The 144,179-nt window shown below is 43.2% G+C and overlaps 5 protein-coding genes across 12 annotated transcripts; 2 read left to right on the forward strand and 3 right to left on the reverse strand.

Annotated features, from left to right (window-relative positions):
• Nucleotides 1–6,314: 6,314 nt before the first annotated feature.
• LOC124045858 (V-set and transmembrane domain-containing protein 2-like protein) lies at nucleotides 6,315–36,985 on the forward strand. Its single transcript, XM_046365593.1, has 4 exons — nucleotides 6,315–6,634; nucleotides 27,045–27,211; nucleotides 28,742–28,786; nucleotides 35,964–36,985. Exons 1-4 carry the CDS (start codon nucleotides 6,517–6,519, stop codon nucleotides 36,357–36,359), a joined length of 726 nt encoding a protein of 241 aa, XP_046221549.1. The 5' UTR covers nucleotides 6,315–6,516; the 3' UTR covers nucleotides 36,360–36,985.
• Nucleotides 36,986–41,815: 4,830 nt separating this feature from the next.
• Nucleotides 41,816–50,408, reverse strand: tti1 (TELO2 interacting protein 1). Of its 2 annotated transcripts, XM_046365584.1 has the most exons (9): nucleotides 50,143–50,408; nucleotides 49,960–50,036; nucleotides 47,484–49,807; nucleotides 47,136–47,303; nucleotides 46,668–46,813; nucleotides 46,365–46,505; nucleotides 43,700–43,904; nucleotides 42,574–42,661; nucleotides 41,816–42,383 (listed from the first exon to the last, which is right to left on the reverse strand). In XM_046365584.1, exons 3-9 carry the CDS (start codon nucleotides 49,786–49,788, stop codon nucleotides 42,200–42,202), a joined length of 3,237 nt encoding a protein of 1,078 aa, XP_046221540.1. In that variant the 5' UTR covers nucleotides 49,789–49,807; nucleotides 49,960–50,036; nucleotides 50,143–50,408; the 3' UTR covers nucleotides 41,816–42,199. The 2 variants fall into 2 exon arrangements, with proteins under 2 accessions (XP_046221540.1, XP_046221539.1); XM_046365583.1 differs by lacking the exon at nucleotides 49,960–50,036 and having other exon boundaries at nucleotides 47,484–49,811.
• Nucleotides 50,258–54,588, forward strand: LOC124045857 (regulation of nuclear pre-mRNA domain-containing protein 1B-like). Of its 5 annotated transcripts, XM_046365590.1 has the most exons (9): nucleotides 50,258–50,434; nucleotides 50,625–50,721; nucleotides 51,145–51,367; nucleotides 51,525–51,654; nucleotides 51,946–52,085; nucleotides 52,247–52,368; nucleotides 52,658–52,784; nucleotides 52,979–53,154; nucleotides 53,350–54,588. In XM_046365590.1, exons 3-9 carry the CDS (start codon nucleotides 51,217–51,219, stop codon nucleotides 53,497–53,499), a joined length of 996 nt encoding a protein of 331 aa, XP_046221546.1. In that variant the 5' UTR covers nucleotides 50,258–50,434; nucleotides 50,625–50,721; nucleotides 51,145–51,216; the 3' UTR covers nucleotides 53,500–54,588. The 5 variants fall into 5 exon arrangements, with proteins under 5 accessions (XP_046221546.1, XP_046221545.1, XP_046221547.1 ...); XM_046365589.1 differs by having other exon boundaries at nucleotides 50,258–50,721; XM_046365591.1 differs by lacking the exon at nucleotides 50,625–50,721 and having other exon boundaries at nucleotides 50,258–50,442; nucleotides 51,166–51,367.
• Nucleotides 54,589–54,838: 250 nt separating this feature from the next.
• tgm2a (transglutaminase 2, C polypeptide A) lies at nucleotides 54,839–60,707 on the reverse strand. Of its 2 annotated transcripts, XM_046365585.1 has the most exons (13): nucleotides 60,593–60,707; nucleotides 59,888–60,070; nucleotides 58,731–58,958; nucleotides 58,519–58,637; nucleotides 58,243–58,371; nucleotides 57,952–58,129; nucleotides 57,368–57,497; nucleotides 57,169–57,272; nucleotides 56,488–56,730; nucleotides 56,123–56,398; nucleotides 55,865–56,025; nucleotides 55,442–55,578; nucleotides 54,839–55,178 (listed from the first exon to the last, which is right to left on the reverse strand). In XM_046365585.1, the coding sequence occupies exons 1-13, from the start codon at nucleotides 60,600–60,602 to the stop codon at nucleotides 55,031–55,033; spliced, it is 2,046 nt and encodes a 681-aa protein (XP_046221541.1). In that variant the 5' UTR covers nucleotides 60,603–60,707; the 3' UTR covers nucleotides 54,839–55,030. The 2 variants fall into 2 exon arrangements, with proteins under 2 accessions (XP_046221541.1, XP_046221542.1); XM_046365586.1 differs by lacking the exon at nucleotides 59,888–60,070 and having other exon boundaries at nucleotides 60,593–60,699.
• Nucleotides 60,704–84,372, reverse strand: LOC124045854 (uncharacterized protein KIAA1755-like). 2 transcript variants are annotated; one of them, XM_046365582.1, is made up of 24 exons: nucleotides 84,107–84,372; nucleotides 75,715–75,912; nucleotides 74,035–75,478; nucleotides 73,423–73,611; nucleotides 73,203–73,326; nucleotides 73,001–73,094; nucleotides 72,512–72,598; nucleotides 72,276–72,392; nucleotides 70,138–70,236; nucleotides 69,899–70,050; nucleotides 69,419–69,557; nucleotides 69,131–69,253; nucleotides 68,777–68,971; nucleotides 67,657–68,606; nucleotides 67,214–67,463; nucleotides 66,971–67,060; nucleotides 66,635–66,859; nucleotides 66,285–66,455; nucleotides 65,869–66,046; nucleotides 65,527–65,643; nucleotides 65,175–65,429; nucleotides 63,253–63,479; nucleotides 63,038–63,095; nucleotides 60,704–62,925 (listed from the first exon to the last, which is right to left on the reverse strand). In XM_046365582.1, exons 1-23 carry the CDS (start codon nucleotides 84,107–84,109, stop codon nucleotides 63,054–63,056), a joined length of 5,469 nt encoding a protein of 1,822 aa, XP_046221538.1. In that variant the 5' UTR covers nucleotides 84,110–84,372; the 3' UTR covers nucleotides 60,704–62,925; nucleotides 63,038–63,053. The 2 variants fall into 2 exon arrangements, with proteins under 2 accessions (XP_046221538.1, XP_046221537.1); XM_046365581.1 differs by having other exon boundaries at nucleotides 63,038–63,131.
• Between the last annotated feature and the right edge of the window lie 59,807 nt (nucleotides 84,373–144,179).

The following is a 144,179-nucleotide window of genomic DNA, read 5'->3' on the forward strand; positions in this document are numbered from 1 at the left end:
ATCTTATGTTTCACAGAATCGTGGCTGAATGATAACATGGATATTCAGCTAGTGGGATATACGCTGCACCGGCAAGATAGAACCGCACACTGGGGGGGGGGGGTCTGTGCATATTTGTAAACAGCTGGTGCACGAAAGTAGAATATCTTGTGAGAAAATGCAGACCACATTACTTGCCTAGAGAGTTTTCAGCTATACTTTTTGTGGCTGTTTATTTACCACTGCAGACGGATGCTGGCACTAAGACCGCACTCAGTCAGCTGTGTAAGGAAATAAGCAAACGGCAAACCACTCACCCAGAGGTGGCGCTCTTAGTGGCTGGAGACTTTAATGCAGGGAAACTTAAATAGGTTCTGCCTATTTTCTATCAACATGTTGAATGTGCAAAGAAAAATTCTAGATCACCTGTACTCCACACACAGAGACTCGTATAAAGCTCTCCCTTGACCTCCATTTGGTCAATCAGACCACAATTCTATCCTCCTGATTCCTGCTTACAAGCAATAATTAAAGCAGGAAGCACCAATGACTCAGTCTTCAAAAAAGTGGTCAGATGTATCAGATGCTAAACTACAGGACTGTTTTGCTATCACAGACATATTCCGGGATTCTTCTGATGGCATTGAGGAGTACACCACATCAGTCACTGGCTTTATCAATAAGTGCATTGAGGACGTTGTCCCCACAGTGACTGTACGTACATAGCCCAACCAGAAGTCATGGATTACAGGCAACACTCGCACTGAGCTAAAGGGTAGAGCTGCCGCTTTTACGGTGCGGGACTCTAACCCGGAAGCTTATAAGAAATCCCGCTATGCCCTCTGACGAACCATCAAACAGGCAAAGCGTCAATACAGGGCTAAGATTGAATCGTACTACACCGGCTCCGACGCTCGTCTTATGTGGCAGGGCTTACAAACTATTAGACTATAAAGGGAAGCACAGCCACGAGCCTACCAGATGAGCTAAATCATTTACATTTAAGTCATTTAGCAGACGCTCTTATCCAGAGCGACTTACAAATCACTTCTATGCTCGCTTCGATGCAAGCGACACTGAGGCATGCATGAGAGCATCAGCTGTTCCGGACAACTGTGTGATCACACTCTCCGTAGCCGACGTGAGTAAAACCTTTTAAACGGGTCAACATTCACAAGGCTGTGTGGCCAGACGGATTACCAGGACGTGTGCTCCGAGCATGTGCTGACCAACTGGCAGGTGTCTTCACTGACATTTTCAACATGTTCCTGATTGAGTCTGTAATACCAACATGTTTCAAGCAGACCACCATAGTCCCTGTGCCCAAGAACACAAAGGCAACCTGCCTAAATGACAACCGACCCATAGCACTCACGTCTGTATCCATGAAGTGTTTTGAAAGGCTGGCAAGGGCTCACATCAACACCATTGTCCCAGAAACCCTAGACCCACTCCAATTTGCATACCACCCAAACAGATCCAAAGATTATGCAATCTCTATTGCACTCCACACTGCCCTTTCCCACCTGGACAAAAGGAACACCTATGTGAGAATGCTATTAATTGATCAAAGCTCAGCATTCAACGTACCCTCAACGCTCATCACTAAGCTAAGGATCCTGGGACTAAACACCTCCCTCTGCAACTGGACTTCCTGACGTGCCACCCCCAGGTGGTGAGGGTAGGTAGCAACACATCTGCCACGCTGATCCTCAACACTGGAGCCCCCCAGGGGTGCGTGCTCAGTCCCCTCCTGTAATCCCTGTTCACCCACGACTGCATGGCCAGGCACGACTCCAACACCATTCAGTTTGCCGACGACACAACAGTGGTAGGCCTGATGAGAGCCTACAGGAAGGAGCCCAGAGACCTGTTTGGGTGGTGCCAGGATAACAACCTATCCCTCAACGTAACCAAGACTAAGGAGATGATTGTGGACTACAGGAAAAGGAGGACCGATCACGCCCCCATTCTCATCGACGGGGTTGTAGTGGAGCAGGTTGAGGAGCTTCAAGTTCCTTGGTGTCCACATCACCAACAAACTAGAATGGTCCAAACACACCAAGACAGTCGTGAAGAGGGCACGACAAAGCTTATTCCCCCTCAGAAAACTAAAACGATTTCGCATGGGTCCCGAGATCCTCAAAAGTTTCTGTAGCTGCACCATCGAGAGCATCCTGACTGGTTGCATCACTACCTGGTAGAGCATTTGCTCAGCCTCTGACTGCAAGGCACTACAGAGGGTAGTGCGTACGGCCCAGTACATCACTAAGCTGCCTGCCATCCAGAACTTCTTCACCAGGCGGTGTCATATGAAGGACCTAAAAATGGTCAAAGACCCCGGCCACCGCATTCATAGACTGCTCTCTCTACTACCGCATGGCAAGTGGTACCAGAGTGCCAAGTCTAGGACAAAAAGGCTTCTCAACAGTTTTTACCCCCAAGCCATAAGACTCCTGAACAGGTAATCAAATGGCTACCCGGACTATTGCATTGTGTGCCCCTCACCCCTCTTTTACACTGCTGCTACTCTCTGTTTATCGTATATGCATAGTCACTTTAACTATACATTCATGTACATACTACCTCAATTGCCCCGACCAACCAGTGTCCCTGCACATTGGCTAACTGGGCTATCTGCATTGTGAACTGTTGGCCACTAACCTCTGGTGAACTGTTTGCCAACTGTGGCAATAAATATTATTGTTGCCAAAGGATTGCCTCAGTTTCACCACTAGTGGCGAGCATTTGCAAACTTCTGTGAACATTGTGGTATACTATTTAGTTTGCATCAAATTTGTCACAAACTGGCAGAAAGTTTGTTGAAAAACAACATTTTCGTAAGGGATAACAGTTCTTTACAGGTTACACATCCCTCCCATTAGACCCCTCTCAGACCACTCCCAGTCCTATCAAAATTCTTGTTTGAGAAATTGCATTTACCTAAGAAGCTATTTTTTACTTATTTTTGACCATTTTAATTTAAAACAATCACAGTAAGGTACTTAGTTGTTTACCAGAAATAATTTGATGTTGAGATCAAATCAGATGCCTTGGAACTTTAAATGGTGCAGCTTTCTGTGCCATGCCTTTGTTTACTCTTGTTTATGTTTATGCCTCATGGCCCTGTTGCCACTTTGCTCACCGCAGATTTTGACATAATTCAATATTCAGTTGTTTTATAAATGGAATGCTTCATTTTGCTCGCATACGTTCAGTCTAAACGGTTTATCATAAGAGTCCTAAACTTGTACGGGTACGCACAGCAGTGTTCTAGAATATTGGACCGTTGGCTTTCATACTTTTCGAATTCTCAGCGCAGCTCAAGCAATTTCTCCAACTGTCAACACATTCAAATGATTAGAGGACTGGAGTACCGGAGACGCGTTGGTTGGAAATTATGGGGAGGTGAGCGTTCGGGCTGTGTCCCCGTGGATGGTGATCTCCCTGGTAACTAGGGTCGTAAAGTAGTTTCAATGAATCCTGCATTTTATTGTGTTTGTGTGTTTGTATGTGTGATGCATTAGAGGAGACCATATGCCTTCAAGCGTGTCATGAGGGAGTGCATTTTTATTGATGCTCTGCCACATCATCAAACTTAACATGTAAATGAGTGCGAGCCACCAGCCCAGGCTCGAGCAGAGACTCAATGACATCATCACCATAGCAATGCTTATTGAGAACATGTGGGAGCAATCTTGCCATGCCAATCACTCATGTCTCACGTTGCAGTGGCGTCGTCGCGGCAGGGATGAGGCAGAGGAGGCCGTTCTCCAACAGCGTAACAGCTGCTCTGCAAGCTGGCCTCTAATATCGCTTATAAGGAGAGAATTGTTATTTGCATATTGTATTGGCAGGAAGGTACCCCACGCATCTCTTATCAGTGATTATGACACCACCATGTTAACAGTGGTTGTACAGCAATTTCACAGCTGAGAGGAAGTAGAATAATTGTATTTTCCAAGTGATTGAATTGAACACCGGGTGCTGGGATTTTTCTCCCTGGTTCCTTGCAGTGTACATGGTGTAAGTGGGAAGACAAACTGCAATTTCAATGTTATTGAATAATTGGTTTCTGGTGGAAGATTTAATATCAGGCCCTTAGCTCCTTTACCATGAAGGTTGTAATGATATATCTCATGCAGAGGTCACGTTATTAACCACATGATCTTCCTAATTGTGCACTTCAATTCTGAAAATGATTGCGCTAGCCTGTTTCCTTGAACAGCCCATAAAACAAAATAGATGCAACTTATCATCACATTTATCCATCTCTAAACACAAGACATTTAAGTTAGTATATGTGGCTGTGATGTGTCTGTGTGCTTTCACATGAGAGTACATGTGTGGCTGCAACCGAGTGAATGATTAATTATGTGGTTATTAATTCTGTGAAGAAGATAATTGTGGTGATTTATGACAAAAGTCCTCAAATCCAAATTCTATTCCCGATGGAGTGTGCTACAGTGCCTTCAGAAAGTATTCACACCCCTTGACATTTTCCACATTTTGTTGTGTTACAGCCTGAATATATTTTGGGGTCACTGGCCTACACACAATACCCCATAATGTCAAAGTGGAATTATGTTTTTTTGACAATTTTACAAATTAATATGAAAGTGAGAAGCTGACATGTCTTGAGTCAAGTGTTCAATAATTTTGTTTAGGCAAGCCTAAATAAGTTCAGAGTAAAAATGTGCTTAACAAGTCATAGAATAAGTTGCATGGACGACCTATGTGAAGTAATAGTGGTTAATGTTATTTTTGAATGACTACCTCATCCCTGTACCCCACACATACAATTATCTGTAAGGTACCTCAGTCGAGCAGTGAATTTCAAACACAGATTCAACCACAAAGACCAGGGAGGTTTTCCATTGCCTCGCAAAGAAGATCACCTATTAGTTATTAATTACACTTTGGATGGTGTATCAATACATCCAGTCACTACAAAGATACAGGTGTCCTTCCTAACTCAGTTGCCGGAGAGGAAGGAAACCATTTAGGCATTTCACCATGAAGCCAATGGTGACATAAAACAGTTAGTGACTGTGATAGGAGAACTTAAACAACACTAACCTAATTCACTGAGCAAAAAGAAGGAAACCTGAACAGAATTAAAATATTCCAAAACATGCATCCCATTTCCAACCAGGCACCAAATTAATACTGCAAAATATGTGGCAATGCAATAAGCTTTTTCTCCTGAATACAAAGTCTAATGTTTGGGGCAAATCCAATACAACACATTACTGAGTACCTCTCTCCTCCTCTTTTTTTTACATGAAAATCTATGGCAAGACCTGAAAATGGTTGTCTAACAATGACCAACAACCAATTTGACAAAGCTTGAAGAATTCTGAAAATAATAATGGGCAAATTTTGAACAATCCGGGTGTGGAAAACGTCTGTCATCGCTGCCAAAGGTGCTTCTAAAAACTATTGACTCAGGGGTGTGAATACTTTATGTACATGAGATATTTCTGTATTTAATTGTCAATCAAATTGCAAAATAATCCAAAAAGCATGTTTCCACTTTGTAATTATGGGTATTGTGTGTAGATGGCTGAGGGAAAACATTATTTTTAATAAATTTTGAATTCGGGCTGTAACACAACAAAATGTGGAATAAGTCAAGGGGTATTAATACTTTCTTAAGGCACTGTATATCCCACAGTCTGTCCACTGTATGTGCTGTGTGTAACTGTGCATCCAGGGCAAAGAGAGCATCCTGTCAGTTTGGCACTGTCCAAGGGGCTGATTGTGCAGTGCTGTGTCCTTGGTCCCTGAAATGGCTATGATGTGTCTGTGTGCTTTTACGACCAGACCGGAGACAATATCCTATGTTAGGCTTTACGATCAGGAAAATATTTTCCCCCAAAGCTATGAATTGTCCTCAATATACCTCTTTCTCAAATTCTATCTTAACTGTCACGTGGAGCTGAATACATTAACTGTGCATTAACTGTGCATTGGACACTTAGCCAATAAAGCAAACTCCAGTTATTGGAATCCTGATTAGCAACATGTGACTGATGTAGGCAAAGACATTCATACATTTTCCACCTGTTGATGTCCTACCAGGGTTAATTGAACATGTTAATTTATGTGTTGCATCAGTTGTCTTAGTTTGTTTTTGTATGCTATAAATGCAGACAGATGTATATAGTTTGTCAAAGATGGGATGGTCCTACAGCTTTAAGAATGACCGTCTTGTAAAAGTTTAATGAACAAATAACCTGCTCAGATCAGTCCGCCTAATTGATATTCCCCATTGCAAGGCACTCACTCCCCTTTCTGTGTGTGAGGAGAAATCTCCCTCCGCCGCATCCAGAGCCGAACGAGCTGAAGCGAGGTATCAATCAGCGATTTGCACTAGAGGGTGGCTGCACCATCAAACTGCTTCATATTTGCGATCTGCGCTTTTGTTTAAAACCCGGGTCTATCTATACAACACGTTGCCTGGATTTTATCTTGTAAACTTAGTACACCTAATGTGAGAGAGTGGCAAAGAATACGGAATCTCAAATAAAAGAGATGGGAGCCTTTGGGGTAATAGTAGGGACTTTACATTACATGGGACTCTACATCCAACTTAGTGCCTCCACAAGGCAAGGTGGACATGCAGAGGTAGAGAACCACATCTCCGGGAACGGTACGTTTCTGTCCTAATGTTTTATTCGGTTAAATTCTAATGATATTAGTGTGTAACATGCAGAAAGGAACAATTGACATTAAACACCAGAAGATACTGCGGTTATAGGGGGAGAGTAGCCTACGATCAGGGCGGAGGCAACTGATGCAAAGGTGTTTTTCTTTATAAAGGGAACACCTGAGGTAGAAGGATGAGGGATTTATTTTGCACATTAATATTACCGGTAGTCAAGCGCCGGCAGCTAATTCATGTTCTATATGCACTGTTATTTAACTTTTTTCATTTGTTTATGTACAAATCTGTAGATATCGTTTTTTTCTGTGAAATTAAAGTTAATACTTAGCACACTGACAATCCTATTTACGTCATAGCAGGACAATAGTGGGGGCAGAAATATTATGATGAAAATACCTCGTGAGGGTGCAACTCTCCACATTGCTGAATGACATATTGTTATTGAAAATGTAATGTTCATCTCAATCAACTGTATTTATCCAAATATATGTGTGTCTGCTGGGTTGCTTTGATTTTGGCCTTGTAATTGTATAGTTACAACAATGTAATGATCAGCTTCTGAAAATTAACCATTGAAAGAACCACTGCAGGTGGTAATTGAATACATCAAGCCTATATTCTGACACAATACTCATCTTTTTCAGAATGTAGCGGATAACAAGTGCCATTTAAGCAGTGGGTAGTCCAATAATAGGCTACAATGGTCAACATTCTGTTACTAACTGGAGGTTTCAAACATCTCTCTCTTATGATGCCTCAACATTCTCTCTGGCTTCCTGCAGTCTATTTTACAGTTAGTTGCATCACTCAGATAAACATGTATTGTCTGGGTTCATCATCATCTGTTTGAGATTCCAGCTGCTTGGTTGTCAGCTCAGCAGATGTGTGGGCAGAAGTTTGGCATGTGTATAAAAATGGACTGTCGAGAAGAGAAGATTACGTGTGAGGCTAAGTGCCTCCATGCCCTTGAGCAAGATACTGATGATACCCCGGAACAAAGTGTAACATCAGATTCTTACTTCTGCCAGCACTATTTCTAACGTCACTATTATGCCCACTGGTATTACTAGCAGATACTAGTATGATAACATGCATGGTATCATTTCTATGGTTGGGTTGTGTGAAGTATAGTGTGATGTTGGGTGGTGTGATCAGGGATGGAAGTGAGATCTCTCTGATGACTCATGAACTTTTAATTTAAGGAAAAGCAGAGGAGGAAACCTGCAGAGGAGGAACATTGCCTCACCAGGGCTCGTTAGTCCACCATGGAAAAGCATATGTTGCGCTGATAAAACTTTATCCAAGTAACCCAGTTTGAAAATGGGAAGCACCTAGGTGTCCAAAATTAATGTGCAGAAAAAAAGCTTACATTTGTATCAGGGTGTGAACCCTAATTACCTGCTCCTCCAGGGTGTGTGGGTTGACCTCTTGCCAGTGGGCTGGAACCAGATAGACCAGGATGACATGCAGGTCACGCTATTACAGACAGCCAACTGTGTCCATCCACCGCTAGCCATCACCTCTACAGACGCATGAATCTCCCACTGCTTCTGACCTAAAGTCGTGGTAACAGGGATAGCATAGAGCGGGTAAACTGGCCCGGAAAGGCTACAAGGTGGGCTAAATATTATAATATAATGTCCCTGCAGTCATTGTGTCGGTTGACATTATCCATTATTTGTAGTTCACTACAGATTTTCTGAATGCTGCAGTCTGCATCACCAACTGTTATGCAGAGGGATTTTTTTACAGTGCATTCTGACAGTATTCAGAGCCCTTGACATTTTCCACATTTTGTTACGTTACAGCCTCATTCTAAAATGGATGAAATAAAAACAATCCTCACCGATCTGCACACAATAGTGACAAAGCGAAAAATAAAAATGACAAAGCGAAAAATGTTTTTTTTTAGACATTTTTGCAAATACAAAACAGATACCTTATTTACATAAATAGTCAGACCCTTTGCTAAGAGACTCAAAATTGAGCTCAGGTACATCCTGTTTCCATTGATCATCCTTGAGATGTTTCTACAACTTGACTGGAGTTCTCATGTGGTAAATTAAATTGATTGGACAAGATTTGGAAAGGCACACACCTGTCTATTTCATGTCCCAAAGCAAAAACCAAGCCATGAGGATGAAGTCCGTAGAGCTCAGAGACAGGATTGTGTCAAGGCACAGATCTGGGGAAGGGTACCATAACATTTCTGTAGCGTTGAAGGTCCCCAAGAACACAATGGCCTCCATTATTCTTAAATGGAAGAAGTTTGGAACCATCGCCCAGCCAAACTGAGCAATCGGGGGAGAAGAGCCATGGTCAGGGAGGAGACCAAGAAACCGGTGGGAGCTCCAGATTTCCTCTGTGGAGATGGGAGAAGCTTCCAGAAGGACAACAATCTCTGCTGCACTCAACAAATCAGGCCTTTATGGTAGAGTGGCCAGACAAAATCCACTCCTCAGTAAAAGGCACATGACAGCTCGCATGGAGCTTGCCAAAAAGCACCTAAAGGATTCTCAGACCATGAGAAACAAGATTATCTGGCCTGATGAAATCAAGATTGAATCAAGCATGAATGCCAAGCGTCATGTCTGGAGGAAACCTACAGTGAAGCATGGTGGTGGCAGGATCATGCTGTGGGGATGTTTTTCAGTGGCAGGGACTGGGAGACTAGTCAGGATCAAGGGAAAGTACAGAGAAATCTTGATGAAATCCTGCTCCAGAGTGCTCAGGACCTCAGACTGAGGCGAAGGTTCACCTTCCAACAGAACAACAACCCTAAGCACACAGCCGAGACAACGCAGGAGTGGCTTCGGGACAATTCTGAATGTCCTTGAGTGGCCCAGCCAGAGCCGGACTTGAACCCGATTGAACATCTCTGAAGAGACCTTAAAATAGCTGTGCCGCGATGCTCCCCATCCAACCTGACAGAGCTTGAAATGATCTGCAGAGAAGAAACTCCCCAAATACATTTGTGCAAAGCTTATAGCGTCATACCCAAGAAGACACTAGGCTGTAATCGCTGCCAAAGCTGTATCAACAAAGTACTGAGTAAAGGGTCTGAATACTTATGTAAATGTGATATATAATTTTTATTTTATTTTATACATTTGCAAACATTCTCTTAAAAACCTGTTTTTGCTTTGTCATTATGGGGTATTGTGTTTTTCACCTTTATTTAACCAGGTAGGCTAGTTGAGAACAAATTCTCATTTGCAACTGCGACCTGGCCAAGATAAAGCAAAGCAATTCAACACATACAACAACACAGAGTTACACATGGAAGAAACAAACATACAGTCAATAATACAGTAGAAGAAAAGAAAAAGTCTATATACAGTGAGTGCAAATGAAGTAAGTTAAGGAAATAAATAGGCCATGGTGGCGAAGTAATTACAATATAGCAATTAAACACTGGAATGGTAGATCGGCAGAAGATGAATGTGCAGGTAGAGATACTGGGGTGCAAAGATTGAAAAAAAAGTTTGGAAAAAGTCAAGGGGTCTGAACATTTTCAGAATGCACTGAATCTAGCCAATCAAATGACATGAATTAATCAATTAAGTGCTAAAGAGGAGAGAAACAACCAGATCCTGCAACTCCCACATAGAGACTGAGACACTGAGAGCCGACAGTGTACAGATTATGAATATACCGGTAATATTATTTAAACCGATAGGTTATTGAATAAAATATGACATGTCAAGGCAGATTTTTCAAATTTCCTTTTCAACAATAGTATGGGCCGCTATACAACAAACAGCCACCTAACGTCCATGTCCTCTCTCTGCTCTAGGCCTACAGTCACTCCTGCTTCAGCCTTAGCAGTTTCTGTTGACTATTCATCAAGCCAGGCTCACGCTGAGCAGGAGAGGCTGGCAGGCTAGTTTCTGGTCTGCTCTCAGTGGTGGGCTCCTCTCCATACCATGCTCAGCCAGGAGGAATCAACTTGGGACAGATGTCCCTCTGGTGGGAAGGGTACGCATGATAAGCTGCTCTGAATGGCACACTTCCTCTCCACTCTCTATTTTATGAGTGGGTATAATATATGTTAGATGTTTAGATGAGCCTGTAACTGCACTACAAAAAAACATGCTTTGCAGTTGTATAGAAGCTTTTTGAGGGCCATATATGAAGCGAACCATTTCACTATTTTTGGTTCTATATACCAACATTTCTCCTAGCAGTGTTTAATGCAGGGAAGCCCTGTTGACCAAAAGGTTCCAGTAGCATAAAGTACCATTTACATTCAATTTGTTTGTTATTTAGCAGACACTCTTATACAGAGTAACTTACAGGAGCGTTTAGGGTTAAGTGCCTTGCTCAAGAGCACATCAACAGATGCTTCACTTAGTAGGCTCAGGGACTCAACGTTTCGTTTACTGGCCCACACTCTTAACCACTAGGCTTCAGACCTGCATTGAATGGACAAGGCACTTATTGCAGGCCTCCTGATACAACCTCCTTACCATTTCTCACTCTCTCTTTCTCTCCATTTCCTTTTCCTTTCTCCTCAAACGCAGCCCATTACAAACTGTAGGGTCAGCCAGCAGTCATGCAATGTGTTTTCTCTCTGTGTATTCAGTTCTGATGGCTCTTGTGGAGTATAAGCGCCTCAAAGTGAACCAGTTTTTTCCTTGTCATTTCCCTTTCATGTCCTTATGTCTCTGGCCAAACATATCCCCAGAGCACTTTGGAGAAGAAAATATGTGCCTTTTGACTGGCAATACAGAGTCACAGTCTCTGTCCCTTTCATGCTAGTGTCTCTGGAAGTCACCAATTCTCCCTGGCTCTCCCCACAGAGAACAAACCATATTTCCTCTATATTTCCTCCAGCCTTGATCATAAGACGACTGGATGGAGGGATCCTTCTGGGCTCTGGTTGGAAGAGTGGGCAAGCTTATCTCACATTAGACACATGACTGCTGTGGTGGCTATCGCAGACCTCCTGGAGAGGACTTGGCAGGGCTCATATGTTGGCAGTCAGCGTGAATAGTGGAGCCATGTTGATTTGCTTTAGTGGAGTCGAACTGAGATTTGCTTCTCCAAATAGCTTGCATGCCCCCATGGGTGTCCCGAAACGAACCAATGAAGAGAGCAGCTTGAGTAAATGTTTGAAGTATAATACCTCTTTGTTTTTAAAGACAGGCCACGTTAAAAAATCTTTTTAATTTATGTTTTTTCTTTACATGTGGCTTGTCCTTGAAAACAAAGAGTTATTCTACTTTTTGTCAGTATTAGGTGTGAAGTGGTCAGTTAATAACAGACATATGTGCCGAGTTAGAAACTTCACCATGGGAACTACTTTGTGCAACCTTGATGACTAATATGGATTGACATCAGTGTCACATCACTGATGGGCACCAACAAAATATTACTCCCATTGTTAGCATTACACAACATTCAAGGGCTTGGAGAAAACAACTTTGTTTACCAGTTATGATTATACTTTTTTGTTGTTGTAATCAGGCAGATTCATTTGATTATTTTGTAAACATGAGATGGATTTTGGTCACACCAGTAAAAACACATGTATGTTACTGCTTTTGAATAGGCTTACAGTATGTTGCTACTGAACACATGTGGGCTAGTTTGCAGTATTATTCAATCTGGTAGCCTACACAGTGTGTTGAAAAACAATGTTATCAGTGTGGAAGTAGAACGTTAACTAGCCACCATGATCCCGTCCACCATATCAGAGGCTCAATTAGAAGGCTGGCCTGGGGCCACGTTGAGACAGGGACATCCATTATACCGTTTCTCCTTCTCGCCAGTGACCAGCCCTAATTATGCTGCTGTGGAGCGGCTGGTTCACACACAGTGGGTGAATGGAGGCCCAGCAGCACTGTTCAATCATCTCATTCTGGGAATGGGCTGGCTCAGCCAGAGGGGGTGATGGTAATACACAGGAGACTCACTTTTTCCGTTTCTCTTTGTATTTATAGTCTGTTCCACGGTATTTTCTTGGTTTTAATGATCTACAAGGCTGTGTTTTACACACTAAGCAAGTGTAGAAAGGTTGGAATAACTGAGAGAAATGTAGTACGAAAGGAAATTTGACAACAGGGAATTGATATCTGCACGCATGTTGCATGTTATTCACAGGATTGTTTCAAACCCAACCATTAGCTCCTGTCTGGCTTTCATATCCAATGTTTCTGTCTTTTACCTGTCCCTCTAATTGCTGACAGTAATATTTTAAAGGCTACTTGGTATTTCAAAAGGCTAGTGGGCTGAATAGCTTGCACCTATCAGTAATGTAGAATGGTAAATTACATTTTTCTGTGGTTTTGTATTGCTTGACTGCACACACCTCCTGCTCAGAGCTAATGCTCCCTTCAGCAATGGTTCTGTCTCTATCCAGTTACTTTGCTGTTAGATTGGTGCTTTGGCCAAGGACGGCGGGCCTATGATATGTTCACAAATATAGCAAATAGAGATGTTGCTAATTAGATCGTCCTCTGGCTATCATATACACAATTATGCAATACCATGACATTCAGCCATCTGACTACACTGATGCATTCGTAGTGTTGGTTACAATGATGGATAGTTAATAGCAAGTTTTTGTCCCCAGTTAGATGTGATTGAAGTCATCGCTTCAGTTGACGGCATGGAGGATAACATTTGGAAGGGCATTTAGCTAAAAGAGATGATACATTCTACTGCAGATAAATTATTATTAGGACATCGTATTCACAGAGTCACTTTTGATTAGCGGCCAAAGAATTGAGCTTATGTTTTTTAAATATTTTTAGTGTGTTGTTACCATATCTGGATGTCTGGGGACTTTTCTGCAGACGGTTGATGTGTTGCGGCCTATCAAATGTGACACTTTTGATAGGCCGTTGTTTTTCTTTTTAATATGGCACGTCAAAGTCATTGCTGCTCTCTCTCTACAGTCATGCTGTCAAAGGCTCCACTGATGTGGCATAGAGAGAGACTGTTGAAAGCCGGTGTTCTGTACTTTTCAATGAAAAAGAGACCGTCTCAGAGTTCTCAGAAGTGTTTTATTTTAAATGGATTAAATGGGTGGTATTAGAAAGTGGGACAGGCATATTATATTTATCTGGTTTTCTGTTCTTTTGTGAAGGATATTGACTGGCATTCAGTCATAGGTGGCTGGTGGCACCTTAATTGGGGAGGACGGGCTCATAATGGCTGGAACGGAATGAATAGAATGGTATTTAATACCACTTTAATATTTTGATTTTCACTCTATTCCAGTGATTATTTTTAGCCGTCCTCCACTCACCAGCCTCCTGTGTAGCAGTCATTAAATAGGCTAGCTCATCAAACATGGAGTTCATGGTAAGCTAGGATTGAGCAATAAGAACAACGATGCAATGGATAAAGTGAGAATCCAGGTTTTCAGTGTACCTTTAATTTATAATGATAAATCATGTTAATTATCAGGTTGCAAACATGTAACAATTTGACAAAATCGCTCCCGATCTTGTGTTTACCTTTTGGAAACCGCAAATCACCTTTTGCTATTGTATTAGATAACACAGAATTTTCCAAGTCCTTCCTGTCTATATAGGACTTCCGACTTGCAGTCCACAGTGGGCCGGGCCAGCTTGCTTCTGTCTGATTCCCTTTATTTCAGATGAGCGCTAAACATAAGCAGTGAGTTACATCATTCATCAAAGTCACCACAAGTGAAGGGAGATGAAAAAAAGACAGCATGGCTGTTTTGTTAAATCCCTGACTACATGTTCTCCAAAAAGGCCCTGTTTATTTCTTATTTTTGGTGTCAGGTTGCCCCATGAGCATCTCCTTAGGAACGCCTGAGGAGGAGAAGCTGATTTAAGTGGAGGTGAATTTCAGTAGCACTGTCGGGCAATTTCAGTAGCACTGTCGGGCAGACTTCCAGCTCCTCTCCTCTCCTGCTCTCCTATCCTGGCCCTGGCTGGCTCTCTGAGCTATCAGCTCTCCTCTCAGTCTCAGCTGCTGGATAGAGAGACTCCTGGGTGCATTAGGAGGGCGAGAAGATTAGATACCAAACGCTGATATCTCTCGTAGCGCTGCATCACACCATTTGTATCTGGCCCCAGAGAGCTGGCTTGGATGGCTGCTGGATAGCTAGCTGGCTGGGGAGATTTAAAGAGGACGAGCAAAAATATGCTCTTTTTTTGTTTTCTATGTTCCTTTCTTTTTTTACATGAAGGTTCAAAGGGTTTCAGTGGATTACACACCTTTAACAGGCTGTGGCGGCTGTTCTGTGTGGATGTATTGTGATGAGTGCATTTTGAGTCCAGATAGAGGTTCTGGATAGCTACTGTATGCCTTTCCGAGAAAGTACTGTTGTGATTATTGATGGTCCCATCTCTGAGGTGAGGTATTTGCCTCTGAATTCATTGATTGTTGTGGGGAGGCTATTTAATCGCTCTCCTTCGTGACGGATGAAACACATGGAGGAGACACTAGTTGCATACGTCAATGGACTCAAAGGCCCCCTGTCTCACAGGATACTGCTTGCATATTGTTAAGCAGGCAGCTCAGTATGGGGCTCACTGTTTGTCTGTCATGTGACCTTTCTTTTTTATACAACAGTAATATCACTCATTTGGTACAGTGTTTAATTAACCTAGTTGAATATTTTTCTGTCCTTTTAGCTCAGCCAGAAATTCTATGAAACAGTGACAGAGTATTTAACACATTCTCCCACTGGAGAGTTTTTGCAGTGTTGGTTTTTAAGACATTTAGATAATGATGATATTCTTACCAATTTCTCCCAAATGCTGTAACAAGAAAAATGCTTTGTATGCACAACAACAACCAATAATCACCCTTCTGTAAATCGCTGAAATGAACAGTCTCATGGAATTATTATGTGATCATTCTGAATGACGCTATTTTGACTGTTAGATGTGTTGGAAGTAGCATACAGATGACTGGATTATAAAGACTGGATTATAAAGCCTTGGCATTTCCACTAGGTCATGTTAAACATCCCAGGCCATAATCATTTGGAGCTTTTATGCTTGTTATGGTAACTACTGGTTGTGACCAAAAATCCTTCTTTATTAAGCTCTGTAAAATACATTACACATGTTTCATTGTGGTGTTATATACTTTAGGCCTAAACCTCCAATGACTTCAGCTTTGTCCTGAGAACAGAGAGGCTTCACAAGGTTCATGTATGATAATGTTTGACAGCTGTTTTTCAGATTGTGACTTTATTGACTTTTTGTAATCAGCTGCATAAATCCGATCTCTGTCTTGTGTCAAAATTGCTCATGGAAAAATTGTACGACTCAAACGAGGGTTAATCATATTTTAATTTCAATTACCCCAGCTTCCACTGTTCTCCAAAATATTTACAATACCTTTTTCCAGGAAAATGACTAGGCCTAACCATGTAGACTATTCATTACAAACAGAAATATCTACAGAGAATTTCACTTCATAAGTACGAAAGCAAAAGACGTTCACTAAACGAATAATTTCTAAATGGGCTGTATGCATTACATCACAGCATAAACAAATCAACAGCCAGTTGACCTTTGGATAGTTAGTCACTGTCTGTTTACTGTGTCTTCAAGAAGCTTACAGGTGTCTTTGAAACATGACTGCTGTTTTTTACAGTATATTAAGCAAGCATCGTAAGAAGAGGCAATTATTTCAGTGGAGTGGATAGAGCTGGCTGGCCTGCCAGTGATAAGTGAGGAATCAAAGGGAGAGGCTGTGCTCAGCGACGAGCCTCTCTCTGCCCGGGTCTGTGGGGGCAACTGCAGAGGTTAATGAATCTGCTAGGCCAGCTATCATCTAGGGAGGGAGAGCGCATCATTGCACATCACTCTCATAACTTGTTTTCATGCTATTTTTCGTCCAGGCGTTTAAAGCTGCAGTGACTACATACGTGTTTATAGATACTGAAATTTGAATAGATATTTCTTGTTAAAAGAATCAAGACTAGGCTATAAAAGAAATACACCCCTTTGTGTGTAGAGTGCATTTTCTGTTCTTTGTAAATGTATTTCCATTCCCAGGACCCTCAAGATGTCCTCTTTTTAAATGTCACTATTCTCCACTATCTCGAGTTCCTCTTAGTTCCTCTTCTTCAAATGTCTCTCCCTTTTCTTTCTTCTCTCTTCTCTCGTTCTCCTCTCTCGTTCTCCTCTCTCTCTCTCTCTCTCTCTCTCTCTCTCTCTCTCTCTCTCTCTCTCTCTCTCTCTCTCTCTCTCTCTCTCTCTCTCTCTCTCTCTCTCTCTCTCTCTCTCTCTCTCTCTCTCTCTCTCTCCTGACACCATCTTCACCCCTGGTGTGCTTCTCTCTCCATCGCTCTCTCCCTTTGTGAACGCTCTGGCATCCCACTCACCTTCCCTTCCCCCTGTTCACCCTCTCTTCCCGCATCTACATTCTATTTTCAAAAGTGCCATGTACAATCCTTGAGTATCTGCCTCCAGATCAGTAGAGATGTGTAGTTCATTAGAGCTCCCCCCTGTACTGCATAACACTGACATCTTAAGAGGAGGCTGATGATGGCATGATTCATATCACTAGATTGCCTTACAGATACCAGACATGCTGTGCTGTAAGGAACAATATCCTCATACATCATCTCACTGCAGCAGGAGCTCTAAGCGACAGAGGCAGACCCCCAGCATGGATCATAATGGTTTTGAGAGCTGGGGTTTTGGGCTGCAAGGTGGAGGGTGGGGGGCGGGGCTTTACATGGAGCTAACACTGTTAGTGATGAAACATTTTGAAATCTTCAGCCCTGTGGATGATGGCTGGAACAAGAGCTGTACGAATGCTACCACATGGAATTTATTGACCACACATAACAGAGATCACTAATACGCCTCACCATTGTCCTGAGTCAATTTCCTAATGTTATGTACCATTACAATATGAACCGATGAGCTCTGTCTAAAGACCCTCTGATAAACTCAGCTGAAACTTCAATCACTTTTTACATTCTTTTCTGTGGCAGGTGATATTCTTTGAGCTTTGATTTTGAGCCAAAACAGAAGAGATTGCACAAAATGAGCTCTAGTGAGTTCAAGTTGGAGAGATGCCCAAGGCAAGGCTGTGGATGGTAGTGGTGGATTAAATGGAAGACAGTATTGAAGTTTTGGCATCAGTATTCTTGATGCAGGAGTTGGTTATTCGAAGCCAGTGTGGCTCCATTGTGCTTAGCCCTTTGTTTCTGTAGTGATTGTACTGCGTTATTTATTTCTCTTCTCTCTCTCTCTCTCTCTCTCTCTCTCTCTCTCTCTCTCTCTCTCTCTCTCTCTCTCTCTCTCACACTCTCTCACACTCTCTGTCATGTTTGTCATTTATTATCATGTCTTGTCCCTGTGCTCCCCATGCTATTCGTTTCCCTCTGCTGGTCTTATTTGGTTCTTTCCCTCCTTCTATCCCTCTCTCTCCCCCTCCCTCTCTCACTCTCTCGCTCTCTCTTCTCTCTATCGTTCCGTTCCTGCTCCCAGCTGTTCCTATTCCCCTAATCATCATTTAGTCTTCCCACACCTGTTCCCGATCCTTTCCCCTGATTAGAGTCCCTATTTATTCCTTTGTGATCCGTTCCTGTCCCGTCGGTTCCTTGTATTGTATTCACCATGCTGTGATTGCGTTTCGCCCTGTCCTGTCGTGTTTTTGCTGTGATTGTGTATCGCCCTGTCCTGTCGTGTTTTTTGCCTTCATCAGATGCTGCGTGTGAGCAGGTGTCTCTGTCGACTACGGCCTGCGCCTACCCGAAGCGACCTGCAGTCTGTGGCCGCTTCTCCAGTTATTTCCCCTCTACAAGTCTAGAGGATTTCTGTTATTCCCTGTTTGGATTAAAATAAACTCTGTTTCTGTTAAGTCGCTTTTGGGTCCTCTTTCACCTGCATGACACTCTCTCTCTCTCACACACTCTCTCTCACACTCTCTCTCTCTCACACACTCTCTCTCTCTCTCTCTCACACGATCTCTCTTTCTAACACTCTCTCTTTCTATCTCAATCTTTTCTCTTGCTCTCTCTCTCTTTCTTGTGTTCCAGCTTTTATTCCCAGAGCTAGCTACATTGTAAGGGGGGAACTACCAACCTTTGTCTACTGTTGTCTAACCAGTGGTGTAAAGTACTTAAGTAAAAATACTTTTGGGGGGGTATTTGTACTTTACTATTTATATTTTTGACTACATTTACTTCACTATATTCCTAAAGAAAATAAATGTCCTTTTTACTTCATTCATTTTCCTTGACACCCAAAAGTACTTGTTACATTTTGAATGCTTCACAGGACAGGAAAATGGTCCAATTCACTCACTTATCAAGAGAACATCCATGGTCATCCCTACTGCTTCTGACCTGGAGGGCTCACTAAACACGAATGTTTCATTTGTAAATTATGTCTGCGTGTTATAGTGTGCCCTGTCTATTCATAAATAAACATTTTGAAAACAAATTGTGCCTTCAGATTTGCTTATTATAAGGAATGTGAAATTATTTATACTTTTACTTTTGATACTTAATTATATTTTTGCAATTACATTTACTTTCGATACTTACGTATATTTAAAGAAAAATACTTTTAGACTTTTAGAATTTTTCTGGGTGACTTTCACTTTTTCTTGAGTAATTTCCTATTAAGGTACCTTTACTCTTACTCAAGTATGACATTGGGTACCTTTCCCACCACAGTGTTTAACCACCAAAATTAGTGCAGAATGATTTCAAAACTTTCAAACTCAACATTACAGAACAGAAGCATTTATATTCAGAGTTGGACTCCTGTGGTTGCGGTGTTATGAGATATTTAAAAAGTGTGCGAAAGAGGCGAAGACTGTTGCAGTGTAATTTCATGGGGGTGAGAGTGGAACTCTAGATGAGTCACTGCGGTACAGCAACTTCAAGCCCAGAATATGGATCAGAGAAGGAGAATGCAAATGATGTTTATGTTGTGTAATGGCTTGATGTTGTCTGTGCTGTGCAGTGTGACTATCAGACTGCAACTTGGAATAAGGTTTCATTTGGAGGCTTGAGCAGAATTTCTCCTCCTGAGTATAAAGCTGCTGCTGTAGATTCCAATAAGCAAGTTACCAGACTGCTTGCCTCGCTCATATGATCTCAAGAGAATATATGATAGAAATGGTTTATTTCCCATCCCAGCCACACTCAGTCATTTTTATACTGTACAATCAAATATATCTCCATCTCTCTGTTTACAGTACAGTGTGGGCTGCAAACCTCCTTCCTTTTGGCCATTTTCTTCAAGATTCCACAAAGTAATCAATGAGACTCAAGAAAAGGTCTCATGCAGTGAGGATATGTGGTGAATCTCTATTTTTAGAGATTAGCTACAGCATATCTTACAAAATATATTTTTTTTAGGGAGTCTGGATTAAGCCAATAGCATGAAGAAGCACCTCCAGCTAGCTTTTATCAGGGTTTCATTAACTAACTCCACATTTCAAAGGAAAATGATGACAAGAGCTCTCCCAGGCTTTCCAGAGCCTCAAAGATTCCTTCTTTCATATCCATTTCTCTGCATTGTGGGTGGGCCTTTGTTCATCTGTCATGTCTGTCTTTCTGTTGCAGTTTTGTCAGCATTGATTGTAGTGATTGTCTAAGTCTATTTACACTATTGTGTTATTGTGACGATAATGATTCCTCCAAACATTTCATATCCAAAGTCCTTTGAGGGCTCTAATTAAGATGCGCAGACAGGGTGCTAGTGATTACACAGGCCATCTTTGAATTAGCATTGTTTCTAAGTCAATGGTGTCCTGTAGGCATTAATACGAGAAATATTGTCAATCATTCCCACATATTTTCCCTCTAAACCCATTTGGCATGATTCATACAGATGGAGGATCTTCATTTGATCAACCTGTTGCAGGAGAACTTTCCTGCAATGCAGGAAATGTAAAACTTGTAGTGTATTTGAGGTTTAAAAAGGTTCTGGTAGTTTCCCTTACGGAAAATGTATGGGAAACAAAAACGGGCATTCATTATAATTCACATAATAATTCACATTTCCTGTTGCTGCAGGGTTATTTTAAGATCCTATGTCTGTACTAAATAACAAATAAACATGATCAACGTCAAAAAAAACAATACAGAGAGCCTGTCCATTTAATGACAGTTTACATCACTGCTTTGAATACAAGAAAGCTGTAGGCTCCACTTCCTAGCATAAAGGTGAATCAATACAAAATGTGTCTTGTGTCTGGCAAATGAAATTCAAAAGGGATTTGATCGATTTACAAGGAGATATGACTTGGGGCTTGCAGCTCTCTGGAGCGGGAGACATTGCTTTCTCAGTATGCACAGTTGGCCCAGAGATTTACAGAGGCTATTAAACTCAGGCCTGAGAGCGGTGGAATAAAAACAAAGATAGATCGAAATTTTAGGGAGAAATGGAATTAGTTTATTGTCTCTATGTCCTCTGGTATTCTAGTGGAGATTGAATAAGCCTACCACCTGGGAGCTAGTAATAAGCTGGCAGCAGCACTAGACTTTCAGCACCATGGCCACCGCTCTCTCTATAGCTCAGACAGTGCTATTCACTCGCTCTCTCTCATTCTCCAGCCAGTTGATTTTCTCAAGGTTGATGTCGTTTTTATGGGTAGTGTTTTCTCGTATGCACCAATTCTGATCCGACAATTCCCAGTGGTTGTCTAATGTATATAAATGACATTTGCTTTAAGAATAAGTAGTCAGGAATTGCAGGAAAGATCAACTTTTTTTATGATCTAAAACACGTGTCAAACTCATTCCACGGAAGGCCGAGTGACTGCCGGTTTTCGCTCCTCCCTTGTTCTTGATTGATTTATTCAAGCCACTAATTAGTAAAGAACTCCCCTCACCTGGTTGTCTAGGTCTTAATTGAAAGGAAACCCAAAAACCAGCAGACACTAGGCGCTCCATGGAAAGAGTTTGACACCCCTGATCTAAAATGTTTGGTTTTGGTACAATGGTTTGCCATGCTGACTTCATTGTGAATCTTCATTGTGAAGACTTCATCGGTGTGAGCACCACCAATACACCCGTGGGTACGTGAACCTCCGTCGCCATGAACGGGATTTGAAGCAAATTAAAAATGTGTTTAAGGGAGCGTTTAAGAGGATTTGGGCCCAGTTAATAAACGGATGTGCTGGGATCAGAAGAGCTGATGTCTTCATTCTACTGAGGCTAGTTTACCCATGTGAGGGATTTCAGCCTGTGTTATACATGGAGAGGATCCAGCTCAGCCCAGGCAGCTTCCTTGCTCTCCTCCCACCCAGGCAGGTGTCTGGGATGAAGCCCAACTCTAGCTCCGCTTCCATGTGAAATATAGTGGGTAAAATTAAGATATTCTAACCTCAGAATGTGCTAAGCTCTTTTGACGTAGGTTACTGATATCCACGTTTGGACAAGAGTAAACATTCAATGCCAGTTTACATTATGACAGGCTAAACTTTATACATTTGTATTAAACTGCATATTCACACTATGTGTTTGTGAACACATGCACATCTTGGTTTCGTAAACACTCGTTTTGCATAACCTACTGAGTGTGGTGTTATGCTGGAGAGAGATACACCCAATCCTCTTTAGTTTGCCAGCTCTTCAGCAAGGCGTCACTCTCCAGTTGTGACATTGCTCATCAGAACTACTTTAGAAAATCTGTCAAAGCTGTCTGTTGTATCTCAAACCTTCAGTACATATTTGAACTGAAAAACAAAAACAGGGGAGCTGTTTTAGCAGTAATGCCTTCTTTAGTAAACAAACAGAGTGGTACATTAATAAAACAAAATATTACAAACTTTGTATACGTAGGCTAACTAAAGAGCAAGCCAGGTGAGCACAATGATTTATATTTTTGGTATTTTCTTAGGATCCCCATTAGCTACTGCTAAAGCAGAAACTACTCTTCCTGGGGTCCACACATAACATGAAACATGACATTAATAGACAAGAACAGCTCAAGGACAGAACTGCATACATTTAATAACGGCACACGTAGCCTACATATCAATACATACACACAAAATATCTAGGTTAAATAGGGGAGAAGCATTGTATTGTGAGTTGTTGCTTTATCTGATTTTGAAACCAGGTTTGCTGTTCATTTGAGTAAAATGAAATGGAAGTGAGTTCCATGCAATAATGGCTCTATTATAATACTGTACGCTTTCTTGAATTTGTTCTGGATTTGGGGACTGTGAAAAGAACCCTGGTGGCTTGTCTGGTGGGGTAAGTGTGTGTGTCAGAGCTGTGTGTAAGTTCACTATGCAAACTATTTTGAAATTTCAACACATTGTTTCTTAGAAAAAGAAGAAGTGATCCAGTAAGTCTCTCCTCAACTCTTAGCCAAGAGAGACTGGCATGCATTGTATTTATATCAGTCCTCTGATTACAATGAAGAACAAGGCGTGCCGCTCTGTTCTGGGCCAGCTGCAGCTTAACAAGATCTTTCTTTGCAGCACTTGACCACATAACGGGACAATAATCAGGATAAGAGAGAACTAGAGTCTGCAGGACTGGACCACATAACGGGACAATAATCAGGATAAGAGAGAACTAGAGTCTGCAGGACTTGACCACATAACGGGACAATAATCAGGATAAGAGAGAACTAGAGTCTGCAGGACTGGACCACATAACGGGACAATAATCAGGATAAGAGAGAACTAGAGTCTGCAGGACTGGACCACATAACGGGACAATAATCAGGATAAGAGAGAACTAGAGTCTGCAGCACTTGACCACATAACGGGACAATAATCAGGATAAGAGAGAACTAGAGTCTGCAGGACTGGACCACATAACGGGACAATAATCAGGATAAGAGAGAACTAGAGTCTGCAGGACTTGACCACATAACGGGACAATAATCAGGATAAGAGAGAACTAGAGTCTGCAGGACTGGACCACATAACGGGACAATAATCAGGATAAGAGAGAACTAGAGTCTGCAGGACTGGACCACATAACGGGACAATAATCAGGATAAGAGAGAACTAGAGTCTGCAGGACTGGACCACATAACGGGACAATAATCAGGATAAGAGAGAACTAGAGTCTGCAGGACTGGACCACATAACGGGACAATAATCAGGATAAGAGAGAACTAGAGTCTGCAGGACTGGACCACATAACGGGACAATAATCAGGATAAGAGAGAACTAGAGTCTGCAGGACTGGACCACATAACGGGACAATAATCAGGATAAGAGAGAACTAGAGTCTGCAGGACTGGACCACATAACGGGACAATAATCAGGATAAGAGAGAACTAGAGTCTGCAGCACTTGACCACATAACGGGACAATAATCAGGATAAGAGAGAACTAGAGTCTGCAGGACTGGACCACATAACGGGACAATAATCAGGATAAGAGAGAACTAGAGTCTGCAGGACTTGACCACATAACGGGACAATAATCAGGATAAGAGAGAACTAGAGTCTGCAGGACTTGACCACATAACGGGACAATAATCAGGATAAGAGAGAACTAGAGTCTGCAGGACTGGACCACATAACGGGACAATAATCAGGATAAGAGAGAACTAGAGTCTGCAGGACTGGACCACATAACGGGACAATAATCAGGATAAGAGAGAACTAGAGTCTGCAGGACTGGACCACATAACGGGACAATAATCAGGATAAGAGAGAACTAGAGTCTGCAGGACTTGACCACATAACGGGACAATAATCAGGATAAGAGAGAACTAGAGTCTGCAGGACTGGACCACATAACGGGACAATAATCAGGATAAGAGAGAACTAGAGTCTGCAGGACTGGACCACATAACGGGACAATAATCAGGATAAGAGAGAACTAGAGTCTGCAGGACTGGACCACATAACGGGACAATAATCAGGATAAGAGAGAACTAGAGTCTGCAGGACTTGACCACATAACGGGACAATAATCAGGATAAGAGAGAACTAGAGTCTGCAGGACTGGACCACATAACGGGACAATAATCAGGATAAGAGAGAACTAGAGTCTGCAGGACTGGACCACATAACGGGACAATAATCAGGATAAGAGAGAACTAGAGTCTGCAGGACTGGACCACATAACGGGACAATAATCAGGATAAGAGAGAACTAGAGTCTGCAGGACTGGACCACATAACGGGACAATAATCAGGATAAGAGAGAACTAGAGTCTGCAGGACTGGACCACATAACGGGACAATAATCAGGATAAGAGAGAACTAGAGTCTGCAGGACTTGACCACATAACGGGACAATAATCAGGATAAGAGAGAACTAGAGTCTGCAGGACTTGACCACATAACGGGACAATAATCAGGATAAGAGAGAACTAGAGTCTGCAGGACTTGACCACATAACGGGACAATAATCAGGATAAGAGAGAACTAGAGTCTGCAGGACTGGACCACATAACGGGACAATAATCAGGATAAGAGAGAACTAGAGTCTGCAGGACTTGACCACATAACGGGACAATAATCAGGATAAGAGAGAACTAGAGTCTGCAGGACTTGACCACATAACGGGACAATAATCAGGATAAGAGAGAACTAGAGTCTGCAGGACTTGACCACATAACGGGACAATAATCAGGATAAGAGAGAACTAGAGTCTGCAGGACTGGACCACATAACGGGACAATAATCAGGATAAGAGAGAACTAGAGTCTGCAGGACTTGACCACATAACGGGACAATAATCAGGATAAGAGAGAACTAGAGTCTGCAGGACTTGACCACATAACGGGACAATAATCAGGATAAGAGAGAACTAGAGTCTGCAGGACTGGACCACATAACGGGACAATAATCAGGATAAGAGAGAACTAGAGTCTGCAGGACTTGACCACATAACGGGACAATAATCAGGATAAGAGAGAACTAGAGTCTGCAGGACTGGACCACATAACGGGACAATAATCAGGATAAGAGAGAACTAGAGTCTGCAGGACTGGACCACATAACGGGACAATAATCAGGATAAGAGAGAACTAGAGTCTGCAGGACTTGACCACATAACGGGACAATAATCAGGATAAGAGAGAACTAGAGTCTGCAGGACTTGACCACATAACGGGACAATAATCAGGATAAGAGAGAACTAGAGTCTGCAGGACTTGACCACATAACGGGACAATAATCAGGATAAGAGAGAACTAGAGTCTGCAGGACTTGACCACATAACGGGACAATAATCAGGATAAGAGAGAACTAGAGTCTGCAGGACTTGACCACATAACGGGACAATAATCAGGATAAGAGAGAACTAGAGTCTGCAGGACTTGACCACATAACGGGACAATAATCAGGATAAGAGAGAACTAGAGTCTGCAGGACTTGACCACATAACGGGACAATAATCAGGATAAGAGAGAACTAGAGTCTGCAGGACTGGACCACATAACGGGACAATAATCAGGATAAGAGAGAACTAGAGTCTGCAGGACTGGACCACATAACGGGACAATAATCAGGATAAGAGAGAACTAGAGTCTGCAGGACTTGACCACATAACGGGACAATAATCAGGATAAGAGAGTACTAGAGTCTGCAGGACTTGCTGTTTAGAGTGTGGACAGACCTCTCCTCATCTTTACAACCATTGAATCTAAATGTTTTGACCTTGACAGTTTACACTCTCTAAGGTAACACCAAATCATTTAGTCTCCTTAACCGGTTTAACAGCCACATCATTTATTACCAGATTCAGCTGAGGTTTGTTGTTTGCCCACTTTGCCAATGATGTAATCATTAAAATAATTGGCAACATCACATGGTTTTATGATGAATAAGCCAGCTAATTCGATTAAATCATTTGTCTTTCTGCCCATAATCTCATTTAAAGTACTCAAAAGTTTTTTTCCATCATTCTTTATCTAATTGATATTGGCTTCATAATACAGATTCTTTTTTTATTTTTGTTGAGTTTAGTCACATCATTTCTTAATTTGCAGAAACTCAGCCATTTAGATGTGCAGCCAGACTTATTAGCCACTCCTTTTGCCCCATCTCTTTCAACCATACAGTTTTTCTATGCCTCATCAATCCATGGAGCCTTAAGAGTTCCAACAGTCAGTTTCTTAACAGGTGCATGTTTATCACTAATTGGAAAAAGCAAATTCATAAAGCAATCAAGTGCAGTGTCTGGATGCTCATTATTACATCAGACCAACAAATGATACTCATCAAAATGGAAATGTTTCAACTGGTAAATGAGGATTTATGATTGTATTCCTTAAAAAAACAAGTATTTCTAGATTGTGTTGTGTTATGTTAAAAAATGACGATGTATGCACACTATTATTAGGGTTAACTCAATATTCTATTCGAGACCATTTACAATCACAGTGTATTATCATCACTGTAAATCAACTGCAGTAAGAGCAAACACCACCCATATTTTCTTCATAGTGGACTGAGTCATCGTTTTTAAAGCCAACTGTTAACTTTGCTTTTTTCTCCATACAGCTGTGTTCACAGAGGTCCCCCATGACATCACAGCACAGAGTGGCCAGGACGTGGAGATGGCGTGCTCCTTCCGGGGGGCAGGACCCTCCTACTCCCTGGAGATCCAGTGGTGGTACATCAGGAACCACAGAGACTGGACAGAGAAACAGCCCTGGACCTCCAATCAGGTAGCTAGACTGCTCACTCTGTCACTGCTGAGAGAATGTTGTTGGTGAGGGGTTCTGTGATCAGTGATCAAAGGTTTGAGGCAGAAGATGGAACAAAGTCTTCTTATTCTCCCACATTGCAAACAGAAATGCAACTAGCAAGCATAGCATTAGAATACAGTGCACAAACTCCTGACTAAATCCCAATCCTTAGAGTTTGCCATCGAGGCACAGCTATACAAGTCAGAATCAGTACCAACTAATAAAGTACATAGGAATAAACTGAGTGAGGTGAGCAGCAAGGTAATAAGCCACACATTAATCACTGCTGTAGGCAGAAATAGCAGCAGGTTCCCAGGTGCCCCGGAGGCACAGGAACAGAAGAGGAGGCTGAGGAACCATCTCATGGGAAAATGCACCTGAGCTGGGTAAAGCAGAGCAGGTTTTCCATGAGGACACACGGAATGTTTTCCAGTCCTCCTGCTGTGTTTTCCAACACTTTTTAATTGGAAAAGGGAGAAATGTAAAGAAACTTCCTCTCACCTCACTCTGATTCATTATTCATGAAGTGTCTCTGAGGACTAGCTGTGTTACACCTTGCTTCCTTCCCTTGCTGGAGCGTAGGGCAGGTGGTGCTACTGACCTAGAATACTGTACAGGCTGTGCTGTAGTGAACCCTCATTTTCTTGATGAATCATGCCTACATGATAATATAGACACAGGTTGAAATGTATAGTATAATTGTTTTGTTTTTTCGAATTCATATTACAATTTTGGGGAATACTAAGATTGTGGAGATTGGTGCCTTGGGGGAAACAGAGGTGGGTGGTTCCATGAAAAGAGTGCCTTTTGCATCCCTTTGATATTTTAAGTAGAAATTGTGCACCAATATGGAATTTCAAAAGACTGTTATATTTAATATGTTGCCGTTTTAATATAGATTACATGGAGAATTCAATAAATCAAATGTTTTTATATGAATAAAATCTTACTGAAGTGCTAAATTCAGCATTTTGACATGTCCCTCCGTGACTTTTAGGTAGATTTTACCCCACTAAACCCCAACATAAAAAAAAAAATGTCATCCCCATTGTAAAGCCATAGTTCTTTTGTTGCTTTAACAAAGTCATTTCTGGAGATGATTATGTATTGTTTAGTGATTGATTTATGTCTGTCCCTCATTTTAAGTTCAACCCTGTTACATGAACTGAACTCTCGTCTTAATATGGTGAAACTATTCCTTTTGAAATGGTATTTTTTTGACCAAGTTACACTTCTCAAAATGCCCCGACCCAGGTTTCACCTCTCAAATCTATTCCTCTGAATAGAGTGGTGAATCTCCACATCCCGTACGGAATTTTGAGTACAGCTGTACGTTTTGGATGCAATTACCTGTAAAGTAGGCATTATTAGGCCCATTATCTATGTTCTGCTCTTTGGTAAAAATTACCTGTAAGTGGACTCATCATCAATATGAGGGAGTGGGGAATTGAAAAAAAATAATACAAGTATTTCTAAAGTTTCTTATTCTTTGAAATCTCTTTCCTACAGGTTGTACCCCAGGACGAGATGTCAAAGGATGCTACCAAAATAAGTGTGAGTCTTTACTTGCTGCAGTATATGTTATATTTCCTACCTGTGTGGCTTCTCTTTTGCACTTTTGTATTTGTCTTGTTGGCAATCTAGTGTCCAATAGAGGCCTCATTACCAAAGAAACAATGCAATAATTAATGACATTTATTGGGGGCTGTGGAAGCTGAATGCCAGCTTTTCTTCTGACAACAGTCTTCAGTATCAACATTTCCAAGCAAACAAAAACGGAGAGAATCTGTTGACATGCTGAGATAAAATAACATACTCTTTGACAGAATTCAGCCACCCTTCACAAGACCACAACATATGCAAATATGTCCCCTTTTGTGTTTTACACCTCCAGCAGACTAATTAAATTTCTGAGTGCATGATATTCAGTTTCACTGGCATATATAGTATGTTCTATGTATGGTCTTAAACTGCAGTAATGCAGGGTGCCTGGCTGCCTGACCCTGCTGAGACCCCTGTCACCATCTGACCCTGCTGAGACCCCTGTCATCATCTGATCCTGCTCAGATGAGGCATGACAAAGAATTACCTTGGTGTACATTTCTACATTAGTATTATCCAAGAATAGAATCAATGGTTCAATAATTGAAATGACCATCACTCCCAGATCCCAGACTGCAGCCTATCCATCAACTCAAGATTTCACTGGTTGTTATAATATACTGCAAAATTCTGTAGACTGGTCTTCCCTGGCTGTCTGACCCTGCTGGGACACCTGTCACCATCTGATCCTTCAATTCCAAGATGGCGTAGCAGTGCGGACGTGTTTGTTGTTATCCCGTGTAAATTGTATGTTTTTTTGTGTCTTCTTTTGTATATATCTCTTTTTACATTTTTTATTTAAATATACCTTCCGGCAACCCGCCTCGCCCAATGTGATACGGATCTGCTATTTTTAGACCTTATAGCTAGAACCTCCATCAGCAGCTAGACATCAGAAGCTAACCAATTAATTAGCTACTAGCTCTTTAGTCATTGTTAGCCACTGCTAGCAGCCTTTACCTTTAGCTCAGATACCAGCAGCTTTTAGCCTGGAGCATACCTGCCAGTCTACACAGCACGATATCAACCCTGAGCAAATTGGACTCTTTTTCTCCACTACATTGCCGGATTCCTGCTGTAAGCTCTGGACCATTACTCCGGATCATCGCAGCTAGCTCGCTGCTACCAAGTGGCCCAGCCTCAAAGCTAGCCATGAGCCAAGTCCATCTCCCAGCCTGCTCAGTGGACCCTATGATCACTCGGCTACACAGCTGATGTCTCCCGGACTTTTCACTAACACGACTAGAAGCCACTACATCACCGAATTCCTGCCGTAAACTCTGGACCTTTGCACAGGGTGCACCGGAGTGGCTATGGTGACTAAAGCCCTTGTCCCAAAGCTAGCACCAGTTAGCCTCGAGCCAGGCGCATCTCCCGGCTAGCAAACAAAATTACTCCAGCTATAATACCTCTTTTGCCAATTTGGCCTGGACCCTTAGTCGACACGGAGCCCCACCGATCCATCACGACTGGTCTGCCAACTTAATTATTTCCGATGTGCCCTCAACCGGCCTTTGCCAGATGTCGTGATGCCCTTGTCCCGAAGCTAGCACCAGTTAGCCTCGAGCCAGGTGCACCCCCTGGCTAGCGTAGTAACGACTACCTAACGGCTTCCCTGTTTCATCTATTGCTGTTCACTGGACCCTATGATCACTTGGCTACATAGCTGATGCCTGCTGGACTGTTCATTAATCACGGTGTGTAGTTAACTGACCCTCTCTGCCAATTCATCGTGATTGCTTTATGCCTTGCTTTATGTCTCTCTCTAATGTCAATATGCCTTGTATACTGCTGTTTAGGGTAGTAATCATATCATTTTATTTTACTGCGGAGCCCCTAGTCCCACTCAACATGCCTCAGACAGCTCTTTTGTCCTACCTCCCACAAATGCGGCAGCCTCACCTAGCATAACTAGTGCCTCCAGAGATGAAACCTCTCTTATCATCACTCAATGCCTAGGTTTACATCCACTGTGCCGCACCCTACCATACCCATGTCTGTACATTATGCCCTGAATCTATCCTACCACGCCCAGAAATCTACTCCTTTTAATCTCTGTTCCCAACGCACTAGACGACCAGATCTGACAGCCTTTAGCCGTACCCTCATCCTACTCCTCCTCTGTTCCTCGGGTGATGTAGAGGTTAACACAGGCCCTGTGTGTCCCCGGGCACTCATTTGTTGACTTCTGTAACCGTAAAAGCCTTGGTTTCATGCATGTTAACATCAGAAGCCTCCTCCCTAAGTTTGTTTTACTCACTGCTTTAGCACACTCCGCCAACCGTTTTGTCTTTGCTGTGTCTGAATCCTGGCTTAGGAAGGCCACCAAAAATTCAGAAATTTACATCCCCAACTACAACATTTTCTGTCAAGATAGAACTGCCAAAGGGGGAGGAGTTGCAATCTACTGCAGAGATAGCCTGCAAAGTTCTGTCTTACTTTCCAGGTCTATTCCCAAACAGTTCAAGCTTCAATTTTTTTATTAATCTCTCCATTAATAAGTCTCTCAATGTTAACGCCTGTTATAGCCCCCAGCTGTGCCCTGGACACCATATGTGAATTGATTGCCCCCCATCTATCTTCAGATTTCGATCTGATAGGTGACCTAAACGATATGAAATTCTTCAGCTAAGTCAGGAACCAATACACACAGTCAGTTAGGAAAGCAAAGGCTAGCTTTTTCAAACAGAAATTTGCATCCTGTAGCTCTAACTCCAAAAGGTTTTGGGACACTGTAAAGTCCATGGCGAATAAGAGCACCTCCTCCCAGCTGCCCACTGCACTGAGGCTAGGAAACACTGTCACTACTAATAAATCCACGATAATCGAGAATTTCAACATGCATTTCTCTATGGCTGGCCATGCTTTCCTCCTGGCTACCCCAACCCCGACCAACAGCTCTGCACCCCCCGCAGCTACTTGCCCAAGCCTCCCCAGCTTCTCCTTCGCCCAAATCCAGATAGCTGATGTTCTGAAAGAGCTGCAAAACCTGGAACCGTACAAATCAGCTGGGCTAGACAATCTGGACCTTCTCTTTCTAAAGTCTTCGGCCGCCATTGTTGCAACCCCTATTACGAGTCTGTTCAACCTCTCTTTAGTATCGTCTGAGATTCTTAAAGATTGGAAAGCTGCTGCGGTCATCCCCCTCTTCAAAAGGGATGACACTCTAGACCCAAACTGTTACAGACCTATATCCATCCTGCCCTGCATTTTCTAAAGTCTTCAAAAGCCAAGTTAACAAACAAATCATTGTCCATTTCGAATCCCACCGTACCTTCTCCGCTTTGCAATCCGGTTTCCGAGCTGGTCACAAATGCACCTCAGCCACGCTCAAGGTACTAAATTATATCATAACCTGCATCGATAAAAGACAGTACTGTGCAGCCGTCTTCATCAACCTGGCCAAGGCTTTCGACTCTGTCAATCACACTATTCTTATCGGAAGACTCAACAGCCTTGATTTCTCAAATGATTGCCTCGCCTGGTTCACAACAACTTCTCTGATAGAGTTCAGTGTTTTAACCACAGGGTTCAATTCTCGGGCCTACTCTTTTCTCTGTATATATCAACGATATCGCTCTTGCTGCGGGTGATTCCTTGATCCACCTCTACACAGACAATGTGGTACCTTCAGGTGTTTGGAAATTGCTCCCAAAAATGAACCAGACTTCTGTAGGTCTACAATTTTCTTTCTGAGTTCTTGGCTGATTTCTTTTTATTTTCCCATGATGTCAATCAAAGAGGCACTGCGTTTGAAGGTAGGCCTTGAAATACATCCACAGGTACACCTCCAATTGATTCAAATTATGTCATTTAGCCTATCAGAAGCTTCTAAAGCCATGACATCCTTTTCTGTAATTTTCCAAGCTGTTTAAAGGCACAGTCAACTTAGTATATGTAAACTTCTGACCCACTGGAATTGTGATACAGTGAATTCTAAGTGAAATGACTTGTGTCATGCACAAAGTAGATGTCGTAACCGACTTGCCAAAGCTAATTTGTGGAGTGGTTGAAAAACGAGTTTTAATGACTCCAACCTATGTGTATGTAAACTTCCGACTTCAGCTGTATGAGTACCAAGTATGTCTACTTCACCATCAGACTGTTTTGTTGGTAAAGGTACTGTAGTGTAAACATTGTATCTTTTGAAATTCCAATATGTAATATGGTACACTCATCGTGATTGGGTTTTAGTCCAGAGAGGCTAGAAAGCGATCTGGATCTCAACGTGACCATGCAGGGATGGAGATTGCAGATTTAAGAAACCTTCTGATGCTCAGTACTTTCTTAGAAGTAAACCATTATTTACTATTTTACATCTGGGGTTGCTGTACATAACTTTAACCCATTGTATAAGAGATTCACCAAAATTAAAATAGTCCAGGCATTTCTATATCATTTCTAGTCATACTTTATCATCAGAATTTTCAAAATCTGCTATGAAGACCAGGCCTGGTATCTATGATATTGTTTCAAGTAATTTTCGTATATTTATCTCCAATATATCGTCCATGTAGGAAATATCTGGTAAAATCTTTTTAATTCTATGTGCTATGCATTTCGCTGGGATTTTGGCATCACAACATTGAAGTGTAAGAGGCCTCCAGTTTTTTAAATGGACTTGATCTTTATACTTATCACCTGGGTCCTGTTTCAGTAGTATTGAAATCAGACCTTCTTGCCTGATAAAATGGTAGACCTGATAGTCTCCCATTTTTCTAGAAGTTAGTTAAAACATGCTAATAATGGATCTTTGAGTACATCAAAAAAGGTCTGATATACCTCTACTGGTATACCATCAAGCCCTGGTGTTTTTCCAGACTGAAAATGTAATTTAATTGCCTCAAGAAGTTCCTCCTATGTAAATTTGCCTTCGCAACAGGACTTTCTGTATATTTCTTAATTTTAGATGATTATTATTCCGAAAGAAATCCTTACAGTTAACATCATTCAGTGGAGATGGAAGAGACTGAAAAGAAAACATGTGCTTAAAAAATGTTGCTTCCTCTTTCAAAATGTAATTTGGTAAATCATGGATGATTATATAGTGAGCAAACCCAATGCCATGATTAGATTGTGAAAAAACACACCAATCTCTTGCGTAAGTTCTTTAAACAATTAAAGCTAATTGACCAAGATTTCTGAAAATGTATTTATAGCGTTTTGGAAATAAACTCTTCACTTACAGTACTTCTGCTACAATTATGTGTTTCAGTTCTGTAGAAAGACTGAGGCTGCAGTAAGAGGGTGTGATGTCTTGTCTTCTGCGCCCAACCTCACGACTGCAGTGCGCTCTGATGTCTTCATTTAAAAAAGGAGAGACTGTGTGCTCCTTGCTGGAGAATGATCGGGGAGTCAGTAGAACTTTTGATAGCTCATCTGCCCAGGTAGTGCCTTGTTACCGCCAGCCTGGCTGAGGGTAATGATTTGTTAACGGCTAGTTCTGTGCTCGCACAGCGGCTCTTCAGCTTGCTGCGCGTGTCCCTCTGCTCTCTCGTCTTCAGGCGAAGATGAAGCCTATCTCTGATCTGAGGTTTCCTCCCTGGTTAATGTCCCTGTTGGCTGGCTAGCTGCTGCTGACTAACCATAATGAAACCAACAGCTGTGGTGTAAAGGACGACGCCACTGGGCCGTCGCTCAGCCGATATAACGGTACGGAGTCGCTCAGCCGGTATAACTGTACGGAGTCGCTCAGCCGGTATAACTGTACGGAGTCGCTCAGCCGGTAAAATGGTACGGAGTCGCTCAGCCGGTATAACTGTACGGAGTCGCTCAGCCGGTATAACTGTACGGAGTCGCTCAGCCGGTATAACTGTACGGAGTCGCACAGCCGGTAAAATGGTACGGAGTCGCTCAGCCGGTAAAATGGTACGGAGGGTTCCAGCCCAGAGTCATTGGTTCCAGCAGACATGGATATGGATATTAGCCTTTCATGTTTCCCCACAAATACAGCTGATGGCATCAACCAGATCATTTTCATATTCTATTGATGTAAAATCGAAGATGCTGAGATTATACTAAACCATGCAGACCTACTAACTATTCTCCAGCAACATTATTTTGCTCAGTTTTATTGGTTTTATTCTCACGGCTGAATGTGATTGTATGATTTTCTCTCTGAGCTTAGAGGACTCTGGGCTGATAACAGAGATGCACAACCACAGACTAATCATCAGCCTTGGCTACACTACCTGTGTGGGAGGAAGCTGATATATAGAAAACTGTATTTATACCCTGGTGTGTCACAACCATTGACTTTCCCACAGTATGTGATCACTTCGTGTTATCTAAGATTTGACACTATAAAATATATTTTCAAGAGGTTTTATAAGCCATTTATAAGCCATTGAACTATTAGACAAGTAAAGGTGTTCTGTATGTATGTAGGGCCACAGCAACTCCTCATTTGTTTTAGCGAACAAATGGAACAGATCTCTCTGCAACATGGGAACAAAGTTCTGACTGTGTGTGTACATGTAATTTGTGTGTGTACCTCCTCACATCCCCCCAATCTGTTTGGTTGCCAGGCGGCTTTGTTTAGTGCAGTGGCCGGGTGGCTGTGCTCCCCCTGGGCTCGGTGGGGCTGCCAGCAGTACAGGGCTTGGGGAGGAGGAGGTGCATCTGCTCTGTAAGTGTGTACTGTGGTGCATCTGTGGCAACGCAGCTAGCATCTCATTACAGAGCCGGCTGCCAGCCTCATTCGGATCAGACAGCTTGGCTGTCACACACACACACACACACACACACACACACACACACACACACACACACACACACACACACACACACACACACACACACACACACACACACACACACACACACACACACACACACACACACACACACACACACACACACACACACACACACACACACACACACACACAGGATGCAGGGACAGAGGGGGAAGTGGTGGGGATGCACAAGGACGTTTGTTTTCTAGGAAAATTATTAACAACAGATATAGACACTTAGAATCTTCAGAGTGGAAGGAGAAATGTATCTGGCTGGCAAATTAGGGTTGAAGTGAGCATATTTCCTCTGAAAGGATAGCCTGTCAGGAATCCAAATGTATCATTTCTCTCTTGGGAATAATAGACCAATATATTTTCTCTGTCTATTGCAGGTGGTAAAGGTTGCTGGGAGCAACATCTCCCACAAGTTGCGTCTGTCCAGCGTGAAGCCGTCTGACGAGGGCACGTACGAGTGCCGCGTGATCGACTTCAGCGACACCGATAGCAATGCTCGCCACCACAAGGTGAGGGCCTACCTGCAGGTGGAGCCAGAGAGCAACCATAACCCGGCGCTGCGCCACCATGGGGCCAACTTTCAAACCAAGGACACCAAGGTTCTGGCAGGCAGCAGCCACCAGCCGGAGCATGGCAAGCACTCGCCAGCAGCCCACCACAGCCACCACAAACCAACAGGCACTGGCAGGGAGCTGAGGAAGAGGTCTGCTGAGGATGACAGCGCTACTGACTGCACTGACAGCTGTCCTCTAAGCATCACAGCTCACCCATAACCTCCCTAATCTGCTCCGGCCTCAGCTCCAAGCTCCAACCTTGTCCTACACCCCAGATGGGCAAGTCCAGTCCTGGAGGACCACAGTGTGTAGAGACTTTTGATTCAACCACCCCAGCTGTAACATACATGATTCAACTAAAGTCTCTGTAAACACCGCTTCCCCTGTTGCGTACCCCTGCCCTCTGCCCAACATACACACACCAAATGGACATTGGTGCCACCCCAGTCCTATACCTTGGCCTCTCTCATCTCCCCTTACACTGCCCCAACTCAACAATGTCCCACCAAAAACACCTCAGCTCCACTCCCAGTCCCAGCCCCCTCTTTCTATATCACAACCCACTAGATCAGGGGTGTCAAAGTCATTCTTCCCCGGGGGGCCGCATTCCATTTTCAACGAGGTCCAGAGGGCAGCACTGAAAATTGGTTATATTTCCTCACCGTCAAAATTAGCTAAAAACAGTCCTCTATCCATAGTTTTGGGAATTTATGACACTCCCTGACTATCTAGCTTTTATTTCTGTGAATATCAGCGAGCTGGACCTAGTCAAGAAACTGTATGAATGTTGATCCATTATAATTTTTATACAGTTTTGATTTGGTTTTAGTCATTTTAAAGTATATTGACTTAAAGTATTTGCCCCCCTGTTTGGACCACCTCGCGGGCCGGATACGGACCATATGTTTGACACCCCTACTCTAGATGGTCCACACTCTATAGATTACTGTATAAAATGACAAAGTGAGCGCATGTTCAACATGTTTTCTTCTAATGTTTTTCAACCATCCATGAGGAGATACAGTTTTAAGTTGGACAGTTAACTTGTTGCTTTGTGAATTCATTTTGGTTTGTTAATATCTTAAGTTACTCTCCGTTTCTATGTTGCATTTGATTTAGCCAAAGTAAGATAGAGAATACTTGTTTATTTTTCAGAGCAGTTCATTTGCTGTCTCTCTATGGGCAACTTCATGGAGAAATATCATTTGGTCACTGAAGAGTTTCCTCTCAAGTATGATTTCCACTCAACCAGATCTAAACCAATGTTTATCAAATAAAACCTGTTTGTGGTGTTTTCTGCTTTCCCTACAGACTGAATGTGGCATTGTGAAAGACATGGATTAAAGGAACTGTTTCTAGCTCTTAACTTTGCTTTAATGTTTTGTATGAAATCATTATAAAAAATGTATATTTCAGAATTTCTTCTAGGTTGTTGGTCTCGCACTAAATGTATGCCTTTATCAAATTAAATAAATTGTACATGAACCTATTTACCTATTTATTGTGACTTGAATGCGAACTGTCTTCAGAGTAACTTCATTATTTAATAATAATAATAATAATATATGCCATTTAGCGGACGCTTTTATCCAAAGCGACTTACAGTCATGTGTGCATACATTCTACGTATGGGTGGTCCCGGGAATCGAACCCACTACCCTGGCGTTACAAGCGCCATGCTCTACCAACTGAGCTACAGAAGGACCACAGTACCTCTAGTATGTACGGGCTTGAGACGTTGATGATGGAAAATATGTTTGTATTACATTCATCATGAAAAGTCAGCATCTGACCTTGCAATTATTTATATGCTAACACACACTGATTTGTATGCTGCCATTGTAGAGACATTATTATTCAAAGCCAGAATACTCCATCACAGTCAACTCATAAGGCAGTCATACATTTCCTCTTGCCAGTCTCCTTCCTCACACCCATGCATCCTGAGTAATCAACAAATTGAGTCTTAAGAGTATGTAATCTCTGAACTGCTTTACTCTTAGGTGTGCCAAACAGTGCCTGCCTAATCAGTCAAGCTAGGCTGTCAGATGATTTGATGATTAACAGAATATGAACCATTGCTGCATGAAATTATCAAGCGTGGTTGGAGGGAAATCGCTTCACCCCGTCCCTGGCTGTGTCTGTATGGGCTGCCAGGCAGGGCCTCCATGGCTGATGAGTAATGGCGCTATTGTCAGCGTTGGCAGCTGGATAAATAGCAAAGTATGGTGGAGATGAAGCACTCCCTCGCCAACGCAAAGCACATGTGGCAACACTGTTCCTGTCTCCCCAGCATGCACATTCATTATGTCACGGAGAGGCTTCCAGACCCCTCAGTCTTAACAAGACCTGACAAACAAGCTAGGGCTCTAACCTACACTTCAACCCTCAGTGGACTTCAAGTTGTATTCAAAATCACGCTAGGACTTTCAATCAGGCGTTTGTGCAGCAAGTGGCGGATCTGTTTTGTGTGAATCAACGGGAGGTTTGTGTGGAATGACCATGATCCCTGGTTATCAAAGGAAAAATGGAACCAAGATGGGAAGCTGAAGCCGTTCTGTTAGGTGACCTAAACTGGGATATGCTTAACACCCCGGCCATCCTACAATTTAAGCTAGATGCCCTCAATCTCACACAAATTATCAAGGAACCCACCAGGTACAACCCTAAATACGTAAACATTGGCACCCTCATAGATATTATCTTGACCAACTTGAATCAGGATCTCAGCGATCACTGCCTCATTGCCTGCATCCGTTATGGGTCCGCGGTCAAACGACCACCCCTCATCACTGTGAAAGGGGGTGACACTCTAGACCCAAACTGTTACAGACATATATCAATCTTTCCTTGCCTTTCTAAAGTCTTTGAAAGCCAAGTTACATTTTGAATCCCACCGTACCTTCTCCGCTGTGCAATCCGGTCTCTGAGCTGGTCACAGGTGTACCTCAGCCACGCTCAAGGTACAAAACGATATAATCGCCATCGATAAAAGGGCCTGTTGTCCGGACCTCTGGCAGTCTCTATGGGGGTACCACAGGGTTCAATTCTCAGGCCGACTCTTTTCTCTGTATATATTAATGATGTCGCTCTTGCTGCAGATGATTGCTTGATCAACCTCTATGTAGACGATACCATTCTGTATACATCTTGCCCTTCTTTGGACACTGTGTTAACAAATCACCAAACGAGCTTCAATGCCATTAAACACTCCTTCTGTGGCCTCCAACTGCTCTTAAACGCTAGTAAAACTAAACGCATACTCTTCAAACGATCGCTGCCCGCACCCGCCCGACTAGCATCACTACTCTGGACGGTTTTGACTTAGAATATGTAGACAACTACAAATACCTAGGTGTCTGGCTAGACTGTAAATTCTCCTTCCATACCCCATATTAAGCATCTCCAATCAGAAATTTAATCTAGAATCGGCTGCCTATTTCACAACAAAGCCTCCTTCACTCATGCTGCCAAACATACCCTCAAAAAACTGACCATCCTACCAATCCTCGACATCGGCGATGTCCTTTAGAAAATAGCCTCCAACACTCTACTCAGCAAATTGGATGAAGTCCATCACAGTGCCATCTGTTTTGTCACCAAAGCCCCATATACTACCCACCACTGCGACCTGTTATGCTCTCGTCGGGTGGCCCTCGCTACATATTCGTCGCCAAACCCACTGGCTCCAGGTCATCTATTCATCTTTGCTAGGTTAAGCTCCACCTTATCTCAGCTCACTGGTTACCATAGCAACACCCACCTGTAGCATGCGCTCCAGAGGGTATATCTCACTGGTCATCTGCAAAGCCAACACATCTTTGGCCACCTTTCCTTTTAGTTCTCTGCTGCTCCAATTTTTCTTTTTAAATTGGACTTATATATCTCCCTCACTAACTTTAAGCATCAACTATCTGAGCAGCTAACCAATCGCTGCAGCTGTACATAGCCCATCTATAAATAGCCCATCCAATCTACCTACCTCATCCCCATATTGTTTTTATTTACTTTTTTTTTGCACACCAGTATTTCTACTTGCACATCATCATCTGTACATCTATACATACAGTCAATAATACAATAGAAAAATAAGTCTATATACGATGTGAGCAAATGAGGTGAGATAAGGGAGGTAAAGGCAAAAAAAGGCCACGGTGGCGAAGTAAATACAATATAGCAAGTAAAACACTGGAATAGATTTGCAGTGGAAGAATGTGCAAAGTAGAAATATAAATAATGGAGTGCAAAGGAGCAAAATAAATAAATAAATACAGTAGGGGAAGAAGTAGTTGTTTGGGCTAAATTATAGATGGGCTATGCACAGGTGCAGTAATCCATGAGCTGCTCTAACAGCTGGTGCTTAAAGCTAGTGAGGGAGATAAGTGTTTCCAGTTTGAGTTTTTTGTAGTTCGTTCAAGCCATTGGCAGCAGAGAACTGGAAGGAGAGGCGGCCAAAGGAATAATTGGTTTTGGGGGTGACCAGAGAGATATACCTGCTGGAGCACGTGCTACAGGTGGGTGCTGCTATGGTGACCAGCGAGCTAAGATAAGGGGGGACTTTACCTAGCAGGGTCTTGTAGATGACCTGGAGCCAGTGGGTTTGGCGACGAGTATGAAGCGAGAGGGGCCAACGAGAGCGTACAGGTCGCAGTGGTGGGTAGTATATGGGGCTTTGGTGACAAAACGAATGGCACTGTGATAGACTGCATCCAATTTATTGAGTAGGGTATTGGAGGCTATTTTGTAGATGACATCGCCAAAGTTGAGGATTGGTAGGATGGTCAGTTATACGAGGGTATGTTTGGCAGCATGAGTGAAGGATGCTTTTTGTTGCGAAATAGGAAGCTGATTATAGATTTAACTTTGAATTGCAGATGTTTGATGTGAGTCTGGAAGGAGAGTTTACAGTCTAACCAGACACCTAGGTATTTGTAGTTGTCCACATATTCTAAGTCAGAACCGTCCAGAGTAGTGATGCTGGACGGGCGGGCAGGTGCAGGCAGTGATCGGTTGAAAAGCATGCATTTAGTTTTACTTGTATTTAAGAGTTGGAGGCCACGGAAGGAGAGCTGTAATGGCATTGAAGCTCGTCTGGAGGGTTCTTAACACGTTGTCCAAAGAAGGGCCAGAAGTATACAGAATGGTGTCGTCTGCGTAGAGGTGGATCAGAGACTCACCAGCAGCAAGAGCGACATCATTGATGTATACAGAGGAGAGTCAGCCCAAGAATTGAACCCTGTGGCACCCCCATAGACTGCCAGAGGCCCGGACAACAGGCCCTCCGATTTGACACACTGAACTCTATGAGAGAAGTAGTTGGTGAACCAGGCGAGGCAATCATTTGAGAAACCAACTCTGTGTTGTTGTTTGTGTCACACTGCTTTGCTTTATCTTGGCCAGGTCGCAGTTGTAAATGAGAACTTGTTCTCTACTGGCCTACCTGGTTAAATAAAGGTGTTCTCAACTGGCCTACCTGGTTAAATAAAGGTGTTCTCAACTGGCCTACCTGGTTAAATAAAGGTGAAAAACAAATAAAAAAATAACATACATTTAAAAAAAGGTGGAATTGCAGGCAAATGAAAGCTCTGCCATTCTACTTACGGTAGAAAAGATCAATTATGGCATAGATTGCTACAGCGACTTGTATGATAGGCTAAGCAGTTACAACGAAGAGGTCAGGAAAAATACATTTCTGTTATAATAAAACAAACAATAATTGTTTATTAAAAAGAGGACTATTAATTACTACCTTTTTGATTCTCTTTACATTCAAAATACTGGTTGTTTGTCCATCCCTTGGGAGCACATTGGATTATGTACACCCTTACCCAACACAACAGAATCAGCATTAACATTTGTGTTTCAAAGTCACTGTTAAACTATAGGATGAAGTCTGCAAGGCAGAGTCCCTGAAAAGAGGTTGGGGGACAAGCTATGCTCTCCTGAGGCTGTTGTCAGTGTAGTGTTCCTTTCTCGGCTTGGGGACAGATGGGTGGATGACTGGGGTACTGTTCATCAGTGCAGCTCACTGGATCTGAATCCCTGCTGGCTGTGTGTCCTCAGGCAAAGTCCTCCAGGAGTTTCAAGACATTATCTGTGTATTCATTCCTCGGGAGGCCCATCCCACTCAGCTCCACTGGCTGCAGGTCAGGGTGGGGTGGGTTGTAGGAGCAGGGACAGTACAGCTCGTTCAGAGTCAACCAGAAGGCATCAGGATCCACTTCTATTAGGCGGAGGAAGACACTACACAGAATAGAGATAGCACATAGATCAATTCAACTGAATAAAATTACAATAGAAAGCTTACTCTAAAACATAAGGTCATAAATGATATGGGATAAATCACAATATACAGACATGATAAGGAGATGGTATCAGATAAAAACAGGATTTTAATTGTACAGATAGATTTATTATTGCAATACAAATATACCTCAGACAGGCCTCTTGCAGTTTGGGTGGCTGTCTACAGCTGAGGTAGGGCAGGCAGGATTCCGTTACAGCATCCATATCTGAGTCCCCTGCAAATACAACTCAGATATACCAGAAGGAAAACCAAGGAAAAGAAAAAAAAATGGGAAAAGAAAAAAGAAAATGGAGATACTGTTGAGGAAAAAGAAAATACTGAAATGACTTGGGAATTTCACAGCAAGCCTGCTGCCATCTCTGGATTTCACACATCCACTCCCCACTCTCAGTACCTTTCATAACCATGGCAACGCCATCACTTTGTAGTAGTCCCCTTCCCATTCCCCCGATCCCAGACACGTATTCCCTAAGCTCCTAACTGGGCTGCCATTCAAACCTCATTTCAAAATAAGCTTTCTCGCTTCTTGCTAAAGCTTTTCTTATTTGGCAATTCAACCCAGACGGGTGAAAAACCAGCCTGCTCGTTGTGTCAGAAAACATTGGTGCATATTTGAAAAGATAAATGGGATTATTTCAGAACTCATTTGATCCAGTACACCTATCCCCCTCTTTTCTGTGGAATCAAGAGGTGAACACTGAAAATAAATACTGAGAGGGAGGCCAGCCCAGGTGTTTCTCTATTGGGGTAAATAAACTTAAAGCGTATCACATTGGGAGAATTTCTCTATGGCCAAGAATTGCCTTTCTGGAGATGCCCCAAACGGTGAGGTGGTGCTGATGTTTACCAGTGTGTTCTACTATTTCTGCTGCAGCAGCCTCTGTCTCTCTGTGTCTCAACTTAAACCGACTCAGCTGTATTAATCTGGGGTTGATGTGAAGGGAGGTAGCGTCTTCACAGACCAAGGACAGAAAGACCATGAATCGGCTCAGCTAGGTGAGGTATATCCAAACGGTGGGTGTCATGCTGGCCCTGCCTTGTGTGTCTCGATATCCCTGGACTAAGGCAGCAGCAATGTCTGTCTCCCTTGGGAGCTTGGTTGGGGAAATGTACATGAACATACACCATTCAATGCAGTCTATAGGATACACCCGTGTAATTCCATAACAGTACAATAGTGGCACCTAGTGGCCAAAAACGTTAGCGTTTTAACATTCCCTAAAAAATTATGAAAATAAAGCTGAGTGCCTACCTAGGTCCAGATGAAGGCAGAGAGCCCCCAGGCCCTGCAGCACAGCCAGCTGTAACTTGTAGGCCAGGGTGTGGCTGTAGACTGGGCCAGCCCTGGCACTCACTGGCGCCTGTTTGGACAGCCAGGCAGTCAGCTTGGGGATCACCTCTTTAGACACCCTCTTCCTCAGGAAATCTCTGCAGGTTTCCCCCAATGTGCACAGAACCTAGAGAAATGCATCATTATAAATACCAACTGTTCTAGGTGAATCATATGTATACAGTCAGGTCCGTAAATATTTAGACATTGACCAAGTTATTATTATCTACCACAGCATATTGGAGTTGAAATTAAATAATGAATATGAGCTGAAAGTGCAGACTTTCAGCTTTAATTTGAGTATTCCAAATCTGGTGAATGGTGTATGAATTACAGCACTTTCTATATGTGGTCGCCCTCTTTTTAAGGGACCCAAAGTAACTGGACAATTGGCTTCTCAGCTGTTCTATGAGCATTTTACATTTACATTTAAGTCATTTAGCAGACGCTCTTATCCAGAGCGACTTACAAATTGGTGCATTCACCTTATGACATCCAGTGGGACAGTCACTTAACAATAGTGCATCTAAAACTTAGGGGGGGTGGGGTGAGAGGGATTACTTAACCTATCCTAGGTATTCCTTAAAGAGGTGGGGTTTCAGGTGTCTCCGGAAGGTGGTGATTGACTCCGCTGTCCTGGCGTCGTGAGGGAGTTTGTTCCACCATTGGGGGGCCAGGGCAGCGAACAGTTTTGACTGGGCTGAGCGGGAGCTGTACTTCCTCAGTGGTAGGGAGGCGAGCAGGCCAGAGGTGGATGAACGCAGTGCCCTTGTTTGGGTGTAGGGTCTGTGTTATTCCCTCATTAGTTAATTTACACTCGCGGCTCCTGAGTGGCGCAGCAGTCTAAGGCACTGCATCTCAGTGCTAAAGGTGTCACTACAGACACCCTGGTTCGACTCCGAGCTAATTCAGAACCGGCCGTGATTGGGAGTCCCATAGGGTGGGGCAGCGTCGTGGCGCAGCGTCGTCACTTGTCTGGTTTAAATAAAAAAAGGAAGCAGATAAAAGGTCTAGAGTTGATTTCAAGAGTGGCATTTGGAATCTGTTGCTGTTAACACTCAATATGAAGTCCAAAGAGCTGTCACTGCCAGTGAAGCAAGCCATCATTAGGCTGACAAAACAACTCCATCAGAGAGATAGCAAAAACATTAGGTGTGGCCAAATCAACTATTTGGGACATTCTTAAAAAGAAAGAATGCACGGGTGAGTTCAGGAACACCAAAAGTCCCGGAAGACCATGGAAAACAACTGTGGTGACAGAATAATTATTTCCCTGGTGAAGAAAAGCCCCTTGGCCAGATCAAAGACACCCTCCAGGAGGCAGGCCTATCTGTGTCAAAGTCAACAATCAAGAGAACACTTCACTAGAGTAAAAACAGAGGGTTTACCACAAGATGTAAACCATTGGTATGCCTCAAAAACAGGAAGACCGGATTAGTTTGTCAACCAACATGTAAAAAAGCCTGTACAGTTCAGGAACAACGTCCTATGGACAGATGAGACAAAGATCGACTTGTACCAGAATGAAGAGAAGAGAATGGAAAAGGGAAGGAACGGCTCATGACAAAGATCGACTTGTACCAGAATGAAGAGAAGAGAATGGAAAAGGGGTGTCTTTGATCTGCCCCTTTGTCTGGGGCGGCAGGGTAGCCTAGTGGTTAGAGCGTTGGACTAGTAACCAGAAGGTTGCAAGTTCAAACCCCTGAGCTGACAATCTGTCGTTCTGCCCCTGAACAGGCAGTTAACCCACTGTTCCTAGGCCATCATTGAAAATAAGAATTTGTTCTTAACTGACTTGCCTAGTTAAATAAAGGTAAAAAAATAAATAAAATAAAAATCTGTGAAGCATGGTGACAAAGGAAGCAGGATCAATTCTGAAGTGTTTAGGCCTATATTATCTGCTCAGATTCAGCCAAATTCTTCAAAACTCATTGGATGGTACTTCGCAGTGCATACTGCGAAAGCAATGCAATACTTTTTTAAGACGAAGAAGTGGAATGTTCTGCAATGGCCAAGTCAATCACCTGAAGCCAATTGAGCATGCATGTCACTTGCTGAAGGAAGGCAAAACTGAAGGAAAAACGCCCCAAGATCAAGCAGGAACTGAAGACAGTAAAGGCCTGACAGCATCACCAGGGAAGAAACCCATCTGGTGATGTCTATGGGTTCAAGGCTTCAGGCAGTCACTGACTGCAAAGGATTTGCAACCAAATATTAAAACTCACAATTTAATTTATGATTATGTTAGTTTGTCAAATTACTTTTGAGCCCCTAAAATTGGGGGGCTATGTATAAAAATGGCTGTAATTCCATAACAGTTCATACAATAATTTTGACAAAACCTTAAATTAAAGATGAAAGTCTACACTTAAAGCACATCTTGATTATTTCCTTTCAAATCCATTGTGGTGGCGTACAGAGACAAAATTATGCAAATTGTGTCACTTTCCAAATACTTATGGACCTGACTGACAAATTAATTCCCATGTGTACTTTTTCCTAATTATGTAATCAACTATGTATTATGTAAACAGGAAATGATTATTATTTAACTGAGTGAAGGTGAGAGCAGTAGTGAAATAGACACCCTGAAGGCTCGGAGGACAGCTAATGGGTCATCAGCAGTAAGTCTGAGCAGCAGGGCAGGCCAGCAGCGGTGGGCCATGGGCAGTAGCTCATTCTCCTTCTGACTTAGTACACACACACACAGTTCCAACACATCCAGGACCTGCAACAAACCATATCAAAAACCTGGGTCAGGACTCACAGAATTGGAGATAGTGAGCACACGTGACAGCAACATGCGGCAGAGGCTTATATTTGATTGAACTCTCTGGTCTATAGATTTCAAGCCAAGTATCTTTGAATTCAAAAGAATCTAGAGGACTACCTTGAGTCTGAGTCTCAGGCTGGGGTCTGAGAGCAGGTGAATGCAGCGCTCCATGACATCTTTAGCTATGGTGATGTGGGCTGGAAGCTCAACTTTCACATCAGGACCATCCATATCCTCTTCACAGTCCAGGCTTGGTGGGAGCTCTGAATTCAAATCAAAATAATAAAACACGTTTGAATTCAGTGCTAAAAACCCAGCGACTCATAACACTGATGGGTTCTGATTTCTGTTGCAACATTTTTAATTGACATTTTTGAAACATGACTAACTGTCACAGCAGCACACCACACAAAATCGTCCCGATGCCTAAAAAGCAGCGCAATCACTCAATGACTTATTCAGGTCTGACACGGCACAGTAGTGTTGAGAACCTTCACCAAGCACAGCGCTAATGTTGTGCATCATTAATGTGAGAACTTTGTTTTCAGGGGAATAGTGTGGCAGTCAGAGAGAGCCCTAACTAACCTGGGTGCTCTGTGCCCTCCTCCTCTGCCCCGATGCCCACTGCCAGCTCCTTCTGTTTGTGGTAGTCCAGGAGAAACTGGCGCACATTCAGCTGGTCCTGCTCACGCCACACCTTCTTGGTTCCCAAAGCGTCACTTGTTCCCGCAACACTAGAAGGGAACCACCTCGCTGTAGTGGAAAAGCAACATGATTAAGATTGTATTACTTAGGCTGTGTTAGCTAAAGGTTGTCATTTTGTGTCCTGTGTTTCAATTTCCACTGAGTTCTCCAATTCAAAAGCATGCCATGACATGGTGATAACAATGTTGTAAACTAGGGAAAACATTTAAGTGGATGTGGATACTTTACCTAGAGCCTTCATAAGTGAGTGCAGCACAGTGCAGAACAGAGGGGACGTCTCGTCGTAGCTCATGTCCAGAGCCAGCAGCACGTCCTGGACTATGTCCCCCACCAGAGGCAGCAAGCTGGGGTCGGAGTGACTGAACATGACGGTGAGGACCCTGGGGGCGTGGGGGTGGACACCCAGCCTCTGGAGGTTCAAAGACACGTCGTTCAGCAGGTAATCTGAGTTCTCATTGATCAGCTCCTTCAGGGAGGCGTATCCACAGGCCTGGCTGATGTCCCACATGGCATCCAGCGCTGCCTGGCTGATCAACAGGGTTTCATCCCCGGCCTTCTCCAGAACCGGGTACAGTGATGTCATCAGAATGAGACGGAAGTCCATCCCCAAGGCCTGGGCGAAGCAGCCTATCCCCTCCAATTGAATGCAGATCTGCCAGATGTTGCTGTTCAGCTCGTGGATGTTGGAGCTCTTGTGGACTGCTTGGACCAACTGGAGGGGATTCCCTTTCCCTTCAACCCCATTAGATATGGAGAAGAGACTAAACTGAGTTTGCTGCTCCTGTTCCCCTCTGTCTGACTCCTCACCAATAAGGGTTGGCAGGTGCCAGTGGCTCAGGCAGATGTACTCCTCTATGATGGATTCTACTACTGCTTTCAGGTCCTCCTGACTGGGCACTCCCTGCCTCTCCTGCCCTCCTGCCACACCGATGCCTGCTGCTCCTGTGATCACCTCATTCAGCACCATTGCAGCTTGCTTCCTGTAGACCGACGACTCCTTGTACAGATCCATGAAGTGATCTACTAGGAGATAGACGTTCCCATAGTAACCTAACACCCTGCAGATCTCCTTGAGCAGGGAGAAGATTCTTTCGTCTGTGAAGTATAGGAAGTGCTTCCTCTGAGCATGTGCCCCATGTGGCCCGGGCCCCGTCTCCACAGTTACGGCAGAGCTCCTCTCCTCCACGATGCGTACATCCATCACGTCTAACTCCAACACCTGCATCAGGGCCTTGGACACCCGCTGGAGGTGGGCCGCCGAGTTGAGTACCACTATCACCTTGGGGCCCAGGATTTTGAGGTAGCCCAGGAACACGTTGAGGACAAACACCTTACGCTGGTCATCAGACGTTCTCATGAGACGCGGCAGCGAGGTGGCAAGGGAGTGGAGGTTCTCTGACAGAATGTCAGCAAAGGCCTGGTTGTTACTATCTGAGCTCTGATGCCTCTCTGCCACCTCCCTCAGGGCAGCCTCACACCTCTCCCTCACAGTGGGCTCCTCATCGTTCACAGCCCCCACCAGAGCCTCCAGGAGGGGGCCCACACACTCACCCAGGGAGGAGTTACAGTTGGCCAGGAGGTGGTCTGAGAAGTTCACCATCTCAAGCCTCACTCTCCAGTGCTGATGAGCTGAGGTGCAGGAGATTATCTTTTTTAACAGTAAGGCCAGCCTCCCAGAGGTGTCTCGCACCCAGTCCTGAGTTCTCTGCACTACCAGCTCCCATACTCTCCCCAGTTCCCACAGCTGTCTCTCCCCATTCCCTGTGTTCTGAAGCTGGTCGTCAGCCATCACCAATCCCACTGTCTTGAACCACACCTTAATGGCCCTAACTGTGACAGCATGTCCATGTCTCATATCGCCAGTGATCACACGGCTCACAGCGATGGTGATCCCAGGTAAGAAAGAAGCCATGGTGCTGCCTAGGATACGCCTCTCCTTCTGATCCACCAACACATGGTCCATAGAACAGTCACACTGGAGGGTCAGGGCCTGCAGGCATTTCAGAGCAGCAGCCTGCACGGTGCGGGACTTCTCCTGCTCTCCCAGTGCCAGCAGCAGGGAGATAGCAGCCCCAAGGCCAGGCAGTATGATGGGCTCAAACAGCTTGAAGACCACGTCACCATAGGCTGCATGGAGCAGAGCATCCAGGCACCTCAGTACTGCAGCTCTCAGCTCCTCGGAGGTAGGCGCTGGCTTCCCTGGGTCCGTGGGGGAGCAGAGGCAGAGGCAGAGCTCTGAGAGAAGGTCCCTCAGCGTCTCCCAGCTCCGTACACAGGTGTTCTCCAGGACATATCCCATGGCCTCGGCCACAGCCTGGATCAAGCCATCCCGCTTGGGGCCAGGGATTTTGAGGATGAAGCGGAGAGGGAAAAGGACATAGTCCTGCAGCTGCTGCAGAGTTCCATGATTTACATGCCTCAGCTGTGTGCTCAGGGTTTCCACATTGCCCACCGTGGGCTCACGAGTCAGGAGCACACAGGCTGGACGGAGGTAAGCAAAAGCAAGCTTTGGGTCATCAATCTGATGGTCCATTCTTTGAAGACAGATGTCACTCACTGAAAGAGAGAATGATGATATTGGTCATTTGATCATAAACTGTTTTGGGATGCAGTAGTGGGATGCAGTTTAGCAGTAGGCATGCTCAATGCATTCAAATTATTTTGACTATCAGAATAATAGCTTAGAGGTATATCTTTCAGTTACCTAAATGTTCATCTTATAGGCCTAACTTTGGTCCTTTGCTCGTCACCCCAAAACAGAACTTTGCCTGGCCATCCTTGCTAAAGGTAACGTTAACGTTAGATAGACAGAACGCTAGCTATCTAATGGAATGCTTAAATGCCAAAGCAAGAGTAACCTAACAAAGTAAGCTTCAAATTAGCTTACCTTTGTTAGTAAATATTTTGTGACGGACATCTGAGACGAACTCCTTTCGAGATACAGCACTGAAACTGAATGAAGACTGTCCTAGCTGGCTGTCACACCAGCGTCACTTTTCCCTGTAGCTACGTCATTATCCTGCGTCGCATAGCTGTGTTTACCATGCTTGTTTGCTAGCTTGCTTGCTTTGGTGCAGTTAATACTTGTAAATGAATTATATTTAAACATATTTTGGGGTCAAAGTTCACTTCGCTGCACTTCAATTTTTTTTGACCAGCAAAACTGGCTAAAGGAAACGGTACGATTGTATCTTTGTCGTTTTCCCCCCCTAGCAAAGCATGATGATACTTGACCGATAGCGGTTGATTTAGCGAGCTAATTTGCATGTAAATGTATGTCGTTTAATATAGCTAGACGTGACAATAATTTGATAATATTTCAAGTAATGATCTAATTTCACCAGTTACTCTGCAACGTTTTTCGAACAGATTTTGTACGGTGTGACTGTGTCGGGTGAAAGGTCAAGCGGCCATCTTTGAAGAGATCCAGAGACTTTTAGAAAGACAGCTGGCTAACGGAGTGACGGTATAGCGACATATATGTGTATTGAAACGCACATTTACTAGACTGTGAATGGATGTATTGGTAATGAACTTGCAACTAGTATCCCAGAGTAGCTAGAGAGAAAACAAAGCCAGTGAATAGGTTAGCTAACTCGCTAGGCTAACGCTATCTAGCTAGGACTTTCTAGATGGCTATTTGTAAATAGATACTATAACGTTAACGTTAGATAGCGAGGTAAACACGTTAACTAGATTGCGAACTCATCAATGTAAAGGTGATTGCATAATTAATTGAACACGTTTTTGTAGGTAGTTAAATTAAGGAAGACTCGAGAAGCATGGACAAACAGACGTTTGGGTAGCAAACGTTAGGGGGTTTCATGCATAACATTAGCAGGTTGCATGGCTAACTGTCTGGAACTTTTGTTTTTGATGACATTACTAGTTTCCTTAGTTAACGTCCAAGAAACAGTTGTGGGGTGAGGCATATCAAAGAAAGACCTCTCCTGGGCACATCATGTCATCATTTTCTGAGTCTGCGTTGGAGAAGAAGCTTTCGGAGCTCAGCAACTCTCAGCAGAGCGTTCAGACGCTGTCTCTGTGGATCATTCATCATCGCAAACACTCGTCGCTCATCGTCAAAGTATGGCACAGAGAACTGAAGAAAGGTGAGAGAACTTATGAACGTTGCCACCTCGACAATATTGTCTACCACAGCTAGTTGCACACTGAAACGTTAATGTCACTTGAAGTATGCCAAACACTGTTATTTACCTTGTCTACTTTCTGTATTTGTCTTGTCTACTTTCTGTATTTGTCTTTCAGCAAAAAGCAGCAGGAAGTTGACTTTCCTTTATCTTGCCAATGATGTGATTCAAAACAGCAAGAAGAAAGGTCCAGAGTTCGCCAAAGACTTTGAGACAGTCCTTGTTGATGCTTGCTCTCATGTTGCAAGGTATGTGGTCTGGGATGATACCGTTTCAGAGCTAAACTTTTCTCTTGCACTGAAATGTTCCTTTAAGAGACTTGTGCTGCAGGCCTATGTTTTAGTATACCGTGTTTGCATTGGAGGGTTGGCCTAGCTACATCGGTAAGACATTAAACTGCTTCTAAACATTGGTAAGTGGAGTACACTGCTACTGCAGTATAACAAGACAATAACCAAGAGTATCAAATAAGTTATTGAGTTGCTTGGCTAGGAAGAGGTGAATTTCATGATAAATCTCTTTTTCTCTCTCTCCCTCAGAGAGGCTGATGATGGCTGTAGAAGGCCCATGGACAGGCTGCTCACTATCTGGCAGGAGCGCAGCCTCTACAAGGTAGAGTTCATCCAGCAGCTGAAGCTCGCCATCGAAGACTCTAACAGCCCCCAACACCAACCCACAGGTACGGTCAGTTAGGTTATCACTGATGTAGCAGTACAGCTTTACTAGATGACTGACTGGTGACAGCATGTTTTGTGTGTGTGTTTGGATGTCAGAATTCCCATGCAACATCAACTTCCAATTGGTTGTTTTTGTATAAATCTGTGGTATTTTTTTATGCAGAAGAGAAGAAGGCCCCTAAACGGACCTATCAGAAAATCCAGGAGCTGGAAGAAGAGGAAGAAGATGACGACTACAGGGGCCACATGTCCCCACAGGATTCAGACCTCTCAGGGCCACAGCTGGTAGACAGAACTAACACAACTCCATATGTCTTTAGCCCATCCACCAGTACTTTGCTTATTACACTGCAATGTGACAGCTTTTCACACTAGTTGTAATTATCTCCCAACTCTCCACTAGGTGTCAGTGATCCATAGATGTCCAATGGACTCATGATTTGGAAAATTCTAATTTTTGTACTTTGGTTGTGAATTGTGTTTTAGAAACTTTCTCCAGATTGAAAATTGGAGATTGATACCCAGAGCTTTGGTATTCACACACCCTTCACTTCTTCCCCCATCCTCCCCTCAGACGGAGGAGCTGGTCAAAGCCCTGCAGGACCTGGAGAATGCGGCCTCGGGTGATGCTGCTGTGCGCCAGAAGATTGCCTCTCTGCCACAGGAGGTGCAGGATGTGTCCCTGCTAGAGAAGATCACCGGTAAGTCCTGAGGGAGTCTTCGTGGTATCTGGAGCACAGGTGAACTTTTGTCCCCGCCCATCTCCAAACTCAATCTGTATTGTAGGCGAAGGGATTCTTTTTTCAAACTTAAATTTGGTGAATTAAATAGTTTACGATATTGTGCTTAAGGCAACATTCCACCCTGTTTGACTTGACTCACCCTGACCCTATAGATAAGGAGGCAGCTGATAAACTGTCCAAGACGGTGGATGAGGCCTGTCTACTGCTGGCTGAGTATAACGGACGTCTGGCTGCTGAGCTGGAGGACAGGAGGCAGCTGGCGCGCATGCTGACAGAGTATATCGGTAGCCAGAAGGAAGCCCTCACCGAGAGGGAGAAGAAACTGGAGGCATGTCTAAACCATCTAAATCACTGTTTTACTTGTCTCTTGTTACAAACAAGTAATTAGAATGTGGAAATATTTATGTTCCCATTATAAAATTACAGCAGCTATGTAATTTACTTGGCTTGTTTAGAAGAAGTACTCAGTGAACCCATCTGAACTGTGTACCGTTTGACATCAGTAGCGTTCTTTGTATTGCAGGAGTACAAACAGAAGCTGGCACGGGTCACACAGGTGCGCAAGGACCTCAAGTCCCACATCCAGAGCCTGCCTGACCTCTCTCTGCTGCCCAATGTGACGGGAGGTCTGGCTCCTCTACCCTCTGCTGGAGACCTCTTCTCCACCGACTGAGCTCCCTGCCATACCCTGCCTCTTGCCAGGGCACACACTGTTGAACCTGCTCTCTTGCTACTGAACCCTAGGGAGAGGCTCAGAGGGACAGTGGGAGCTTGGGGACATCCCTAGTGGGGGAGACAATGGTTGTTGACGATTCTGTTCCACCAGCTTGGACAAATTTCTCCTGTTTGTTTTTATTGTGAATGCCAGTCGAACGCCAGCTAACTGATTCTGCGTTGGAAAGAAGAGAAGTGTTGGTCATCAGCCAATCCCCATTTTTCTGCATAGTTTATGTGCTCGTATGGTGGGATGGTGGCTCACACACCCACTAGATCTTTATGAAGAGATGCATCTCATTTATTTTAATGGCTTTAAAGTTGGTTGATTTTTGTAATGTTGGGGAGGGGGGGATGTTTTTCTATGTAGGTTATATTTAGGTTGTGACATTATTTTCATCTTCCATTATTCCAGCTCAACACTTTTCAGGTCTGTCATCAAACATGTTTTGCATTGTCATGCATACCAATCATCAGTCGATACCGTTACAACCATGTGGTAGTTTTTCTCAATCCAATGTGAAATATTTTAGCCCTCAGACATGTGGTTGATAGAAGTTATGAGAGCAAACGTGGGGCGGATGGAGACACTGTCTTATAGTCACTTAGAAACACGTGTCCATAAAATGGTCTTTGATGAGTTCTGCTCTTTCCCAGATGATTGCATCACTTGGTACAAATGTCAAACTAACTAGCAGACTGATGCTTTTCGGGGCTATGCTTTGCCACCAATTATTCAGACTTGACAGAGTAGCAGAATCTGAACTGGCTCATTGTTCATTGTCACCACTGCAGTCCTTCCTTGCTCAGGAGTCAATCGTTAACTCAGTTTTACGATGGTTGACAATCTGATTTCTGCGATCTCTTCAGTTTGGATTATGGATCCTGGGAGATAAGTGCTTGTCAATGTTACAGAATGCAGTAGGAGTAATAGGAGGGAATCTGCCCCAAGAAATGATGTTTTGCAGATGATGTAGTAAAGTGGTAGTTTTTCAGTAAAAACAAAACAAATCCATGGATACAAATAAAATTGAACAATTGGAAAAAAAAGCTGTCCAGACTGGTTTATACTCTGACTAAAGCTGTCCAGACTGGTTTATACTCTTGACTAATGTGACGTTGATACATTGAGTCTGTTTTATATTTTTAGGTGGACATTTTGAATTTATCGACTTCAACCAGCGTCTTCCGACAGGTGGCTTTACTTCTACACAACACTTGTCTCTGATTCAGTGAAAACAGATTTGTTGCACTATTTGATGTAGAACAATGGACTTTCACAGCATTTACAAATGTAGAAAGGTCATTCACATTTCTGTGAAACAAATCGAATATTTGTATTTCTTGAATAATTAGAAATGCTCATCTAAGTGCTACAGCATGCAAACGTACAGATGTCATCAAATACTGTAAGGCAGTGCGATTGAAATGTGGCAAATCTCTTAAAAAATAAATAATAATGGCATTAGTGTCATTGGCCGTTCAATTATTCATTCCTTTATCTCAATGTTCAAGTATCCCTTGATGTTGCTCAGCTTGTCACTGTCAAAATCTACCGTTAGGGTCCTGGACCCGGTGCTAGTAGGTGTGAATTCCACTGTGTACTTGGCCTCTTGTTTTGGACCCACAGTTCCAACACTGCAGGGAGAATAGAGAGAACAGGAAGGTCATGAGAGGGAAGGATACAGTGACGTGGGCAGAGAGCATAGTTTACTGGTGGGCTATATGAGAGGACCTCTAGTATTTTCCAATGTGAGAAGGATATGTGGCCTTGAAGTGCGTTTACAATCATGCCTACTACAACTGTACTTCCATATTTGGAGATTCTTTGCTGACTAGTGGCTAAAAAAGCTACCAAGCTAATATTGACCAGATCCAGTGTGTCAGCACTGTTTGTATACTTCTGTATGAGGAGCTTTCCATCTGTGAGGCCGGCTCCCATCACACTGAAGAAGCAGTTCTGCAGGGGTTCTGGTAGAGGGTTCTGTAGTGAGATTTGTGCAGACAGCTTCTGGTTCACTCTGGGTTCTCCCAGGAGCTGCAGGAGAACATGTTAGACATGCTGATTATACCCTCTCCGAATACCTACACTACCGTTCAAAAGTTTGGGGTCACTTAGAAATGTCCGTGTTTTTGAAAGAAAAGCTCATTTGTTTTGCTTTTCTTTCAAAAAAAGGACATTTCAAAGTGACCCCAAACTTTTGAACGGTAGTATAAATATTACACAAAAGTAATCAACTTTATCTGAGGAAAGGAAACATTTTGAATGATTTGATTTAACATCCCAATTTCTACAAATAATTGGTAAAGAAAATAACCAATACCTTAATGGCTATATCTGGGTTCTCCAGCACAATGGTCCTCTTTGCCTTGTGGAATTCCCTGGGACTTGATTCGATGACAATGAGAACCAATTGAATCAGCCTATCTGATGTTATGGTGTCACCATAGTCAACATACTCCAGTCTTAGGGAAAGGCGCTTCTCTACAGATCAGAAGACAGCAGGGTCAGGAAAACATGTACATTCTATGTTTCTGGCTAATACTGTAGATGGCACGAAGTAAAACGAATGAAACCTGACCTTTTCCAGTGGGAACCTCCATGGTTAACTCTTCAATAAATCCACAATTGGCACCTGGTTTGCCATCATAGGACACAATTCGGGCGTAAAACATAACACGACACGTCTTGTCAGCCTCTGTGTTGTTTGTGACGACTGCAAACACATCCAAATCTGCCCCAATGTCCATGTCAGGGGACACCTTGATCTTCACCTTCAGGCCTGGTTCCTCTCCTTTCTGCTGGAGCTCATGGTGATGCTTGGCTCTCTCAAAGACCTCTCTCTCCTGCAAAGAACCTGAAAGCCACCAGAAGTTATAATGCAGCTCTAGCCCAGATTTACAAAGACTAGTCTGATTTGATGTGTCCTGCAGACATGTGACCTACCTTCAGGGTGCTTGTATAGGTGTGTGATGTCGTGCCTCTCGTCACTGCCCACAGCCTTGGTGCTAATAAAGTGCCCCACATCTATGGACGATCCCCCCATCTTTACCATCCTACCATTGGTCAGCTTCACATACTCGACCACGTCAGCGTTGACCTCAGCAAACACAAAGGGGGCGTCGTACTTCAGATTTAGTTCCCCCTCTTTAATGGCTTTCAGAGGGACAGGGCCACAGCAGAACACTCCTGTCAGATAGAATAACCAAGGACATGGAGTGGGTTGTTGTACTGCAATTGTTGTGAGAGTGTACATGCCAGACAAAGTAACACATCATAAAACGTTTCCCTTTCAACAATTGTCTCTGGATATCTCTGAAAATAGGCCTACATCAGACTACCATGCATCTTAACTGGTTGCACCTTGCATTAAATTAGTTGAGGTAGATAGTGTGACAAGTGACCTAGATACTCCCAGCTGAGTGGATTAATACCTAGTAACAGGCATATCACACAGATAGTATTGCATTCTAAGACACCTAAGAGGCCTGTGTCTAGAGTGTGAGTTAATTCATTACTTGCTTTGGCCATGATAATAGTGCCAGTTTAATCTATGAAGCATTTTCATGCACACGGTGGTGTCTGACTTGAAATATAACTTATGTTCGTTAACAATTGCAGGGTCACCTTCACTCTTTTCTTGTGGTGTGGGGTCACTTGCTTGCCAGCCATCATAGCCTGCATCAAGATCAGGACGAGCCATCCAATTATCCACCCACACGTGGAAGTTCCTGAAACAAAGTGTATAACACGGGTACATTGTAACATTGTTTCACGATCATATAGAGCATTTTTGTTTCAGCAGCGCTTAGAGTTTTATTCTCACCATACGGAATCATCAGATATATCATTCCCATCCTCGTCATACAGGAACTCAATCAGTAGGTTGCTGTTCGTGTCATGAGCGGATCCAAAGTTAGTAACCACTCGACACGGGATGCCCAGAGCACGAGAAACTTGTGGACAGAAGAAGTCACACATCAGCACCTTCCTATCACTTGGCACATAAAGAAAGGCACTGAAGGTATTACAAGTAGCTGCAGATTACAGTCCTGACAGTTTCCATTGAAGCTATGCACTATAAATAATCTTGTTACAGGGCTTGCCTCATGACCAGACAAAATATGTATTCTAGTACTTGCAGCTTCAAGACAAATATATACAGTCACTATTTTATGTCCAGTACCAGTCAAAAGTTTGGACACACCTACTCATTCAAGGGTTTTTATTTATTTTTGCCATTGTAGAATAATAGTGAAGGCATAAAAACTATGAAATAACACATATGGAATTATGTAGTAACCAAAAAAGTGTTAAACAAATCAAAATATATTTTAGATTCTTCAAAGTAGCTACCCTTTACCTTGATGACAGCTTTGCACACTCTGAACAAAGTTATTTGGCTTTTACCTGTGCATGCTACTGCAGCAAACACCCAACACTGGCCATAGCGAACCCTCTGGCAGCAGTTATCAGCCCACTGATGTAGTATGGCAACACTGTCTGTCCAGTGAGAGGGTCTCACGCCATCATCATAGTCACCTGACCAGTTCCCCACTAGCACACCTTTGTCATCATTACTGTTGATCTGACACACAAGGATAAAATCATTACTTTCTTATATTGATGTATTGCAGTCAATAGTGCCTGATGTTAAGTCTGAGCACAGCCACATCCTGGTACTTCAGTGCTCACACTTACCATGGCACTGATCACCCTAGTCACATAAACTGGGTTTCTCCTTCCAGAACAGTCTGCATCGGCATCTGACGAGTATTTAGGATTCTCATCCAGGAGTTTCAGACAGATGTCCAACATCCCAGGCTCAAACTACAGAGGGAAAACCGGAAGACAGGGATAAATATACATTCATCCTGGCTTGTCATACTGTACATAGTTCAACTAATTCAAATTCCAATTATGCATGCTACATGTGCATTATATAATGTATTATTCTGTGGAAGCACCACAACATACCTGGCCAAATGTCCATGGGGATGCTTTGATTCGTTTTGTTGTGCCTTTGTAGATGAGACCAGCCTGGGATAACACATACTCCTGCCTATCGCTCTCTTCCTCCATGTATACTGCATCCTCTGTAGCCAAGAAAATAGATAAGCAGATTACAGACGAGATCTATTACAGAGCTCCCTGGTCTAATGACAGTGCAACGAAACACTCTGACTTACTGGCACACCAGGGATTGAACAGCAGTACAAACTCCCCCAGTTTGACCTTCTGGCCCTGGTCCAAGGTCAAGGAGTACAGTCCAATGGGGACATCAGGAGGGGAGGACACAGACAGAGAGACTACATTCCCAGGGGGACTATGAGTGGACACACTCCAGGCTGTCTTCAATGCAGAGTCAGTCAGACTGAAGGTAGACTTGGTGCCTGATTGCTCTTTAGGTAACGGCCCTGTTGAAAGACATCAATTAGAATTATGCCTTTAGGACAAGTCACCTGTAGACACTGAGGAAAAGAGAAACTGAAGAGATGATTCCCCTCGATGCCGTAGACATTCAGTAGGGTCTGAAATGATTGACACTTGTGTCATTCCACCTCAAAAAGCACAAGAAAAATAATCTTGACAGATAGTTGGAGAATCGTTGCTTGAAAATCGTTGTTTGAAAAATGCAGTATTTTTGAATTTACATTAATGTATATGAATTTACATTTACAGTGGGGTCCGAAATTATTTACACCCTTGATAAAGATGAGCAAAATTTATATAATAAATCTTACAAATGCTGAGCTGTATTGTTTGCTCAAATAAATTGGGAAATGATATGATTTTATATTAAGACTGCTGAGAGAATTGCTGAAAGAGATTTTGTTTAACATTATATCGATCTTTCTCAAAAAGGTAGGTGTAAAAATGATTGACACCCTAGTTTTCAATCCCTTTCAATACCTCACCTTGCGGGGGAAACGGCACTGAGCCTGTTTCTAAATAGTTGTATGAGTTGGAGAACACATTGGGAAGGTTTGAGGACTTCAACAGAATCCTTTAGGACTTTATTACAGAATCTTTCCAGATCCTTGATATCTTTCGTCTGTACTTATGGACGGCCCTCTTCAATTCAAACCACAGGTGTTCAATAGGTTTCATGTCCGGAGACTGAGATGGCCATTGCTAATCTTAATATGAATCCTATCAATTAAAATGGCCAACTTGAAATATTTGAAGGATTTATTATATCATTTTTGCTCAATAATTTCAGACCCCACTGTAAATGTAAATTCATATACATGAATATAAATTCATATGCATACAGCTTTGCTGACAAAATACTGAATGTTCCAATCCTAACGAGGTCTTTGTATCGTGTCCAGAGTACTTGTACCTATCTCTACTATGAGCCTGAAGGTGCTGACGCCTGCTTCGAACTGACTCCCAGATCTGAGGTGCAAAGTGATGGTGAAGGGCAGGCCCCTTCTAACTATCAGCCGGTCAAGCCCATTCTGGTCAGTGTGGTGAGTAGTATTGTTGATCCTACTCTCCAAATCACATCGCTCTATATCCAAGGCTGTGAAATAAGTCAATTAAAAACACATTTCAATCTCATCAAGGCCATTTTCCTAAGTATAAATGTATAGTATAACAGGTAAAAATGTATAGTATAACAGGTATAAATGTATAGTATAACAGGTATAAATGTATAGTATAACAGGTATAAATGTATAGTATAACAGGTATAAATGTATAGTATAACAGGTATAAATGTATAGTATAACAGGTATAAATGTATAGTATAACAGGTAAAAATGTGGATTACTAACAAGCAGTGATTTGTATTCCTTTCAAACTCTTATATTACTTATTAATCGATGTTAATCAGCAACAGGTTACCAAATGTCAAGCTTATTTTCTGCTGATGGTATTTCTTAGCCAAAATATGTCATTTCAATTGTTTAACAACCTGTCCACCAACCTGTCAAACTTGGAGAGTTTCCTTGAGTAAAACACAGACCAAGACTGAAGAACCACAGTACATTTTGATGTATCTATACAAGATAGATACACACTAAAGAAACGTTGTTTATTTTACCTTGATCCATTACTTTAGATAATGCTGGGTGTTCCTGGTTGGGCCGTTAGAACGCATGCTTTATGATGTCCTGGCTGTAATGTCAGCCCAGGGATATTTGTAGCATGTGTAATATGACCAGAGTTGTCTGTCAGGCCACATCCCCCTTGAAGCTGTTTTAGTCACGTTGTTCCTTCCCCAAAATTATTAAATGTGGCTTGCATTACATAAAGATGGAAATGTGAACTGTAGGTTTGTAAATTCAGTCTATGGTATAGCTTGCTATATGTAACAATGACTCACACAGACCTGACACTTGCATGGAGGTCTATAAATACTTTACAACAGTGTTCTACTAATCTACAGATAAAATAACAACAAAAACATTTTTACATAAACCTTTTATGTCATTATTGTTCTTTGTAACATATATTAATATCATAGCCCAGAGGTTATAATTAAATGACAACCCACATTTAAAAAAAAAAATATCTCAATGCCTCATTTTTATACTCATGTTCTGTGCACTGACATTGCAGTGAACCCATGTTTGACTTTTCAGGACAGTGGAGGGGAGCTGGTAGAGGAGCGTTCAGTTCAGCAGGGTAGCCTACACCACTGGTTCCCAACTCTGGTCCTGGAATACCAACAACAGCACACATTTGTGTTGTAGCCCCGGACAAACATACAGTAACTGATTCAACTCATTGAGGGCCTGATGATTAGTTGACAAGCTAAATCAGGTGTGCTTGTCCGGGACTACAATAAATATGTCTGCTGTTGGAGGTACTGGAGGACCGGAGTTGGGAACCACTTGCCTACACAACAGTGTTGTTAATTATCTGATACAGACAGTTTAACCGATAGCTATGTGCTGACCAAAAGGACTATGCTCGGTCAGTCAGGTCACAAGGTTTAGTCATGACCTATGACCTTTTGAGGTGGCAAGTTTCATTTTCCAGTGAAGGAAGTTGTTCCCATTTCTTCTAATTGCACAACATACGGGCGGGCTGCAGTTCAAACTAGCTGCTGGAGAAATACAGGCAAAAGTCCTCAATTGTCTACCAAAAAATGGCATTGATCCTACAATAAATAGCTTTGCAGTGAGAATCATTGCATTGAGCAGGATATAAAAAACATAACAAAAAAAAGATTCAAAAGAAAAAAAGGGAAATGTGGACAATGAACAAAACTAACATTGGTAACAGTGGATTCATAGAATGTCACACCATATTGACATTTAAAAAGGAAGCAAAGTTGCTCATTCATTTTTATAATAAAATAAAAGAAAGAAGTCAATAATGTACATATTTTATAATGACAGTATTGTAAAACAAAATGTTGACTGATACCGGATAATAGTCAGTCATAAATTGGTGGCTTCTGATGATGCCAGACAGACCCTTACAGTTAGTGGTGTTCTTACTTTCCAGAGATTATATTCACAGAGCTTTCTGTCCAAATGGAAAAATTAGATTAAGGCCGGGGTTCAATCTGATCGCAATTTCTCCGCAATGCACGTTTTAAAAGCAACATTCCTGTGTTCACAGAGACCACATTCACGGTAAACGCTGCATATGTTGGCTCAATCCGAAATGACCTTAAATGGTGCATTGTCCAAATCTGCGACTGGATTGAATCCCGGCCTATGTATATCGCTGCTTCTTTTCCCATCTGTCAGTGGGCTTATTTTGACCCTGGATAATTGATCCCAAATCTATTGACCTGTCTGGGCAGCAAATCATGTCTAAGCATGCCACTGACAAGTTGCCCTGAACCTGCAGAGAATACTGATGGGGACAAGACTGTTGTTTCTTTCGCCAGTTGGTTGACAATATCTACATTGTTATTATAAACGGTGTCAAAAATCTGTAAAAATGTGGTAATCAAGAGAGTAAACATCACATGGGAAGGATGTGTCAGTTTCAAAGACATTTGCAACATTGAAATTCATAGCTGAGATTTCAAACATATTACAAGAAAAAGGAAGTCAGTTCTATGAGCCAATGATGTCAAACGCACAGTCAGTCAGTTAAAGCAGTAGCTGATAAAGAAGTGGTTGTTCAAGTAGTATTATCAGATGAATGGACACCCTTTAAGCTAACCACAGTTCATCAGGTGTTCATGTTTCAGGATATTTCAGCTAGAATATTCCAGATACAGTAGCTCTTTAAAAACAAAAGGTGGCTTTCTCTCCAGTGCTTGTCAACTAGAGGTCTTAGTTACCGTATCTGTTGTCACAAGCGTTTTGAATTCAAACCTTCTTCATGCCAGGATGGTCAGCTTGACTGCACTCCATCATCACTCCTCAGAGATCCACAGGGCGGTCACGGCAGGCTGCACCATCAATCTGACTGCATGAAACCATCAGGAAGAAAATCAATCCCATAATATGTTAGATGACTACATTGCACATCTATGCCCCGTACATGGCAATGAAAAGTACTGTATTTGGTTTCAACTCACCCGTTGAATCCACAGGTTAAACTTCTGTTGATTTTCCTATAGCAACCACTTCTTTGCCCTGTGAAGAAAGTACTGGCCGTCGGTTTTCTTTGATCTTCAGAGATGGAATATACAAAATGTAACTAAATTCAAACATTTGAAAATGTGCAGTGTAATTTTTATGAAGGTTTACAATTAGATCCAATTACTGGCTTGGTCACATCATTTCACCACACCTTTTGCAGGCTCTGAGGAGCAGCCAGCACTGGTGGTTTGGGAGAGATGGAGGGCTTCTTCCTGATGGTAGCAGGTGAGCTGAGGCTGGGTGCTGTTGTTCTCTGGCTGACATGGGACTGGGAACTCTGGGACGTGACAGATGACGAGTCCTCCATCTCTCCACCAATAGCAAAGAGGCAGCTGCGTTTCGAGCTTATGAACACACTGGTACTCTCACCTGACGAATCTGTAGATATGGCATCACTCAGGTTTAGACATGCTTGCACATACAGTGCCTTGCAAGTGCCTTTTTCCTATTTTGTTGTATTACAACCTGTAATTTAAATATATTTGGATTTCATGTAATGGACATACACAAAATAGTTCAAATTGATTAAGTGAAATAAAATGTAAAAAATGTTTTTAAAAACAAATAAATAAATAAAAAAAACGGAAAACTGGTGAGTGCATATGTATTCACCCCCTTTGCTATGAAGCCCCTAAATAAGATCTGGTGCAACCAATTACCTTCAGAAGTCACATCATTTGTTAAATAAAGTCCACCTGTGTCCAATCTAAGTGTCACATGATCTGTCACATGATCTCAGTATATATACACCTGTTCTAAAAAGCCCAGTGTCTGCAACACCACCAAGCAAGTGGCACCACCAAGCAAGTGGCACCATGAAGATCAAGGAGCTTTCCAAACAGGCCAGGGACAAAGTACAGATCAGGGTTGGCTTATTAAAAAATATCTGATACTTTGAACATCCCACGGAGCACCATTAAATCCATTATAAAAAAAATGGAAAGACTATGGCACCACAACAAACCTGCCAAGAGAGGGCCGCCCACCAAAACTCACAGACCAGGCAAGGAGGGCATTAATCAGAGAGGCAACAAAGAGACCAAAGATAACCCTGAAAGAGCTGCAAAGCTCCACAGCGGAGATTGGAGTATCTGTACATAGGACCACTTTTAGCCGTATACTCTACAGAGCTGGACTTTACGGAAGAGTGTCCAGAGAAAAAGCCATTGCTTAAAGAAGAAAATAAGAAAACACGTTTGGTGTTCGCCAAAAGGCATGTGGAAGACTCCCCAAACATATGGAAGAAGGTACTCTGGTCTGATGAGACGAAAATTGAGCTTTTTGGCCATCAAGGAAAATGTTATGTCTGGCGCAAACCCAACACTTCTCATCATCCCGAGAACCATCCCGAGAACCACAGTGAAGCATAGTGGTAGCAGCATCATGCTGTGGGGATGTTTTTCATCGGCAGGGACTTGGAAAGTGGTCAGAATTGAAGGAATGATGGATTGCGCTAAATACAGGGAAATTCTTGAGGGAAACCTGTTTCAGTCTTCCAGAGATTTGAGACTGGGTCAGAGGTTCACCTTCCAGCAGCAGAATGACCCTAAGCATACTGCTAAAGCAGCACTCGAGTGGTTTAAGGGGAAACATTTAAATGTATTGGAATGGCCTAGTCAAAGCACAGACCTCAATCCAATTGAGAATCTGTGGTATGACTTAAGGATTGCTGTACACCAGCAGAACCCATCCAACTTGAAGGAGCTGGAGTAGTGTTGCCCTGAAGAATGGGCAAGAATCCCAGTGGCTAGATGTGCCAAGCTTATAGAGACATACCCCAAGAGACTTGCAACTATAATTGACTTCGGGGGGGGTGAATAGTTATGCACTCTCAATTTTTTTGTGTTATTTCTTGAGCTACAAGAAAAAATATTTAGCATCTTCAAAGTGGTAGACATGCTGTGTAAATCAAATGATTACAAACCTTAATTCCAGATTATAAGGCAACAAAATAGGAAAAATTCCAAGGTGGGTGAATACTTTCGCAAGCCACTGTATCAAGAGTAAAGTACTGTATGTCTGTTAGTTTTAGTCTGTAGTCATCATATACCATCCAAGAACAAGAAAACTCACTGAGATGAAGGTTTTGTTTCTGTTGATTATGATGATTACTGAGGTCCTCTTCAGTCACAGTCGCCGGGAAAGAATGAACAATATGACTGGCCTCCCCATCTTGTGTCTGGTTGCCAGGGTAACCAACCGGAGGTAAAGAACCTCGCCCAGAGGAGGAAGATGAGTGGCTGCAGGAGGTAGAGGCACTACTGCCTGAACCAATGGAGTTGGGCCTGAGATATTCAATATCTGTTTGTAGACAAGACGGCACCGGGGCTGACAAAGGAAAGACATAATTCAGTCAGTGAGTACAGTATGCATTTGTGTTGTTAGTTCATGGGTATGGGACTTGGCTGTGGACTTTATACAGTACCTCTTCCTAGCAGGACACAGTTGACAGCCCTGTCACAGATTGCTGCCTCACTGGGCTGGATGTCCATGAAAGGTTTCCTCCCCATTCCATTGAACACCCTCTCCTGCATCCGCAGCTCTACAACACCAAACACACTCTAAAACGTTTGACCAAAACATCAATAAGTTGTATTTGTTCACAACTGCACCCCCCAAAGACAATATATCAATAATTACAGACACAGAGGTCGGCTTGAGGAACAAACAAATAAAGTCTATGACTTAAAAATCACATTTGAAGTAGACAGTTGATAGAAACCCATGTATAGCGATTGACAGGGCATATACAGAATGGAGGATTAACCTCTGCTGTAGGCAGCTTGTTCCCAGAGAATCTGCTCCAGGTCTCTGGTCCAAGACCTCTTCACCTCTGCCCTGTCAGCCTTCAGAGTGTACGTGTCCTGGGACTTCCTCCTACGGATCCAGATCTCAAAACACAGACCACTCTCTCCAGAGTTATGTGTCATCCCGATATCAGACGTCTAGACAGAAACAGAAGTGAAAGAAAGACTAAAGAAAGAAAGACTAAATAAACATGGCTTTCTGTTAGCAATTTCAACATAAGGGCTGGATGATTTGGTCTTTGTTTCGGAAGCATAAAGGCCGATAAAGATTGCATTATTTTTTGTTGAACAATGTAAACAACACAAAATATTTATTCTGAAAATGGGGTCCTTTACGGTTGTTCATGTAAAAAATGTCTTTATATTGTATACACACTTTGAAAGACTGTTTGTAGATGTACACATCATTGCCCACATCTGTCTTCTTGGTCTTGCTGAAGAGAATGAGATCCTGGAAGAGGAAGATATGGCGGAAGCACTTCTTCTTTCTGAAGAACACGATGAACTCATCCTGGCGAATCAGTTGGCCCTGCTCCTTCAGATTCACCTGGAGGGGGAGGAGTGGAGAGAAAGACACCCATGTTTTTCCTGGAAATCCTTGATACTGTTTGCACAGTAATAGGCGATCATTTTCCCTTTATAGCCCACATTTCCCTCACATTTAGACAGCTGTTCATAAGTTACACATTATTTTGGAGGTTGTGATGATTTGGTTGGTAAACCTACGTCACAGTCCTGGATGGCGTCCATGGTGAGGAGGTCGTTGCCATGACGCATCTGGAAGCGGACCACATCGGCTGCAGCCTGGAGCTCTTCCCTGTCCCTGTCTCTCTGAGGCCCACACATCCCCAGCATGTCCTGCAGCAGCAGGCTGTACTTACTGATCCTCTGGATGGGCCTCAGCAGGTAGGAGGACAGGTCCATTTGGTCCCCCAGCTCCTGCTGTTTCCTCTGGAGTGGGAGGAGATGGCACAGAGAATTGGTCACCGGAGGGATGGAGAGAGCATTGATGGGAATTGACCATTGATCTTTGACATTGAGGCATTGATGGGAGTGCCTCACCTTGAAGATGTCATGGCGATGGTGAAGGATTAAGGCATCTGACTGAGGCTTGTTCTTACTGTAGAGAGCATAAAGGCCTAAACTTTCTCTCTGCATATAGGGGGGAGAGTTGACAGTCACAACAGGAATATTAAAGGTATCAACTTCAGTAGCAAATTCAACAAATCAACAGAGTTATAGAACTCAAGCTTAACATGTAGAAAATGTGAATTAAGAGACACGAGCAGGTGAACTGTAACTCACGTGTCTCAGAAAGCAACGAGCCACTCCTAAGGGTTCTGTCTGACAGGCCTCCAGCTCCCTGAGGAAGAAATGGCTGTGGAAGTCATACAGCTTCTCCAGGTTTCCAAATATCACTCCACGTTTGCCCCGCAGGTCCTGGGGCACATCAGTCCTCTCCAGTAGGGGGAGGTAATGCATCAGGATGTATCCCAGGGAACGCACATACTCCCTTTCTGTTAACAGCAGCTCCTCCATGATCCTCTGCAGCTTCCTACAGAGATATAAAGTTACACCAACAACACAGTCAAACACAAGCTCTCATTTTCAGTCCTCTGAAAAAAAGAATACATGTCTGTAATGTACCTGTGCCACGTCAGTGCAAGCTTAGAGACAGAAAAAGCAAAAAAGAATACAAATATATTGAGTCGTTCTAAGGTGAAGGTCTTGCTCAATTAGTAACTCACATAACACTGCCAGCGTTCTCCTCTGGACTTGCCAGAGATGTTGTTCCCTCACACCTTCTCACTGATGAGCTAGTATTCCTTGAAGAGGCCTTCTCTGCTCCCTCTTGGCCACTACAGGACTCTGCTGAGCAGAAGCTACCATGCCGTGAGATCTGAAACTTCTGAGCAGCCTGCAGGATCCGGCAGGAGGGTTGCCCGTGGGAGCAGGACGGTGTTTGGACCCGAGCCTCAGACTGACTGGACATGGCGGTTGCACACGAGTCCTCACTCATGGACCGGCCCAGGCCCCCGCGTTTCCACGGGAACCACTCACAGCCCACCGTCTGTGAGTCTGCAAGGGTGGCGGCCTCTCTTCTCCTCCCTCGACAGGCCTCTCTCCTGCTGGGCTCCCTCTCCGCTCTCCTAATGGATTTGATACGGGGAGAGGCCAGCACGGTGGTGGCCTTTGACCCTTTACAAGGTCTGTTATTCTGAGGCTTGAAGTTGATATTACAGCAGGTCACAGAGTTGTTCCTGCTCTCCAAGATCCCATGATACCTTTCCACCATAGAGCCTGTTGGGGGATTGTACCAGTGTGGTGGACCAGGTCTGGGCAGTAACAGAGCTCTATCATGATGAGTCACTGTCTGAGCTGTGGCCTGATCCTCACCATGTCTATGTTGTTCATACCAGGAGCCTGTGTTCCGCAAGGCCCTCTCCACATCCTGTAGTCTCTCCTCCAGTTGCTGCCTGACCTCCTGACACTTGAGCCAGGCTACATTCCACACCCGCATGCCCCTGGAGCCCCTCAGAGCACACGCCTGGGCCTTCACCTCCTGGAAGCGATCTGGGGAGAACTGGACAAAGCTCTCCTGGTACATCTGGAGTGTAGAGATATCATCCGTCTCTGGGTGTCTGCCAACCTGCTCCTGGCCCAGGTATTGTCTGCAGTCTTTGGCCAGTTCAGTAGCCTGGAAGAAAGAGGCAGAATACCTAATCAAAAACCTGAAAGAGGCATTGAGAGGCGATAGTCATTTAAGCTTCATGACTTTTTCCTATATTCCTACAACATGTCAACATCAATATGATATGCTATAAATGAGATGTAAACAGCAATTGTGGAAAAATCCATCCCACCAACCTGTTCACAGAAGCTGCAAACAGAGACCATAGTCTCCAGCTCACTGGAGCACCTCTCTGCCCGTGAGAGGGAGTCAGCCAGGCCAGACTTGAAAGTGCACACCATGGTCCTGAACACCTCAGTCTCAGGGTATGGAGATGGGCCCTGAATCTTCTCTGCCTCTGTCACCAGGACCAAAGCCTGGTGCTTCTGCTCCTAAAAGATAGTAACAGACAAATTAAACCAAAAAATGACTTTCATGGGCACTTTCATTCCCCCTTGTCTAAGAAGATTCTAATGAAACAAGTGTGAAACAGTGTCAACACCTTGCCGTGGTGTGGTGGAGAGAGAATGAATGGAGAAAGACGGACTTACATTGGCTTCAGAGAGGAATGCTCTGAAACTCTGCAGAGTATGTGCAACCTTTTCTCTGGAGTCCTCCACCGATTCTGCCTCCAGCAACCGCCGTTCCCCTTCGGCATCAAACCATTCCCTGATCTACGTGAGGAGGAGGATTCTAAAAATGTTATACCCCAAAACATGGCGTAGTCATATAGTCAGTGAGTTATCATCATGCAATCGTTCTTACAAGAACAGCCCCTGGATGAACCTTACATAACAGGTATACAGTATGTACTGTATATGAGGAGACTCTGAATGTACCTTAGAGAAGTGGCCCTCCATTTCTCTGAGTTGGAGTAGGTATTCAAGGTGGTCCAGGGACATGTTGGATCTTTGCACCAGCATGTGGGCTTGCTCCTCTACATGGTTGTACATATAGGTCACAGAGTCTACAGCATCACTGTACAGAGAGGTCAGAGGTCAAGGGAATAATACATTGATAATCATTTTGTGAAGGAGCCTCTCAATTGGCCCAGCCATACTAAACAGTGACAGGTAGTGGTCTCCCGAGTGGCGCAGCGGTCTAAGTCACTGCATCTCAGTGCAAGAGGTGTCACTACAGTCCCTGGTTCGAATCCAGGCTGTATCACATCCGGCCGTGATTGGGAGTCCCATAGGGCGGAACACAATTGGCCCAGCGTCGTCCGCGTTTGGCCTGGGTAGACCGTCATTGTAAATAAGAATTTGTTCTTAACTGACTTGCCCAGTTAAATAAAGGTTCAATAAAAATAAAACGTATACCTGTAATCCTCACAGTGAGAGTATCTGAGGTCACTCTCCCTCCTCAGCCTGGCCAGCATGGCTCCGCCCTCCCTTTGCAGAGCGACCAACCGGCTGTCCTCCAGAACATCCTTCATCAGCGTTCTCTGTTCTAGAATACACCTCTGTACATCCTGCCACACATGGAGAGAAGGGTTTCAGGATAAACCAACATGTTTTCAGTAATACAGTGTCGTCAAAGTCAAGGTTAAATTCATTACCTGCACTTTGTCAATCTTACGACCTCCCTCTAGTTTTCTGATGGCCTTCAGGAGCAAACCTGAAGCCTCCTGGAGATCTGACATGAAGGGATGAAGTTTCTGAAAGACAAATGTACTGTTCATCAGACATCAAAGAAAAACAACAAACAAGAGTTCTCTAGTGTCTGTCTATTGCTCTAACTGTCCCACCTGATGGAGCTGCAGCAGGTCCTGGTGGCTGTAGGGCAGGGTGTCCTCTAGGGGTCTACCTGATTGAGCTGTAGCCAGTCCTGGTGGCTGTAGGGCAGGGTGTCCTCTAGGGGTCTAACTGATGGAGCTGCAGCCAGTCCTGGTGGCTGTAGGACAGGGTGTCCTCTAGGGGTCTAACTGATGGAGCTGCAGCCAGTCCTGGTGGCTGTAGGGCAGGGTGTCCTCTAGGGGTCTACCTGATGGAGCTACAGTCAGTCCTGGTGGCTGTAGGACAGGGTGTCCTCTAGGGGTCTAACTGATGGAGCTACAGTCAGTCCTGGTGGCTGTAGGACAGGGTGTCCTCTAGGGGTCTACCTGATGGAGCTGCAGTCAGTCCTGGTGGCTGTAGGACAGGGTGCCCTCTAGGGTCTACCTGATGGAGCTGCAGCAGGTCCTGGTGGCTGTAGGTCAGGGTGTCCTCTAGGGGCCTACCTGATGGAGCTGCAGCCAGTCCTGGTGGCTGTAGGGCAGGGTGTCCTCTAGGGGTCTACCTGATGGAGCTGCAGTCAGTCCTGGTGGCTGTAGGGCAGGGTGCCCTCTAGGGTCTACCTGATGGAGCTGCAGCAGGTCCTGGTGGCTGTAGGTCAGGGTGTCCTCTAGGGGCCTACCTGATGGAGCTGCACCCAGTCCTGGTGGCTGTAGAGCAGGGTGCCCTCTAGGGTCTACCTGATGGAGCTGCAGCAGGTCCTGGTGGCTGTAGGTCAGGGTGTCCTCTAGGGGCCTACCTGATGGAGCTGCAGCCAGTCCTGGTGGCTGTAGGGCAGGGTGTCCTCTAGGGGCCTACCTGATGGAGCTGCAGCCAGTCCTGGTGGCTGTAGGGCAGGGTGCCAGTCCTGGTGGCTAGGGGGTCTACCTGATGGAGCTGCAGCCAGTCCTGGTGGCTGTAGGGCAGGGTGCCCTCTAGGGGCCTACCTGATGGAGCTGCAGCAGGTCCTGGTGGCTGTAGGTCAGGGTGTCCTCTAGGGGCCTACCTGATGGAGCTGCAGCAGGTCCTGGTGGCTGTAGGTCAGGGTGTCCTAGGGGCCTACCTGATGGGTCTACCTGATGGAGCTGCAGTCAGTCCTGGTGGCTGTAGGGTCAGGGTGTCCTCTAGGGGCCTACCTGATGGAGCTGCAGCAGGTCCTGGTGGCTGTAGGGCAGGGTGTCCTCTAGGGGCCTACCTGATGGAGCTGCAGCCAGTCCTGGTGGCTGTAGGGCAGGGTGCCCTCTAGGGTCTACCTGATGGAGCTGCAGCAGGTCCTGGTGGCTGTAGGTCAGGGTGTCCTCTGGGGCTGTAGGTCAGGGTGTCCTACCTAGGGGCCTGGGTACCTGATGGAGCTGCAGCCAGTCCTGGTGGCTGTAGGGCAGGGTGCCCTCTAGGGTCTACCTGATGGAGCTGCAGCAGGTCCTGGTGGCTGTAGGTCAGGGTGTCCTCTAGGGGCCTACCTGATGGAGCTGCAGCCAGTCCTGGTGGCTGTAGGGCAGGGTGTCCTCTAGGGGCCTACCTGATGGAGCTGCAGCCAGTCCTGGTGGCTGTAGGGCAGGGTGCCCTCTAGGGGTCTACCTGATGGAGCTGCAGCCAGTCCTGGTGGCTGTAGGGCAGGGTGCCCTCTAGGGGCCTACCTGATGGAGCTGCAGCCAGTCCTGGTGGCTGTAGGGCAGGGTGCCCTCTAGGGGCCTACCTGATGGAGCTGCAGCCAGTCCTGGTGGCTGTAGGGCATGGGTGCCCTCTAGGGTCTACCTGATGGAGCTGCAGCCAGTCCTGGTGGCTGTAGGTCAGGGTGTCCTACCTGAGGGCAGCCAGTCCTGGTGGCTGATGGAGCTGCAGCCAGTCCTGGTGGCTGTAGGGCAGGGTGCCCTCTAGGGGTCTACCTGATGGAGCTGCAGCCAGTCCTGGTGGCTGTAGGGCAGGGTGCCCTCTAGGGGCCTACCTGATGGAGCTGCAGCCAGTCCTGGTGGCTGTAGGGCAGGGTGCCCTCTAGGCCGTAGGTCAACTGGCTCCCCTCCACCAGCTTGTGCAACGCCTTCAGTGATGTCACTACATCAATCTGTCAGTGACAGTCAGTGACATCAGACAGCAATTCTCCCAGAATAAATTACAGTAACTGTTCATGAAATGATAAGCCCGATGGAAATCATTAGAGGAAACAATTGGTTCAGATCTGACCTGTTGTCCAGGACATTTCTCTGGGCGATGGCTGCTCTCTTTCTCCACCAGGATAAGCACACTGTGTACTGCATGGGGAATTTGCTCCTGTAACATTCTCAAAATATTAGACCTCACAGCAATGAATAGTTATCCGTAAATGCATTAGCTTATACCTGTAGCAGTGGAGGCTGCTAAAGGGAGGATGGCTCATAATAATGGGTGGAACAGAGGGAATAGAATGGGATCAAACCATGTGTTTGATGTATTTGATACCATTCCACCCATTCCGCTCCAGCCATTACCATGAGCCTGTCCTCCCCAATTAAGGTGCCACCAACCTCCTGTGACCTGCAGGTAAAGCTGAGCACAAGTCAGGGGAGTGAAGAAAATAATAAACAGAGGGAAAAGTTTAGTTGAGTATAATATTTAGCAAGTTGCTATCCTCTTGATGTGATTTTGTGTAGTGCAGATCCCAATGTGACCAGGAAGATGTCAAGTCTTTCTTACCTCAAGCATCAGCAAGGCCTTATTGAACTGTGATGGAGGTGGATTCTGCCGAGCATCAATAACTAGTGTCAGTCCAAGTTCTCTTAGTTCTCTCCTAGAAAATATGAAGATGAAAACAATGTATATTTTAAACAGGTAAAACCCATTGAAGTTAAAAACCTCTGTAGCCTGAACCACAATGCACAATGCATATATACAGTACCTGATTACAGAGTGGAGGTAGAGCAGCAGTTTGCAGAGTTCCAGACTAGACACTGAAGGAGATCTCCATCCTTCATGGTCTCCGTACACCTCAACCACCAACCGACCTGTCCTGTCTCTGCCACCTAAATATGGGAGAGGGGAACATGAGGATCTTTCACTGAACGGAGATGTCATCCACCTCTGTCTCTAAGGCAAACCATGTAAGGGAGTTTCCATACCAGTAAGACATGCTATTCCCATCTGGAGGGGGTGAGTACTGGGTTCCTCTGAGTCTGGTGCCTGGACCTTAGACCTGGAAACAGCATAGTGACCCGGAGGCTGCTGGGTTGTCTCAGGGAGAGGGGCCGGTGGAGGGGTCTGTTGTCCGTTTCTAACAGGCATGGAGGGTTGGTGAGCCTGGGAGACATCTTTAGAGAGGAAGGATGGTACAGAGGGATGTAATAAATCAAATCAAAGTTTATTTGTCACATGTGCCGAATACAACAGGTGTAGACTTTACAGTGAAATGCCTACTTACAAGCCCTTAACCAACAATGCAGTTTTAAGAAAAATAAGTGTTATAAAGAAAACATTTTCATCCAGTACGAGGTGAGTAATCGCTGTCCTGATTTCCAGAAGCTCTTTTCAGTCATAAGAGACGGTGGCAGAAACATTATGTACAAAATAAGTTACAAATAACGAGAAAAAACACACACAATAGCACTTAAGAACCTGTAAAACGGCAGCCTTCTCCTCCGGGCACCATTCATTTTTTAATCAATTGTGTTTAAAGAAAATCACCTTTATATTTTACAGAATAAGAAACATATTTCATGCTGTAGATCTCTTACCTTTGGGCAGTCTCCGCCTGTTCATCTTTGGGGAAACCAGTCCAAAAGCTGTGGCGTTTTTACATTGCACTACATGTAAGCTGGGAATCTTCTCTGCAGACGAGACAATATCCCTCATAATTTTTCTTCCTTGTATCACTACTTCACACTTCTCTGATGTGTCCACAACAGTGGTCGACAGAGAAGAGGGACATCTCCCATCGTTCTCTGTAGTGTCACTCAGGCCTTGTAAAATTCTACTGGATATAGTGTTACTTTCTCCAGACTCCCTACAGGTAACAGTGCTAACAGGGGGAATCTGGTCATGATGTCCTGGGTCTGGATGGCAGCACTGCTGGGAGACACCAGGACATAGTTCTTTCCCCTCTAGTCCCAGCCTCCCCTCACATGGACTAGCCTCCTCCAGAACCGCCAGTGTATTCAGTGTATTGTCTCTCTCAAAGGTAACAGGGTTCTGCAGTGCTGAATGGTAAGACTCCCTGTACCGGCACCTGAGCTCCTGTGCTTTGGACACCTGGCCCATTCTCCTCCTCATGCAAGGGGTGCAGGGGGGCTCCTCGGAGGACTGGATGGTCCGGCCGCAGTGTAAGTGTTCCCTGGGGTGCTGGTTGGGGGCCAGGGCTTGGGCCAAGGACAGGGGCAGGGCTGGAGCCAGAGGGACACCAGGCCTGTTAAGTGGAACAGGCCTAGACATGAGCGCTCTGGAATATTTGTAACTGTGAGCCCCACTGAGGAGCAATGCTTCTTTCTTGTTAGTGAACTCCACCAAGTCCACGTATTCCCCCTCAACCTCAGAGGTGTTGTTGCTGCGGCTGTCCCATGTGTTGGGAGACACCCAGCCTATGGGCTTAGCCATAGGCCCATCCTGATCCACCTTAACCAGCCGGGAGCAATTATTGTCCACCAGACGCAGTGACACCGCAATGCCATGTTTAGCAGGAGAGATCCTAGTCTCCACAGAGTACACAGGTGCAGGGTGAGGCAGGACCAATGAGGGCCCGGGCCCTGCCACTACCTCCTGTTGAACAGCAGCCGGAGAAAGAGATGATGAGGCCATAGTTCTGGGTTTATCCACAAACTCAGGGAGAGTCACCTGCGCCCATGGCACCTTCACCATGCCCTGGTCTGTGGAGAGGACACAGTGGCTAAGTGGAGTACCGTGGCGGCCTTGGTTGAGCTCCACTAGCCAGTCCTCAGAGAAGATGCAGGGGTAGGAGGTCTCAGGGATGGGTGTCTCCTCCACCTCCACCACCTGACCCTGTCCGTCCTCCAGCAGGCTCCGGACCACGATGCGGGCGGCCTGCTCAGAGAAGGGAGCAACCTGCAAGTAGAAGTCCCCTGGGCACAGAAATAGGGGGTTGATCGGGGCCAGCTGGATCACCACTTTCTCATGCAGACACAGAGGCCAGCCCTCACAGCAGAACACCACATCAGAGTACTGGGCCTGACGGGAGAAAATGACAGACATTTCTTTACCATTTCATTTGTCTTTACAATTAGCAGTACAAGACAGAGAGGAGTTGAAAGCAGTTGCAAACTTTGTAATTTACCTAACTTTGATTTGCATAGGTGGTCGTTATTTGAGCCTGTAGTTGTGTATGGTAAACTGTTGCAGTATGTATTTTTTTGTGTAGCTGTGCATCTGTGTTGATGAGTATAGCTCTGAGGTTGTTGACTCACACAGGCAGCCTGCTGAACACTCTCAAGGATGTGTTTGGCCGGGATGAGGAAGTCCAGTAGACACTGGAGGGCATCTCCACGGAAACGTTCCTCTATTACCTGGAAGAGCTGGCTCAGGACAGTGGGGGCTGTGGCCTCGAATGGGGGAAAGAGGGCTGAGAGAGTGTTCTGGATGGACCCGTCCAGAGACTCTGGGTTCTATTAACATAAGAGACAGCACAAACAAAGGTCAGCACAAACAAAGGTCAGCACAAACAAAGGTCAGCACAAACAGAGGTCAGCACAAACAAAGGTCAGCACAAACAAAGGTCAGCACAAACAGAGGTCAGCACAAAGGTCAGCACAAACAAAGGTCAGCACAAACAAAGGTCAGCACAAACAGAGGTCAGCACAAAGGTCAGCACAAAGGTCAGCACAAACAAAAATGTAAATATTCAACAACAACAAAGAAAATGACCAAGAAAAGCTAAAGATAAAGATTAGATACAGGCAGGAGTTTTTTTTCTCTCCCACATACAGTACCTTCAGAAAGTATTCATAGCCCTTGACTTATGAAAATTGTGATGTGTTACAGCCTGAATTAAAAATGGATTAAATAAATAAAAATCTCTAACCCATCTACACACAATACACCATAATGACACAGTGGAAACCTGTTTTCATACAATTTTGCAATGTCTCATTTAGTATTCACACCCTTGGGTCAATACTTTGTAGACGCACCTTTGGCAGCGATTAAAGCTGCGAGTCTCCTTCCACACCTGGATTGTGAAACATATGCCCATTATTCTTTTCGAAAATCTTCAAGCTCTTTCAAATGGATTGTAGACCATTTTTAGGTCTTGTCATAGATTTTCCAGTAGATTTAAGTTAAAACTGTAACTCGGCCACTCAGGAACATTCACTGTCTTCTTGGTAAGCAACTCCAGTGTCAATTTGGCATTGTGTTTTAGGTTATTGTCATGCCGAAATGAGAATTAATCTGCCAGTGTCTTGTGGAAAGCAGACTGAACCAGGTTTTCCTCTAGGATTCTGCCTATACTTAGCTCCATTCGGTTTCTTTTTTATCCTGAAAAACTCACAATTTCTTAATGATTACAAGCATACCCATAACATGATGCAGTCACCACTATGCTTGAAAATACGGAGAGTGGTAATGTAATGTGTTGTATTGGATTTGCCCCAAACATAGCACTTTATATTATGGACAAAAATAGATTTTTTTGCCACATTGTTTTCAGTATTCCTTTAGTGCCTTGTTGCAAACAGGATGCATGTTTTGGAATATTAAATTCTGTATAGGCTTTCTTCTTTTCACTATGTCAATTAGGTTAATATTATGGAGTAACTACAATGTTGTTGATCTATCCTCAGTTTTCTCATATCACAGCCATTAAACTCTGTTTGAACTATTTTGAAGTAACTATTGGCCTCGTGGTGAAATCCCTGAGTGGTTTCCTTCCTCTCTGGCAACTGAGTTAGGAAGGACGCCTGTATATTTGATGTAACTGGGTGCATTGATACACCATCCAAAGTGTAGTTAATAACTTCACCATGCTCAAAGGGATTTGTCAGCTTTTTTTTTACCCATAGGTGCCCTTCTTTTCTAGGCGTTGGAAAACCTCCCTAGTCTTTGTGGTTGAATCTGTGTTTGGAATTCTCTAGTCAACTGAGGGGCCTTTAGATAATTGTATGTGTGGGGTACAGAAATCAGGTAGTCATTCAAAAATCCTGTTAAACACTATTATTGCACGCAGAGCGAGTCCATTATGTGACTTGTTTAGCACATTTTTACTTGTGAACTTATTCAGGCTTGCCATAACAAATAGTTTGAATACTTATAGACTCAACACATTTCAGCTTTTCATTTTTTATAAATGCGTAAAAATGTGTAAAAACATAATTCCACTTTGACATTATGGGGTGTTGTGTGTAGGTCAGTGACACATTTTAGATTCAGGCTGTAACACAACAAAATGTGGAAAAAGTCAAGGGGTTTGAATTCTCTCTGATGACTACGGTGTCATATATCGCTGATTTGAACATCTAAAAGCAGCACTGCATCCCTTAAGGTCATAAAATACACAGTCACCATTGTCTGCTATCCTCTGATCCTGGCATTCTTCAGTATTTTTCCAATAAGATGTCACACCCCACTTTTTTCTCTCTTTTTTTTCGTTCTTTTGTTCTTCATACAGCACAATCCAATAAACGTTCACCAGAGACAGATGTTGACAACAAGAGGGCAAAGATGCTGTGGATGTCAGGGTGGCTACAGTATCACGGGAGACATTGAGCAGCATAAGAATCATACTGGCAGATACCAATGATCCATAAACAGACTGGGGGTCTCTGCTAGAGAAGAGGCCTGGTTTATGGTTTCACATTCTCTCTGATCTCATCAGAGTGGCCCCATCACCCATTTTAGGCCCTGCTTAATTTAGCTTTGTGAAGGCCATGTGTCGGCTGTGGGAGGTAAATGTACATGTGCGTGTTTCTCATCTCAATAGACAGCCTCTGTAGGAGAAAACATTGTTATGTGGTTTCTGGTGCAATGAGGTTACAATGCCTTGCCAAGTTACATAGTCTGGTTTCAATATAATTGCAGGGATATAATGACTGGCAAATGTTACTAGACACCACCATCTTGATTGTTCAATTATATTCCAACAAAGAGTAGGCATTTCAATAAATATGTTAAATGTAATGATGAAGCGATTTGATCAACAATAGGCTACATCTGTTTCCTCAATGGGAAAATATGTTGCCTGCTTGCATCTCTGTTCAGTTTGTTTTGAATAGAGAAATACCACTGTGATCATTCCACAGACCACGCCACATAACTCAATGTATCCCAGCTGTGGTGTGGAGGTGGGAGAGAGGGTCTGGGCGTATCAGGATGTGACCAGAACGATCCCTTCAGACCTCATCTGGCTAATTAGACTGCTTCCCGTCCAGCTCTCAGTTAGAACACCTGCTAGTCTATGGTGGTCAGGAGAAAAACCTACCCTTTCACTAACCTCTGCACCCAGTAACCCAATCTGCACTCTGACTGCTCGATTTGTACACTTTTATGTAACAGTCTGACTCGGGTTGTAAAGGCAGGATATATTACTGGAAACTTTCGAAGTTTACCTGTAAACTACCAGCATTTTGGTATTTTTCAAGGATTTTATGTAATCAATCACAAAACATTTAGTGACCCTTTTTTACAGGTGTCTGTAATTATCTTTGGCCCTCTGTGTGGCCTTATCACATGTAAAATATATGAAATAACTAATTATGATGATTTTAAAAATGTAATTGACAAAGCTGTAAAATATTATCCTAAATATCAACTTAGTGAATACCGTTGGTGTTTAACATGAGGTTTTTAGCATTAAATACTCTATATATATTTTTTTTTACACACCTTTATTTATTTTAATATGTCAGCATGTATTTGTTGTCAATGTTTTGGCATCAAACTGGTGGTAGTTTTGAAAAAGGTCAATAGTTGGAAGAGAACCATATGGTCTTTCTACTCGAAACTCATGGACAAAATGGACAAAAAATGAATACTACTGTATATATTAGTACTTTTAAAAAAGTTATTCAAGTATAAATGACGAAAGTTGACACAAGATACTAGACCTCCTCTAAAAGCCTCTCCCAAACACTTGGGATTTTCATCTTATGAAGGTTGGATCATTGTCTTGGAAAAGCTCTGTTGCCGCTGAAGAAGATAGAAACACCTGCTACATGGTCAAGGGAGTTTCTATGAAAGATGTGTTTTGTTCCATGCATACCTTTAAAGTTGTGGCAAAATGGCTTATGGACAACAAAGTCAAGATATTGGAGTGGCCATCACAAAGCCCTGACCTCATTCCCATAGAAAATGTTTGGACAGAACTGAAAATGCGTGTGCGAGCAAGGAGGCCTACAAACCAGTCAGGAAGAATGGGACAGAATTCCCCCAACTTATTGTGGAAGGCTACCCGAAACGTTTGACCCAAGTTAAACAATTTAAAGGCAATGCTACCAAATACGAATTGAGTGTATGTAAACATCTGACCCACTGGGAATGTGATGAAATAAATAAAAGCTGAAATAAATAATTCCTTCTACTATTATTCTGACATTTCTCATTTTTTAAATAAAGTGGTGATGCTATTTGGGGTTTTAGGCTGGGTTTCTGTACAGCACTTTGTGACATCAGCTGATGTATGAAGGGCTTTATAAATACATTTGATTGATTGATTGATCCTACCTGACCTAAGACAGGGAATTGTTACTAGGATTAAATGTCAGGAAATGTGAAAAACTTAGTTTAAATGTAATTGGCTCAGGTGCATGTAAACTTCTGACTTCAACTGTATGAGATGCAGGGCCTGATGTTGGGTCAATAGAAAACTAGGTCTGGGGCTGACCTGACCTAAAAACATTTTTTGAATAAAGCCCTTGTGTTATGTCATACTATGGTTGAATGAGTTGATCTCCACACTTAAAACAGCACTGCAGGGCAGGTTACTTATCAAGGCATGATAACAAGCCCTAAGGAAAGCATGACAGGTCATTTATTGGTCGTTTGAAATGAAAAACAGAGAAGCGCAGCCGAGGGTCTGCAATGTGGGAAAGTAGCATTAGCAGGGCTAGCACGGCCATGATTCATGGTTACTGTTATGTCTGAGCAACAAGAGAGCACCCTGAGGGTGTAAACAGCAAGCCTGCCTAACGGTCTACTGCTGAGTGCTGACATTCTGCTGAGGTAGGTCTAACACTGGGCACTAAATAAATACACATCCCATCTCTAAAATAAATGGCTCGTTTCAGATGCAGTTATCCCAGTGGAGATAGAGTACATTCTTATATTTCAGAGTTGAACATTTCTCTTCACTAAACAGCCAACCTAAACAACTCTTCTAAGCCAGTGGCCAAGACGCCTTTTAAGTATCCTAAAGTATTTCAGTATGAATTATCTTGTATACAAAATGTCTCTGTAATACGACCATGGATAATGTTATTTGGCAGAGCATCTGAGCAATTTAACTTCAGATAGGCAAAAGCTCAATTTCCTATGTTTACGTCAGTTTTTATTTTTTAACGTTCAACAAATTGCGTGGAGATGTTTAGACTCTCCTAGAGACCAGACGATCTTTGTGAGGTCTGAGGGACAGCTTTCTGTTGGCCATCAGGAGATAACACTGTCCTGTAAGCCACCCCCAGGATGACTGTCCAAACAACACACATCATTCTCTGTGGTCCCCCAGGACAGGCAGGCACAGTTTACCAAACTAGCTTATTATAGTAAGAATCTAAGAGATCACAAATACCTAAAAGGAATGGCAAACTGGACATCCATTTGCAGCTGGACCAATAGAGGGTTGTTGTAGCATCCAATACTGTGAATTTTTGGTATCCTACATCTGGTACATTTTTCACATGTTTCTATTGAACATTTGATTAGGTATGTTAGTTCTGTGTGACAGCGTTGGTTAGCCTTAATGATATCTTCATCTGGCATCCACTGAACAACAAACACATACAGACTTTTTAGGAATGCCCCAAAATGGAGATTAGGACAAAGTGTGTATTGTTTAGTTGGGATGAGCTGCCTGTCAGTAACCAACCAAGATGTTATGAGTCTGTTCAGTTCAGAAGCTAAGTCCCTACCATGCATCCAAAGGATGAGATTAACATCAAGCCACAGTACTCTTAGAAAAAAGGGTGCTATCTGGAACCTAAAACGGTTCTTTGGCTGTCCCCATAGGACAACCATTTGAAGAACCCTTTTGGGTTCCATGTAAATCCCTTTCCACAGAAGGTTCTACATGGAACCCAAAAGAGTTGTACCTGGAACCAAAAAGGGTTCGACCTGGAACCAAAAACTCACTGAGCACACAATGGTTGAATCAATGTCGTTTCCAGGTCATTTCAATAAAATGACATTTAACCAATGTGAAATAGACGTTGAATTGACATCTGTGCTCAGTGGGAGGGGTTATCCTTCGAGGACAGCTGAACAACCCTTTTGGAACCCTTTTCTCTAAGAGTGTAGTGCTCTTTAGAAGGCAACTCCGTCAATAAAATATGTGAATAGATTCAGAAAAGCACAGTGTTGCTCATTATACAGTCCCTGTGATAGTGAGCATTTAGTCTTACAGAGATGGCAAACTATGCAAACGAACACAGCCAACTGTGAAGATAAACCCAGCCAGTTCCCTCCTTTGTGTCCTCAATCAGCTGTGCTTTTTGGGCTTTGTGCCCAGATTTAGACTACTTACTGTAAATGTACTGGTGAGGTGTTGCAGAAATGAGATTCATATCTGTGATCTAAATAAATCAATGTCACTGTAACATTGTTTTAATTTACAGGCCAGTTAATAGAAGGGTCTCACTGCCGGATCACTACAGATACTCAATCAGGATCTGTCTAGGTTTAGTCCCCTTTGGGTTCCATAAATGGTTGCCCTGAGTGTAGCATACTGACTGCTGCACATTGACATGCTAATTCAGGTAAATGTCCATAAATGTCTTTTTTGACATGGGCTCTTTACAAACTGTGCTTGTGTCAATAATCATGGAGCTAAACTGATAAGCAAGCTATATACAGTGAGTATACAAAACATTAAGAACACCTGCTCTTTCCATGACATTGACCTTCCAGGTGAACACAGGTGAAAGCTATAAATCCTTATTGATGTCACGTGTTAAATCCACTTCAATCGGTGTAGATGAAGAGGAGGAGACGGGTTACAGGAGGATTTTAAGCCTTGAGACCATTGACAGATGGATTGTGTATGTGTACCATTCAGAGGGTGAATGGGCAAGACAAAATATTGAAGTTCCTGTGAACAGGGTATGCTAGCAGGTGCCAGGCACACCGGTTTGTATCAAGAACTGCAACACTGCTGCTTTGTTCCCGCTCAACAGTTTCCCATGTGCATCAAGAATGGTCCACCACCCAAAGGACATCCTGCCAACTTGACACAACTGTGGGAAGCATTGGCGTCAACATGGGCCAGCATCCCTGTGGAAGGCTTTTAACACGCTGTAGAGTCCATGCTGAGGCTGTTCTGACAATAAAATGAGGTTGGGGTGCAACTCAATATTAGGAAGGTAATTCCTAATGTTTGGTATACCCTGTGTATTGAAACAGAGGGCAGAATTGAAAGATAACCTCTCCTTGATAACACCTGAACAAAGTCATGATACATGTTCCCTGAAGTAAATGGACCGGGCGCACACAAAAAGCTGAGGGCAAATATCCTGCATTACACAGCAGAATTTACAGACAGGCATTCAATTACATACCAGTAGATCTATTCTGAGAGAATGTCTCAACATCTTGATTCACCACCTCAGATCAGAACGTGCTAACGCCCTCCATGAGAACATACCAAATTACAGTGAGAGAAAATAAACACAGGCCTAATCTGTGTGGATCTACTGTCAACCATCACTGAGCCACTGAGAAGCAGAGGTTATATTTAGTTGTTTCACAAGCTCTGCAAATGGGGTATGTATTGCATGCAAATACTAATTATGATGCCTTGTCTAGCAGAATGGCTTGAAGTTGGTGGCAGACCAGTAGTCTGGCATTAGTAGTGAGCTTAAAAACATTTAATTACAAGTAGGGGATCAGTTTCATCATCTTTACTCATCCTCCTACCTGTAATTATGTCACAGCTGAACATAGTTTTATTCAAACTGGCAGTTTTCCCTCCCTCGCATGATCACAGAGATAACAAGTACATAGAGAGCCTGAATTCTATGGTGTTCCATGAGTGGCCTCAATGTTTAAGAACTTACTGAGGTAACCAGGCAAGACAGTACATACTTTTTAATGCTAAAGAAAGAACTCTTGTTTTCAGGTTGTGGTTCAATGAAAACATACCGGTATGATGGTCACTTCAGTTCCTAAGTCTACCTCTCCAATGTACTCTCATCCTGAGCTATACAGATAATAAACATATAGCCATCCCCTCTCCAGAGCCCGAGTAGCACTTGAAACAGCAAAACATTAATTCAGTCATTTTTTCCCGAAGGGATCCTTTGTGCAATTCTATGTGCTGGACTCGAAGAGGAGACGCAGGGCAACAGATTCTGTGAGTGTTTTGGGAAATCACTGGGAAATTGCAAATGCACAGTAACCTGAAACCCTCACCTTGAGTCAAAGCATTTTGCTGTGTCGCTAGCTATGTGGGTTAGCCCTACATGTGTATTTGTAATGACAGAGATTATGGGGCCTATTTAGACATTTGAAGGATGTACATTTAAAAATATATATATTTTTAAATGATTTCCAATATGATGAAAATCCTATCAAAAAATAAAATACAAAAAATTACACACATATGAAATTGAATGAAATACAGTCAAATGAAGCCATGTTGAGCAGCAGTTACAGTACCATGTCTCCTACAGTGTGTTGGTTATCCAGTTAAGCAGGGATGTACAGAGTCCAGTCAAGAGGATAATCCTTAGACAGATGGGTCTCACAAGGTGACAAACTGACCACAGTATTCTCCAATATATCCACATTGTCTCTCATTGCTTACCGAGGAGGACAATACTTATAGAAACAGGAAAATGTGAATAAAATATATATATGTTCTTCTGCTGCTGCTAATACATCTCCCTGTCTGCTTTCTCTCTTCTGGTGTTATGTTTGTCTGCCCACAGTTTGAGAGGGGGCAGCATGACACAAGCAACTCATGCAAGCATGTAAGAGCGAGGGAGAGACAGAAAGAGAGAGAGGGAGTTAGAGGGGAGGGGAGAAGCTTTCCCTCTCAGAGGGAAATCCCTTCGAGATGATTTCTTACTTTTCTCTGGGGTTACGCTGAACTTCTGTCTCACCTCTCCCTCCCTCTTTCTTTATCGCTCCCCATCCCCTTCTCTCTTCCTCATCCTCTCTCACACATGCACCTTTCCCACTTTCCCATTCCTTTGGCTTCCATTCCACATTCCTGTCCTCTTCTGTCCTGCAAATGAACTAAATATGCTTGTTATTATGGCACTGTGAGCAGAGAGAATGTGAAGATGGTGGATATAGATACAGAGAATTCCATTCAGGAGGACTAGCTGTGGGTTCTTCAATATCGGTAATTCCATTCTGACCAGATAACTTGACCTCACATTTGTATTTGTATTTTATTAGTGATCCCCATTATCTTCTGCCAAGGCAGCAAATACTCTTCCTGGGGACCAAACACAGTAAGACACTTATATTACACACTGTCACACCACCACAACACAAAATGTATGATACCACTATACAACAATATCACATTGTATGTGTGTGTAGAGTGCGTGTGCTAGCGCCCATGTGTGTATGTGTGTGTCTATACCTGTGTGTGTCTCTTCACAGTCCCCGCTGTTCCATAAGGTGTTTTTTATCTGTTTAAAGAAATAATCTGACTCCACTGCTGCATCAGTTACCTGATGTGGAATAGAGTTCCATGTAGCCATGGCTCTATGTAGTACTGTGCACCTCCCAAGGTCTGTTCTGGACATGGGGATTGTAAAAAGAGCTCTGGTGGCATGTCTTGTGGGAGTGTCCGAGCTGTGTGCCAGTAGTTTAAACAGACACCTCGGTGCATTCAGCTTGTCAACACCTCTAACAAAAACAAGTAGTGATGAAGTCAATCTTTCGTCTTTTTCTCTCCAATTTTGTGGTATCCAATTGGTAATTACAGTCTTGTCTCATCGCTGCAACTCCCGTACAGACTCGGGAGAGGCGAAGGTCGAGAGCCGTGCGTCCTCCAAAACACAACCCAACCAAGCCGCACTGCTTCTTGATACAATGCCCATTTAACCCGGAAGCCAGTGTGCACATTGTACACCTGGCGACTGTGTACTGTGTCCAGTCCGCCACAGGAGTCGCTATTGCATGATGGGACAAGGACATCCCTGCTGGCCATACCCTCCCTTAACCAGGACGACACTGGGCCAATTGTGCGCCGCCCCATGGATCTCCCAGTCGTGGCCAGCTGTGACAGAGCCTGGACTCGAACCCAGAATCTCTAGTGGCACAGACCACTGTGCCTCGGGAGGCCCTCTCCTCCACTTTGAGCCATGAGAGATTGACATGCATATCATAAATTTTAGCTCTCCATGTACATTTAAGGGCCAGCCGCACTGCCCTGTTCTGAGCCAATTGCTTTTTCCTAAGTCCCTCTTTATGGCACCTGACCACACGACTGAACAGTAGTCCAGGTGTGACAAAACTAGGGGCTGTAGGACCTGCCTTGTTGACAGTGTTTAAAAAAAAAGTAGAGTAGCGCTTTATTAAGGACAGACTTCTCCCCATTTTAGCTACTGTTGTATCAACATGTTTTGACCATGACAGTTTACAATCCAGGGTTGCTCCATGCAGTTTAGTCTCTTCAACTTGCTAAATTTCCACATTATTAATTAAAAGATTTAGTTGAGGTTTAGGGTTTAGTGAATGATTTATCTCAAATACAATGCTTTTAGTTTTTGAAATATATAAGATGAACTTATTCCTTGCCACCCATTCTGAAACTAACTGCAGCTCTTTGTTAAGTGTGGCAGTAATTTCAGTCGTTGTCGTAGCTGACTTGTATAGTGTTGAGTCATCAAATTAAGGGGCCTAAATAGCTGCCCTGGGGAATTCCTGATTCTACCTGGATGTTGGAGAGGCTTCCAAGAACACCCTATCTGTTCTGTTAGACAGGCAACTCTTTCTTGACAACATAGCAGGGGGTGTAAAGCCAAAACACATACGTGTTTCCTGCAGCAGACTATGATCAATAATGTCAAAAACTGTCCCCACAATCTTTTCATCATCAATATCTCTCAGCCAATCATCAGTCATTTGTGTAAGTGCTGTGCTTGTTGATTGTCCTTCCCTTTTAGTGCACTGAAAGTCTGTTGTCAATTTGTTTACCGTAAAATAGCATTGTATCTCGTCAAACACAATTTTTTCCAAAGGTTTACTACGGGTTGGTAACAGGCTGATTGGTCTGCTATTGGAGCCAGTAAAGGGCACTTTTACATTTACAATGACGGCCTACCCCGGCCAAACCCTAACAACACAGGGCCAATTGTGTGCCGCCCTATGGAACTCCCAATTACGGGCCGGTTGTGATGCAGCCTGGAATCGAACCAGCGTCTGTAGTGACACCTCTACCACTGAGATGCAGTGCCTTAGACCACTGCACCACTCTGGAGAGAAAACTGTTCTTAGGTAGCGGAATGACTTTTGCTCCCCTTCCGGCCTGAGGGCACACACTTTCTAGTAGGCTAAATTGAAGACATGGCAAGTAGGAGTGGCAATATCAACCACTATTATCCTCATTACTTTTGCTTCCCTCCAGACCTGGCACACAGCTACCCTACTATCTCGGTATAAAGATCTGTGTGCAAACACACTCTCCCATGGACCAGCTCTTAGATATCTCTATTTTCAGAGCACACAGAGACAGATATCTCAAATGTATGCCCATACATCCTGTACTTAATATCAGTGTGTTGAGAGATAAATAGTAGTTCTTTGAAGAAACATATTAACAAGATAACTATCTAAAACTACAGCCTGACAGACGCTCCCTCCCTCAGCCCCTTCTTAGTGTGCACGGACTGGACCATTTTTCCCGGACTTAAATTGGAATGTTTGTTGTGTGGATAGATCTTGTTTAGACTACCAGGCACATTATCGGGCCAATCCGTTACACAGTCAGTCACTATATGTACCAAGACCCCAGACAGGAAGCCACACTAGGGAGGAGAAGAGATAAGATAGGAGAGAAAAGTAGAGAAGAGAAGAGAGAAGAGGGGAGAGAAAAGGAGAGAAGAGAAGAGAGAAGAGGGGAGAGAAAAGGAGAGAAGAGAAGAGAGAAGATAGGAGAGAAAAGTAGAGAAGAGAAGAGAGAAGAGGGGAGAGAAAAGGAGAGAAGAGAAGAGATAAGATAGGAGAGAAAAGTAGAGAAGAGAAGAGAGAAGAGGGGAGAGAAAAGGAGAGAAGAGAAGAGAGAAGAGGGGAGAGAAAAGGAGAGAAGAGAAGAGAGAAGAGGGGAGAGAAAAGGAGAGAAGAGAAGAGAGAAGAGGGGAGAGAAAAGGAGAGAAGAGAAGAGAAGAGGGGAGAGAAAATGAGAGAAGAGAAGAGAGAAGATAGGAGAGAAAAGGAGACATATCAGGTCATTTCCTTGCCCTAACTGTGGTCTGACAGGTGGAGCTGTTCAAAGAGACAGCGGTGTGTGATGAAAAGCCTTATTATAACGCACGGCCACTGAGAGTAACTGTTCTTAAAAAAAGTGAAAAGTATATCTGTTCCATTTGGCTGAGTAAGCAAACCTGGGAGGGGAGAGTGAAGGCTCATACTAACCCTGACCATTGGAGAGAGGACCCCAACCAGCACATTCCTCTACACAGATTACATTCAAAGGACAAGACATATGTGTGTGTATGTGGTTACAGTATATGTAAGAGATGGATATAGCTACACTGCCCTACCATGCAAAAAGGCAGTAACTGCTCATTTGTTAAAAAATGAGTTAATATCATTTTTGCAACATTAAATACATGCTTAATCATATGGACAAGTATCCTGCCTCCATTGTATTGTTTTGGAGAAAATGGGGGTCATGTTAGCAGTAACTGCATAAAGTTACTGTGAAATCAAGGTAAATAAAAGCCATTTTTCTCAGTTACTGCCTTTGTGCTTGGTAGGGCAATACATGCTTCCCAGTTTGCAGGTTCATTCCACAGGTCTTATCATACGATAGCTTTTCAACTCAATAAAGGATTCAGCTTCTCCCTTGTGGACAACATGTAAGTGTTTACCAGGGCCTGGTAAACCATTCTACCACAAAAATGAAATGAGACGTTATTAAATGTACTTGCAAGCACAAAGCATATAGTAATTCTTCATTATCCCATCAAACAACCCACAGACTGGCCAAGGGGCAATGAAGTCAATTGACCCTCAGAGAGAGCATCCTAATCTATAGTGAGGATGAGCATGTGATGATTATACTCCCATATGGTTGCATTTCACCTAGCAACCTTGTGATGGTCACCAGCCAATGTGTCCTATTTACACAAGGCTTTCCTGTTGTCTGTCATATGTGTGTACTAAGCACATGTTAGTCACTTTCCCTTGGCCTTCTTTGCTAAGTTGCTCATACTAGAGGGCAGTGCATTGCTCTGACTGTAACACATAACCCTGGGGAAGTGAGGATGAAAAGTACACTGCTGCATGGTCCTCTGTCCTTGTTCAACTCTCTCCCTACATCATCCTCTGCTAGGCCCCTGGCCAACATGAAAAATGTCATGCCACATCTCTGGCATATGGACTTACCAGAGTTAGCATGTTATGGCCAGGGGAGTTGTCCCTGGCTTTATGCATTAGTTGGCCAAGGCTTGGTCGACCTTGTATCATTGACCTGATAGCCCACGGGTGACCACAGTTCCCATGTGACGCAAAAGTAGAGTCAACAGTCACAGACAGTCCACAAAAAGAACAGTAGTCAGTAGTCTGCAGGTCTCTGCAACAGTAGCTTCAGTGGCTGTGGAATGGACTGTTTTCAGTTGCAGTGTTGTTAATGCTGGTCGTATGGAAACAAACTGACCTTGCACCTCCTCACTATTTTTGACTTGAAAATCCATTGAATGAATGGCATGTAAGAACCAAACACTTATCTAAATCAACTAACACCTCATTATCATTCTATAAAGCAGTTAACATAGGAGACAAAATGCCTTGAATAAGCAATCAGTGGCTAAACAATTACAACAGAGGCCTAATAAGGAATCTCAAAGCACTTTAACATGAACACTTGTTTCACTATGACAGATATGATGAGTGAGAAAAATAGACTCAATGGGAGAGGTCTATTTTAGCAGTCATCTAACAGGCTGTGTGAGCCTCTGACCCGACATCCTAGGCTGAACCCTGACCCTGTCATCGTAAATCACCCTCCTGTTTGTATTTGTTTCAAACAGTCTGGCCTTAAAAGCAGCTGCATCCCTTTTTTAAGTTCTCACATAGCTGTGCGTGAACTTCCTTTTTTTCTGAGGCATCAAGAGTAAACCGCCGGGGGGGGGAAATAACTCAAGAGACCACAAAATAACTCTAGATGACAATAAATTACAAAACTGATGAGTAGGAATGTAACGATAGTGAGTTACAGGAAAGTTTAGATGTGGTTAGTACTGAGGTAAAGGGAGACAGGCAATTTTCACTCACAACATCCAGCTGAAATGCCTAATATAACATCCCTTTATCTAAGCAGGGGTTACTGGTGGATGAAGACTCCATGTTGCATTAGGGGACAATTCACCTCAGGGTAACCTTGAGTCGTCAGGCTAATTCACACGGAGCCTTGGCTTTGACTCATACATGTCCTCCATCCTCGTATCTCTAAAGATGACCTCTCTACTATTAATCACCCGTAGACAAGCCAATCTCATTTTAACTGGAGAATCTGTTGGTGATAAGTCATCACTTTGACCCCAACCCACCTCATACCCTGAAACTAAATCTAATATGACCCTTTTCATGGATAATATAGACTGCCAAGCCTACTGGTGGTCTCTTCCCCGTGCACATTCAGTCTGGCTCTCCCAGCATGTTCTCCCTGGAGCCTGCCAGGGACAAGTCTACTCCCTGACTCACATAGACCCCTCCACCTCCTCCACTCCTCCTTTCCACCGCAGCTCCCCCATAGCTGTTCTCCTCCTTTTCTAATAGAACGATTGGAGTGACAGTGTGCAGCTGCTAAAACAACACAACGGCTGAATGTCTTGCTGCTGCTGGGATGCACTCCTTGGGTCCTTATTTATAACCTGCTGCACAGGGGCAGTCCTAGTGGAGAGATACAGACAGCAGCAGCTGGCAAGGAACAGAGAAAGTGGTATAGTGGGATATTGGGAAACACTGGAGGGAAGGAAGATATAGAAACGAAATGGAAAGGAAGAATTGAATCATCATATTTCAACTCACTAATTGTCTCATACCTGAAAAGTTCTGGTGTTAGTTGTAATGGATTCTAGGGAAATTGTAGCTCCCTCTACTGGGCTTCTGATGAATATAAGACCTAGTATTACTCTATATTCTGGTGGGGGATAGCAAGAGATTAAATTAGAAATGATTTATGTAAATAATGATTAAAAAGGATCTGGTGACCAACAAATGGTGTGAATAGTATAGTGTTAAATACCAATGCCAGAGGGTCCCCACTGGTCACACACTGGTTGAATCAAGGTTGTCATTTCAATGGAATTACGTTAAACCAACGTGGAATAGACGTTGACGTTGAGCACCAACATGTTACGTTCATAGGAGCATGTCAAATTGGGTGTCAAATGAAGCTAAGAGTCTATATATTTTTAGATATTAAGGCATATATAGATTTTTCAACCATTTTCTGTAAAGAAAATGTGGAATAAGCAAAGGCTTTGATTTCTGGTCAAACAGATGGAAAGGGGGGATTCAACATCTATCAGAAAAGTCTTAAAAGGTAGAAATACATCAAAACACAACAATGCTGAAGTAAAGACCCCTGCCAACTAATATCAATGCATATTTAATTGTTGGGAAATTATTTGCCTTCTGTAAGTTTAAGTAACATTACCCTGGGCCTTGAAATTCTGTTATCCTAAACCCTACATATCTTTAAGATAATTAAGGGAGGATAATGAAAGCTCACAGAAGTAACAAGTATAGGTAGACCGACCTATCAATTAGTTATAGTGTTTTTACTGATATAAAGTTTGTTTATGAATTATTAAGTGATTAAAACGAACAGAATTTCAGAAAAATCGGTAACGGAATTTCTGCAATTGAATTGACTACAGTGGGAAATCATAGTAGTCACAAACCATAGCTGGGTCCACAAATTTGGACAGCACAGTACAGTACAGTAAAGAAATGTATAGTTCAGTACAGTACTGTAAAGTAGAGTTCAGTACACAGTAGAGCACACTGTAATGTATTGTACTACACTGCACTCTACAGTACTGAACTACACTATACTGTGCTCTAGTTTTCTGTACTTTGATGTTCAAACATGTGAAACATAGATGTCTTTGATTGGCTCAGATAATTAAATAGTGTTTGTTCATTTAAACAGTAATCATTATTAAACATATCCTAACCTAATCCTTGAACTCACAAACTCTTTATTAATGGCATTCAGATCTTCCTGCTATGCCACCATGTCTGTGTCAGTTATCAGTTAATTACTATTCTCTCATCATTGATTTGATTGACTTATTTCAGTCATTTGGGGGGCTTCTGTATAGTTGTCTTATGCTGGTGGGGCATATTACTGTTTTAATGTTATTCCTTAATCACTATGATCAATAAATAAAAAATTATTGAGTGCACTTCTAACAGAGCTGAGTTTTCCTTAGTGTGAAGTGTAGCAATAGTAGCATAGCAGGAAGATTGGGATGCTGTGAACCAAGAGGTTGTGAGGTCAAATCTCAGGTGAGGACATATTGAATACTAATTATTGTATTCATGCACAATGTAATCATGTTTGTGAGATATGTTAATTTAAAACATTGTATGTTAAAAGCACTTGTGTAACTTGTTTTAATGCCTTTTTTTCTGTGTAAAATAATAATTTGTAATTGAATGAACATGAACATATGAAACAAATTGAGCAAACGCGTCATTTTTTATTGACTGCATTTTGTCCTAGATTTTCTCATGTTGGAGCTAAGTTTGGGCCAACTAAAAATATTAAATGAAGGTAACACTTTGACCAAACAGTTGAGTAAACAACTAAAAAAGCAGTGGAACCAATTACTTAATAATAGTTGCACCTGACCAAGACACATGGGATGGACTAACATAATATTCTATGTACCATAGCCTAATGTAAAGGTGATGATCATTATTATGCTTTAGTCTTGAGACATGGATGTGATGCTAAATGTGTCTAGAAAACGAAACGATGGCCATTTCTGTACCCTTTTACAAAGGTAACATGGGATTTGTAGAGTAGACAATTTGTACACGAGTCAATTTTAAACCTGAGAAAATTAAATAAGGTCCCTTGTGTTCAATGTAACTCCTTTACGTGACAAGCAAACATGCCTTTATTTGCCGCTGTGCGAATCTCAAACAGTAAACATTGAAGTCGGCAGACTCTGTCCCGAGTAGGCTATATCCTACAGCTCCTGCTTGCAACTGATCTTCATTCTCACAAAAACTTTGCCAAACAAAATTCAACCACATACAAAACCTTTTCTGGACCAGTAACCTGCAAAGGTTTGAGTAATTTAGTCCTATAATAGCACATTAGCACAGTATTTATAAACCCTACACTGATATATGATTTTATTGACCTGACTAACGTTTTGAATGAATGCATGATCAATTCTGAAGAAAATTGTGTGAGCAAAAATGTCAAGAGTGAAACACTTACCAGCCCTTAACGTGTCTATGTCGCTCTTCGTTTCATATTCATCAAGTTCCATGAGCAGTCGACAGACGAATAATCAATCCCAGAGGTTTGATTTGGAAGATAACCTTGCTGCAACCTAATCGATAGGTAGACAAATCTCTGCTGCTGCTCAGTAGGCTACAGACCCGAAGTAGTCCTGTGTGCCTCCATCTGCGCCGCGGGAATGCTTGCAGTCACGGCAGCAAGTGTGAAAGGTCATCGAGGCTCTTCAATTATGACTGGCTGACAGGCCCTGTTGTTCAGGTCACGATTGGTGCCCACCCGTCTGGTGCCATGGTGTCTCCAACGTCTTTTTCGAGGTGCATGGAACGGTTTTGTAAGATCATCATCGTACTAGAGCTGATCTGTTGAAACGTACAGCTGTTGAATGTGACTTGTGTCCTTCTGCTGAATTTACAGCTTTTCAAATATAACTGAAAATGCTTATACTCATGGCAACGTGCATAGCATGAGTGAGTCTAAGTTATTCATGGAACAGGATATGAGTGTGGGAATTGAGTGGGTCAGAATGTTGCAGTTTCTTCTTCAAAAAGATGATGTTTCTGAACACAGGTCACCCATTGCAAACAAGGGCATTCTGTTCTGTCTCTCCCCTAAATAAACAATGCACTGCCAAACATGGATGGGTTAGTATTCCTAATTAACTATACATGATCTCCCTTCTCTTGAAGCTCTCCCTTCCTTTGCCTGGCTTTATTGGTTCAGTTTGTATTGGTCTACAATGTTCTAAAATATGTTATCATCTTATACAAAACATAGGATATGATTGAGGACCATGACAGATTATCTCAGATCCTTGAAGGATCCCAAAAATGACATTGTTTTTCTGTAGATCAGCATGTCCAAAGCTTAAGCAAACATGATTTGTTCATTTCATCATTTCTATTGCCTTTGTGTATTATTTTAAGTTACATGCAGCATAGTTTCCCCTCATGTACAGTATGATGATGCTTCACATTCCAACACTGTTTATATCAGTCAAGCCTTTCTCGTGGGAACAAGAACATTTGATTAGAGATAACATTTTCTCATAACATAGGTTAGTCATCAACATACAGTAACTGAGGGAGATCTATTACGCTGGCCCGGGTTGAATCGGCCAATGGCCCGTCACGTCATAGGGAGATAGTGGGGAGGGAAGAGCACCCTTCTCGAATCAAACAGTCATCTGCTCCGCTCGGTCATGTTGTCAACAGAGCAAATGGTTGATCGTCCAGAAACATAAAACATCTCTTTTTCATAAAATAAAGGTTTGAATTTACTAACTACTTTTCATTTGGAAGGCAGATAAGGTGTTTTTATCAAAAGCAATCACTTTTGCATGCAAACCGTTTTTTCCTGCAGTACCAGTCAAAGTTTGAACACACCTGCTCATTCAAGGGTTTTTCTTTATTTGTACTATTTTCTACATTGTAGAATAATAGTGAAGTCGTCAAAACTATGAAATAACACAAAAAAGTGTTAAATAAATCAAAATGTAGATTTTAGATTTTTCAAAGTAGCCACCCTTTGCCTTGATCCAGCTTTGCACACTTTTGGCATTCTCTCAACCAGCTTCACCTGGAATGCTTTTCCAACAGTCTTGAAGGAGTTCCTACATATGCTGAGCACTTTTTGGCAGATTTTACTTCACTCTGCAGTCCAACTCATCCCAAATCATCTCGATTGGGTTGAGGTTGGGTGATTGTGGAACTATCATTTGTTTTTCAACAGGACAATGACCCAACACACCTCCAGGCTGTGTAAGGGCTATTTGACCAAGAAGTAGAGTGATGGAGAGCTGCATCAGATGACCTGGCCTCCACAATACCCCGACCTCAACTAAACTAACATGGTTTGGGATGAGTCGGACTGCAGAGTGAAGGAAAAGCAGCCAACAAGTGCTCAGCATATTTGGGAACTCCTTCAAGACTGTTGGAAAAGCATTCCAGGTGAAGCTGATTGAGAGAATGCCAAGAGTGTGCAAAGCCGTCATCAAGGCAAAGGGTGGCTATTTGAATCATTGTTGTTTAACACTTTTTTGGTTACTACATGATTCCATATGTGTTATTTCATAGTTTTGATGTCTTTACTATTATTCTACAATGTAGAAAATAGTCAAAATAGAGAAAAACCCTTGAATGAGTAGGTGTTCTAAAACTTGACCTGTAGTGTAACTTTGGGTCTTCCTTTCCTGTGGCGGTCCTCATGAGAGCCAGTTTCATCATAACGCTTGCTGGTTTTTGCAGCACTTGAAGAAACTTTCAAAGTTCTTGAAATGTTCCACATTGCATGACATTCATGTCTTAAAGTAATGACGGACTGTTGTTTCTCTTTGCTTATTTGCGCTGTTCTTGCCATAATATGGACTTGGTCTTTTACCAAATAGGGCTATTTTCTGTATACCACCCCTACCTTGTCACAGTGCAACTGATTGGCTCAAACCCATTAAGAAGAAAAGAAATTCCACAAATTAACTTCTAACAAGGCACACCTGTTAATTGAAATGCATTCCAGGTGACTACCTCATGAAGCTGGTTGATAGAATGCCAAGAGTGTGCAAAGCTGTCATCAAGGCAAAGGGTGGCTACTTTGAAAAATCTCAAATCTCAAATATATTTAGATTTGTTTAACACTTTTTTGCTTACTACATGATTCCATATGTGTTATTTCATAGTTTTGAGGTCTTCATTACTATTCTACAATGTAGAGGTGTGTCTAAACTTTTGACTGGTACTGTATACCTGGGCCTGATTACTATTTAGCCATCCATGTTCTTTGACATGTGATGCAAACCCCAATATAATACAATATAATACTGCAATTTATTTATCCCTATATCCCTCAAATTGTCCCAAATATAACTGTTTCTCAAACTGTGTGTTGCAGTCCTATATAAAAACAGCAGATGGCAATATAAGGTTGTATGTCTGGTCTAAATTGAACGAAATACACAAACTATGTTGCAATTGTTGGTTACTGTGGTTACCCAATAAAATGTGGAATGAGCTTTTTTTAAGAGATGACAATGCAGTTTGGCTATCTTCCTTCCTGCACCTGCATGAAGGGGAAAAGACAGGTTAAATGAAGATTGTTAAGTCTTGAGACAATTGAGACATGGATTGTGTGTGTGTTCAATTAAGTGGGGCAAGACAAAAGATTGAAGCGCTTTTGAATGGGTTATGGAAGTAGGTGCCAGGCGCACTGATATGAGTGTCAAGAACTGCACAACAGTTTCCCGTGTGTATCAAGAATGGTCCACCACCCAAAGGACATCCAACTTGACACAACTGTGGGAAGCATTGGCGTCAACATGGGCCAGAATCCCTGTGGAAGGCTTTCGACCTCTTGTAGAGTCCATGCTCCAACGAATTGAGGCTGTTCTGACGGAAAAAGAGGGAGCAACTCAATATTTGGAAGGTGTTCCTAATGTTGTGTACACTCAGTGTGTTCTTTTCCTGTCAGAACAACAGCTGTCCAATATGCATGACCAACCATACTGAGTTTCTCCACTCATGCATTCAGACAATTATTATCCTGAATGGGATAATTAGTGGTATAAACATCCCTCGGCTTAACAGGTGTGTCGGCCAAACTGAGGGACATTATCGCAGGTCTTGAATGCTTTTATGACAGTTGTATTACATAGTCACTGATCCTGCAAAACTTTTGTAAACCTGTTATGGATGCTACAGTTTTTCCTCACCTTGACTTTCTGTGACGACAGTCTAAAAATGGAAAATAATTGAATCCTTGGCTTTGTGACATTTATCCTGTGACTCTGTCAAACTTTCCCCTCTGGCCTGAGACAGACAAACGTACAGCATTCTTCTTCATCCTCCAATTCTAAAGAATGACCAAGAGATAAAGAAGAAAGATAGTAGAGAGCTGACAGAACTATGATTTGCTGTGTAGAGGCAACAGCCAATATTGAGGCCAGCATGTGGTAAATTTCTCCATACCGTGTCTGTAGATTGATTGAAAACGATAAAAACATAAAATGAGAGCATAATATGTCCATTTGTGAAATTCTTCATCAAAAATGTATTTTAGGCAGAAGAGCAGTATGGTGATGTTTCTGGCAATAGCAAACTCACTAGATGTCATTTTACTGAGTTAGAATTCACAACTATCCAATTAATAAATTGATAGACTGGATGCAGTCTATCACAGTGAGATCCGTTTTGTCACCAAAGCCCCATACACTACCCAATATTGCGACCTGTACGCTCTCATTGGTTGGCCCTCGCTTCATACTCGTCGCCAAACCCACTGGCTACAGGTTATCTACAAGTCTCTTCTAGGTAAAGCCCCGCCTTATCTCAGCTCACTGGTCACCATTGCAGCACCCACTCGTAGCACGCGCTCCAGCAGGTATATCTCACTGGTCATCCCCAAAGCCAATTCCTCCTTTGGTCGTCTTTCCTTCCAGTTCTCTGCCGCCAGTGACTGGAACAAACTGCAAAAATCTCTGAAGCTGGAGACTCACATCTCCCTCACTAGCTTTAAGCACCAGCTGTCAGAGCAGCTCACAGATCACTGCACCTGTACGTAGCCCGTCTGTAAACAGCCCATCTATCTACCTACCTCATCCCCATACAGTATTTATTTATCTTGCTGCTTTGCACCCCAGTATCTCTACTTGCACATTCATCTTCTGCACATCTACCGTTCCAGTGTTTAATTGCTATATTGTAATTACTTTGCCACCATGGCCTATTTATTGCCTTAACTCCATTATCTTACCTTATTTGCACTCACTGTATATAGACTTTTTGTTTTCTTTTGTTCTACTGTAATTATTGACTGTATGTTTTGTTTTTCCATGTGTAACTCTGTGTTGTTGTATGTGTCAAATTGCTATGCTTGGCCAGGTCGCAGTTGCAAATGAGAACTTGTTCTCAACTAGCCTACCTGGTTAAATAAAGGTGAAATAAAAATAATAAAAAATTGACCAATCATCCAACAGAGTATTGCAATCATTTCTGTGTGACATTTTCCAGAATATTTTGCAGAAAAGGAATGTTTTCTTCATGCAGCAGAGCTTGAAAATGTGAAAAATCTGTCTCCCTATGACAACTGACATTTACAGTATATCGTCAACGTTCGGCCTCGAAATATGGATACAAAAGTTTTCACAGAAAACACACACTACACTAATCCCAACATAACTCAAACACAATTCATTAAAATGGCTTTTTCAGTACATCATTGAAAGAGAACTTGATATTAAAAGGCCGTTTTAAACACTGCTCAGTTTTGCATGTACAGTTGAAGTCGGAAGTTTACAGACACTTACGTTGGAGGCATTAAAACTCATTTTTCAACCACACCACAAATTTCTTGTGAACAAACTATAGTTTTGGCAAGTCTGTTAGGACATCTACTTTGTGCATGAAACAAGTAATTTTTCCAACAATTGTTAACATACATATTATTTCACTTATAATTCACTGTAGCACAATTGCAGTGGGTCAGAAGTTTACGTACACTGTGCATTTAAACAGCTTGGAAAATTCCAGAAAATTATGTCATGGCTTTAGAAGCTTCTGATAGGCTAATTGATATAATTTGAGTCAATTGGAGGTGTACCTGTGGATGTATTTCACGGCCTACTTTCAAACTCAATGCCTCTTTGCTTGACATCATGGGAAAATCTAAAGAAATCAGCCAAGTGTGAGTGTAGCAAAATGCTTGTGCTTCTAGTTCCGACAATGCAGTAATAACCAACGAGTAATCTAACCTAACAATTCCAAAACTACTACCTTATACAGACAAGTGTAAAGGGATAAAGAATATGTACATAAAGATAGGAATGAGTGATAGTACAGAACGGCATAGGTAAGATGCAGTAGATGGTATCGAGTACAGTATATACATATGAGATGAGTAATGTAGGGTATGTAAACAAAGTGGCATAGTTTAAAGTGGCTAGTGATACATTTTTTACATAAAGATGCAGTAGATGATATAGAGTACAGTATATACATATACATATGAGATGAATAATGTAGGGTATGTAAACATTATATTAAGTAGCATTGTTTAAAGTGGCTAGTGATATATTTTACATCAATTTCCATCAATTCCCATTATTAAAGTGGCTGGAGTTGAGTCAGTGTGTTGGCAGCAGCCACTCAATGTCAGTGGTTGCTGTTTAACAGTCTGATGGCCTTGAGATAGAAGCTGTTTTCCAGTCTCTCGGTCCCTGCTTTGATGCACATGTACTGACCTCGCCTTCTGGATGATAGCGGGGTGAACAGGCAGTGGCTCAGTTGGTTGTTGTCCTTGATGATCTTTATGGCCTTCCTGTGACATCGGGTGTCCTGGAGGGCAGGTAGTTTGCCCTTGGTGATGCGTTGTGCAGACCTCACTACCCTCTGGAGAGCCTTATGGTTGTGGGCGGAGCAGTTGCCGTACCATGCGGTGATACAGCCCGACAGGATGCTCTCGATTGTGCATCTGTAGAAGCTTGTGAGTGCTTTTGGTGATAAGCCAAATTTCTTCAGCCTCCTGAGGTTGAAGAGGCGCTGCTGCGCCTTCTTCACAATGATGTCTGTGTGGGTGGACCAATTCAGTTTGTCTGTGATGTGTACGCAGAGGAACTTAAAACTTACTACCCTCTCCACTACTGTCCCAACGATGTGGATAGTGGGGTGCTCCCTCTGCTGTTTCCTGAAGTCCACAATCATCTCTTTAGTTTTGTTGACGTTGAGTGTGAGGTTATTTTCCTGACACCACACTCCGAGGGCCCTCACCTCCTCCCTGTAGGCCGTCTCATTGTTGTTGGTAATCAAGCCTACCACTGTAGTGTCGTCCGCAAACTTGATGATTGAGTTGGAGGCGTGCATGGCCACGCAGTCGTGGGTGAACAGGGAGTACAGGAGAGGGCTCAGAACGCACCCTTGTGGGGCTCCAGTGTTGAGGATCAGCGGGGTGGAGATGTTGTTGCCTACCCTCACCACCTGGGGGCGGCCCGTCAGGAAGTCATGTACCCAGTTGCACAGAGTGGGGTCGAGACCCAGAGTTTGGAGGGTACTATGGTGTTAAATGCTGAGCTGTAGTCGATGAACAGCATTCTCACATAGGTATTCCTCTTGTCCAGATGGGTTAGGGCAGTGTGCAGTGTGGTTCAGATTGCGTCATCTGTGGACCTATTTGGGCGGTAAGCAAATTGGAGTGGTTCTAGGGTGTCAGGTAGGGTGGAAGTGATATAGTCCTTGACTAGTCTCTCAAAGCACTTCATAATGACGGACGTGAGTGCTACGGGGCGGTAGTTGTTTAGCTCAGTTACCTTAGCTTTCTTGGGAACAGGAACAATGGTGGCCCTCTTGAAGCATGTGGGAACAACAGACTGGGATAGGGATTGATTGAATATGTCCGTAAACACACCAGCCAGTTGGTCTGTGCATGCTCTGAGGAAGCGGCTGGGTATGCCGTCTGGGCCTACAGCCTTGCGAGGGTTAACACGTTTAAATGTTTTACTCACGTCCTGCAGTCAAGGAGAGTCCGCATGTTTTGGTTGCTGGCCGTGTCAGTGGCACTGTATTATCCTCAAAGCGGGCAAAAAAGTTATTTAGTCTGCCTGGGAGCAAGACATCCTGGTCCGTGACGAGGCTGGTTTTCTTTTTGTAATCCGTGATTGACTGTAGAACCTGCCACATACCTCTTGTGTCTGAGCCGTCGAATTGCGACTCTACTTTGTCTCTATACTGACGCTTAGCTTGTTTGAATCCCTTGCGGAGCTACACTGTTTGTATTCGGTCATGTTTCCGGTCACCTTGCCCTGGTTAAAAGCAGTGGTTCATGCTTTCAGTTTCACACGAATGCTGCCATCAATCCACGGTTTCTGGTTTGGGAATGTTTTAATTGTTGCTATGGGAACGACATCTTCAATGCACGTTCTAATGAACTCACTCACCGAATCAGCGTATTCGCCAATTTTGTCACCATTAAACTCAGCCAATGGATTATGCAGGGTGCTGGCTCAGTGAAATGACAGTTGATTCACAGCCAATGAAGGTAATTGTCAGAGAAACGGATGAGAATATCTGTGTATGCACACACACGCATGCACACACACGCATGCACACACACACACGCATGCACACACACACACGCATGCACACACACAAATGCGAGCACACACACACACATTCAATGCATTCTGCAGAACAGCCTTATGATAACTACTAAAACCAGAACGGACAACTGCACGTAATGCTGCATATCAATAATGAGGTTCTCTGAAGAAATGTGTCCTTCTCTGAAATGGGCACCATTAAATACCATTTCTCACCCAGTGTCTATATCTTCCTGCTCCCAGTGGGCAAAAATAGGTGCAAAGAACCACAAGAGGAAGAAATAAGGCAAGGGGTCGGAAATTCTTCCCCGCTGTCTCGACAGGAGCTAGCATCACTCGAAGATCAGGCCCACCCACCACGGCTGTGATGTCTCTCCCAGGGGAGCCGGTTGGTCGGGCTGCGATTGCTCAGCAATCCTCTCCTCCCCTTTCCTAACCTCTCCTTTCCCATGTTAGGTACTGTAGCTGCAGGTTAACTGTTTGTGGTTATCTACAGTATACACATTATGAAGGGCTGAAAGAAGAGAGAGGAGAACGGGAGATTGAATCATATCACTAAACAATAACAAAGCACATAATATTGTTAACTGGGACAAGGCTAGAGAATCATCTTGCAGTCCTGCTGAGCTACTGTACACATTTTGCTATAGATTTTTCTCTCTCAATACATGGGATTCAATGTACAAATGATTTGACTCTGCCTCCCGAGTGGCGCAGATGTCTAAGGCACTGCATGGCAGTGCTGAAGGCATCATTACAGACCTGGGTTTGATCCCAGGCTGTGTCGCAGCTGCGCTGCCGGCGGAAATCCATGAGGCGGCACACATTTGTCCCAGCGTCGTCCGGGGTAGGGAAGGGTTTGACCGGCCGGGAAGTCCTTGTCCCATCATGCTCTAGAAACGCCTGCCCGGAGTCCGTACGGGAGTTACAGCGATGGGACAAGACTGTACTACCAATTGGATATCACAAAATTGGGGTGAAAAAAGGGCAAAAACTACCAACAATTTTACTCTCAATATATGGGATCGAACGTTGAAATACATTGAAACGTCAGTCACATACATTTAAATAGTGTAGAATAGATTAAGGGGTTGAGTAATGAGGTATATTTCTATCTATATCCTGCCTTTTATATGGTGAGGATAGAGGGTCTCTTCAGAGGCTGCCTTTGATGGCAATAGTCTTTAGGGAAGATTTAGCCCATTGATTTAGCCCATTATGCCAATAGGCAAAATGAGACAATTGGTTGTGGGTTTAATTGACAAAAGCTTGCCTGACAAAGACCAGCTATGATTGACATTGTGAAGACAATTCAACTTCACCATTGTTAGGAACATCAATAAGTGTGTGTATTCTTTCCAGTGTTTCGGTACCCTGTGTCCTTTTCACCAAGCAAGGCTAGAAACAATGGGAGGTTTGGACAAGAAACTAGACACAGGAAAATACATGTATATCTAATCCAAACTAAAAAGTTTCCACAATGAGGTCAATAATTGACCTCCTGATGCAAAATGAACCAACTCCAGTCCCCTCACTTAGACGGAATAATCATAAAAGGCTACAGTCTCGGTCACTCACTATCTGATTGATGACTTTACTTTTTACGATGGATTACTTTGTTTTTTGTTTAGGCTGTTGATGTTGAGCTGTTTTGTCAGATGATTGATGTGGTAATTAATGTAATGAATTGTGTGTACAGTTAGGTAGGATTAAGGGTGATCTGAATGAGGAGAGAACATAAATAAAAACAAAACAAAACCCAACTCTGACCTCCCCCACCACATGCTCATTAGCCTACTCTGTTACATATCATATTGCAGAGCAACCATTATATTAGCTAACGGACAGAGTAGCCTTTTCTGCATTTTTCTGTATCTGGTATAAGATAAACTCTAAAATAAACACGCTAAAGCTATAGCTAATCTTGCACATGCCTAATCTGTAGAAAAGGTGCTGGTCAGAAATACAACAGTCCATGAAGGACCAGCTAGGTGTCTCAGAAAGACTCATGTCTGGATCATGATCTAAAAGTTGTTTCATGGATCTAAAACCCCTCAATTCAATTATGATTTTATATCATTTTGTTATAGCGTTTCTTTCCCTTTATTTTTTTCAACATGAATTAGATATTGGAGCTGGCTTCACAGAGCTATCTGTGTTACTGGCTCAGTGGTGCCAGGATTACAGAACTGCTGTTGTTTTTGAGACAGAACCATTGGCTGCTGCGTCAACCCCAAACTGAGACAGACCAGCTCTAGGTACTTACTGTAACTTCTGAGAGCACACAGGTCAGCCCCAACATAAAGGAGACCTCAAGGACAGATGGAAAAGAGGTGGAAAAGGGAATTTCTGAGAAAAAAATGGCTGCCTGGCGGCTCTAGCGGCTCAGGACAGACTGGCGAATCTGGCGGCTCAGGACAGACTGGCGACTCTGGCGGCTCAGGACAGACTGGCGGCTCTAGCGGCTCAGGACAGACTGGCGAATCTGGCGGCTCAGGACAGACTGGCGACTCTGGCGGCTCAGGACAGACTGGTGACTCTGGCGGCTCAGGACAGACTGGTGACTCTGGACAGACTGGCGACTCTGGCGGCTCAGGACAGACTGGCGACTCTGGCGGCTCAGGACTGACTGGCGACTCTGGCAGCTCAGGACAGACTGGCAACTCTGGCGGCTCAGGACAGACTGGCGACTCTGGCGGCTCAGGACAGACGGGATATTCTGGCAGCTCAGGACAGACGGGAGACTCTGGCGGCTCAGGACAGACGGGAGACTCTGGCGGCTCAGGACAGACAGGAGACTCTGGCGGCTCTATATTTCTTTCCCAAACACAATTCGACACAATCACAATCACTTTTTGTATTGTAATAATATATATATATATTTAACACAGGTTTAACACCTAACACACTTATTAAAAACATTTAACATAGGCCAGGCCCTGTTGTTACCTAATATCCCAGTGATAATGCCTTGCCTTATGCCTGGGAAGAAAACACTTTGCTCAACTTGCCATTGGCTCAACTTAACCCATGTTTAACCCACACAGCTACAAGAATGAACTTTCATGGTAGGTTTAGGACCTCCTGTTGAAGCTGATAGAGACCCCAACTGATGTACAGAACAATGTTAAAACGATCTACTTTGGTTTAGATACAAGCATCATCAAAGCTCTAACACAAATGAATTTGACATGGTAAAAACTTTACCTAACTTGCTTACCACTTCTCCCATGTTGTTTCTTTCTTCACAGACTCCATGAAATTATGACCTTTTCATAAATATCTGGTCAAATGGTTCATTTTGTTTTCCTAGAAACAAGGGTTGCTCAATTTACCCCTTTGGCTCAACTCTACCCACTCTTCCCTATCGTAGTTCCTTGGAAGGATTGTTCATTTTTTGTGGATACTCATTATCTCTTTATGACCGTCAAAGACGGATTAACTTGTACTTTTGTGAGCTGGAAAGTGTGTCTGTCTATCTCAGTTACCATGCCTTACTACCCGTGACTGTCCCTGACGGTCATCATGAAACATGAGGCCTGTTTAATTAGGTTCAAATAGTCCCACTCTGATATGAAGAGCAATCAGTGAAAGCCAGATTATAGAGTCGGTCAGGACCTGTATGTTGTGTGCTCCGGGCTCCCCAGCCTGGCCAAATGCTCCATGGCCTCTTTCCCTCTATTATTTGTGCCTGTCGACCAATCTCTTACATAATCATCTGTTCACTTTAATCTCTTTCCCTTTCTCCCTAGGATTCTGGCTCCCCTATCCACTGCACTCTTTCCCCTGCAGCCTTCTCTAGTTTCCTTTCTTCTCCTTCACTGCTTTTATCTGACACGCCAACTGACTCTCTCACTCCTCTCCAGTCCTCTTGTCCTTGTCTTTCCTTCACCGTTGAGAGGTCATTACATTGGAATCCATGGCAGAATGTAACTTGCCTACCTAACATCCTCGTCAGCTGCTCCTGGCATACCACTGCTTCCCATTTCTACCTATTAGTCAAGCATTTTACTTTGTCTAATGTTCCCGGTGGGTTGTATAATCTAGCTGTGACCCTGTTACCCCTCTTAGTATGCTCCTGTCTTAAAGTTGAATATAGGGGATCATATATTGTGGCAAGTGTCACATACACTACAGTGCTATCAACCATAAAACCACAGCTTTCATAGTTTGGGGTTAATGAGCTACTCCAGGTCACAGGTAAAGGGATGTCACTGTGGAAGGGTACAGAATGTTGCTACGACATGCTTAGCTCCAGTACAGGTACAGTCAACTGAGGAAATGTCAAATTTGCCCACTGGCAGAGGAGTGGGAGGCTTGATATTTGGCAGAGCCTTGAGTAGGTGGTAAAAGATCTCTGAGACTGGCCTATGGAGCAGCAGTGAAGCTCATGACCACTGTGTGACTGATGTAGGACTCTGCAGGGGTGAGAATGGAAGAAATAAGTTGTGGTTCACGTGAGCTGTGATGTCACAATGACCATGCTATGGATCTGGTACACTGACCCTGCATGACCCACAGCGACAGGTGACACGTGGCCCGCCTATCTGTCCACTCAGGAGCAGGAGAGAATACAGAGAGGCTGTGACTTCCTGCTTTTATTTTAAGAAAAGCTTGTACAAATAGGCTGCTCCCACAGAGACAAATAATTGGCGTGACATCTTGGGGGCACTTGCATGAGGAGCATTCTGCATTTTAATGCCAACCCTCCACAGGAAAAACAGAGTTATACACGCCAACAGGCATACTCTCTGGACTGTGTTTAGAGAAACACTAACTCGAGTCAGGACTGAACTCAAAATAATGGGTAGTAGGCTGGAATCAATGTTTCAGATTTACAGGAATATATTTGGACTAATAATTGAAAAAGATAATATTTGGCTGTTCATTTTTCCCCCAAAGCCGACAAACTGGTCTAACATTTAAGTGTACACCGTACTAGCTTCAGTATCGTTTGTCAACCCTGAAAACAAATTGCAAATCTGTAGACAAACATGATTCGACAAATCTCTATATTACCTGGAAAATTCTGACTGCATGTGCATTTTCCAGGTGACAGTACAACCTGCAGCTATGAGAATGGAGCCATGTATATTTCATCACAATAAAAACATTCTCAACTATCAAAACTGGCATGGCAATCTCCTCGTGTCTGTTGTAAATCCGAGTGCTTCACATCTAGCTGAATCAAGGTTCTGATGTACATTTTTAAACATGACAACCATGGAACTATAATTGAGCGTTGGGTTAGCTATTAAAGAAAAACTGAGCAACAGTGTTATCATATTTCCAGGATAGAGTGATACATATCTATATGTCTTACTGTGGACTGATGAACATCAAGGCTTTTAGAGATACTTTTGTAACCCTTTCCAGCTTTATGCAAGTCAACAGTTCTTAAACTTAGGTCTTCTGAGATCTCTTTTGTTCGAGGCATGGTTCACATCAGGCAATGCTTCTTGTGAATAGCAAACTCACATTTTGTGAGTGTTTTTTATATTGCAGGGCAGCTCTAACCAACATCTCCAATCTCGTCTCATTGATTGGACTCTGGGTTAGCTGACTCCTGACTCCAATTGGCTTTTGGAGAAGTCATTAGCTTAGGGGTTCACATACTTTTTCCAACCTACACTGTGAATGTTTAAATTAAGTATTCAATATAGACAAGAAAAATACACTAATTTGTTTTATTAGTTGAAGCACACTGTGTTTGTCTATTGTTGTGATTTAGAGGAAGATTCGATCACATTTTTTTAACCAATTTATGTAGAAATCAAGGTAATTCCAAAGGGTTCACATACTTTTTCTTGCAACTGTATGCCTAGTGTGGGTGCCCATACGGAAAAGTAATAAATGGCAATAGATATATTACTTAAATACATATATACATATATACAGTGCCTTCGGAAAGTATTCAGAACCCTTGTGTTATGCAAGTGAATGAGGACCCAAAAGCGACTTGGCGAAAACAGAGTCTTTAATCCAGTTTAAGGAAATAGCAATACTCCTAGACAATTCGGAGCGGTAAATAAAGCATAAGAAACAATTTCACTCGTAATCACGAGAACTGACTGGAGACTCGATAATGAACTGCAGGTTGCCTCGGGAAGGCACTTGACCGTAGCAGACTCAGACACCTGCTCACCACGCAGCATCTGAGGGAAACACGACACGACAGGGCGATACAAAGACACAGCACGGTGAACAGTATACAAGGATCCGACAGGACAGAAACGGAAAACAAGGGGAGAAATAGGGACTCTAATCAGGGGAAAAGATAGGGAACAGGTGTGGGAAGACTAAATGATTGATTAGGGGAATAGGAACAGCTGGGAGCAGGAACGGAACGATAGAGAGAAGAGAGAGAGAGAGGGAGAGAGAAAAAAGGGAACGAACCTAAAAAGACCAGCAGGGGGAAAACGAACAGAAGGAAAAGCAAAATGACAAGACAATATAAGACAAAACATGACACCTTGACTTTTTCCACATTTTGTTAAGGCTTATTCTAAAATGGATTTTTAAAAATGTATCCTCCTCAGCAAACTACACACAATACTCCATAATCACAAAGTGAAAAAAACAAATACCTTATTTACATAAGTATGCAGACCATTTGCTATGAAACTCAAAATTGAGCTCAGGTGCATCCTTTTTCCATTGATCATCCTTGAGATGTTTATACAACTTGATTGGAGTCGACCTCTGGTAAATTCAATAGATTGGACATGATTTGGAAAGGCACACACCTGCCTATATAAGGTCGCACAGTTGACAATGCATGTCAGAGCAAAAAACAAGGCATGAGGTCGAAGGAATTGTCCGTAGAGCTCTAAGACAGAATTGTGTCGAGGCACAGATCTGGGGAAGGGTACCAACACGTTTCTGCAGCATTGAAAGTGGTCTAAGGCACTGCATCGCAGTACTAGCTGTGCCAACAGAGATTCTGGGTTTGAGCCCAGGCTCTGTCGCAGCCGGCCGCGACCGGGAGGTCCATGGGGCGACGCGCAATTGTCTCAGCATTGTCTGGGTTAGGGAGGGTTTGGCCGGCAGGGATATCCTTGTCTCATCGCGCACTAGCGACTCCTGTGGCAGGCCAGGCGCAGTGCACGCTGACCAGGTCGCCAGGTGTACGGTGTTTCCTCCGACACATTGGTGCGTCTGGTTTCCGGGTTGGATGTGCATTGTGTCAAGAAGCAGTGTGGTTAGGTTGGGTTGTGTTTCGGAGGACGCGTGGCTCTCGACCTTCGCCTCTCCCGAGTCCGTACGGGAGTTGCAGCGATGAGACAAGAATGTAACTACTACCAATTGGATACCAAAAATTGGGGAGAAACGGAGAGTGATGGAGTGCTGCATCAGATGACCTGGCCTCCACAATCCATTGACCCTAACCAAATTGAAGTGGTTTGGGATGAGTTGGACCGCAGAGTGAGGGAAAAGCACCCAACAAGTACTCAGCATATGTGGGAAATCCTTCAAGATTGTTGGAAAAGCCTTCCAGGTGAAGCTGGTTGAGAATGCCAAGAGTGTGCAAAACTGTCATCGAAGTAAAGGTTGGCTATTTGAAGAATTTAAAATATGTTAAAATATTTTGGTATTTGTTTAACAATTATTTGCTTACTACAGTAAATGATGCCATGTGTTATTTCATAGTTTTGATGTTTTCACTATTATTCTACATCTAGAAAGAAGTAGAAATAGAGAAAAACCCTTGAATGAGAAGGTGTTCTAAAACATTTGACCGATAGTGTACGTATATATATTTAGTACTGTGCAAAAGTTTTAGGTAGGTGTGAAAAAATGCTGTAAAGTAAGAATGCCTTCAAAAATAGACATGTTAATACATTATATTTATCAACTAACTAAATGCAAAGTGAGTGAACAGAAGAAACATCTAAATCAAATCCATATTTGGTGTGACCACACGGCCTTCAAAACAGCATCAATTCTTGTAGGTACACTTGCACAAAGTCAGGGATTTTGCAGGCATAGTCAGGTGTGTGATTAAACAATTATTCCAAACATCAATTCAATGTGTAGGTTGAAACACAATCATTAACTGAAACAGAAACAGCTGTGTAGGAGGAATAAAACTGGTTGAGGAACAGCCAAACTCAGCTAACAATATTATTTTGCTGAAGACAGTTTACTGTCAAAAGTCATACACCATGGCAAGACTGAGCCCAGCAACAAGACACAAGGTAGTTATACTGCATCAGCAAGATCTCTCCCTGGCAGACATTTCAAGGCAAACAGGGGTTTCCATATGTGCTGTCAAAGCTCTTTTGAAGATGCACAAAGAAACGGGCAGCATTGAGGACCGTAGACGCAGTGGTCGGCCAAGAAAACTAACTGCAGCAGATGAAAGACACATCGTGCTTACTTCCCTTCACAATCAGAAGATGTCCAGCAGTGCCATCAGCTCAGAATTGGCAGAAAGGAGTGGGACCCTGGTATACCCATCTACTGTCTGGAGAAGTCTGGTCAGATGTGGCCTTCATGGAAGGCTTGTGGCCAAAAAGCCATACCTCCAACTTGGAAACAAGGCCAAGCGACTCAACTCTGCACTAAAACACAGGAACTGTGTGCAGAAAAATGGCAGTAGGTGCTCTGGATGGATGAGTCATAATATTTGAAATATTTGGCTGTAGCAGGAGACAGTTTGTTTGCTGAAGGGCTGGAGGGTGGTACACGAATGAGTGTCTGCAGGCAACAGTGAAGCATTGTGAAGGTTCCTTGCAAGTTTGGGGCTGCATTTCTGCATATTGAGTTGGGGATTTGGTCAGAATGAATGGTCTCCTCAATGCTGAGAAGTCCAGGCAGATGCTTATCCATCATGCAATACCATCAGGGAGGCATCTGATTGATCCCAAATGTATTCTGCAGCATGCAGACCCCAAGCATATAGTGAAAGTCCTTAAGAACTACTTTCAGTGTAAAGAAGAACAAAGAGCCCTGGAAGTGATGGTATGGCCCCCACAGAGCCCTGATCTCAACATCATTGAGTCTAATCGGGGATTACATGAAGAGAAAGAAGCACATGAGGCTGCCTAAATCTGCAGAAGAACTGTGGTTAGTTCTCCAAGATGTTTGGGCCAACCTACCATCTGAGTTCCTTCAAAAAGTGTACATAGAATAATTTATGATGTTTTGAAGACAAATCTTGGTCACACCAAATTTTTTCTTCTGTTCACTCACTTTGCATGTTGTTAAATGATGAATATAAACAATTAACATGTCCATTTTTGGAAGCATTATTACTTTACAGCATTTTTCCACACCTGCCTAAAGCTGTTGCACAGTACTGTATTTCCTGAGATTTCTTTTTAAAAAAGGGGGTTAAATATGTGTCCATTTAAAAAAATACATTTTCTGAGCTTTCTTATATTTCCTTGATATATATGAAAGACTCTTCAAAACCTCATTCCTTATGCTGTATTTTGGACTGTCTTTTTTTAGCCATTTATGAATGTGTTATTCAATGTGATTCTATGGACTATAGTAGTAAAGGCCAAATTCAATATTTTATCAATTATAAAACATACAATTAAAATTAGGCCTAAAAGGGTCCTAAAATTCAAAATCAAGTAGCTAAATGATGCATGGTATGACTATCTTAAAACAATTCCATGTGTTAGCTTAGTAGAATTGTGTTGCCATTGTAAAGAAGTGCAGCATTTATCCAGTTCAAAATAGTTTAACTAAATTCTTTACTCATCAGATTGTGCTGCTTTCCCCTCTTCTTGTAATAATTGCTGAATGATTCTGTGAATTTTTTGGGTTGTGCCCAATGCTGGAATTGCAATGAATTACTGTACTTCCTTACCCATCCATGAACGTAATTATGCTGAACTGCAAAGATGTATGTACAATTACTGAGCAAATGTGTTAGTAAGGCCTGGCAAGAAAAACACAATGACTCATTTACTTTGCAAATACCTGAGTCTACCAAAGTATGACTATATTTTGACATACACAGGCTGTTGGCACTAAACTAATTAGCCAAGGTCTGCTTGTCTCTTGATAGGCATGTCAGGACCGCACTGGCTCCAGACAGCAGTACAACTCCTACTGGAAGGAGAGCTTCCTGGAATCAGTGCAAAAAACGATTTCTCTATTTCCTTTCACAATGTCTCACTCAAATGCGTTGAGTTTTGTGCTCAACGTAAGGTCTTTATAAAGCAGCCTAGCAGTCTTGTTGCCGTGTGTGAACCATTGTGATAACTGTAGGTGATTTACCACTAAGGTTAGTTCATCTTTAGTCAGTATTTGGAGGTAGGTAGCCGACAGTAGCACACTGCTAATGATGTCATACACTGCGGCATATAACCATTTAATTCCACATGAATTGTGGATGTGTGTCATGCCAGTGTTCAGTGAACCAGTGCCACAGCAGTCAGAGGAGAAACCGTATCTGCTAACAGATAAACAGCACAGCCTTGGATAAAAAATCAATACGCTCCTTTGCAAAGCCAACTACCTATTTGTATATCCACTACAATAGATTGTGAAAGGGAATTGGTCTCACAAGTCCAAGGTATCAAAAGCAGGGTTTCTGCACATGCCCCAGTGCACACAAATTGGGAAAATAAAGAAGTGGAGAGAAATGGGGAAGACAAGTATGATTAACCGATATCTTGTCAATTGTCAACCATTTTTTGTTTCCCATCCAATCAGCACAGAGCTTGCTGATCACTGTGCAATGCTGTTTGCACTAGATGCTGAAACCTTACAGAGCACCCTCCCTCCCTCCCTCCCTCCCTCCCTCCCTCCCTCCCTCCCTCCCAACCCTACTCTGTAATCCTTGAAGCACTTTGAAATGTTAACTGCATTACTGTACAGCAGAGATGGGCAGCTGGGGGACCACCTTCTGTAGGCTGTGGATAAATATCCCCCCCCCCCCAATAAAAAACAACAACCTTTGTTGAGTTTTTAGGAACTCAGTCAGGGTCTCAACTTACTGTTGAGAGAAAGAATAGTAATGTGAAATGTGGTTGTGTATCAGCAGTTTTTCTCTTGTTATGTCAGTCACTGGCAGTCACTCAATTATCCCATGTCAGCTAAAACATTTTGGATTGGTAAATTAGTATAGACAGCTATCTAAACTTAATCATGGTTGAATTACCGACTGGGGGCACCCCATTGATTTTGTGAGTCACTCTCACTCAGATATCCTATTAAAAACTGCAAACATTTCTCTCCACTTTATGGCAAGAAATGTATGACATTATTTTGCTTATAGTCCCCAAAAGGCTAGAGCCTTCAGATTTTCTGTGGCCCCCACCCCATCAAAGTTGCCCATCCCTGCTGTACTGTAGGATGTACAGGCTGTACATCTACATTTTCTAGACTCAAGCAGAGACTATGTAGCAATAACCAGATCTGTGACCAGAGACATGATGTGGCTGACACAATCATGCATCCTGCTACAGCTGTGCTTGTGTCTGTCTACCTCTCCACCTCTCTGCAACAATTCTTCTTCAGCTAAGCTGAAAGGGAGAATTAATTGTGTGTCTTTGTAAGGGACGTGACAAAACATTGTCTAATCACCCTTTAGTTTATACCTCAACGATTGGCTGCTACTTGGTCAATTTACATATTTACCCTCAGACTAGATGCCAAGATGTTAGTCATGGTCTTATCAAATCAAGCATCCTTAATGGTCCGCCGATGGGGCATTTATCAGGAGAGGATAGATCGTCGTTGTTTGTCAGTTCAATTTCAAACTGGGAATTAATCACACTGCAGGCGAATGGTGCAAGCTAACACTGTCCAATCGTCTGTGTCAGGATTTGGATTGTGTCAGGATTCATAACTAAAGTTAAAATCGTAGAAAATTAAATCACATAAAGAACCATGAGATAGTATTTCACTGACACAGTATTTTTTACATTGCATTCCCCAGGGTTACAAAAAAGCAAGATGCCTGACAAAAAAACACAAACTACCTGCTTATACAAGTAAAGAAGTATTTGTATACAGGCCATTGGAAGGTAAAGTTTATAGACTTAGAATAGAGGGCAAATAAAAAGTTATTATGGTAAAAAGAATGGCCCATTGTGTAAGGGAGTGCGTAACTGGCAGCAGGGAAGTCAGGTGCAGGAGAGAAAACTGGGTAATCAACAGAGCAGTTTCATTCCTAAAACCACCGGAAACCAGAACAACAAACAAATGGGGACAAAACCCGTTGCGCACTAGAGAAAACGTGCACATGCACTTAATAATAAATCAAAAATCCCACACGAAGACATGGGGGGAACAGAGGTTTAAATATACAACAAGTAATTGAGGGAATTGAAACCAGGTGTGAGGAAAAATAAGACAAAACACATGGAAAATGAAAAGTGGATCGATGATGGCTTGAAGACCGGTGACGCCAAGCGCCGAGCACCGCCAAGCGCCGAGCACCGCCCGAACAAGGAGAGGACCCGACTTCGGCGGAAGTCGTGACACATAGAGATGGTCATTGAGTTGGAAACGACAAAAAATGTTTGTATGACTAGGGTTAGCGTTGAGGCTAGTGTTAGGGTTGAACGTGGATGTGGACATGAAGCTAGGGTTAGAGTTATGGTTGAGGGTTAGGGTGGAATCGGGATGTGGAAATGAAGCTAGGATTAGGGCTAAGGCAAGCCTGCTGTTGCTCTTTGAAATTAGCCATTTAAATGATCACCACATAATCAAATCAATATTTAATCAATTGAAGTCCTTCATCTTGCAAAGTCTATATTTGCTGATGCTTCAAGGAGAAATTACATAATTGCTGAGCTATACATTATATGTACAAAAGTATGTGGACACCCCTTGCAATTAGTGGATTTGGCTATTTCAGCCACACCCATTGCTGACAGGTGTATAAAATCAAGCACACATCCATGCAGTCTCCTTCTACAAACATTGTCATTCTGAAGAGCTCAGTGACTTTCAACGTGGCACCATCATAGGATGCCACCTTTCCAACAAGTGAGTTTGTAAAATTTCTGCCCTGCTAGAGCTGCCCCAGTCAACTGTAAGTGCTGTTATAGTGAAGTGGAAATGTCTAGGACCAAGAACAGCTCAGCAGCAAAGTGGTATACCACACAAGCTCATAGAACGGGACCTGCGAGTGCTGAAGCGCATAAAAATAGTCTGTCCTCGGTTACAACACTCACTACCGAGTTCCAAACGGCGCTGGAAGCAACGTCAGCACAAGAACTGTTCATCGGGAGCTTCATGAAATGAATTCCATAACCAAGCAGCCGCACACAAGCCTAAGATCACCATGAGCAATGCCAAGCGTCGGCTGGAGTGGTGTAAAGCTCATCACCATTGGCCTCCGGAGTAGTGGAAATGCGTTATCTGGAGTGAGGAATCACGCTTCACCATCTGGCAATCCGATGGACGAATCTGGGTTTGGCACTTTCTTTTACATTCATTTTTTAAAATTTCACCTTTATTTAACCAGGTAAGCTAGTTGAGAACAAGTTCTCATTTGCAACTGCGACCTGGCCAAGATAAAGCAAAGCAGTTCAACACATACAACAACACAGAGTTACACATGGAATAAACAAAACATACAGTCAGTAATAAATACAGTAGAAAAATCTATATACAGCATGTGCAAATGAGGTAGGACAAAAGAAGTAAGGCAATAAATAGGCCATTGTGGCAAAGTAATTACAATATAGCAATTAAACACTGGAATGGTAGGATGTGCAGAAGATGAATGTTGCAAGTTGAGATACTGGGGTACAAAGGAGCAAGATAAATAAATAAATAAATACAGTATAGGGATGAGGTAGATTGGATGGGCTGTTTACAGATGAGCTATGTATTTGATGGTAATGCAACATGATGAAAGTGGTTAGACCAGGGCAAATACCGTTTATGATTTTTTTAATGGATATGTGACTTGAGGATGGTATTAAAGAACTAGTGGTAATAAAAATAAAACATGGTTTATCTTTCAGGACCTGGAATGCCCCTGCCCATCCAAAATGTATCATCACTGAATATTTATAATGTTTTGAGTAAAACAAATCCCCCTCTCTCCTTTCTATTACCCACCCACCCACCCACCCCCACCCACCCACCCACCCACTCTCTCTCTCTCTCTCTCTCTCTCTCTCTCTCTCTCTCTCTCTCTCTCTCTCTCTCTCTCTCTCTCTCTCTCTCTCTCTCTCTCTCTCTCTCTCTCTCTCTCTCTCTCTATGGTCCCGACAAGGATAGTAAAACCAAACACACACACATGCACACACTTCAAAGTGTGCTTTTGCTACAATAAACCCTAACTAGGCAGATTATTTTAATCTAAGGGTCATACCTTCTATTCACATTGTAAATTGAGAATGATCAGAAAATGACATCCACCTCACTATATTTTATGTTGTTGTACATGCTAAGTAAACATATATGCAGTATTTTGTTTCACGATTGATTTACCATGACTGTCGTGTCAAATGCAGATTCTTGTTGTAAAGGACAGCTTGCTATTAATTGAGCTGATAGTGATTCTTGAAATGCTCTGTTTCAGGGCCCTGTGTTGCCCACTGCCCCCACCCCCACCTCTAATCCAATGTCTGCACGGACCAAACGACCAGCGCAGCAGCAGCATCACCAATTGCCACAGAACTGCATCTCCAATGCAAACGTCAATGAGCCTCTGTGCTGCATTTCCCACCGTGAGCCGGCGAGCTCCAATTTAGCGTCGTTTATCCTTCGACACGCAGTGGGGCAATACGGCGGGCACCAGAAAACATTGTTGATTCGATTCGAATGAGAAGGACCGCCAATCGAACCTGCGTGATATTTTAGACCAGTAGCGTTTTCCTTCTCATCACTCATATTGCAGATAAAACGGAATTACAGAATATCAAATCTTGTGCGACCGACACCCATCTAACAGTCAACGATGAAATAAGGTAGGCTATTGAATGTTTGGCCGACTCTGTGAGGAATGTTGAGAGATATCCGAATTGTGTTACAATTTTGCAGTCGAGATACAGGGATAGGCTGACAGACTGCGGGTGATCTCATGTTAAATTAAGTTGGCTACATTTCACATAACTTTACGTACGGTGATCGAATAATGTATGTAACAATAATATATGTACAATAAAGTAGCCTATGGATATTTGCACGCCTCTACAGTATGTGCAGTTAATTAGTATTGTAGCTAATACTATCCAATTTAACAGTAACGTTTTGATTATTGATATTGGACAAAGTATAATTAAACAATAAGGCCCGAGGGGTTGTGGTATACGGCCAATAAATCACAGCTCTGGGCTGATTTTAGTCACAACACAATGGAGAATGCCTGGATACAGCGCTTAGCCGTGGTATATTGGCCATATACCACAACCCCCGAGGTGCTTTATTGCTATTATAAACTGGTTACCAACATAATTAGAACAGTAAAAGTATTGTTTAGCCATTCCCCTGGTATACGCCTTTGAGCCAATCATCATTCAGGGCTCAAACCACCTGTTTTATAATGCGCATTAATAGAGGTGATTGAGACTTGGATAGTGATGGTATTCACCGTTGATTTAAATGTATGGTGCTTGTACTGTATAGTGTATATACCACACCATCTTGTCAAACTCAAGAGCACAATTTACTCAGGCAAATCAATAGAATGTCCAAATTTGTGTGGATATAGGGAATGTATCCCTATGTACCCAGAAGTTTTCCCTGATGTCAGTTTGTCTGTAAGCCTATAGCCTGTTCATTGTGCTATAATTTCCCCTAATTACTGTCAGGTAATCCAAATCCTCAAAAGCAATGTAAATAGGTTCAGTAATACTCCAATTGATTGAGTAGTTGAAAAATTGGTTCTGTTTTTATAAGAGACAAATCCTTACACTCCAGCTCAATTATCTGAGGTTTACTGTTATTGACATTTTGCAAATGGAATAACACAAAAGCTTTCGGGCAAATCCCAATTGTGGGTGAAGCATGGCATAACATTCGAGAAACATACTGTAGCCTGTATGAGATCTAACTCGACAACACACAGACCTATTGAGACAGCCTTCCCCTTGGTAGATGTCTTAATGTAATCTGGCTCACTCACCTCAGTCAGAGGAGGCCAGGGGAAGTCAGGGTAGATCGATGGGATGGGTTTGCGTTGTTCGAGGCCTGAGCCGTTGTTGTTGCCCGACAGGACTTCCCGAATTAAAAGCCCATTTTGTCATTGGAAGAATTAATAATCAGTCATCCACAAATCGAGTCGGCAACAAATCCTCACAGAACATATTGAGGGATGTCACAGTGTGGCAGCTTGGTGGTGCTCTACTCTGATGCCCACCACAGCTGCTGCTGCAGGCCGGCCTTCAGTGAGCTCTGGGCAGCTGTGCAGAGGTGTAGGCAGAAATTCCTGTGTGGCTGGGAATGAGTAAAAGTTACTGGGCCAACCATTTCCAGCAAAAATACAGCAAACATACCCAGACATATTAAAGTGAAAATTTGTGCGATCACATTGCATCATTTAACACATAACACAAGATAGCTGTGACTAAGAAACACCACAATTGTTCCTTGGCAAACAAGCCGTTACTAGGCCGGTTGTTAAGTAGCAACTACACAAGTTACAACCGCTTACAACAACACCGCTGACAAAACAGGAAGACTGTAAACAAACATAATGAAATACACATCATAGGTGGGGAAGCAGCTCAGCCCCAGCTAGAGGAACATTGTTTAGGAGGATCTGGGGAAAAAAATGTGCCTTTTATAAACACATTTTATGCAATTCTACGACACTTTACATTTCTGGAGATATTATCAGAATCTTTAATAATAGGCAATATGCATACTTCAAAAATGAACCTGTAGACCTACTCTGCCGACACTGACAACCTGAGATCAATAAAAACAACCTTGTCTTGAATGCAACCATGCAATCTAGGCCTACGAAAAGGGGAAATAAATATTGTACAATATTATTTGTATTTTTTAAAATTATTTTAGTATTTTTCTCCCCAATTTCAATCTTGTCTCATCGCTGCAACTCCTCAACTGGCTCGGGAGGCAAAGGTCAGGTCATGCATCCTCCAAAACCTGATCCGCCTAACCACGCTTCGTAATGTGTCGGAGGAAACACTGTTCAAATGATGACCAAGGTCAGCCTGCAGGCATCCAGCACACCACAAGGAGTCGCTACAGCGTGATGAGCCAAGTAAATTTTCCCCGGATAAACCCTCCCCTAACCCAAACACTGGGCCAATTGTGTGCCACTCTATGGGACTCCCGATCAAGACCGGTTGTGATACAGCCCGGGATCAAACCCGGTTCTATAGTGACGCCGCTAGCACTGCAGTGCCTTAGACCACTGTGCCACTCGGGAGGCCCAAAATATTTCATTTAAAAAATGTTGTTACATATTTTAAGCCTGATTGCGTGGGCCAGTGTTCAATTTGGCAAGGCCCTGCCGTGGCGTCACCTCTGCAGCTGTGAACTGTGATAGCCCTGCGACTGCTAAGCGGATGTCCGCTCTATGACATTTCAGAAGGAATCGCTGCTTATGCATGTTTTAACCCTGTGAAATATTGCTGCCATCCTCGCAGATTTATGTTTGAATAAATTGTTGTGTTGAATTTGCTGTGAATAGGTCATAGCATGTCTGTATGTTAGCATTTTTACAGAAAAAGGTCTATCTAAATTACTTAAACATAAATAAAAAATGTGCTGAACATTTCCATTCAAATTTTATACGTGCGGGTTCAGGCAAATGTAACATACAAGCTCCCCCCATCATGCACATACAGTACAATACTGTACGTTGAGGAGCCACTCTGGAGGTTTGAAGGCTTCTACTCCATCAGGCTGAAGTGACTAATTAAAACACCCCTCTCTGCTGAAGGTTCTCTCTCTGCTTAGTCACTGGGTTGCCAATGTTCTACAGTATCTACTGACAGCAGGGCATCAACAGCAATGTTGCTACTGCTAGTGAGCTTTAACTAAGGAAAATGGAGCTAACTTAAGTCCAGAATGGTGGTTGTTTTGCAAGCAGTTGTCTTAGTCAAGCTGAGTACAGCGAAACACAGTCATTCCATATCATGACTTTAGAGACCAATGTTTTATTAGTAATTGCTCGAAGTGACAATATTTTCTTCTGCGATATGAGATCCATGGGCTTTGTTTTGACTCTCTCCCTTTCCATGGTTATAGAGTGTTCATTTTAAGATGCATTTAATCAGGTTTCATGAGCCTCAGTGGCGTGTAACCTCTGATTGGCCATTATGTAGAAATGGCAAGACATCTCAGTAAGGACACTATACAATAATGAATAATAATTGATGACATTTCTATAGTTCTTTTCATAGAATCCCAAAGCGCTTCGTGAGCAAAACAACTAAAGCAATAGGCCTATATCATGACAGGTCAACCAACAGAGGCTTAGTCTTTGGAAGCTGCATCCTCTGAAGATAGAGAGGGTCAGTTCATGACTTGAGTGAAGGGAGCTGGACAGGGGATGGTAGATGATGGTGATGGAGTCTGCTGATGATCTTGTAGAGTCTTATAGCCACTGGACTTCTCCTCTTCCACTCTGTGTAGCAGCCACTTGGGTGATTCCTCAGCAGCACCAGAAAGCTCACCACACAAAGTTTACCATAGTAGCCAGTCATCCTCATTACGAGCCCTCTGCCTCGGCATTGCTGTATTCCTCTATATCCCATTCCTCTCACGCTTCAGGCAACTCCTCAAATGATGTTCTCAAAAGATCTGGAATTGGCAGATGAAACTAAATATATGGTACTGTGTCCAGATGCATTTTTTAAAACTAGCTAGCCAAGCCACAAAGTGTTAACCTGTCAGTCAATCTGCAAATTCGTGGCTCAAAAACGGCAGATATATGCAATAAAAACCAGATGTTATCAAAACAAAAGAGCTGATTAAAACAACAACAATTAAAACACCTAAAAATAACTAAATATGTACAAATTTACAGAGCTCTGTGCTTAGGCTGCCACCAGGGCGCTATGGCAACTGGTTGATGTACCAGGATTTCATCACATTTGAAGAAAAGAGACAAAAACATTACTGCGATGGACTATTGCTATCAATTTTCCAAGATGAACAGCCAAGTAAAGTCAGTCAATGGTAAGGTGAAAAACACTTGTGTAAGCAAATTATGCATGAAAAGATGGCTTGGCTGATTTATGTTCCACTGTGCTGCTCATAGGGGGAGGAGGAAAACATAATATGAATAATTGACATTCACCAACCTCAGTCTCACCAATGCAAAGATTAAGTCCCAGTTGCATAAAACATCTTAAGTTAATTGCCCCCTCATCTTTTCCCTTAAAGCTTCCTTAATTTTTCCTCCCACGTGGCACAGCGCTTGAGGCGTCACTACAGACCTCGGTTCGATCCCAGGCTGTGCCACAACTGGCTGTGACCAGGAGTCTCACAATTGGCCCCGTGTCATTCGGTTTAGAACAGGTATTTTTTACTTGGCTCATCACACTCTAGCGACTCCTCGCCGGGCGCCTGCAGGCTGACTTCGGTCGTCAGTTGAAGGGTATTTCCTCCGACACATTGGTGCAGCTGGCTTCTGGGTTAAGCGGACGTGTGTTAAGGAGCGCGGACTGGTGGGTCATGTTTCGGAGGATGCATGACTCGACCTTCGCCTTTCCAGAGCCCGTTGGGGAGTTGCAGAAAGTAGGAATAGAAACAAATTGAGAAAACATTTAAAAATTTGTTTTATTATATTATGAATCAATTTGTTTCTCCTGTCCTGAATGTAGAAGTTCTATTTTGCGATCTCCCCAAATAAGTGCAATCTCTTTGACCAGAAGTTCAGTCAGTGAATTGGGTAATCTCCATGGTAACCATTTTTCTCACCCTGGCAGAGCTAGTTAGGCTTTTTTCATGTTATCCAGAGCGTTGGTGACTGTAACTGTGCTGCTGGCAACAATTTAATTATGCTTTTTTTCCTCAGATGAGAGTGCTCTGAAATCAGAGTAGATAGCCAGAGCAAATTTACGAATGCTATTGTCATCTCTCTCTGTGACATAATCAGTGACTGTTACTGCTAAGCTGCTGGGAAACCTAATGCGGACTTTGCACATTCCAAGCTCGAACGATTCAAGTCCTCTTCACATCCAAGTCCTCTTCGTATCGTGGGAGCCGTTTCCGATGCGTTGTCAGGCATTGGCAACAGGGAGGAGATGTTAAATGTGGATTCAATTGTTTAAAATTACAAAATTAAATTCACAGAATTTAAAAGCTACAGCAATGTGTGTGTTAGCAACATTTAAGAACATTTGAAAATGATTGTTTCAACATAGCAGAAACACTACAAAGATGATGCTACTGTAGCTAGCTAGTCTCGTCCATAGACTTGACTGGTTATCTAGCTAACATCAGAGCCTTCTGGCTAATATCGTAGACTCGATCTAACATTGTATTTACAGAGAAATAGGTCTATGTACTTGCCATATTAGTCGAAGCCAACATTATTTTACAAAAGTGTTGTTTGCTAAGGTGTATATTTGGTTGGCTTTGCTATCTAGCAAGCTGAGAACTCATTGCTCAAGTTGATCCAATGTTTTGAAAACAGCTTGCTAGCCCTGTTCAGTACATAGCATACATATCTACTATCTAATGTTATCCAAATAACTGTTATTTCTCTGCACCATTTTTGTCATTGATAGGCTCTACATTTACCTGCTTATTCCCTGACGTTGTCCATGTCTTGTACAGATGCCCTCTGTTTGTACATCCATTAACAGATTACTCATTTATTCTCCCTTCCTCCAATGTATTCCATATTGCCTACTTCCTCACCAGACAGTAGTAAAAATCTAATAGAAACAGTGCTAATTGCGGTCCTCCTGAGTGGGCAGTGATCTAAGGCACTGCCTCACAGTACTCGAGGCGTCACCACAATCCCGGGTTCAATCCCGGGCTGTGCCGCAGCCGGCCGCGACCGGGTGACCCATGAGGCGGCGCACAATTGGCCCAACGCCATCCGGGTTAGGGGAGGGTTTGGCCGGCATGTCCTTGTCCCATCGTGCTCTAGCGACTCCTTGTGGGGGGCCGGTCACATGCATGCTGACTTCGGTCGCAAGCTGTACGGCATTTCCTACGACATATTGGTGCAGCTGGCGTCCTGGTTAAGTGAGCATTGTGTCAAGAAGCAGTGTGGCATGAGAGGTTGTGTTTCAGAGGACACATGGCTCTTCGCCTCTCCCGAGTCCGTACTGGAGTTGCAGCGATGGGACAAGACTGTAACTACCAATTGGATAGTGCTAATTTCACTCAACAACTTTTTAAAAAGGGTAGTAGACATTTACAGATCATAGTCTAGCCTCAAACCAATCATGAATGACTCGTATGTTGTGTGATTACATGAACGAATGATTAACTGATACAGTAGCCTATAGAAGTATTGAATATATACCTCAGTAAGTTACAGTATTAAGACTAGACAGGATGTGCTCTTAGGCCTACAGCTCCATCGTGGTTATACAAGGCTGCTATACTAAGCCTACTACTGATAATGACATTACTTATGATCATAATCATAATATTATTATTATAAATATGATTTTTCCCACAATTTGAAACAGTGTAAACACTAAATAAATTATACCAGAGGCTGTTCTAATGGGAAAAAAAGTTTAAAGTCTTTATTACAGCAAAGCGAAGATTAAAAACAGAGGAATTTGTGAAATTGTTTACTTGTTGCTAACGGAATCAGTAGGCTATTAAACAACCACTCCAACAGGCAACAGAAGCATGAGCTGTGTTATTTCTGTAGATATATTGATGATTTATAAAGCCAGGCACATTTAAGAGTTAGGCTATTGATTATAGACCTAATTAAGTTCGGGTTTCCTCTCTCCTCCATTTCCTAGACAATAAGGCAAGGGCTGTTTTCTCATCTCCTCATTCTGCTGCTGCCTCCGTGGCATTGTTCTCAACACCAATATACTGGTTAACTTTGCTATTGCGCACATAGAAACATAGCAAGTCTAGGAAAAGGCGCCAATTCAACAGCGCACTGATGTGTTTCAGAACCTTGGACAGCGAGAGCTATCCGACGAGGGAGAAAGCGCATTTGTTATAAAATAATAAATTGTTTATTAGTGTTGCACCATTGTTCTTATGTAATATAACCATATATACTTTCGGTAGCACATGTCTTAGACTTATAGACTGTGACATCCTCACTGCTTCCACAATGGATCAGTCCAATCAGCGTGAATCAGACTGGGTCTTGGGTACATCATGATATATATATTGCTACTGCTCGACTAAAGAAATCTCAGTCGACCAACAGCGTATCAACCAAACTATCGACCAGTTGACTAAATGGGGTCATCCCTACTGTACAATCTACTGCATGATCGTAGTGGGTTTACTAACACGTTAGTTATAGTAGCTATGTTGACTATGACGTTAGCTAATATGGTGACAATAATGTAGGCTGTGTGTAACGGTTAGCGATTATGGTAGGTTTGGCTTGGAAAAGTCCATAAGCGAAGGGAAAAGGTCAGAGGTGGAGAGATGTTCATGCATGAAGGAATTATACAACGGGCAAAGTGATCATGCTGTTTGTATGTGGCTGCCATTAAAGTGAACTGTGTGTGCGGGTGATCAGGGGTGTATACATTCTGCCAATTCTATTGAAAAACGTTTCTTAATCAGAATAAAACGAGAAATAAACTACTGAATTTGTAACTGTTTAGACTAATTATTCCACCTTAAATCAGTTAGATGCAGGCAAGTGTATGCAAGGCGGTATTGAATGTGTCACTGTCTGAATGTGTCACTGTTTATGCTGTAATAGAAATAAGACCATTAATAAGACCATAAGACCCCCCCCCCCCCACCACCTCCCTAATTTTAAACGCCACCGATTGCCACTGTACTGGTGGTAGAGCTGATGGCAGAGCTGTATGTTGCATCCACCTGCTTCAGGATGTCTTTCTCTCTGTGGTGTTTGGCCAGAAGCCCATCAACAGCAGCTCTCATGTGCACTGTCCATCATGGTCAGCACAGGGAGAAGCTGTCAGAAGCAGAGATGTGCTTGGCAGATCTGAAAGAGAGGCACAATGTTATTTTAATGAGAGTTTAGTACACTTGACAATTCAAGATCAATCAAATTTCAACCAAATGTATTTATAAATGTCACAAAGTGCAAAGAGAATTCAATAGTCATGCTGATGATCTGTACAACATGAGACAGACGGCAATACAGTACAAATAGTTTAAAACATAATATGGAATATAATACAGATACAGATCATGTGCATGTGGTGGTTTCAAATAACAATGTTACTTCTACTAGCTTGCTCTATCCCTGCTTTTCCTGAAAATGTCTCTGATATATAACGGAGGCACAACGGGAGCCTAGCGGTTAAGAGGTTTGAATCTCCGCTGGTTTGAATCTCCGAGCTGAATAGGCGATAAATCTGATAATCTCCGAGCTGAATAGGCAATACATCGGATGTGCCTTGAGCAAGGCACTCAACCCTATTTTCTCTGGATAAGAGCGTCTGCTAAATGACTAAAATGTCAATGTAACATGTTCTATAGCAGTGGTCCCCAACCTTTTTTGAGTCAAGATCACTTTTGTATTCAAAAAAACAAGCCGAGATCTATTGCTCCGATTTTTTTTTACATGACTTAAAAAATGTATCATTAACCTAACAAAAACAATTATGTAGGAATGAGGTTTGGGTAGTACATTATCACAGCATATTGGCTATATGCCTGGCCTGCCACTATTGTCTTCTCAGACCATATTATACCGAACAAAAATATAAACACAACATGCAACAATTTCATAGATTTGACTGAGTTACAGTTCATATGAGGAAAACAGTTAATTGAAATACATTTATTTGGCCCTAATCTATTGATTTCACAAGACTGGGAATACAGATGTTGGTCACAGATACCTTAGAAAAATAGGCCTCACAAAGGGCCTTAGGATCTGTTTACAGGAGTTTTGTGCATTCAAATTGCCATCAATAAAATGCAATTGTGTTCGTTGTCCGTAGTTTATTCCTGCCCTTACCATAACCCCACCGCCACCATGGCGCACTCTGTTCATAATATCAGCAAACCTCTCTCCCACACGACACCATATATGTGGTCTGCAGTTGTGAGGCAGGTTGGACATACTGCCACATTCTCTAAAACAACATTGGAGGTGGCTTATGGTTGAGAAATTAACACTCATGTCTCTGGCAACAGCTCTGCTGGACATTCCTGCAGTCAACATTCCAATTTCACGCTCCCTCAAAACTTGAGACATCGGTGGCATTGTGTCGTGTGAGAAAACTGCACATTTTAGAGTAGACTTTTATTGTCCCCAGCACATCCACCTGTCTAATGATCATGCTGTTTAATCAGCTTCTTCATATGCCACACCTGTCAGGTGGATGAATTATTTTGGTAAAGGAGAGATGCTCACTAGCAGGAATGTAAGCAGATTTGTGCACCAAATTTGAGAAAAGTATGCTTTTTATGCGTATACATTTTGGGGGGATCTTTTATTTCAGGTCATGAAACATGGGACCAACACTACATGTTGCATTTATATTTTTGTTCAGTGTATATAAAATTATAATAAAACGACTGCATGGGGGCTTTAAATTACCTGACCATTAAAGAGACACAGCAATTATGACGGTGACACACACAAACACACACTCCACTCCGGACAGCCATTGTCAGCGGTGGGTTATTTCACAAGGCTAAGTGTTACTCTTGACTCAAAATTAGCCAGTATCAAGTGTGCTTGGCTCACTCTCCTTATCAACCCCAGTGCCATTGTATTATATTTTTAAAAGGAACAAAACAACCTAGTAGGTATTCAGAGATCTCCTATGTAAGTATATCCCATACTTTCCATTGCCTTTGCAGGCCCAGCTTGTTCCACTCTCAAGCAGCAGGACCTGCAGAGAAGCAGCTTTAGTGACAGCCTATGAATATAATCTCCCAGTCTCCCAGAGGTATCCCACCTATAACTCAAAAAATGTACATGAATCAAAGGCCCATAAACCAGTGAGATGTAAATGCACCCGGGAACACTTTGCTGAGCTGCCGTCACTATTCCGAACAGCTCATTCTGCCACTTCCTTCCTGCCTTCCATCAAAGTTATGATGTTCATGGAAATGTTATAACTTTTGCATTGACTTTCAGTTCATTACGTAAGACCCTGGCATTATTCAAAGGCAGGATTAAGTCAGATTGAAGCCTTGGTGTGATTTTCAAACCTCGAATTTAGCTTAATTTAATCTAGTGGTTCAGATAGGGGAAGAGGATTCCTTGACTCCTAGTCAGAAAATCCTCCACTGGGTTCAACCCCTACGCTTCTCTAACTGAGCTGTGTGTGAGTAAAATAGGCTTTTCCTTCCATTTTTAATTACACTAGGAATCTGTGCAAAGCACCTTCCAGTTCGATGGACTTTGGGATTAGGGATGAGAAGAGAAAATCAAAGAGAAACCATACCCATGTTCCCTAGCAGGTTATTAAAGTGATCTCTGTTGAGTATAATTATTGTAACATAGAATGAGTTATCAGTTGAACCAATAACATATTAGAGTATATAAATAAATTAAATAGGCAACCAACATAAAGAATGGCCATGGAAACCAATCTTCTCATTATTAATTGCACTAGTGTCACTTCTGACTGTAGTCTAATGAGCCTAAAGCTAATCGAACAGTATCCCAGTTAGAGACTGTGTGTTTGACAACATGAGGTTGCTACTTGGCACCAGGGTTCTGATGTTAGCCCTAAAGGTGCAATCTGGTGTTATCTGAGCACGGAGCCACAAGGTTGGCATCCCGCAGTGTTCATCTGACATCAGAGGAATCATCTCTGCTCACTGACATTCAATATGTCCCTGCCACTGTCTGTAAAAAGTATTTGTGATGAGACACCTACAGAGCACTATCTCAGGTGACAAATCAAGCCAAATCTTTAAAATGTCACATGAAGTAATCGTTTGTGGTGGCATTTGGAATATTCCAAATCAATTTAATTGTTTATGTGTAGGTGAGTCATCACACATCACATTCACACATCAAATTCTGCTTGACTCCCATTGACATCTTGATCTCATATTGTTGTCCAATGAAATGAGAGAACTGACTTGATGGTTTCTGCTTACAGTTTCTAAAGATGACCTTGCTGTTTGAACAGTAGCCACTGAGTGGGATATTCTTCTATGATGAACAGAAGAACTCTCACAGAAATATGTTGGGAGAGCATATGGCTCGTCCTCTTGACATTTTCCACATTTTGTTACGTTACAGCTTTATTCTAAATTTGATTAAATCGTTTTTTCCCCTCATCAATACACACACAATACCTCAAAATGACAAAGCAAAAACTTTTGGAGGGGGAATTTGACCAAATCTATTTTTAAAAAAGAACGAAATATCACATTTACATAATTATTCAGACCCTTTACTCAGTACTTTGTTGAAGCACCTTTGGCAGCGATTACAGCCTTGAGTGTTCTTGGGTTTAACGCTACAAGCTTAGCACACCAGTTTCTCCCATTCTTCCCGATATATCCTCTTAAACTCTGTCAGATTGGATGGGGATTGTTGCTGCACAGCTATTTTCAGGTCTCTCCAGAGATGTTTGATCGGGTTCAATTCTAGGCTCTGGCTGGGCCACTCAAGGACATTCAGAGATTTGTCCCGAACTCCTGCTTTGTCTTGGCTTCACCCAAGTCTGAGGTCCAGAGGGCTTGGAACAGGTTTTCATCAAGGATCTGTACTTTGTATATCCCAGTCCCTGCCGCTAAAAAACATCCCCACAGAATGATGCTGCCACCACCATGCTTCACCGTAGGGATGGTGCCAGGTTTCTTGCAGACGCTTGGTTCAATCTTGGCTTCATCAGACCAGAGAATCTTGTTTCTCATGATCTGAGAGTCCTTTAGCTGCCTTTTGGCAAACTCCAAGCGGGCTGTCATGTGCCTTTTTACAGAGGAGTGGCTTCTGTCTGGCCACTCTACCATAAAGGCCTGATTGGTGGAGTGCTGCAGAGATGGTTGTCCTTCTGGAAGGTTCTCTCATCTCCACAGAGGAACTCTGGAGCTCTGTAAAAGTGTAAAATTGTATAGAATCAGCTTGATCCCCTCTGTCAAAGACAATTTGGCCTTCTTTTTTTGATATTTTCAGTGGTATTGTTAACAAACACGCCCCGATAAAGAAAATTAGAATTAAAAACAGGTTCAGCCCCTTGTTCGACCGTGATCTTGCGGAGTTACTCCACCTCAAGAATTGCATTTGGCGAAAGGCTCTGCACACGCATACTCAGGCTGACTGGCTATCGTTTAGGCAAATGAGAAATAAGTTCACTCCGGATATCCGGAAGGCCAAAGTTACTTACTTTAAGGAGCAGTTCTCTCTCTGTGGGTCTAACCCCAAGAAGTTCTGGAAAATGGTTAACGACCTGGAGAATAAACCATCCTCCTCACAGCTGCCCATGTCCCTTAATGTTGATGTGATTCCTATTTGACTCAGCCATGCCTCCTTATCTCCCACCCCTTCTAATGCGACTATCCCCGATGGTTCTCCTTCTTTTTCCCCTGCCCTGCTACAAAGTTTCTCCCTGCAGGCAGTCACTGAGTCCAAGGTGCTAAAGGAGCTCCTTAAACTTGAACCCCAAAAACCATCTGGGTCAGATAGTTTAGACCCTTTCTTCTTTAAGGTTGCTCACCCTATCATTGCCAAGCCTACCTCCAGCCTGTCTCTCCTTTCTGGGGAGGTTCTCATTGCTTGGAAGGCAGCCAAGTTTGTCCTTTATTTAAAGGGGGAGATCAAGCTGATCCTAACTGTTATAGGCCTACTTATTTTTTTGCCCTGTTTATCTAAAGTGTTGGAAAAACTTGTCAATAATCAACTGACTGGCTTTCTTGATGTCTATGGTATACTCTTGGTTATGTAATCTGGTTTCCGCTCAGGTTATGGATGTGTTACTGCAACCTTAAAGGTCCTAAATGATGTCACCATTGCCCTTGATTCTAAGCAATATTGTGCTGCTATTTTTATTGACTTGGCCAAAGTTTTTGATACGGTAGACCACTCCATTCTTGTGGGTCAGCTAAGGAGTATTGATGTCTCTGAGGGGTCTTTGGGCTGGACTCTCAAAGAGTGCAGTGTATAAAGTCAGAAAATCTGCTGTCTCAGCCACTGACTGTCACCAAAGGAGTACCCCAAGGCTCGATCCTAGGTCCCACGCTCTTCTCAATTTACATCAACAACATAGCTTAGGTAGTAGGAAGCTCTGTCATCCATTTATATGCAGATGATAAGGTCTTACACTCAGCTGGCCCCTCCCCGGATTTTGTGTTAAATACTCTACAACAAAGCTTTCTTAGTGTCCAACAAACTTTCTTTGCCCTTAACCTTGTTCTGAACACCTCCAAAAAAAGGTAATGTGGTTTGATAAGAAGAATGGCCCTCTCCCCACCGGTGTGATTACTACCTATGAGGGTTTAGAACTTGAGATAGTCACCTCATACAAGTAATTATGGGTATGGCTTGATGGTGCACTGTCCTTCTCTCAGCACATATCAAAGCTGCAAGCTGAAGTTAAATCTAGACTTGGTTTCCTATATCGTAATCATTTCTCTTTCACCCCAGCTGCTAAACTAACCCTGATTCAGATGACCATCCTACCCATGCTAGATTACTGAGACATCATTTTTAGATCGGCAGGTAAGGGTGCTCTCGAGCGGCAAGATGTTCTTTACCATTCAGCCTTCAGATTTGCCACCAATGCTCCTTATAGGACACATCACTGCACTTTATACTCCTCTGTAAACTGGTCATCTCTGTATACCCGTCGCAATACCCACTGGTTGATACTTATTTATAATACCCTCTTATTGTTGTCTCTACCTTCTTGCCCTTTGTGCTGTTATCTATAACCCTAACCCAATAATGTTTGTACCATGTTTTATGCTGCTACCATGTTGTGTTGCTACCATGTTGTTATGTTGTGTTGCTACCATGCTGTCATGTGTTGCTGCCTTGCTATGATGTTGTCTTAAGTCTCTCTTTATGTAGTGTTGTGTTGTCTCTCATGTTGTGATGTGTTTTGTCCTATATTTATATTATATTTTTTCCACTTTTAATCCCAGGCCCCTGTCCCCGCAGGAGGCCTTTTTCCTTTTGGTGTCCGTCATTGTAAATAGGAATTTGTTCTTAACTGACTTGCCTAGTTAAATAAAGGTTAAATAAAACATGTAATCAAATAAAAGTGACCATCGGGTTCTTTGTCACTTCCCTGACCAAGGCCCTTGTCCCCCGATGGCTCAGTCTGGCCGGGTGGCCAGTTCTAGAAAGAGTCTTGGTGGTTCTCAACTTCTTCCATTTAAGAATGAAAGAATGATGGAGGCCACTGAGTTCTTGGGGACATTCAATGCTGCAGACATTTTTTGGTATCCTTCCCCACATCTGTGCCTTGACACAATCCTGTCTCGGGGGTCTACAGACAATTCCTTCAACCTCAGGGCATGGTTCTTGCGACCTTATATTGACAGGTGTGTGCCTTTCCAAATCATGTCCAATCAATTGAATTTACCACAGGTGGACTCCAATCAAGTTGAAGAAACATCTCAAGGATAATCAATGGAAGCAGGATGCACCAGAGATCAATTTCAAGTCTCATAGCAAAGGCTCTGAATACATATGTAAATAAGGTATTTTTGTTTTGTTTCTTTTGTAAATTAGCAAAAATTTCTAAAAACCTGTTTTTGCTTTGGGGTATTATGTGTAGAGTGATGAGGGAAATAATGTAATCGCGGAGTATGAATACTTGCCGAGACACGCTTACTTGCCGAGACACGCTTACTTGCCGAGACACGCTTACTTGCCGAGACACGCTTATAAGATTGTGACAAGTTATAACAAGTTACATATCTTCCTCAGATTCTCATCACATCGTCCGAGAATCCTCCAAGGTAACTAACTAGCTAGCTTGTAATCCTGGAAGTTTACCTAAAGTACAGTAACGTTACGCTAGCTAAATCCTTTTTTGGGTTAATATAGAACTGGCTGTGGATGTCATTGAGGTCAAGAGAGAACATTTAGGTGTCCTCGCATGCTAAACTCCCTGCCAATGCTTGTGTTGTTGCTCCTCCAGGTTCAATAATAATGTCTCTCTCCTACCCTTGAGCCCACTCTCTCAAAACTCTGGATAGAGTGGACTCAAAATGGCCCAAATAAACGTTGTCATTTCATCTCGGAGAGGACTGCCATCCTCATTGTATGTAGTTTCCTCTGTGATATGATAATATATGCCATTTAGCATATGATGACCTTCCTCTCCATACATCCCCTATTAGAGCTGATGAAGTGGATGGAGGTGGTTGCTAAGTGCTGGGCTGCTGGCTTCATTGACACTGAAGCACCATGTCATTGACTCAGCAGAAAACAGCACAGCTTCTGCCAGCATGTTAGTGGATTGTACAACAATCGTCTTGTCCCTCTGCGTTCTGTTCTCTCTCCAGTGATCTCTCCATAAAAATAAATGTTGGAAATAGCTGTCCTATGTTCCTGATGGACTGTGTGTTAGCTGTTATCTCCGACCACGCGTGTCGTGTCTGTTTCCAGTATGTCCCTGCCTCCCCACTGTCACTGAAAGATCCTCTGACACAGATTAGCATGTTAAATTGAACGTCACTCACAAGGGACGATTAATGAGCAGCACAGCAGTTAATGAGTGTGTCCCTAGGTGATTAATTTACATTTCCTGCGTCCAACACAGGGAAGAAGCTGGACCAGCTGTTTGTTCCTTTTAGTGAGCTTTTTTCTGGCGTTCTGTTATAATGAATGAATTAAGGGGAAAAAATGATGTCTAATCGGCAGTTGGCAACCCATCCCTTATGGGATTAATTGACACATAAACAAACATTACAAAAATTCACTGTGATAAATCAGTGGTAATTCTTATTCCGGTGTTCTCTGCAGTGCACACAAAGAGTGAACAAAAATTATAGATAAACATAAATACATATTATTAAATAAGCTGTTATTATATTTCTATTTACTCAACTTTGAGGAGAAAAATAGTCTGTAATTGTGGCATGAGTTGTGGTGCATTCTGAGGCAATTCCATCATAAAAGTGTAGCTTCAAGCAGGCTCTTTTTTTATTTAACTGAAAATGAAACAGCCCGTTATTTGTGCTCTGGTACTGAAAAATGTCCTACCCTGTTATAGTTAACTTACAGGGAGACATAACAGAAAGTCTTCAGGGTAAATAATATACAGTTACAGCACTGAAAGAAAAAGAATCGGAGAGAAAGCCCTCTAAGCAGTTAATTACATTAGCAAGAAGATAAGTTGTTTGTTAGGAAGAGGAGGCTGCGATGGTGGGAGAAAAATGCATGTATACTGCAGTGGAATACTGCAGGGCTGTACACTACATCCAATGCAGAGAGACACTTTGTTTGATGACTACAAAGCAATTTCTGTTATTCTCTTTGCCGTTTCAGGGGCATTGCTGGGTGATTTTGTGTCTGTGGGTGTTCTGCATATAAAATGTATTTGTTGAAGGCTGAGACACACACACACACACACAGACATACACACACACACATACTTGTGCACACACATAATGACCACACCAATGTTTCCCTAAGGTTTTATGTTCAGCGGTGGTGGCAGAGAAAGTCACTTTTTTAAAGGAAATTCTACTTGAAAATGGATTAATTTAATTATGTTATCTTCCTTTGAAAGTCATCTGAAAATTGAGGACACCTAAATGTTCTCTCTTGACCTCAACACAAGCATTGGCAGGGAGTTTAGCATGGCCAAGGATTTGTGATATCTGGTGTACAGTAAATTGAGTTTCCCACTAGGATATCGACTCAAACAAACCATAAAATCAAGTGAATGAAATGCACAAATTGAATTAAGTAAGATACTGGGTTAACACTGGCATACATCTAAATAAAGTCAGGATCTTAGTTGAGTATGTCCTGATCATCTGCTCCCCTCCCTCCACACTATGGTGCATATATCAGCCTAATACATGGCCATCAACAGGGAGCTTTTCACACTCTTTCTCTTGCTGATCTCCTCTCTGCATTCTCTCAATCTGCCTCAAATCCAAGCCTTGTTTCTATGGAGAATAAAACAGATATGAAAATAAGCTGTCGCATTCAAACATGAGTTGGTGTTTGTGTACTGCGAGGTACCAGGGAGGAGATGGCTCAGGTATGGATAATGATGAGAGGAATCTCGTTTTGGGGGCCAAACCCTGGTTTCCACACAATAAGAACAGTTGTTTACAGCAGATACTGTCTTCTGTGAATTGTTCATTTCTTACATACACATCCTAACCTTGTGACCCATTCCACACATCTTTTGTTTGTCATGTAGACTAAGGGGATGTATCTTTGCTATAAAATATCTTTGTATCCTTTGTGTCGGGGCTCTCAATGAATCATCTAAGGGTGGTTCGTCGACCAGCCATCGTTATTGCAGAGCACTCACATCATTCACTTGTGTGCATGTGTGTGTGACATGCTTTCCTTATTTATAAGTGAATAAAGATTTAGTTTAAGTATAACTCTGACTTGTGTGATACGTTTGTCTCTCCTCATTTGATAATACAGAAATTAACCCCCACAGAATACATTATATTATACAGGGCCACTCTGAGCTGCATGTGTTCTGGACTAGGGATAAATATTTTCCTGAAAGTCTACTAAATTTCCATACCGCAAAAATTGGAAGTACCCATTTAAAGTGTTTAAAACCATGATATGGTCAATAGGCCAGAGTTCTCCCCAAATAAAAGTGGAGCTGCGCCAGCTTATCTGCTTGGCTGCACCACTATGTAAAGATTTCAGAGCAAATTTAACTGATATTTAGGGCTCTATTCAATCTGCATCATGGAAGTTCAGCTTTACAGAGTGATTGAAATTTAAAGGCAATATTCCCGCTTTAGCGGAGACTGGATTCACGGTAAACGCTGCATATGTCGGCTCAATCTGAAAATACTGTTAAATGTATACTGCTTCAGCGTTACAGATTGAATAGTGCCCTCTGTAATGATAGTTATCTTTGATTGCCAATGACTTTGTTGTGAATGGTGAAACAGGCCATTCATAAATTCAGAGCGTTGTCATGTTCCTCAGTGCATTTTAGCAGTAGGCTATCTCAACACAAGAGCCGCTTAGGATGCACAGAGACACCCCGAGTAGGGCCCATAGCATTGTTGAATCATTGTTGAACCTGGTCTCAGACTAGATGTCACATAGTAAATTCGGGACACTCCAATTAGCATGATATGTTACATTTGGTATGGAGTCAGGATTTTTGGGGTGGTCAGTGGGATTGGGACTGGATAGGAAAATAGCCTATGTTTATGACAGGAGTGTAACGGCCGTTGGTGGAAGAAGGTGAGGACCAAAGCGCAGCGTGGTACGTGTTTATCATGTTTATTGGAAACTGAACACTAAAATGCAAAACAATAAAAGAACAACCGAAACAGCTCCGTCAGGTACAACACACAGTAAACAGAAAATAACTACCCACACCACACAGGTGGGAAAAGGCTACCTAAGTAAGTATAGTTCTCAATCAGAGACAACGATAGACAGGTGCCTCTGATTGAGAACCACACCCGGCCAAACACAGAAATCCAAAACATAGAAAATGAACATAGAATGCCCACCCTAGTCACACCCTGGCCTAACCAAAATAGAGAATAAAAACCTCTCTATGGCCAGGGCGTGACAAGGAGAGGACAACATTTTCCCTCATGCCTCTCTGAATTGTTAACAGACTTCATGTCTGTAATAGAGATGCTTATATAGAGAATTGTGCATATGCATGTCAAATATGTGACTGTCTGAAGAGTCACAATGATAGCTCAAAGAGGCGCACATTCTTTTATAAACTTTAGTGTAGGGGTTGTCAATCCTGTGTGTGCTTTGAATTTATGGTGACTTTGTGTGAAGTAAATACGCTAGGCTAAAGGCTTCCATGTGATAATGTGATGTTGATAATGTGCACTTTTATTTTTTGCTAATCTGATGCTGCTCATGTTATGTATTTTGTTGAATTGCATTGTTGCTGACATTGAACAATTTTGTTCCGGGATCCCAGTTACCCATGTTAATCCCTATTCTAGACATGGTACACTAGACAAGGCAGACATGAATAGGCACTTTGATTTTCATGTCATCTTTTCAACTCCAAATGGACCCAAAATGTTAGAAATTGTGGTGGCGCCATGACACAGGCTAGCGTGGGTTTTTGACAAAGTGAGCTTTATGCTTCAGTGTGCATAACACGCAGGCCATTTGGCAATCTGTGTCATCACAAGTGTCATGGTTACTACGGTGCACTCCAACGCAGTGTAATGTAGCCAGCGGTGCATGGGGCTGGCTGGTGGAGAGAGCAACTGTAATGTAATTGCCTTGCAGTGTACCACCATCTGACCTACACCCACTACTGTACTGTAATGCGGAGAGCAGTCAGAAAGGTAGCTAGGGAGAGGGAAAGAATACAAAAAGTATTCAATTCAATGTGAACAAATTCAGTGCTTGAAGACACAAGGTTTATACAGTATATGCTGCAAATTCCATCTGTTTTTACTTAGATGTTTAGGATAATGGTAGCCGCTTGCTTATACATATGTAGCTAATAGTCTTGGTTATAGGAGAAATAAGAGAAGTGTAGAGAAGAGATGGAATGGGGAAAGATGACCATATAAAATCTACTAGATGACCATTTTGTCATGCCGGTGAAAGAGGACCCAAAAGCGACTTAACAGAAACAGAGTTTATTTAAGTCCAAACAGGGAATAACAGAAATCCTCTAGTCTGTAGAGGGGAATAACTGGAGAAGCGGCCACAGACTGCAGGTCGCTTCGGGTAGGCGCAGGCCGTAGTTGACAGAGACACCTGCTCACACGCAGCATCTGATGAAGGCAAAAAACACGACAGGACAGGGCGATACACAATCACAGCAAAAACACGACAGGACAGGGGCGAAACGCAATCACAGCATGGTGAATACTAAACAAGGAACCGACGGGACAGGAACGGAACACAAAGGAATAAATAGGGACTCTAATCAGGGAAAGGATCGGGAACAGGTGTGGGAAGACTAAATGATGATTAGGGGAATAGGAACAGCTGGGAGCAGGAACGGAACGATAGAGAGAAGAGAGAGCGAGAGAGTGAGAGGGGAGGGGGAGAGAGAGGGATAGAAAGAGGGAAAGAACCCAATAAGACCAGCAGAGGGAAACGAACAGAATGGGGAGCACAGGGACAAGACATGATAATAAATGACAAACATGACAGTACCCCCACTCACCGAGCGCCTCCTGGCGCACTCGAGGAGGAATCCTGGCGGCAACGGAGGAAATCATCGATGAGTGAACGGTCCAGCACGTCCCGAGACGGAACCCAACTCCTCTCCTCAGGACCGTAACCCTCCCAATCCACTAAGTGACCCCGTCCCGAGAACGCATGTCCATGATCTTATGTACCTTGTTATACGGGGTGCGAAGAAAGGGCTTAACACAGGAGACATGGAAGACAGGATGGACGCGACGAAGATGTCATTCACAGAATCGCACAGCGACAGGATTGACGACCTGGGAGACACGGAACGGACGGAGTCTTTACGAGAAGCTGTCGTAAGAGGAAGGTTGCAGTGGAAAGCCACACTCTCTGGCCGCAACAATACCTTGGACTCTTAAATGCGTTTATTGGCGGCTCTCACAGTCTTCCCCGCAGACAAAGGCAGACCGGTAGTGAAGCCTAAGGCGATGTGAGACCATGGTCGAGAAGGAATGGGGAGCGGTCTGAGACGACCGGCAGGAGGAGAGTTACCCGACTTAGTCTGCGCGCAGTCCGAACAAGCAGCCACGAAACGGCGCGTGTCACGCTCCTGAGTCGGCCACCAAAAGCGCTGGCGAATAGACGCAAGAGTGCCTCGAACACCGGGATGACCAGCTAACTTGGCAGAGTGAGCCCACTGAAGAACAGCCAGACGAGTGGAAACAGGAACGAAAAGGAGGTTACTAGGACAAACGCAGTGTGCGTGAGTGCTTGCTTAACCTGTCTTTCAATTCCCCAGACTGTTAACCGACAACACGCCCATAAGGAAGAATCCCCTCGGGATCAGTAGAAGCCACAGAAGAACTAAACAGACGGGATAAGGCATCAGGCTTGGTGTTCTTGCTACCCGGACGGTAAGAAATCACAAACTCGAAACGAGCGAAAAACAACGCCCAACGAGCTTGACGGGCATTAAGTCGTTTGGCAGAACGGATGTAAAGGTTCTTATGGTCTGTCCAAACGACAAAGGAATCGTCCAACCACTGTCGCCATTCGCCTAGGGCTAAGCGGATGGCGAGCAGTTCACGGTTACCCACATCATAGTTGCGCTCAGATGGCGACAGGCGATGAGAAAAATAAGCGCAAGGATGAACCTTATCGTCAGACTGGAAGCGCTGGGATAGAATGGCTCCCACGCCTACCTCTGGCGTCAACCTCGACAATGAATTGTCTAGTGACGTCAGGAGTAACGAGGATAGGAGCGGACGTAAAACGTTCTTTTAGAAGATCAAAAGCTCCCTGGGCGGAACCGGACCACTTAAAACACGTCTTGACAGAAGTAAGAGCTGTGAGAGGGGCAGCAACTTGACCGAAATTACGAATGAAACGCCGATAGAAATTAGCGAAACCTAAAAAGCGCTGCAACTCGACACGTGACCTTGGAACGGGCCAATCACTGACAGCTTGGACCTTAGCGGAATCCATCTGAATGCCTTCAGCGGAAATAACGGAACCGAGAAAAGTAACGGAGGAGACATGAAAAGAGCACTTCTCAGCCTTTACGTAGAGACAATTCTCTAAAAGGCGCTGTAGAACACGTCGAACGTGCTGAACATGAATCTCGAGTGACGGAGAAAAAATCAGGATATCGTCAAGATAGACAAAAACAAAGATGTTCAGCATGTCTCTCAGAACATCATTAACTAATGCCTGAAAAACAGCTGGCGCATTGGCGAGACCGAACGGCAGAACCCGGTACTCAAAATGCCCTAACGGAGTGTTAACGCCGTTTTCCACTCGTCCCCCCCTCTCTGATGCGCACGAGATGGTAAGCGTTACGAAGATCCAACTTAGTAAAGCACCTGGCTCCCTGCAGAATCTCGAAGGCTGATGAACGGATAACGATTCTTAACCGTTATGTCATTCAGCCCTCGATAATCCACGCAGGGGCGCAGAGTGTCCTTCTTCTTAACAAAAAAGAACCCCGCCCCGGCCGGAGAAGAAGAAGGCACTATGGTACCGGCGTCAAGAGACACAGACAAATAATCCTCGAGAGCCTTACGTTCGGGAGCCGACAGAGAGTATAGTCTACCTCGAGGAGGAGTGGTCCCCGGAAGGAGATCAATACTACAATCATACGACCGGTGAGGAGGAAGGGAGTTGGCTCGGGACCGACTGAAGACCGTGCGCAGATCATGATATTCCTCCGGCACTCCTGTCAAATCGCCAGGTTCCTCCTGAGAATTAGGGACAGAAGAAACGGGAGGGATGGCAGACATTAAACACTTCACATGACAAGAAACGTTCCAGGATAGGATAGAATTACTAGACCAATTAATAGAAGGATTATGACATCTAGCCAGGGATGACCCAAAACAACAGGTGTAAACGGTGAACGGAAAATCAAAAAGAAATAGTCTCACTGTGGTTACCAGATACTGTGAGAGTTAAAGGTAGTGTCTCAAATTTGATACTGGGAAGATGACTACCATCTAAGGCAAACATGGGCGTAGGCTTGTCTAACGGTCTGAAAGGAATGTTATGTTTCCGAACCCATGCTTCGTCCATGAAACAACCCTCAGCCCCAGAGTCAATCAAGGCACTGCATGTCGAACCGGTCCAGCGAAGATGGACCGACATAGTAGTACAAGATCTAGATGAAGAGACCTGAGTAGTAGCGCTCACCAGTAGCCCTCCGCTTACTGATGGGCTCTGGCCTCTTACTGGACATGAATTAACAAAATGTCCAGCAACTCCACAATAGAGGCACAGGCGGTTGGTGATCCTCCGTTCCCTCTCCTTAGTCGAGATGCGAATCCCTCCCAGCTGCATGGGCTCAGTCTCAAAGCCAGAGGAGGGAGATGGTTGTGATGCGGAGCAGGGAAACCGTTGATGCGAGCTCTCTTCCACGAGCCCGGTGACGAAGATCTACCCGTCGTTCTATGCGGATGGCGAGAGCAATCAAAGAGTCCACATCTGAAGGAACCTCCCGGGAGAGAATTCATCCTTAACCACTGCGTGGAGTCCCTCCAGAAAACGAGCGAGCAATCGTTTCACTAGAGGCAGCAAGAGTCGAAACTCAATAGAATAATCCGTTATGGACCGTTCACCTTGGCATGAAGCCAGGGCCCTAGAAGCCTCCCTACCAAAAACTGAACGGTCAAAAACCCGAATCATCTCCTCTTTAAAGTTCTGGAACTTGTTAGAGCAATCAGCCCTTGCCTCCCAGATAGCTGTGCCCCATTCTCGAGCCCGGCCAGTAAGGAGTGAAATGACGTAAGCAACCCGAGCTCTCTCTCTAGAGTATGTGTTGGGTTGGAGAGAGAACACAATCTCACACTGCGTGAGAAAGGAGCGGCACTCAGTGGGCTGCCCGGAATAGCAAGGTGGGTTATTAACCCTAGGTTCTGGAGGCTCGGCAGGCCAGGAAGTAACAGGTGGCACGAGACGTAGACTCTGGAACTGTCCAGAGAGGTCGGAAACCTGAGCGGCCAGGTTCTCCACGGCATGGCGAGCAGCAGACAATTCCTGCTCGTGTCTGCCGAGCATAGCTCCTTGGATCTTGACGGCAGTGTAACGAGCGTCTGAAGTCGCTGGGTCCATTCCTTGGTCGGTTCCTTCTGTCATGCCGGTGAAAGAGGACCCAAAAGCGACTTAACAGAAACAGAGTTTATTTAAGTCCAAACAGGGAATAACAGAAATCCTCTCGTCTGTAGAGGGGAATAACTGGAGAAGCGGCCACAGACTGCAGGTTTTAGGCGCAGGCCGTAGTTGACAGAGACACCTGCTCACACGCAGCATCTGATGAAGGCAAAAACACGACAGGACAGGGCGATACACAATCACAGCAAAAACACGACAGGACAGGGCGAAACGCAATCACAGCATGGTGAATACTAAACAAGGAACCGACGGGACAGGAACGGAACACAAAGGAATAAATAGGGACTCTAATCAGGGGAAAGGATCGGGAACAGGTGTGGGAAGACTAAATGATGATTAGGGGAATAGGAACAGCTGGGAGCAGGAACGGAACGATAGAGAGAAGAGAGAGCGAGAGAGTGAGAGGGGGAGGGGGAGAGAGAGGGATAGAAAGAGGGAAAGAACCCAATAAGACCAGCAGAGGGAAACGAACAGAATGGGGAGCACAGGGACAAGACATGATAATAAATGACAAACATGACACATTTACAGCTCAAGGCAAAATGCATCGTCGTGACATCGTTGCTCTGTCTCCTTCCATGATACAATACGGTCAATGCATTCTAAGCACCTCCCACATTCCATTCCTCTTCATACGAAGAAGGCGATGTTGCTAAATATGGATCAAATTAGTTGAAATTACTAAATGACATTCACAGAATTTGTAAGCTACAGCAAGGCGTTGGTGAGAAATTGAAGGAATTTTTTAAAATGAGTGTTTCCACAGCATTGTCGCTACAAAGATGATTTCTCATTTAAATAACATGGCTGGTTAGCTAGCTAGCATTTGAGCCTCCTGGCTAGCCTGTAACGTATGGTTGTTATTACGTTGTGTAACAGAGCAAAAGGTCTATGTACAGTACTTGTCATTTGGTTGAAGTTGGCTAGCAAGCGTGAACTCACCCCATTCTGTACAAATGTGCGCAACCGCAACATTCAAACGAGGCTACAAAGAAAACTAATGGAACTGTAGCGACTGTGTCAAAATCGGGGGTGTGAACTAGGTTTCTATTCAAGCGTTGATCGACATGGTAATGGCTCAAAAGTTTAAAAAACGGACCCTCCGTTACATCTTGACGTGTCATGTCGTAACGTACAGCACACATAAAGCAACTAGTTCTGTCTTACAATCTCTCTCCACCAGGTGTAGCACTTCTATCATCCTTTAAAAACAAGAAATGGACAGTGACGGGGGTAATGGAGGGATACCTAGTCATTTTTTTCATCATCATTGCATGCGATCATTATTCTCAAAGCCGCTGTTTACTTCAAAGATCACTTTAGCACAATTTGACACAAACCTTCAAATAGGTATGTAATGACACATTATATAAACTCTTTATAGTGTTTTATTTATATTTTAGAGGCGATAAGGTGATAAGTTGGACAGATCGAGTGAAAAAAAGCAATTTTCCCACACAACATCTTTCCTTCTCACTATCACGCATTAGTTTAGCTTCCCCACCCGCCATTTTTAAAAAGACCCGACGGGGCTCATTGCCTGCTTGAATTATGCAGAAACAGGCAGCGATTTGGTCATGTAATTGATTCTGTTGGAAAGGGGAGAAATTATGCTTTACAATGGTATACAATGGTATACAGTTGATCTGGATGTATTACGTTTTTGGGGCGCTAAAATAAGCGCATTGTACGGACCAAGGCAATGTACGAGTTTACATGAGTTTACGTTAGCTAATGGTTTGAGGAGAACAAGTTAAATGAGCTGCTTTTCCAATAAATGTCTATGATAAATCTAGCTAGTTGTTATTCTAATGCAATGAACATAAAATGTTACAGCCACAACATCATAACCGTTGAGGAGGAAAGACCTATAGAACAGTGGTCGTCATCACTGTACGTCTAATATATATTTGCAATCATTTATTTCTTTGAGCCTCCTTTTGTCATTGAAATGCTTATCCTGATCGTGTTGGCTTGTTGATACACATTTTTATATATTTAGATGCACAGCCCTGATTGATGGATAGAATCATCTAGACTCTAGAGCAGTGGCCACCAACCGGTCGATCTTCAAGGTATTCCTAGTCGATCACCAAATATTTCTGTCGAAAAGCCAATGTTAAAGGCTAAATCGAGTGCACCTACTGCGTTGGCCAATCGGATTGCTCAAAACGCTGTGCCTACAGAGCTTCCACAACCCCGGCCAAAACTAAATTTGATACTAGCCTATGTAAGATTTATTAACTTTTAAAACCATGACCACAGAGAGACCGTCAAAGAATACAGCAAATAACTGCTCTTTTTAGGAGTGAGTTAATGTTTAAAGTTTTTATTCAGCACTGTCAACACTGTTTTTATTCAACACTATTACGAAACATAAAACGCGCTTCTCCATACTTCCACTCATGCTGCATCTGCAATAAATGAGTAGCCAAGTGTATAGATAGCCCTTTATTTTTATTATTATTAGCAGCAACTCGTCATATATATTTTCATATCAAGGAATATTTCACTTTCTCTGGTCATAGGAACAACATTTGTGTATGAGGCAGATGCGGTGCGACTTGAGTTTCGCCATCGGAAGACAGTGTCCCCTCTCTCTGGTCAGTGTCCCCTCTCTCTGGTCAGTGTCCCCTCTCTCTGGTCAGGGTCCCCCTCTCTGGTCAGTGTCCCCCCTCTCTGGTCAGGGTCCCCTCTCTCTGGTCAGGGTCCCCTCTCGCTGGTCAGTGTCCCCTCTCTCTGGTCAGTGTCCCCTCTCTCTGGTCAGTGTCCCCTCTCTCTGGTCAGTGTCCCCTCTCTCTGGTCAGTGTCCCCTCTCTCTGGTCAGTGTCCCCTCTCTCTGGTCAGGGTCCCCTCTCTCTGGTCAGGGTCCCCTCTCTCTGGTCAGTGTCCCCTCTCTCTGGTCAGTGTCCCCTCTCTCTCTGGTCAGTGTCCCCTCTCTCTGGTCAGAGTCCCCTCTCTCTGGTCAGTGTCCTCTCTCTCTGGTCAGGGTCCCCTCTCTCTGGTCAGGGTCCCCTCTCTCTGGTCAGTGTCCCCTCTCTCTGGTCAGTGTCACCAGAGGAAAGGAAGGAGAAAGCAGGGACCTCGAGAGGTGGACCGTCTGCTGCTCTCGCCCTCCCTCCACTGAGACTAATGCCGTGTTCAAAACAACTGGGAACTAGGAAATCTCTGACTTCAGTGTGATCAAGCCAACTGGGAGGGTTGGAAAAAAATGAGATCCGATTGGGAAAAATTGTTTTAAACGTTCTTCCAAGTCGGAATTCCAAGTCGGAAACTGGCATATTTCTACAGCTCCGACTTTCCAACCTGAAGATCACTGATGTCATGACTTGACCTAGTTTATTTTTTAAAGAAAGTTCCCAGTTTTATTGACAGCATCATGACCATCAGATACAGGCACCATCAGTCCAGTAAAATAAAAAAGCAAATGATTTACATTTTTGCTCCGCAGTACCTCGCAAGTTTTGAACCAACTGATCTATTTTGTTATCAAAGCTCGAGTTTTGAAATATAATATGGTCTATAATATTGTCTGAGAAGAACAATATTGGCAGGCCAGACATGTAGCCAATATGCTGTGATAATGTTTTAGGCCTACTACCCAACCTCATTCGTACATGTTTTTGTTAGGTTAATGTTCAATTTTTAAAATAAATATCTGAGGGATAGATCTCGGCTTGCATTTTGACTGTGAAAGGTTGGTGACCACTGCTGTAGAACAATTTCAACTAGCTAGTTATTATTTTATATTGACATTTTAGTAATTTAGCAGACGCTCTTATCCAGAGAAAATAGGGTTGAGTGCCTTGCTCAAGGGCACATCAGATTTATCACCTATTCAGCTCGGAGATTCAAACCAGCGACCTTTTGGTTATTGGTCCAAGCTCATAACCGCTAGGCTCCCGTTGTGCCCCCATTATATATCAGAGACATTTTCAGGAAAAGCAGGGATAGAGCAAGCTAGTAGAAGTAACATTGTTATTTGAAACCACCACATGCACATGATCTGTATCTGTATTATATTCCATATTATGTTTTAAACTATTTGTAC

Source organism: Oncorhynchus gorbuscha, linkage group LG10 (genome assembly GCF_021184085.1).
Source record: "Oncorhynchus gorbuscha isolate QuinsamMale2020 ecotype Even-year linkage group LG10, OgorEven_v1.0, whole genome shotgun sequence".
In the NCBI taxonomy this organism is placed as follows: Eukaryota; Metazoa; Chordata; class Actinopteri; order Salmoniformes; family Salmonidae; genus Oncorhynchus; species Oncorhynchus gorbuscha.

What these genes read in the sequence shown, in the direction of transcription:
- LOC124045858 (XM_046365593.1), top strand. Translation starts at nt 6,517, where the DNA reads ATGGGAGCCTTTGGGGTAATAGTAGGGACTTTACATTACATGGGACTC. An exon ending in GAACCACATCTCCGGGAACG is followed by an intron (nt 6,635 to 27,044) that starts GTACGTTTCTGT and finishes TTCTCCATACAG; the next exon opens with CTGTGTTCACAGAGGTCCCC. An exon ending in AGGATGCTACCAAAATAAGT is followed by an intron (nt 28,787 to 35,963) that starts GTGAGTCTTTAC and finishes TGTCTATTGCAG; the next exon opens with GTGGTAAAGGTTGCTGGGAG.
- tti1 (XM_046365583.1), bottom strand. Translation starts at nt 49,788, where the DNA reads ATGGACCATCAGATTGATGACCCAAAGCTTGCTTTTGCTTACCTCCGT. An exon ending in GCCTGAGACTCAGACTCAAG is followed by an intron (nt 46,506 to 46,667) that starts GTAGTCCTCTAG and finishes GGTTTGTTGCAG; the next exon opens with GTCCTGGATGTGTTGGAACT. An exon ending in CTGCAAGAGGCCTGTCTGAG is followed by an intron (nt 42,384 to 42,573) that starts GTATATTTGTAT and finishes TATTCTGTGTAG; the next exon opens with TGTCTTCCTCCGCCTAATAG.
- LOC124045857 (XM_046365589.1), top strand. Translation starts at nt 51,217, where the DNA reads ATGTCATCATTTTCTGAGTCTGCGTTGGAGAAGAAGCTTTCGGAGCTC. An exon ending in CCCCCAACACCAACCCACAG is followed by an intron (nt 52,086 to 52,246) that starts GTACGGTCAGTT and finishes TTTTTTATGCAG; the next exon opens with AAGAGAAGAAGGCCCCTAAA. An exon ending in ACCTCTCAGGGCCACAGCTG is followed by an intron (nt 52,369 to 52,657) that starts GTAGACAGAACT and finishes TCCTCCCCTCAG; the next exon opens with ACGGAGGAGCTGGTCAAAGC.
- tgm2a (XM_046365585.1), bottom strand. An exon ending in GTTCAATCCCTGGTGTGCCA is followed by an intron (nt 58,638 to 58,730) that starts GTAAGTCAGAGT and finishes TCTTGGCTACAG; the next exon opens with AGGATGCAGTATACATGGAG. An exon ending in ATATCTGATGATTCCGTATG is followed by an intron (nt 57,273 to 57,367) that starts GTGAGAATAAAA and finishes ACTTTGTTTCAG; the next exon opens with GAACTTCCACGTGTGGGTGG.
- LOC124045854 (XM_046365581.1), bottom strand. An exon ending in GTAAGATTGACAAAGTGCAG is followed by an intron (nt 70,051 to 70,137) that starts GTAATGAATTTA and finishes CATGTGTGGCAG; the next exon opens with GATGTACAGAGGTGTATTCT. An exon ending in CTGTGTCCTGCTAGGAAGAG is followed by an intron (nt 65,430 to 65,526) that starts GTACTGTATAAA and finishes TTCCTTTGTCAG; the next exon opens with CCCCGGTGCCGTCTTGTCTA.